The sequence below is a fragment of the Protopterus annectens genome, chromosome 1.part0 (genome assembly GCF_019279795.1).
Source record: "Protopterus annectens isolate FY-2018-M chromosome 1.part0, PAN1.0, whole genome shotgun sequence".
NCBI lineage: Eukaryota > Metazoa > Chordata > Ceratodontiformes > Protopteridae > Protopterus > Protopterus annectens.
The window spans coordinates 1,720,748,759-1,720,892,937 of record NC_056725.1 but is presented as its reverse complement, the minus strand read 5'-3'; positions in this window follow the sequence as shown (position 1 = coordinate 1,720,892,937).

The following is a 144,179-nucleotide window of genomic DNA, read 5'->3' as shown; positions in this document are numbered from 1 at the left end:
GCAGGGACCAGCAGACCAAAAACAACATGGCCACCGTGTAGTGGTTGCTAAGGGGGGAAGCTGAGTGTAAGAAATGTAACTAAGCATTAGTAGGCAATCTCATGTAAATGAGGGTTAGGATACTGAATCTCACAGTCACATAGCAAATGAGCACAGTCTGAGTAGTGTAAGAGATACATAAGGGGGACTAATAGAGTAGGAGATAGGTGACATCACGGGGAAATGGTAGAAAGAAATGCAGTTCATGGGAGGTCAGTGAACATGACAGATGACAGACACAGATCAGGGAAAGAGGAGTGCCACAAGATAAGTGTGGGAAAGTCAAGAAATGGAAGGTGTACACTGTTACTTACACTAAAGTTTCTTGCTGGGCATGCATGCGCATGTGTGTGTGCCATAAAGCGCGAGTAGGGCGGTGTGCGCGCGTGTAAGGCAGACTGAGCATGTGGGAGCATGTTGGCAGATGTTTAACACTGTTTGCGCTGGTGTGCACGCGTGTAGGGCAGGCTGAGCATGTAGGAGGCTGTTGACAGACTTGTAACACAGTTTGCATGGGTGTGCGCGCGTTTTAACCCGAATAAGTAGATTCTGAACCGTGTAAGCATGTGTGCGCACGTGTAAGCCACTGTGAGCGTGTTTCTGCTAGTATGCACGTTGCTCCCCCCTGAGGAAACAGGAAAAAGGAAGCAACAGAAGTAGTAGGAAGCTAGCAGGGAATACTGCTGAAGCTAGCAGATGAAAACAATTAGAAGCAGGCAATTACACAGGCAGAATAATAGCCCAGCCCAGCACTTAAAACTCTGCAAACAGTAGTGCAGGATGCTTCTCTTAAGAGACACTGCAAGACAGGAGTAAGCTAATAGAAGTGAAAACTGAAAAAGCTTCACTCAGAGCAGAAATGTTAGGTTCATAGGTTCATAGGTTTATAGGGCTGCCATAGCTGTCATAATAAGACATAGATGACTTGCTGAGGGTGGTGACAATGCAGATGGTGCCAGACAACCCACACTGAGGAGACGGAGAAGAGTGTACAGGCCCAGGGTCACCTACCACGGGTTACATGAGCTGGAGATAGTAGAGCGCTATAGAGTGGACAGAGAGCTCCTGCAGCAAATAGTTGAGCTGTGCAGGCCACGCCTCACACACAGAACCAACAGAGGGGAACCCATCCCAGTGGAAACCAAGGTATGTGTTGGCCTAAGAATACTAGCAACAGGTACCTTCCAGAGACCAACTGGCGATATGATGGGGATATCACAGGCATCAGCCTCCAGGGTACTGCACCAGTTCCTGGATGCCATGTCAGCACATGTCGGTGATCATGTATATTTCCCCAATGCCCATGAGGTATTGGCCAGCAATATGCGTTTCTTCCAGCAAATAGCGGAATACCCTGAGGTAGTAGGTGCAATAGACTGCACGCACATACACATCAAAGCACCAGCCGGTGAGCGGGGTAGGGCCTGCATTAACTGCAAGGGCTTCCCCTCCATCAACTGCCAGGTCATGTGTGATGCCCAGGGCATAATAATGAATGTGTGTGCTCGCTGCCCTGGGAGTTACCATGATTCCCACATCTGGCATTTGACGCAGCTGTACCAGACATTTGCCAATGGGGACATCTCACACGGACACCTAGTGGGGGATGCAGGTTATGCACTGGAGCCGTGGCTGATGACACCCATCAGAAACGTACACACACCTGAACAGGAAAGCCATAATGAGGCACATGCACAAACACATAATGTAATAGAGCGTGTGTTTGGGCTGTTCAAGTCACGGTTCCGGTGTCTGGACACATCTGGTGGAGCCTTGCAGTACACACCAACTACATGTACCCAAATTGTCATGGTATGTGCTATGCTACATAATATGATCTTGCGAAAACAGCTGCAGCAGGACCAGCATAGGGCTGGGCCAAACAGCCCCCCACCATTGCCAAGGCCATCACAGGCAGAGCATGACTCGGAGGAGGAACAACCTGAGCCTCCCCCAGTAGGCAGAAGGAGGCATGCCCAGTATGCCCTGGCCTTGGCAAAGAGGCAATGCATAGCACATACACTGACTCAGTAGGAACCCTGGGAATGATACCCCCTCTGACTCACTCAAATAATAACATGGATGCCTAAAATGACATGACCTGCTCACAAACATGTACAGGGAAGTGTAATATGCGCATCCGACAGAGGCAGCCCTGCAGCACCACCTGAGGCATGAATGCCATGTGTTAAGTAATGTAACACCATGTACTATATGCACACCTGAGCACCCTGACTAACATCCACCCTCACCAAGCATGAAGCCACAAAATGACGATGGGATGATCAAGTGCAATAACTGGCTGAAGTAATGCAGTTAGTCAAAGGGGAGCCAATGTGTTTCAGGCTGGGAAGACATGCGGAGCATGACATGATGCACCACCTGCTAGGGGTGGCGTGCACCTATCATTCCATGCCCCATGGATACTGGCAAAGGCTGTCAGTACCCACAGCATGCCCTGAATAGGTAAATCTCAAAACACAAACCCACCTTCATAGGTACCACAAGGGATAGGAACCTAGATGTAATGCTACCCAATGCCAGAAGTCTAAACAGCAAGATGTGTGCAGTGTAAACGCACACAGTATGGAGAATGTAGATATCAGTCCTGTAATAGAGAACTGAGTCAAGGCTCACATCAGCACTCTAACACTACCAGGTCACACCTCATACTGTGCTGTACAGCCGCAAAACATGGAACAAGCTACAAAAGGAGGGTGACTAGCAATAAATGTCAAGGATAACCATACCCCCATGTTGGTACCACAACAAGAAGCAGTATGGATTAGCCATGGTCAAATACCAATGGCTAAAACCGCCTCCCAGTATATAGCCTGCTGCAGACTACTGTCCTAATACCAGGAACTGCACCTGGCCTATGTTGGAATACATGAATATATCAAGCCCCCCAAACAACATTATATTGCTTGACTGAAAATACCCAGACATACACCTGGAGCATTATACTAGCACCAACACAGTTGGAGAAATGTTCCCAGAATCCATAAACCAAAATGCCCAGGAACAACGTACCACTCCCACAAGAGGGGTAAGCATACTGGATGTGATAATCAGCAACATGTGTACTGGATGGCAAGATGAGAAGTGTATCCTTCACTGGTAAGACCAGACCATAGAGTAATCACACTGGATATACACATCCCGACCCCAGTCCCTGGCCAGAATACCACAGTGAAAAACATGTGTAAAGCATAGGTTGCACCCCTCCAGACCGATGTGGAATCCACGAAAGGCCTGTGCAAGTGCAGAATATGGGACACACCGCAGAACATGTTATACAGGAATTCCATGAACACAGCCAGGAATGCTTGGAGTATGCAATCACAAATAACAACAAGACACAATGCCATACACGCAGGCATCTGGAATGCTGGACTCCAGCCATTACCAAACAATGCAAGAGAATGAGGAAGCTACCACATGATAGAGCAAACATAAAAAGGGAAGTAATCACTGATCAGTAGTATGGCAATAACATATGTCCACACATACAATCCACTAAGGCCAGCCTCAACAAGTAGAATCTGTGAATCCAGAGGCAATGTGACACCTGTCCCAAGTACACAGACAACCACAACTCCCCCCAATAAATACAAATATATATGATAGATGCAACCATGTATCCAAACCAGAGGCTGAGCTCCCCCAACTCAGTACTGTCAAAACTAGTCAGGAGGAGAAGGTAACCACATACACCACAAACCCAGTCTCACATAGACCTACCACAACTGTAAACCAAACACATAAACACACAAAAACATTCCCAGAGGCCCTAATTACAAACACACCACACCAACAGAAGCCTCCAAAGCAGATCACAAGCAACCACAACCTCCAAACATAGCACATGCAGCACATAGTACACAAAGCTGGTGTGCCAAACAGTCACAGGCCAGAAGGAGAAACAACATGCCTGATACAGTTGTAATAGGTGTCTGTATAGGCAGACACACTGCTGTCCCACTCACCATACTGAACAAGGGAAAGGGTACAGTAAGCTGCCTGTAGGCTGCCACAATATGCCACATAACACAAGTACGCAGGTCACCCCAAAGCAAGCAGAAATATGATGCACTCAATGTCCATGCTGGTGTGAATGACCTGAGATGTACCTCCCTGGGCTACATGAAAAGAGACATGGATGAGCTCTCTGAGTATGTACCCCAGGCCGGTATGACACTGGCTGTGTGCAGCATCCAACCCTCACCAAGAATGATGCCACAGTACAAACACAGAATGATCATGTTTTAACAGGTGGCACAGTTACAGCTGTCAGTCCAAGAGGGTCTAATGTCTGTCTGCTTGAGATGTCAAGCATGACAAGCCATGCTGCTGTTCCAGGGATGGCTTGCACCTGTTACCCCTGTGCATCTGGATACTAGATAAGGCCTTTGCCACCTCCATAGAGCCATATGTAGGCAAGGCCAAAAAGACTACCCACAACCCTAGAAAACATAAGTGGTAAGAAACATAAGGGTAATGCTGACCAATGCCAGATATGTAAACTGCAATATGCATGCCACTGAGGCACTTCCCAGTATGGAAAACATCGATGTCTGTGCAGTGACAGAAGCCTTCTGCAAGCCTAGTGATAGCACACCAGCACTACCAGGTTATACCACATATCATGCATTATGGCCCCAACACCTGGACCAAAACATCAAAGGAGGGGGAGTATCCATATGCAGCACAGACCCCCATACGGCCAGGTAACTGACAATGCACAAAGCAGCGGAGACCACCCATGTGCACCTAAGTGTAGTCAAAACTGCTGTACAGTCTGTAGCATGCGATTGACTACACTCTCACACCGAACTCCACCCAGACATCCTAAAGACACTGGACAGTATGAATGTCCCACCAAATACCAGACAAGGTACACACAAATTACCACATAGGTTGCAAACCATTATGTATGCAAGGAGTAATCAGGGACCTAGGGACACAAGTCGACAGTACTCTGTCATGTGACACTCACAATGCCAATGTGGCTAGGAAGATTGTCGATACTGGACACCGTATCATGAAAGGATTCACATCTACATCAACAGAGGTCACTGTGCTGCTGTACTGTTCCCTTATCAGACCCATAATCTAGTACAATGACTCATATGGGATGTACCGTACGTGACACCTGCAGCGGTTCAGAATACCTCATAGTTACCCCACCAAGAGGATAAAGGGTGTGAAATATATGTCATATGCTGCCTGGGTGTAGACACCCCAGCTGAATGCAGTCACAGACTGCCTACACAGAGGCATTCTATGTCTGTTGTACAAGGCCATGTCCAACACAGGATTAATGGACATGCTCCACCACAGGAAATCAAAGCCATTGGAGCTGTGAGAGTTACAGATGTCAGCCTCAACACATAATGAAATAGGATGTGCTGGAGGGACAGATACATAACCCAGAGGCTCCCCACACCCAGAAACAGGATCACAATCCATGTTAGGCAGAGCCCCTCACTGACACCCCTCAACAGGAATATTGCCAAGTGGATGGATGATCGTACATGTATACTGGGGGTCTTCACTGTGTCACGACCAGACAGAGGTACAGTAAAGAAATTCATAAATGGCCATAATAGTCACATAGCAAGGGGCGGCGAAAGACACACACACTCTGGCTAGGCTTACTAATGCCCTAGGGTGGATAGCCTAGTATGAACCCATGAACCTATGAAGATACAAATTGTACAGGACACTAAGGATAATCACAAGGCTTACTTAACTGATGGTAGGAACCATGTTGGGCATCCACAGATATGCTCCGAATCACACAGATATTACAAACAACATACCAAACACACACACATATTGCTAACATACAACCTGACAGGTGCAGTGCAAACCCCCCCCCCCCTAGAATGCAAAATATCTATCCCAGCAGGCTGCTGGTCCCCTGACATTGCAGATGCTGAGGTAACAGCCATCATCTGCAAAGCAAAACACACAGCAGCAAAGGTATATGATGGTGTCCTGGGCTGAGGCCAACATGGACTCCAAGAATAATGGAATGCCAAATCACACTACTGCCCAATGTCAGCCCTACCACAGGATATGTACCCAAAGAGCAGTGTACAACAACAGTGGTCCTTCACAACAAAGGTGTTGCCTGAATGGATACTGCAAACTGCCACCCCAGGATCCTGATAAGTTTGGTCTGCACAGCTATGGAAAGGATCAGTATGTACCGCAGACATAAAGCTATTGTGGACCTACTGATACTGGACCCTACACAGTGTGGCTGTCATAACTGCAGATCCTGCCCCCAAACATGTTTGACACATTTGAAGCAGTCATTAAGGTCATTGATGAGGGCAATGTGGTCCACACAGCGTAGCTGGACCGTGCATATGCTTCTAGACAATACCCTATGAGTTCAGTATGGATATGTTCACCAGCTTAAATATATACCCCTATGTCAGTAGAGGGGTTGCAAACCAGACCAAGGGCAGAACTGACATAGTCAGACATGCTGCATCCATGTCAGACTTCAAAGCAGATATGAGTGGCATCCCACAAGGCCTGGTCCTGGGACCCCCGTTCTGTATATATGTCCCATAGGTATAGGCCAACATGGAAGGACTGTGACTGAACATGTATGCAGAGGAGTACAAACAGCCCACCATATCCGACCCCCAGCTGACACAAGCAACCCATAAAAGGGCCACCTACAAACAGACAACTGGAGCCATAGCCATGTCAGCAAGCTAATTGCAGAACTGTGTATAGACAACCACCGTGGATATACAGTAAGTGCCCACAAATTACCACACAGGTGTTAACCCATTATGTACCTAACATGTAATGAGAGAACTGGGGACAAAAGGTGATAGATATCCTGCACTGGACAAACATGTGGCTGTAGTGTTCGCAGAAACATACTATATACCCACCCAGTCATGAAGGTTGTCAGATGTAGATAAGGGAAGGTCACTGTGGCTCTGCAGTCATCCTTCATCAGCGTCACAATTGACTACAATAGCCCCTGTGGGATATACCTCAGCAGACACCTCCATCAACTGTAAAGTCCACGACAGTACCCCACCAGGAGTAGCAAAGAGCATGAACAGATGCCATGTGTTGCCTGAGTAAACAAACTGCAGCCCAACACACTGCCATACTGACCAGCTAGAGGCAAGCTGTGCCTGATGTATGAAGCCATGTCCAACCTGGAATCAATGAACATGCTGCACCTTGTACAGTCTGAATGGCAGTGAGCTATGCACATGAGAGACCTGAACCCCAGCACTGACATACATAGGACAAGCTGTACAGAATGATCCATAACACAGAGGGCACCCCCACTCTTCAGTAAACTCCCGGTACAGGTCAGCCAGAGAGTCACCTATTGACACCCCTCAAGAGGAATCCTGATGAGTGGATGGGAGATGGTAGGCTAACCCTGGATATCACTGTTATGTCAGAGGTAGACGGAGGCACAGTATACTAACCATGACATATGTCATGGCAAACTCCAGTTACAATGTGTGTCGAAGGACAAACACACCCTGTGACTAGCATCAGAAATGGCCTAGGGAACATCGCTAGTGTTTGCCAATGTCCACCCATGTTGTGGAATACACTACCAATGTTGGACGAGCCTGGTGTAGTTAGTCCATATCTGAACATAATGCAACATGGTCATATGTGCACAACTGGCCCCTACACAGTCTGTTGTGCTCACTATGAAGATGACAAGCAGTGATAGGACTAAAGCCCAGGATACTGTCCACCACAGTGAAAGTACTGAACCAGTACACTATACGGTACTACAGGGTTAGGTCATTATGAAAGTATGTTGACAACTGTCTGCAAAGTATCCCATGCAATCCCTGCAGGCACAGTATAATCCCTGTTGTGGCAGACACGAAGCAGTTGGCCAGTTAGTACACAACATGACACCCAACACACAACTATAAATGTGAGATATTGTTGAAGTTCACACACACCCAAATATGTGGTGGACTTCAGAGTGCAACATATGGAAAGCTCACACTGGGCATGCTCGCACACTTTGATAAATGAGGCATATGTCAGACAACATGCCATGGAAAGGCTGAACTGGGCATGCTGACACACTTAGGCCATATCTCCGTTTAGCAGTTGGCCACACATATCTGGTATTTGTACATGTCATTCCAGGAACCAACCACAACACAGCAATCTGCCCAGTGCACACAGTAAATGACTACAGAGACATAAGTGATATAGTGGATCGCCATCATATGCAAACATCTTCCACAGATACACAAGTTGGTCATAGGAACAGGGAATGCTATGGCAATAAAGACCTGCAAACAGTAGAACAGCACAACAAATATTGTGCATCTGACAATTGAACATATGGGTGTAGAGGTCAATACTAGGCTTGTTGCCCTAGGGAATGACAGCTCAGCCAGAGTGTGCTTGGCATACCCCAGTACAGTAGGCTACTGTGCCACTGTAAAGTAGGTCACATAAGGCAACGTGTGGGGCTAGTGAGCTGTGCCTCTGTCAAGCAGGGGCACAGTGGAGATCCCAGGGTTTGAATGTGCTAAGCCACAGCCATGTTGTCGGTGTGTGCTGGAAGAGGGTTGCTGAGGATCTCTAACAGTAAGTGACCGTCAATAACAGACTGAGGGGAGCCCTATCTGCATTCTCTGGACAATTCCACTGTCAACACTGTGTTGTGTGATTATGTGTGAATGAAGTGCCGTGCCGGAACTGTTCACAGATGTCCTCCCTCTGTGGGCTACAGCTCTGCAATGTATTAGCTCACTCTGTCTGTTGTACGGCTCATATATGGCTGGTGTACACCTGACAGGTGTCTTGTTGCGGAACAGTCATGGGTATATGTGGGATAGCATGATCAATGCAAACCGTACACATGCTCATAGAATGCAACTGTCAAGGATTATGCTGAGTGGCCAGTATAGTCCCCCAGCATGGGTCCTCTGAAGTCGTCCACCCCAGTCTTCACAAGTGTAGAGTCTGCTTGTGCTAAATACAGTTTGTGTGCAGTGACAACCTTGCCTGGGGTGGAGATGGGATATGGATGTCCAGGAAAGGTGGGTATGGTCAGATATCAACAATGGTGGTCTACCTCTGGTGTGGAACAGTGAGTACCCATGTTGCAGATGGACAGGTGCAATATGTATTCTCCCATGTGGCTGTGGTGTGTGGTTCTGCCATAGCACATGGACCCACAAATTGTAGTGGCTGTAGGGTAAAGTGGTAGAGGCCTGAGTAGTTCTCACACACAATATGCCTGTACCTGATGTTAACAACTGGAATGGTGTATGTGAACACATGCATATCCCGGCACTGTTCCCAGGGAAGCTAAGTGTGTGTCCTGGATGTGGGTGTGGTGTTCTGGACTGGTTGTGTTGTGTGTTACAGGTCCTGTGGTCACAAAGCATGGTATAGAACATAACCTGCCAGTGCGATGTGCATATCTGACACTGACGTAGGTGGCTGCAAATGCATATATATGCTATCCCCCACCTGACGAGTAGTACTACATGTACATACCTCTGTAGAAATAAAGATGTCAGCACCCTATAAATACTGCAGGTACAGAACAGATGCCCAGTAATTCGGATAGTGCACTGTGCTAATGCGTTTCCCTCAAGTGTCATAATATAGTTAGGTAGGGGTTTGAATCCTGCAAATGCTCAGTGTGTGTGGAGGGGGTCAGTGTGTGTGCAAGTCTGTATGAAAGAAATATCCCTTTTGGCAACTAAGAGAACACGCTACAGGATGCACATTCCGCTTTCTAAACACTGATGATGTCAGCACCCTATAAGTACAGCAGGAGAAGGGAAACCTCCCAGTAATGCGAATAGCGCGCTCTGCTAATGCGTCCGTCTCGAGTGTGGAGGGGGGGTTAGTGTGTGTGTGTAAGTCTGTGTGAGGGAGATGTCCCTTTTGGCAACTGTGAAAGCACTCTACAGGATGCACATTCCCCTATCTCAGCACGGATGATGTCAGCACCCTATAAGTACAGCAGGAGAAGAGAAAACTCCCAGTAATTCGAATAGCGAGCTCTGCTAATGCATCTGTCACAAGTGTCACAACATATTTAGGTAGGGGTTTGAATCCTGCAACTGCCCAGTGTGTGTGGAGGGGGGTAGTGTGTGTGCAAGTCTGTGTGAGGGAGATGTCCCTTTTGGCAACTGTGAAAGCACTCTACAGGATGCACATTCCCCTATCTCAGCATGGATGATGTCAGCACCCTATAAGTACAGCAGGAGAAAAGAAACCTCCCAGTAATTCAAAGAGCGCGCTCTGCTAATGCGTCTGTCACGAGTGTCATAACATAGTTAGGTAGGGGTTTGAATCCTGCAAATGCTCCGTGTGTGTGGAGGGGGTTAGTGTGTATGCAAGTCTGTATGAAAGAAATATCCCTTTTGGCAACTAGGAGAACACACTACAGGATGCACATTCCCCTTTCTAAACACTGATGATGTCAGCACCCTATAAGTACAGCAGGAGAAGGGAAATCTCCCAGTAATGCGAATAGCGAGCTCTGCTAATGCGTCTGTCACAAGTGTCATAACATATTTAGGTAGGGGTTTGAATCCTGCAACTGCCCAGTGTGTGTAGAGGGGGGTAGTGTGTATGCAAATCTGTGTGAGGGAGATGTCCCTTTTGGCAACTGTGAAAGCACTCTACAGGATGCACATTCCCCTATCTCAGCATGGATGATGTCAGCACCCTATAAGTACAGCAGGAGAAAAGAAACCTCCCAGTAATTCAAATAGCACGCTCTGCTAATGCATCTCTCTCGAGTGTCATAATATAGTTAGGTAGGAGTTTGAAACCTGCAAATGGCATGTGTGTGTGTTTGGATGTGGGGAGTTTGTGTGTGTGCAATTCTGTATGACAAACATGTCAGTTTTGGCAATCAGAAGATCACACTACCTGATGCACATTACCCTTTCAAAACACTGATGATGTCAGCACCCTATGAGTACAGCCAGAGAAGAGGAACCATCTAGTAATCAGAATAGTACGTTTCGCTAATGCATCTCTCTCATGTGTCGTGACTTAGATAAGGGTATGAATCCTGCAAATGGCAGGTGTGCGTGCGTGCGTGTGTGTGTGTGTGGGGGGGTAGTAGGGTGTGTGTAAATGCAAGTGTGAGATAACAGATCCTTTTGGCAAATACTACAATACACCAGATGCTGCATATTCCCCCAGTAAACACAGGGGATGTCACCACACTATCAGCACAGCCAAACAGGGCTAGTTGGCCAGTAATGCCAATAGTGCGCTCTGCTACTGGGTCTATTACCATTGTCAGAGTACAGATAGGTATGTTTTGGTAACCCACAACTGCCACGTGTGGTTGTGTCACACATTATGACCCTGTGTGGGTCTTTGTGCATAACAATGCATGCCATTGCCTAAACCAGCAATGGCATTGCACACATGATGTATGTGTGTGACACATACACATAAATACCTGTGACCTGCAGTAGTTACCATGTCTGACACATGCCTCGAGTGGATAAATGGTATTTGCAATGCATAACAATATGTCTGTGTCTTACTGTGCAGGGGCACGCGGTATGTGTCTATACAGTGTGGGTGTATATGGTAAAATACCTACAGCAGGGGATACACATCTGGTCTGGGCCATATAGTCTACATGTAGTCGATGTACAGGTGCTGCATGTTCCCACCTGTTGTGGGAGTGGTAACATGTCATTCCACTGCAATTCAGTGACCACATGCTGGGAACCCTTCAACTAGTGTGTTGTAGCTACAGTAATGCTCACGCACAATGTTTGGCTGGATGCAGTCCAGCCATATGAAGACAGTTCTTGAGACTGTCATATTGCCAGTGCTGTTATGGAGGATAGGTGGTTTTCCTGTGTATGGGAGGGTTGTGTGTTCCAGGCTATGAACCAGACGGCAGTCCAACACACTGTTAGCTGCACATGAATAGGCCCTGATGCTTTGTGCTGTGCCAACAACCTGGAGGTGTGTGTATCTGTGGTGCCTTTGGATACCACCCCCCTGTCCATGTGTGTTACATGTGTAGGGGACGACAGGCATGGTATGAGACATAACCTGGCAATGATGGGTTGCACCTGTGAGCCATGAATCAGGACTGTGGTACTGCACAGACATTGCAGTTCACCATGCTGAGGACAGTGTCCAGTGCATGCATCTTGCGGTGTACACTGCTGGTGTTGTGTAGCAGCACTGTTATTGTCCTAACCTGTGTGATACCCACGGAGGTGGCTATGTAATTTGTGTCCTGCAGCATAAGGCAGTATGTGTGTATCAAGGAACTTCGCCAATATACATTGGTCCATGGGTGTCATGTGTAAGCTGCCCCTTGCACATCATTGTGGCTTCCCTAGCATGTAAGCACATGTTGACAGCCAGCAGATACCCTATGAATGACATTGGAGACTGAGCAGAATGTAGACATACAACACCCTTCCTACATATAGTGGTAGGATACCTGGTGAGGGTATGTTGGCAACCAAGATCAGGCTCATACTGGCCCGTGCCACATGCTGAGAGATCCCTTCTATGTTCCCTATCATGTAGTCCAGGGAGGTATGTCTCAGGTCATCCATAGTGGCATGGTCAATGACTGAGTCATATGTGTCCATGTCTCTGACTGACCTGTATGCATGTGTTTTGCGGTGGACCATAGTGCCCCTGAGGCATATCACTGTGATCTTCACCATATACAGCCTGTTGAGCGGGACCCCACTGCAGCGCCCAAGACAGGTACCTGACACATCTGTAGCAGGTGTGTTGTGTAGCCCTACAGGCTGTGAGTGTGTGGCACACGGGATGTGTGTGCCATGTGTGGCATGTGCTCTGTTCCGACGTAACATATGCCTGTGTGCCAGCTGCAGAGGTGTGTGATGCTCAGGCAGGATGCTATTCTGAGTCCCCACGTATGCCCCAGTGTGTTCAGCATGCTGTCAGTGCGTGTCTATGTCTGACATGTATTATAGTCACTGTAGTATGACATGCCACCTGACGGGGTATGGCATTACTGGGTTCAGAGAGCTCAGTCCCCAGATTGGCTATGTGGTGGCATCCCACACATGTGTTGTACGTTCCTGGCCAAGGGTGATGGTTGATTGCATACATGTGGCAGCTGTGACATTGCCACATGACTCACATAAACCAGAACTGGACCATAGAGGTGATTCACAGGTTACCTTTGCACATGCTACCCTAGTAGTGTTATTGCCATGGTGAGTACCAATAAATAGGGCCAATGGGGAACAACATACTGAAGGTGTGTATGTGTGGGTGTACTGCTACTGTTTCATAGCACTGGCATATATGACTGCACACATGGGTAAGTGCCAGGTAAGACATGTGCAATGTGTCACAGGCAACGTACATGCGAACAGGACGGACAGTGACGTTCTGTCATGTGTAAACTTGACATACGTATCGCACGCTATGCAGATGTCACTAGGAGTCCACAGAAGCACTGTAACTCTGCATTGCAGGTGGAAGCAGTGTTCCAGGGAACCCCAAGTGAACATGCATGCAAACAAAGCTACAGTAAGCAGGGCTGGAAGTAGTTCATTGTACAACAAAGAAGGGGTAACACTAACTGTAAGTAACAGTGCAGATATGTAGGCACTATCAACATGTACCCAGGAATGCAAAGCACAGATGCCCATGGTAGAACTGATATTATGTCATAGTTAATTGTGATTTGGATTACATTGGTACTGCACACATATCAACATGCGCAAACATCCACATTGCATAGTCGTTGTGGGCAACTTGACACCATTACTGTACATGTCCATCATTGCATATCACTACTTGCATTAGCTTCCCCCCTGTGCTACCCATTTATGTGGCTATCTGTTGACATCCTTACCACCGGCATGCAATAATGTGCAGCTGTTACACTTTGGTACGTACTATGGGTGCAGATAACAATTCAGGACAGTCATACGGTTACTGCATCAGGCATGCTGGGATATACACACAGTCATATCAGCACACTGTACTGTTACCAACATGATACTACTAATACACTTTTATGTAGTCACCCTGTGCATCAGCAACGTGTTTACCTGTTCCCGCAATGATGTTGGAGATTGCAGGAGGTGGCACAGTGTCATCATATGCACAGGGTGTGAATTAGGTATGCCTGAGTCTGCCACTGATACCACCAATTGACATGTGTGTGTATGTGTGTTGGTGAGGGACAGCAGTACAGGGTGGGGCACTGTTGGAGCAGTGTGTGCGTGTATGTGGTAGCCCTAGGTGTTAACATTTTGCATGTGTGTATGCACGCACACAGTTCCACCTCATGGCTGCCATATACAGGGGTTTGTGGACAGCCACAGACTGCATCTGGCAGGTCATACAGATCAGTGTCTGTGGGCACGGACACGGTATCTGTGCCTGGCAGGGGTGCTACGGACCGTATCCAGTACTAAGCCAGACTGGGTACTGTCATCAGAAGCGGGAGTGTGTTGACTGGACACAGGTCCCTGTTGGGACTGTCCAGAGCCACGTGCACGTGGTCTCCTGGGGCGTTCCGATGACAGCACAGACCCAGCATTGCTGGGGCTGCTGCTGGCACTATGGGGGCGTGCGCGGGCCTGTTGTCCGCCCCGACTGCCAGCTGCTGCTGTTGCTGGCATACAGCCACGTCGACGCCGCAACCACCCACCATTGCCCTGGCTCATGGACATTTGGTTGTGGAACTGCTGTAATATGTCCCCACAACGTCTTTCTATGACATCGGTGAAATTATGGATAGCATCCGCGATGTCACGCATACTGTCAGTCATGGCTGTGCGACATGCTCTCAGCTCCCTCAGACCCTGTCTTGTGTACCTTTCCATACACGACTGTGCCTGCATGACAGCCCGAAACATAGCTGAGGTTGACAGACCTCTTTGGGCACATCTGCCGGAGGCAGTACGCCCATGGATGCTCCCACGAGAACCCATGGGCAACTATCTGTGTGGTACCATCGCAGGACCCTGCCCATGGCTGCTGTGTGGGGAAGCATGTGCCACAGATACCACATTACCCTGGTCAATGCCCACTGTATCCTGTCCATCACCTAGGGACAATGGTGACAAAGGATGTACTGGCAGGATGACTGTGCGCAATGATGGGGTTGACAGCTGTGTACTGTCAATTGGCTGACCGATGGTGGACCCTGACACACCTTCCTGTACCATTACACAGATATCATCATTACCAGTACCTGTGGCACCAGATTCAGGTTCATTGCTGCAGGATACCAGAGCAGCACCAGAACCTGTGGGAGGAAGACAGGAAACACAGTTTACAGTGTCCACACAATGTTACCAGTGATGCACTTATGCACACATGCACACATGGACACATGGACACATGGACACATGGACACATGCACACATGGACACAGGCACACATGCACACATGCACACGTGGACACAGGCACACCTGCACACATGGACACAGGCACACCTGCACACAGGCACACCTGCACACATGCACACGTGGACACAGGCACACCTGCACACCTGCACACATGCACACGTGGACACAGGCACACCTGCACACATGCACACATGCACACGTGGACACAGGCACACCTGCACACATGCACACATGGACACATGGACACCTGCACACATGCACACCCCACAGTATACACACAGAGCACTACTGAGCTACACTAGTGTTACTAGCACTATCAGGACTATTATAGGTATTGTTAAACACACTCACCAGCATGGATGGCCTGCCTTGCTGTAACCCCAGAGGGACCTGCAGAAATGAGGAGATTAATGTCAGTGGGCACAACTGTGCCATTGATACTGCATATGATACAGTGCAGTAGTACACCAGTTGCCTTTCACACGTCAGCTGCTGATATTGCCAATATCACACATGCACAATTACATACTATGTTGACAGCTACATACCACGGACACACCTTACATATGCATAAACTAACAGTGTACAGAACAGTCAAGTGTATATATAGCATATTACCTGCACTCTCCATGTCGTGCTGCTGTGTGGATCCAGCCTCCGTCATGATGCAGATGTATTGCTGTTGCTGTTCTGGGGCTGGAGCCACAACACTAAGGAGTAGCCCCTGCAGTCTGGTGAGGGGGGGGGTGTGTGGCCACCCCACCTCCTGTGGCAACCTGTTGCCTGTGGATATCCGATGCACGCTGACGGACATTTCTGATTAAATCACTGCAGTGATGTCATACCTGCTCATATGTCCTATTATGCGTGCCAATGTCATTTACCCTACGGACAAGGTCTTGCCACAGTGCAGCCCTCTCCTGCTGATTCTGGCTGGTGCGGGAAAACAGTATGTCATGTTCCCGCACCAGGCTCTGGTGTATCTCCTCATCTTCCGCTGCAGAGTAGGTGGGATTACGCTGACGTGCCATCTCCCTGGAAGAGAACACAAACAGGATATCAGCAGACTATGTCAGCAATATATGGCACACATACTATACATGATACTCAAGTGTAGTGATATACTGCTACTCCCATATGTTGCATGTGTGTGTCTCGTGGTAGATACACAAGTACATGGCAAGATATCAGTGCTCAGCCAACACCTGTGCAAAAATACCTGCCACATTCCATACAACATAGTAGCATGCCCCATTGGTCAGCACACTGCAACAGGTCCAATGCACAGCCTCACTCTGGGGGTTCATACCAAGGTACTGTATGTGGAACGCCATCCACTAGTGTGATGTGGACACAAGTTACTCGGCCTGGATATACATATCCCACCACCACCACCAGCACAGTAGACTACTTTGATATGTATGTGATTAGACAGTTATTCACTTGTTAGGACTGAGATGGTATCCATGCAGCCCACTGGGCCAGTGGAAGCCACAACCCACACTGCTGACCCATTTGCGAATACTTACCACGGACATCCCACAGATTGCATGGAACTTGCACACACATTTCTAACCCAGACCCTATGCACAAAGGTTAGGCATCCTGTCCGGTGGACCCCAGCCAGAGGCAGATTGTATAACGATAGCAGGAGGCTACTGCAGGACAGAGCAGATTCACATTAAGGGAAGGCATCTGTGGTCAGCACTGGTAATAAGCTACGGTCTCTCATAACAATGGCCACGGCCTACTCTGGGAGGGAAATGGCCACAAACACTATAGATAACCACAAGGCCTTCTTCAGTTATGTTACACATATGGACCAAATGCCTCAGATATGCTCTGAGTTAATACACACCTACTTAACATTCACCGAACACACAGATATTGGCAACATTCTTGCAGACAGGTTCAGTGCACGTATTCCCCCTCCTTCTCCCCCACAAGTTGAAATACTTATCACAGCTGTATGTAACCTCCCTATCATCTCACATGTCCAGGTGAGGGCCGCCCTCAGCAAAGCAGAACACACAGCATCACTGTGACCTGATGGTATCCCTGGATGTGTGCTATGTGCACTCCAAGAGGACATACAACCGCATATAAGACTGATATTTAACCTTGGCCGTACTACAGGATATGTACCTGGACACTGGCTTACAGCAACAGTGGTCCCACACCACTAAAGAGGCACCTCTACTGACCCTGGGAACTACCACATCATAAGTATAACCGGCCTGGTCTGCTAAGCTATGGAATTATTCAGTATGGGACGCATATATAGCGATATTGGGTACCTGCAGACACTTGTTCCCGGCCAGTTTGCCTTTGTGATGGGCTGAACCTGCCTTTTGAACCTGGCTGACCTTTCAAAACAGTCACTACAGCCATTGCTGAGGGCAAAGCACAGACAACTGCTGCCAGGATCATGGCCTAACACTGACTGACATGTAATGTATAGTCATCCCCTTTTGGTGGAACTACGTACACACAACATATCACATGGACATACCTATAGATACAGACCTATGACACATTTGGAGGGTTCACAGTATGCAGACTATTAACCTGCTACTTTACATTACCTGTGCTTGTCGCAGCTGGTTATGTTACCACTACTTCTGCTTCCTGCTGCTGCTGGCACGGCTTGCTACTGTCACTGCTGACAGCTTAGACTCAGTGTGTAGCGTGTGTATTTTTTTTTCTCTCACTCTCTGTCTCTGTCTGTCTCTCTCCCTCTGTCTGCTTCCAGACAGTGCAATGAACGTATTGCATGTGTGGAGTGTTAGTACAGGATGCTTTTGTAGGTATCTGCATAGGTCCATGTGATGGCCTCTGCACCAATTGTAAGCCAGCATTTGCTAATTGCATGCAACCAGTTGTGTACTGATTGCAGTTCTCACTGTGATTTCAGGACAGTGCTATAAAAGGGTATGTGAGATAGGCATTGCCCTTTCAGATTGTAAGGGCAAGGACCATGCTGGTATGCTGTGGACACTGTTCTGTGAGTGTAAAGGTTAGTATCTCTCTCATTATTCAGGCTGTGTTGTAGATTCACATTTCTCCATTCCTCTCTCCTGTTCCCTGTAGTGAGTGTGTATGCACAATGACACCTACAACTATATATATATATATATATATATATATATATATATATATATATATATATATATATGTAAATATACATACATTTATATATGTACATTAACTGACATTATTACCTACTAGCTACCAACTAGCATGGCTGTTTCTGTTCACACACTACTATTATGGAAATCCACTAGTTTTGACAGTAATTCTAAATGACATGCTTTGTGTACTACACATCTTATATTCCCTTTACATTCATTCCTACTATTACATGATATATTTATTTTAGCACAATGTTCTTGTATAAGAGTCATGGCTTAGTGGTAGGTCATACAGACTACTGTTTCCAAGGTCCTGGGTTCGGGACTGACAGTGGGATTTTATTTTGCTTTTGAACTGACTACAGGACCTGTCAATCAGAGTGACTAAGGCACTTTTAAGCAGTTGTAACCGGGTTAGCGCTGGTTTGCACGGAGCTCATGCATGCGCACTGGCGTTTAGCTCCGCGCACACCCGCTTACAACCACTTAACAGTGCTTACTCTGGCGCACACCCGCGCTATTTTCTTTGAAAGAAATGAAAATGGGGAGACGGGAAAGTGGTGAAAAAGGGGTCACAAAGAGGGTAAGACAGTAGGGAAACAAGCTTGGGATTTACAGGAGGGATGTAGGTAAGGCCCATAGCTGCCCATTTCTTCATCAGCAACAACTGTGCATATGTATGTAATTTGGTGTGACATTTGAAACCTTCCACCCCTGAGAGAGGTGTCAGGACAACAATAATACTTGTTGTACAGCCAATTGTAATTGATAGTTTCCATGTCCAGCAGACATGTGTGCAGAATGGGCAGCTATGTATGAGGCATAATTTTTTTGTGTATACAGAGTGCCCTTTTTTTTTTTTCCAGGTGAGAGTGGTATGTCAGGTGAAGGAAGTCAGTATAGCTGGGGAGGTAGGTTGGGTAGGTCAACAGACAAGACAAACAAGCCGCATACAGGGGCGGTGTATGACACGTGTGGGGGGGTTACACAATTGACGGGGACGGAGGTTTGGATATCCAAAGCCCATGAGCCCACAGATGGCAACAGTGGAACTGATATCCCCACCCATGGGCAGTTGCCACTGTTCCTTCACTGCCCAGGATGGGGCTGTGCTGGGGGCTGTGTAGGCTGGGAAAAGGCATGCCCGTAAGTTGTGCCACCTGTGCCTCAAGCTGGCGTAGGGGCTCAAGAACAGAGTCCCGGATCTCCCTACGCACCACAGTCCGGATGCTACGGAGGGTGAGTGGTGGTTCTCCTCTGGCCACGCTTGCAGAGGGGGAACAGGCCCCATCCTCTGCAGTGCTTCCACCCACAGGTGGCACAGGGCCACCGGAGGAGGGTCCAGACTGGGCACTAGTGCCAGGTGCACTCGCCAGCTAAGGTGGGAGAGGTGGGTCCGCTGGAACCCGCCTTCCCTGTCGTTCTATGTTTTGCATTATGTCATGACAGTTTGGGTTAGTAACATACAATACCATTCGCAATTAGTTGTAACAGCATGCATTAGTATTCCCATTAACCAAACACCCAGATATTCACACCATTGAACAGCGAGCATAACACATGCATAATTTGAACAAGAATACACAGTCCAACAAAATGCAGGGTTGATTGATGGGAACAGGCCATCAGGTTTGGATGTATGAACAGGGCAGATGCATCAACAGACATGCAAATATTTATGACCCATCAGGACAAATGTCCAGGGGTGTTAATTGTGATTGCACATACCAATTTCGTGTGGAATGGATTATATGTGGTTATAGGGTGGGGTGAAGAAAATATTAACACCTTCGAATACCAATATATATGCTGTACATTTCTAATAGCTACAGATATATACACACTACTGTTCTAACTACAGTTTCCTATATGATAACTACTTCACTTTGGTGATAGGACTGTTACTGCTACATCAATATACATTTTATTGTTATTCATACACGTTCATATCTGGCTTTGTTCAGCTACATCATCCTGCTATATTTGCTTTATATAGCTATAGACAACTGTGGATGTTTGATATTTCAGACAATCATACTATCTGCATATTGCAGACTGAGAGCAACATATCCAGATTTTGGGATACACATTCCATCTGCAGCAACACTTTGGACACATTTCGCAGTCTGGTTCTACTTGTCACATTCATTTCATTCTGTACTGACTGCAGTGTACTTTATTCAGGGGTTATTACTACTTTATTGGTGGATTCATAACTCTTTCTCACACCCTTTCACTTGTTTTCATTTTACTATTCAGGATGGTATTTACTTCTAGGCTTTATTGACATGTTTTACCTGTAGTTATTACAATCCTTTCCAGCATTCTCACTTCTGTCATGTTTCAGTATTTCAACAGGGATATATGTCACACATGTGATTTGCTCATCTTCTGCAGCTGTACTTTTCAGCCTGCTGCAGGTTATGCACTATTATATTACAGGCGGGGCATCTTTATTTCAGACTTTGAGACATTTTCATTTTTCTGTTTGGATTACAGACTGCAACACACTTTTGTAATCAAGCAATACTTGCAAACACTTTTACACTGTTACTTGCACATTTTATTACTTAGTGACTACACTGCACTCTTTTGCTAACTGTCATACTTTGATATTTCTTTACAGTTACTGGGAGTGGATTACTGACCTGCCTGGTGGCGCAACCGCACCAGCCTATCGCCATAGGCTCTGCGGTTCGCAGAACAGACACCTGCAGCTGTAATATAAATGAAGTAATATTGGAATACACATCCATAATATCAGCAAATTTAATTTCTTACATACATAATTAAATGTAACTTACTCAGTAGTGGGGCGTTGGGCATTTGCCGGGCCTCCTGGATCCAAAGGTTCAATTGGTCCTGCTTGCATCTCTTCAGGTCCGCATGGTGGTGACGGACCTGCTCACCAGTCCTTGGAATCCCTGTGGCACTGGTGAGATCATGAGCCAACCGGTCCCATGCCTCAGCCCTATATGCTCCCCACAGGACCTGGCCCTGCATGAGTTGGGCCTCATGATTGTGGACTAGGAGCCAGACAATGTATCTGGACTCCTCAACACCCCACCTCTCTGCTCGAAAGCAACTACCCTCACCTACACCTGACATTCTGGCTGCAAGTCAGTTCTACAATCGTTTATGCTGTGTATTCCTGCCTATGGGGCTTATATATGCCGTTTTTCCCGCACTTATCTGTGATTGGCCATTTTGGAATTGTATCCACTTCACAAAACCTGCTTTGTCATGCTCCACTTTCTATTCATTCCTATATATTTGCTATTACTGCATTTCTGAGTACAGCTGTCATGGCTTAGTGGTTCAGTACCTTGACTATGGTGCATGGTATCCTGGGTTCGAACCTGGCCACTGCTTTTTATATTTTATGACTGTCTAGACAGGCTAGGGGGTGTGTCTGTGTAAAGGCAGTTTTGTTACAGCTTGCTCAACGTTGCCCGTCGGTTAGCTTGTTGGTGCGGTGCGCAGCTCCGCTGGTTTAAGCCTCATTTGGCTATCAGCACGCATATTACGCTCAGCTCAGCTAGAGGCACATAGTTTCAGCATGTTAAACCACTGCTCACCTACGGGCACTCATTTTGCACCTGTTAAACCACTGCTCACCTACGGGCACTCATTTTGCACCTGTTAAACCACTGCTCACCTACGGGCAGATGCACTCACCTTGTTAAACTGTAGCTCAGATATAGGCACATCTGGCATCTTTTATTATTTTATTATCTCACATTTCTTCAAAATAAATGGACTATTTCATTACATTTTACATAAACTATGATTTTATATGTGTACATGTTTGTCAGGGACTTGTTTCGTGCTTATTTTACTAGAAATAAAAATTGATGTTGTGGGGGCTCGAACCATGAATGCCTGCTCTTCAGCCGACGTCTCTACCGCTACGCTATTGCTTCTAGGCTTACTTTGCATATTTATTTCTTATATCCTTTTCCACTGACTGCTAACTGTGGCTAAGCTACGGGCACGCCCGCGCAAATGAGCGCACACACGGGCAAACATCTTTACGATTGAAAAAAATATATAACATGTTCATTTATATATTTTATGTTCATAGTCTGTGGGGGCATGTGTTGTGTTGTGTTTATTCACATTTCCATGGCCTCTGTCGTGGGTGTTTACTTTGGGCAATTTTACTCTTCTGGGGGCGTGTCCGCTTGCAGGGCTCGGCCTACGGACACGCACCCTACTGTCTTCCAAGGACCGTGTTAGCCTTAGGTGTGATTCAGCATGCTCTCATGAATATGCAGAGCATACTGACATCAGTCCGTTTAACTGCAGCCTCCGTGTAAGAGTTATAACTCTTACATGGAGGCTTCGTGAATCCTGCCCACTGTTTTAAAGTTTTGTTTCAAGACACGATGCCCGTAAGTCAGGCATTTATTGAGCTATGTCTGAACTGTATAGTTCTAGGTAGTTCACATACATATTATTACTGAAATTAACACATTCATTTTCAAAATGGTCTCACATCTCACTGTATTTTTGCCCTTCTCCTTTTAGTTAGTACTACAGAAATATTTTTAGATTCATTGAAAAGGTCAGAATCACTTGATCTATCACAGATGACCTTCAGTGAAATATGACTTCCCATTGTCCCTCTTACCATCTTACCTGCAGTTCATCACATGGCAGGTACATATGACACACATATGTAATGCAGATGCATACCACGCCTACTCTGTTCTTTCATCACCTTGAGGGAGTTATACGTCTGTAATGTACCTTCTCACTCACCGTTTTTTTCCTTATATTTTTCATCATTACAAGGGAGTTAAAAGTTTGTATCATACCTTCTTATTCATAGTTTTCTTCCATCATGTACTGAACAAAATATCCCAACAGTTTTTGGTGGAATTTAACTCCTGTATCCATTTACTTAGCACTGGCATACTTTGTGAACATTACACAAACAGGAACGTACAAACAAGGAAGCTATTAGTACAGGGGCATCTTTACCTTGTTCTCACCTCCTGCTGAGATAACTCTCCCTGTGTATGTAATAATGTAATTTCAGATGTTTGCTCACAGATGGTATGGTGCGTCACAATCACACAGAGATGAAATGGAGATCTATTCCATTTTAAATGCATAGCTGGTCATAGGACACTAGTTAGAAAAATATCAGTTTGCTTATGTGATGACTTCCATATAAATGTAATTTGTTCTGTTATGATTAATTCTCTGTCTTCAAGTGGTATTATATTACAGACACTTAAAATGCAAATCACAAAGTGCTCATTGCATGAATGCCATTAAAAGGCTATTTGCCTTTATGCAGAGTCTGAAATTAATGTTGATTAAATAAGGATGTATAGGAAATGCTTGCAAACACAGTAATGCTGTGTTCAGTGCACAGTTTGCATAATGGTTCCTGCGTAATAAGTAAAGGGGAACATTGCTTTACTTTGAGTGGAAAACTTGGTATGTATCTCGAGTCACAAACAGCAGCTTTAAATGAGGGGCCAGGGACAAACCATCGCCAAGCAAATGCTCTGGTTTATATTTAGTAATCAAACAATTAGGTCAGTATTATGACAATGTGCTTTTTGTGATAATGTTTAAATTACCTTATTTCTTGCAAAGCATTCTTTTTTTTTTGTCTCCAGAAACAAGTAGAAAGCAGCTATATTTAACAGCTCCCTGCGAGACTGCTCCACTTTTCAGTTTAATACTGGGAATTCCTCTAGAGGCCATGATAACTTTGACCCAACAGTTAAACATACAATTCAGCTAAAGCTGCACTCCAACAAGATGTGTATGAGCATTTGCACTTACACACACACACACACACACACACACACACACACACACACACACACACACTGACACTGTGAGATGCCTGCACTCATGTGCCTTCTCTTTTATACTCTTATCTGTCATATTTACAAAAAGAAAATATTGCTTTTCTCATTTTAGCAGATTTTTTCTCACTTTCCACTTAATGTTTCAGAATGTTATGACATTATAACTGAAATTCGTAAATATAGGGAACAATAAAAATGCAAAGTTCTGCAACAACGATTCTTAATTTAATAATGAAGTGAGATTGTTTGTATATTGGTTAAGACTGTGAAACAACTTACAAAAAGTCAATACTTTGTAAACAGTGTCTTGCTGTAGGCATCTGAAAGTGTGTCAACCCTACTTTCATACAAGCATGAATTTGTTTTTAGACTGCAATGCCAAGCTGAACTTAAGTTTGTCAGTTAAATTGTTCTCTCCTCTCAGAAACAATATGTTAAACTTAGTTTTGAAATAAAACCAGCTGAAGTTGTGACATTAGTGTTGCTGGTTATTGCATCATTTCCTTAATGACATGAGTATTAATGCTGTCTACTATGATGCTGTATCATGGCTCCACGCCAGTGTCATTTCATATTTATTTCTAACCTACTTTCTGTGCAGTCACTGCAGTCATACATGGTTTATTTCTCATTAAACAGCATAACCTACAGTTCCATGCACATCCATTCCCAATACTCAGAAGTACCCATTTAAACTGCTGCCTATAATGAGGGTCAGACTTCCTGCATTTTTTAATATCTGCATAACCATTTTAAGATATATATATATATATATATATATATATATATTCTGCACTGCTACATTGCTTAACACATTTTTGTACTTGTGCAGCTAGCAAACACCAGACAAACAGCATTTGGTTGGCTTTAGGACACTGCTGCTTCCATTCACAATCCCTACATGTATACTAAGGGCTTTTCATCCAGAAAAAAGGAGGTCATTGTCCCACTGTACTCATTCCCCGTTAGACCCATTATAGAATACAACACCCCATTTGGTATGTACCTCTCAAGACATCTGCAACAACTGGAAAGGCCGCAGAAATACCTCACTAAAAGAATCACAGGCTTAAAGCAGATGCCCTATGCTGACGGTCTAAAAAAAACTCCAGCTATACTCTTGTCGCATATCGTCTACTTAGAGATGATCTCTGCTTAACATACAAGGTCATGTCAAACCCAGAGCTGTTAGACATGCTATACTTAAAGAAATCCCAATCCCTCAGAGCCACACACTCCAGGGATCTAAACCTTGTTATCACAATGAACAAAATATGCTGGAGGGATAGGTTCCTTACCCAGAGACTACCCAGACTCTGGAATAGACTGCCCTTTCATGTCAAGCAGAGCGCCCCTTTGGCCCTGTTCAAAAGGAGCCTTGATGATTGGATGGGAGATAGGAAATTCACCCTGGGGATCACATCAATCACCCTGCTAGACAGGGGTCCAGGGAAGTAAATATTGTGGGAAGAAATAGCCAGGAAATTGTTATGGCTAGGCTTGTATAGGCCCTAGGGCCGATAGCCTAGTACCAACCTATGAACCTATATATGACAATATATGCTTCCATAAGCACAGCCATGCTCCAGACATCCTGCCACAATCAAGATAATTGTAAGGTAAACAATTTTTTTTACTTCCTTACTCCCAACTACAGGCAGTGAGGGCACATTGTACTTCATGCAGATAGGTAATACATGCACACACACAAACTGCATATCTTCCAACACCAGGAGGCGTACCACATATATATGACCCCACACAGACATCTATCTATATATTTATATGTCTGCATCTATTTACGCACACACACACAGACTACATGTGTTCCAACACAAGGATGTGTACTACATATACAGATATATGCATGAGACAGCTATCTCTATATTTGTCTGCATGTTTTTACACACACACACACACACACACACACACACACACACACAAACTGCATGTCATCCCACATGAGGATGTGTACCACATATACAGAGATGTGCACATATATGACTCCATACAGACACCTTTCCCTGTATTTATAAGTCTGCATTTTTTGACCGAAAAAACAAATGTGCAAAGGAAGCCAGCTTTATGGTGCTGAGTTGCCAGCCCGAAACCCAACCTTCAGCAAAGGCACGCCCATTCACACATGTCTTTCAGTGGTCACTCAACCACGGGGAGGACATGCAGACTCCACACAGAAGGCACTTCAGCTGAGAATCGAACAGGAAAACCTCTTGCTGTGAGGCAACAATGCTACCGCTGTACCACCGCGGCTTATACATTTATGGATTACGTAATTATTTATTTAACTTGACCAATAAAATAACCTAGTATGTTCCAGGGAATTGTATATATTGAGGTTAAAAGTGTTATTCAGTTCTGATGAAGTCCTTGTAGCAGAAGGGAGAGGGTCAAAAGCATGTAACTCAGATTTGTGCATCATGTAAATGTATATTAAAGCTGAACATTTCAATTAAATCCATTGTGACGTTTTCCTGGAAACAGTTGGATTCCTTTGCACATATTTTTGTTGTTTGTTTGTTTCTTGCTTGCTCGTTGATGTAGGGCTGCCTTACTCATAAAAAATCCTGCTAGACTTGTTATAAAGTGACAAGATCAGTTCAGAACGATTTTTATTAGCCTGAGCAAGAAGTGTTCAGAAAGAGAAACATCCACTGCAACTGGATACTCTTCCTTACTAATGTACACTACTTTCCCAGTTTCATTGTCAGACATTCTTGAAGATAGGCCTTTAATGAGTCTTGATCTAGAGAAGTATTTTACCATTCAAAAAATTACAAGACCCCACAGGTTCTCTGGACTGGCAGTCAATGGAAATCTCCCTAGAAAAACAAGACATTCCTAAGGCAGACACAAGAAATCTGCAAGATCTTCATTTCCAGTCTGCCAGTTCAAAAGATACGATCTGTTATCTAAAGATGAGAATGACCATCTGACCACTGATACAGCCTCCAGTAGCAATTTGACACTGCAACTGGACCCTTCTGTACCATCTCTGTTGTTCTCACCTTCAAAAAGACGGCAGAGAAGATGCATGGCCCATCTGGCAGACATACCTCAGTAGGAGACAGCCAGCAGAAAAGGCACATGGCCCGTCTAGCAGACAAACCTCAGTAGGAGACAGCCAGCAAAGAAGGCGCAATACCTCAGTAGGAGTATCCTGTACTACCAAATTCAAAGACTAGTAGTCAGTCGTTGATTCTTATAGTACTGTAACATTTTTCCATTCTTGTACACTGTGTTACCTGTTACTTTTGTCAGGTACTGGAAACTTGTTTATTGCTAAGTTACTAACTAATGCACTAACTTACACTAAATGCCAACTTCTCTGTCAAAAGACAATTACATCTATATTACTTCCTTCAAAATAATCTGGATATTTTTCTCCAGGAAGCTAAATTTGCAGCAATGCATAAGTGATTCTTTTTTTGTCTGGGTGGAAAGGTTCTGTTGTATACAGACATGCCCTCCCTTCTAAAAGAAGAGTAGTCATAATAGTTATAGAGCACATGGGGTGGTTACTAACCATGCAGGTTAAAGACAATTACTAGCCTTGCAGAACACAGGGCATGAAAGAGGTGCATTAGGAAATGTATATGACTCAAATAGAGATGATCCGAAGGTGTTCCTTTTCTTTTCAGCTTTAGCAACTTTGCATACGCACACCTATCATCTCTGAAGGGGGCTTTAATTTGGATTTAAAAATCAACATGTATTCCCTTGAGGTCAATCCTGTCTTAAAGCATGGGCCACAATGAAGGAATTTGGCAGAGGAATTGGGATTGTTTGGTATACGGAGAACCCTACAGCCACATGAACCAGGCTTCACCTTTTTTCAGTAAATACTAATAATGGGAGAAGGCTTAATTATTTTCATATCTCCAGGTCATTTATGAAGAGTGCCGAATGTGTAGAGTTGAGCACTTACGCCCATTCTGAATGTGACTCCATAACACTGCAGGTTGCCATGGTGAAAAGCACAAAGGCTGTGAAGAACTCGGGGACAGACCCTGTAACCATTGTAGAGCAATACAATCAGCATACCTCTCTCTCACTCTCTTTTTCTTCTCTTTCTCTCTCTTAATCCTACTGATTCCATGCCTGATTTTGTTTAATGGAAAAAAATGCAGCAAACGGAAAATTTGATACTGACATGAACAACTCATTATCTGTAGTAAAGGTACAGTGACTGAGTAGTGTCTGCTATGCAGATGCACATGCTTTGAAAATAAGTATCACTTGTATAGCTATAAGGAATCCAGTTCTTTCATTGCAGCTACCCTGAAGCAAAGATCTGAGTTATACCTTAAAAGAACATCACTACAATCATGGACATGTAAGAAAACACTGGCACATGTATTGAGATCTAGACAGGCACTTCACTCTATTTACTTTATTGAAATAACTAGCCGCACACACTTATGATCAGATTAAATTAATAATGCTTTACAAGCTTTCTTTTATTCTACAAAGATGAACTGTATAATTTATCAGGAATTATTTCCCACTCCCTCACAAACATATATTCCCTTCCACTAGCTTGACTTCCAAAGCTCAATGTTGACAAATTAAATGATCATCTGAAGAAGTTAAGGTCACAATTAAATCCATTCTTTCTGACAGACCCCTGGGCCAGATGGGCTGTTCACAGAACTGCACAAATTATTAAGTCCATGTTGGCTCTTGTCTTCTGCTTAAGCTGTTCAGTGGGTTTAGGGATAAGTAGAACATGCCTTTGTCTGCTATACAGTTGCTAATATTTGTATTGCCTAAGCCAGGGAAGAACACAGGAAGGTCTCGAACTACAGACCAATCTCACTAATGAACTCTGAAGCAAAATTATACGCAAGGATGTATGCCTTGAAAAATTCTCTCATTTTCCGCACCTGATATCTGAACATCAGTGAGGTTAATGGCAGGTCAAATGCTGACCATTGGCAGACCCTAGTCGTGCTTGTCTAATACTCCCAGAAGTTACCTAACTGGTTGACAATATGTTAATTGCTTTTGAAAGGCCTTTGCCTGCATTTCCTGGTATCCTTTGGCAAGTCTTAAAAGTGTCCTTGGATTTCCTCGCCCAGATTCTATCAGCAGTCAAAGCCTTTCATTTCAGTCTGATGGTTAGTATAATCACTCACCTGAATGTCCTTCTTTCCTTAGCTACAGAATTATGGTTGCCAAGATTATATACTTTACCCTTTGGATCCCATAACCAAGATTCCAGTCATAGATGATACCTTATCTGTTTTCTCCCTAACTTTAGAACTTAAAGTTAACATAGAAAAATCTGAGATTTTAGTGGTTAATACTTAGGCAAAACAACTGAGGCCTGATGGACCCATAATCAATTCTAATTAAAATGCATCTATCCTCAGATATGCCATCATCCACTTCTAGGTTTATAGGTTTGTACTAGGCTAATGATCACCAAGTTTTTTATAAGCTTAACCATGCAACCCAACCCAATTTTGTCCCTAAGAACATTGGATGCTTAAATGGTTGGGATATATTAGTAAGGAGGTAGCTAAGGGTTATGTGTGTGGGGGTATGTTAGTTGGGTATTAATTTACCTACTGTTGACCTCTGTCCATCAGAGAAGTGGAGGCCAGACCAGAGGTGAATTTGGATTTTCCTTCTAATGATCAAGGTTTTGTTTGAATAGGGTCAGTGATGAACTCTGTTACACATGGATGGAGAGCTTATTCCATAGTGCGGGGGATCCTTTGAGACACATATCGGTCTTGCCAATATGTTCTGTTTATGTAACAAAGTTCATGCCTTTGGATCTAGTGTTTCTGGTGAAGTTTGTTTTGCTGCTGTGCAAGAGATCCATCAGACATGGCTCTGAGGATGCCTTATATGCTAGACATAGATTGCCTCTCGGCAACCTGTAGGAGATTGAGTACAGAGATAGGAACTTAAGGCAATCTGTGTACAACAGGGTATTCATACCCTGGATTCTCCTGGTGAGGAACATTTACGGGAGTTCCAGCTGTTGGAAGCTTCTGGTAAGGTACATGCCAAATAGTGTGTTGTACTCAATGATGGGTTTGATAATGGTACCATAACTTCCTTGGACCTGGATGCCATGGTGCTCCTTAAGAGTTGGGAGACATGGAATGATTTTCTTACTCCCTTCCCTGTGTGTTGTTCGAAGGCCAGATTATTGTCAACATATGTTCCCAGATCACTAACTTCCAGGTCAGCTCTTAAGGGTGTTTTATAGATGAATTAATTAGTGTGGTGGATGATTTCCCAAAGGGAACTATAATGCATTTCTTCACATTGCGTTTTAATCTGTGGCTTTGGCAGCAATCATTTGTTTGTGTTAGGCCCTCTTGTAGCATGCTGCTGTCATGTGGGTAAGTTACAACAGCTCTCAATTTACAGTCATCTGTGAATATGATGAGCCAAAGACCTTGACATTAGCCTTAATTTCTGAGAAGTAGATGCCAAACAGGAGCAGGCCCAACACAGAACCCTGGGGCACTTCATTGGTTACTGGTCTGCTGGTGTCAATGAGCCTGATTTAGCCAGTGAGCAATCCAGCGAGTTTTGTAGTGATTTATGCCTAGTTCTGAGAGTTTGTCAATAATACCAGAGTGGGCTAATGTATCAAATGCCTTGGCCAGGTCAAGTTAGGCATTGTGCACCATATTCCTCTAATCCATAGCCTTGGTGACCCCCTCAAAGAAGTCTGCCAGGTTGAGTAGGCAAGACCTTCCCTTAACAAAGCCAAACTAAGATGGGTCCAGTGTCTGTAAGTTGTCAATATCCTTGATCATTTCCATGATAATGCATTCCATGGCTTTGTATATTAGGCTTGTCAAACTGATGAGTCTATTGTTTCTGTGGTCAGTTGATGGCCCACTGTTATGAAGTGGAATGACCATTACAGCCCTTCATTTACCTGGCACATAACCTGTTTTTAGGTGTAGATAAAGAGTTACTCAATGGGTTCTGCTAGGTCATGTTTTAGGATGTTTAAGAGGCAACCAGAGATATTGTTGGGGCCCATTTGAGCAGTGATTTTGGCCTTAATGGGCACCACCAGAACTTGCTCCCTGTTGATAGTTGGGAGATATGCTAGAAGGGATTTCACAGGGGGTAGTGGGTGTGGGTGAAGCTAGTGGTAAATTTAGATTTGCTATGTCACTCTGGTGAGTGAAGGTTGTGCCATTTATGGCCAGTTCTACACACTGCTGAGTGTTACCTTTAAGGTTCATGACATATCTGAAGAAGGCATTATGATTGTCCTTAGTGTGGGAGGCTATGCTGACCTCATAACTGGCCTTTTTGGACTTTAGCAGACCTCTCAGTTTCTTGTTTAGTTGAATCAGAGGGCTCGTCTCTATAGGCATTGCTGTTTCTGATTTTGGCCTTGACCTTTTTTTCCTTACTTATATATGGTTGACTATCATTTTGTCATTCTCACTGCAAGCGAATTATCATTTGCACGAACCATATAAATGAAAATCCATTGCAGCAAACAACAAAAAAGTTGAACACGGAAGTGGTGAATGTTCGAATTCAACAAAATTTGAACATTCACCATACTTCCGCAAATGGAATTACTGTGCAATGCACAGTGAAGAACATTGTTGCAGGGGGCAAGCCCCCCTGCACCCACCCCACACCCCCTGCTACTTGCATATAAAAGCTCCAAGATCGCACTATAGTGAGGGGAAAGGGCACATTTTCTGATTCCCCACTATAGTGCGAGCTGCATGGAAATGTAGAAAGTCACAACAGCAAATGCTGTATTACATTCGCTGTTGTACATTTCTGCATTTGTTCTTCCGTTTCTACTAAGTGGGTTGATTCAGACTACTGAGACTCCAACAGAGTTGATTGCCCATTTGACAGTAAACCCTTATATACCCTGTTCAGGTAAGGATTCCACTAGTGGGGTTTGTTTTGGTATTAAGATTTGGGTTTACTTCTGGAAGGTAGGGCAGCCTCAATGCAGCCATTTATATGTTTGTACAGGGTTTCTCTGGATAATTCTGCATACTTAGCTGTGTTTTCAGGGTTTGGGGGAGCCATGCATTTTGACAAACTACTACTTAATGGGATGTAGTTTGTGTTAGAATAGTTCCTGACTGTTGCAGGTTTAGTTGGGTTTTCAGGGTTGAGTTTTATTTCAAAGGATACAGCTTTGTGGTCTGACCTCACCAGTGAGGACATGACACAGGGGAAGGTGCAGTGTACTCCCATGTTGATGAGTACTAGGTGCCTGTAAGTTATAGGCAGTGTGCATTTCCCATTCTATAGAGGGGTAGTTAAAGTCTCTCATGAATAGGGTATTTGGTTGGATAGTGAGCATCTCTAGTAAGTCTAGGTTGGAATTTTGAGATTTGTGGGTCATAAAGGGAGACCTGTAGCTCTCCAGGACATGGTAAGGGACCTTGTCTATGGAAACTTGGATGTGGATGAACTCCAGGGCATCATCCTGTTTAACCAAGCTGGAGTTCTACTTGTTACTAATGTAGATTGAGACACCTCCAGCTTTAGCCCCTGTCTGTACTGCTGTTGGCCTAAATCTATGGAAAGCACTGTAGCCTTGCACTGCAAGAGTATGTTCTATGGCTTTAAACCAAGCCTTGACAACAGCACAGATGTCCACATTCTCTAAAGTGAGGAGAGCTTGTAGAGTGTGGCATTTCTTGTTTAGGGTCCTGGCATTGAGCAAAAATGCCTGAAGGTTGCTTTGAGTTTTTTTCTCTTGTTATGTTCATATTTTTTTTTTTTTTATTTTGACATTGCCTAAAAAGGCTCAAGATGCTGGATAAAGTCTAGGCCAATATCCAAAAGCCCAGGGGGGACAAATGCAGACCATCCTTAGCAAAGCAACGTGGTCTACTAACTATGTCTTCCTATGCTGATAGATACTGGACCCCCCCCCTGGAGTGAGACCAGAAACTAAGCCAATTATTAAAATCAGTCATTTTCTGTTCATACTGGGGTATCACCTTTGCTGAAGGTAGAATGCTGTTGAATGCAAGGCACATACCTGCCCTTGACACATATTCAGAGAGATCCATAATATCTCTTTTCATATAGTCCAGTGAGATACATCTCAGGTCATTTGCACCCATGTCGGCTATGCTAGAATCATATTGGTAACTGTTGTGGTGCAGTGACATGAGAGCGTGTGTGTGTGTGTGTGTGTGAAATTGTGGATCCTAGCTCAGATAGGCAACTAATTGTTATCTTCTCCTTGTCTAGCCTGATGAGAGGAACATATGTGTGTCATACAATAGAATCCGCTGTGTCAAGAGTACCAGGTAAAATGTTTGCTTGTGTTATGGGCTTTGTTCTTAGGGGATCTCTGGGTGTAAGCTTGAGTATGGTGTTAGGTTTTGCTTTTGATGTTTGAAGGATGTAGTTTGTGTGTTTTTGACAACCTTGTTTGTAAGTGAGATTTTTGCCTCCAAGAAAGTTATATATACACATCTCTCACATACTCTATTAGTTTCTTTAAGGATTAAAAGATTGACTGAGTACATGAGACAATTGATACATTGTCTCAGAATGTCCATATCTACAGGATGGCCAGAGAGACATTAGGAAATTGCATATCCATAGTGTCAGGACCTGTATTAGGGTCGGGCTAGTATGCTTAAGGGACTTTGTTTTACAGAGGTCAGCTGAGTGGTGACTAAGTTTAAGGCTAGATGTTAGATAATGCTATGATCTGGTACTAATGCTATTCAATGCACTAATTAGCTTCCCTGAGCTTAGCTTCATGCAAAACCCTTCTGTGTTACAGGTAAAGTCCTAAATACTAGCTTTATAGGTAAATTTTACAAACTAAGCATTTGCTAATATACAGAGTACTGCTAAGTGCTGCTGCAAACTTACCTAATGTAAAGCAGATATAAAAAGTTGAAAATTCTGCTGCTGCAAACTTACCTAATGTATAGCAGACGTAAAAAAAACTGAAAACTAACTCCTGTTCCCTCTGGCCAATAAATAACTACACATTGTGGTCCCTGGAGTGCTTTCCAACTCAGAGAGACCGGGTGAACATCTTTTGCCATGACATAGATGATCCTGGAATTTCTTGATGTAAAAGCCCAGCAAAAGTAGCTCTTAAGTACAGATTAACACCAAACAATTAAATCCCTAAAAAGCCCTCTGGCTGATGAAATAATCTCAGTTTATGCCTCCCTGTGTGTTTCCCAACCTGGACAGAACAGGCTACCTTTCTACTGCCATTAGAATTGCAATCCCAGCCATCTTAATGTAAAAACACATTTTGGTTAGCCAAAAGTAAAAAAGGTACCAACTGGTTGCAACAAGAAATTCTCATTTTAAGCCTCCCTATGCGTATTCCAACTCAGACAAACCAGGCTACCTTTCTGCTCCCACAAGGATTGCATTTCCAGTCGTCTTAATGTAAAACACACTTTAATTATCCAAAAGAGAATAAGTACCAGAAACAAATCTAGCAACTAGCTAAATGTAATTGCAAGGTGATTCAATGGCAGACGGGCCAGCAATGAAGAACACACCCTTACACTTTAAGGCATTTTCAAAATACACTAACAGTCTATGGGGAGGGCTTTCCTGGCTTCATCTGTCAGTACTTAGTCAAATGAGTACAGAAGATAAGACTGGAAGGACCTTCAAGGGCCAGGTATACAGAAGATGAGACTGGGAGAAGCTTCAAGGACCAGGTATACAGAAGATGAGACTGGGAGGAACTTCCAAGGCCAGATATATAGTAGGGGGTGGCAGCTCAAAAGCCTCCAAGTTTAAAAGCACAATAGGAAAAGGGTGGAGGTGGAAAAAAATCAGAAGAGAGAGAGAGAAAGTAAAAATGCAATAAAAATGAGAGCCCACTCAGAAATTATTTAAACACCTAGGCAGAACACAGAAATCACTTTAAAATATTAAAAAGTAAAGTGCTACAACTATAAAATGCCTTTAATTAATAGCTATAACTTGAGATACAGAACAAATGCAACAGGAATCACAATTATTTAAATGGTAAGATAAGTTCAGTATTTTAAATGTATTTAAATGTACTTCAATGGATGCAAATTGTAGTCCAAGTGCTTTGTTTTCAAGCTTCCAAACTTCCAGCAGTCCCATGACTAATACTGCATCACTCTGTGTCCAGAATTGTTAATATAAACCTATAGCCACTTTAGAAAACTTAGTACACATTTTTCAAAACTTCACTATCTCTGCTAGACCAGGTCACTGCTATCAGCATTATGACATCTCCTACAACCTCGTACCTCACCGCACACCTTCTTCTCCTCTGCAAATGCAAGTAGTTTTCGAAGATTTACAAATTGCTCTTTTGGATCATTTGAGGAAGGATCAGTTGCACATAGGTGCATGATATTATTTTGACTACCCATTCACAGATGAATACATTGGTAATACCCTGACTGGAAAGAGCACTGCCAGCTCCATAAAGTCCTTTCACTATGAGAAGATTCTTTCCTTCTCCGTGTAGTGTCAGAAAATTAGATATTGGGAGTTGGTTCTCATTAAGCCATTTTATGGCACTTAAAAAAACCTTCCCTCAGCTTCTGCAGGAAAAACTATACCCTAAGGCTGCCCAAAAAAAAAAATGTGTTGTAATGAAAACAGTGGCTTGCCTGATGTAGCTAGAGTGCATATCATAATGAAAATAAATAACAAATATACTAGAGGGATGGGTATCTACATGAATAAAGTGCATCACTGATTTATCCAAAGGGTTACATGGCTCAGGTTTAGTATTTCCATGCTCGGATCTGTTGAAACTGAAGTTCTGAGTTCCATCTAAATACAAACTCAGCATATAATTATGTTCCCCTCCCTCAAAGGCTATATCTACCATTTCAAAAACCTGCTGTTAGAAGCACTGCATAACTGAATGCGAATGCTGTCTTTTTCAGACATCAGAGCTAAGTACTGGTATTACTGTTTAGAACCACAAGATATAGCACAAACCCAGCATATTATTCTCTCCTATATGTCAACTTTGTGAAGAAGGTTCTAGTCCTTACACTTCACTTTTAAATGCTCTACACTTTAGTAGCATTAACATTTTCCCATGGGTCAAAGCGGTGTGGCTACTATGCATGTTAGATGTCTTTTGGTCAACTGCTGACTCTTCCTCATAGAATAAACTACCAAATGGTATATGAGTCTAACAAACTGTAAGAGGTTTCAGAACAAGAATAACACATCTCTAAGTACAAGAGAACAAATGTATCTGTTTTAAAGATGCTGATTAATTCCTATGGATGAGTTCAGTGCATTGTTGGTCATTATTCATTATTTCTAACATTACTGAAAAAAATATATGTACTTTGTTTTGGAATGTACTTTTTTTGAATCTGTAATGATCTTAAGTTCATAGTCGGTTTTACATATTCGAATAGTTTTTTTTTTTTTTTTTTTTTTGCTGTATAGTCTTGAAGCAAGGAGATGGGGACTTCTTGCAAAGGTTCATTATTTTACTTTATTGTTGTACGATTAATTAAGAAGGGAGTTCACTGGAAAGGCTGATGACTTTACCATTATATTTAGGGCACATGGGTACTGACTTTTCTGTGAAAATGTTCAGATGCTGGTAAAAGTCAGTGGTGAATGTGGCAGCCCTCTCATTTACATCCATTTGTAATGGATTGCTGGGAATTTTGCACAGGTTTTCTACAAGCTGAAGTAGGTTTGCCTTGGAGAAGACCCTAAAGTTGTTCTCATTTGGTGCTGTGGTGGTACCACTAGGCCTGATAGAGAAGATGACTAATTCATGGTCAGATTCAATCAGGGATGATGAGATGTGAGGTGGGGTGCAGACAGGGTCTGCATTGTTAAGGACTAGGTTAGGAATACTAGAGCTTCTAGTGAGTAGTTTTACAATTTGCTATAGCACATTGGTATGAATGTCGTCTAGGAAATGATGAACATAACTGTTTTAAGAGGCATAACTGTGCCAATCAATGCTTGGGTAATTGAAGCACCCTGTTAGGAGGTATTTGGTTTGATTTAATGCCTCAATGGTATTGAAGTAATTTCTGTGATCTTTGAGTGACAGTGATGGGAATCTGTAGCAAATAATAGTAGTACAATAGTTGGATTTGTTAAGCGTGATTTGAATCTCCAGGAGCTCCAAGTTGGGATCATGAGTAATTTGATGTGAAGTAATAGTATTTCTAAAAATATAGATACTCCTCCATAGTTTCCTTAAAGGTCTAAAGACATGATAGGCACTAATCCCTGGTATATTGTCATTTCAATGAAACTACGTCTCAGTAATTACACAAATATGAATGTGTTTAAGTTGCAGGAGTTCCTCAAGTTCTGGCATCTTTCTTTTTAGACTTGTAACATTGAGTAGTGCTACCTTGATGATGTCCAAAGTTTAATTTGAGTTTTCTATGTAGGAATGTCCAGTAGGGGAACTCTGCCTCAAGCAGGCACTATGTGGGCAGGAAAGGCATTAGATAGTATGCAGAAGCCCTAGTAAGACAGGTGTACACCATCTCTGTTTTCCCAGACTGGTACATACTGGATCACAATAGAATAAGACCAACTACTTAGCCAATTAGTAAAGCCAATTATCTTGTCTTTGTATCTAGGCATCGTTCTTGGTGATGACAAGATATTACTCAAGGCCAGAGTCCTTCCTGCCTCTAACGTATGAGTAGTACTTTCCATCATATTTCCTTGCATGTCCCTCTGGGTGTAGTACCTTAGATAGTTCACTCCTACATGAGCTACCACTAGGTTGTAGTCATATTTGCCTGGTTTAAGGGTCCTTAGGACCATTATACTATCACAGATCCTGGCACCAGGCAAGCAGCTTGCAATCACTGTGTCCTTGTTCGGTCTGGTGAGTGTGGAGTTTATCTGGATGCCTAACTACAGTCACCAATCACTAAAACATCAGCCTGTATGAAACCAGACTGCGTGGGCCTTATGGGCTTAGGTCTGCTTTCCTGATGACTCTTGGGTGAGATCAGTGTGGATTTGTAGTATGTGTGAGTGGAGGTGGTGCCTTGTGTTCTGGAGGCTGGAATATTTTGCAATAAGTTTTAGGAGGCTTTTATAAATGTTTCTGTACAGGCTCAGCATAGTTTTGTATCCAGTAGTGCGTTGTGACTGATGTGGTGTTCTGGGCGTATGATGTTTATCAATAATGGGCTTTCGCAAAAGTATTACTTCCGTGTTTCCTAAATAATTACATCTTTTACAGGTTGTATTATCAATTGGTAGAAGTTGTGAAGAGTTGATAAAGGTAAGAAGCCCCTCTGCTCCAACTTAGTAATATGTGCTAACCCTAACCCTGTCCCTAACATGCATCTTAACTTTAAAGAAGCCCTTCCTGTAACACTAACATTAAACAAGACAGTTCAAGCACTCACTATGCATGCTCACAAGCACACACACACACGCGTACACATAGACTAAATCTGCCCCCTAACATATCCCTGACTCTAATCCTAAACACGTGCAACCACACACACAGAAAAACTCACTTAATCTAACTCCTTATCTATCCCTTATTCAAACCCTAACCCACACACATTCACACAAACACACATACACCTAATATACATCCCACTTACCTTTTTCGTCAAAGCATGCATTCAACTTAATGTCCATTCGATAAACCAGACATTTGAATACACAACGCTGCACTTCCAGGTGTCGAGTAAAGCAACAATCAACCAAACAAATGCTGCTAGTGCCATATATTATCCCTGGAGATGGTCTGGAAATCCATGGGTGATGGACCAGGTTAGTTTTACCTTGCAGAGGTGTGCCTCTACTGTTCTTAAATATACTGAAGTTTAGGGTAATCCTTTTTCTAAGATACACATTTGTCTTTATAGGAACCTCAAACTTGAAAAAACATCCTGCCAACATTGACACCAAGGTTGGGCACTTTATTATTTGTCATATGAACATCTTTGCTCTGCATGCCGCAAGATCACCCATCATTGGGTTTGCCATGGAGTTTTCTATGTTCTGCATTAACAGGTACCACCAGCAGAGGGCATGATATAGAAATGCTAGAGGCTGGCAAAAGGCCAGTGTCTGCAACACATGTATGTCCAATGATTATGATTTTGAAAGACATGGTCTGAAGTCACAGTCTAAGGAAACAGTGCAATATATTTGGGACTCCTGGATGGTGAGGCATCTTAGATGTAGGGTAGAAATAAAAACAGAAATATACAGGATACTCATACTGCAGAGGATAAACACCTGGCTTCTCAGAGGGAGAGGAACATCCTGTGAATGGTTCCCTCATGCATGCTTCTCTTGTGTTAGAACAAATAGGTAGGTTCCCATGTGCACACTATTTCTGATGGCATGCATACTATAGGTCAATGACATAGGGAACACAGTAGCATCACAGCTTCCATTTCCTCTGTGAAATGCAGGCAGCACTGGCATACATTAAGAGATGTACAGGAGCATACCCTTAAATTTCCAGAATTTCACAGAATGTGCAGATTTTTGCCTCATATTTTTGGCCCATTTCTTACAAAACGTGTGATTTTCTGACATATCTTGAAGACCTGATATTTGAGTTTTAAACTTCACATTCTTCAGGAAAATGCATTTTAATACAAAACCTGTTATTCTAAGAACTTTCTAAGATTTTAAGAGCAATATTTAAAATCTGTTCCCAGTTTTGAGCCTTTGTCACCCTATTATTGTTGGCTTTGTTAAGAATTGTTAAAATAAGTGGTTGGGAGGTATGTACAAGAGTGTCTGCTGCCACACAATCTGCACTGGAGCCAGTCTGCATGTCATATGACATTTGTCAGAATGTAACATGCATCACTGTGACATGCAGTAGAGAGACACTGGAGAATCATGGATGCACTGGGGACTCTGGTGACACACATCACTTCAATTAGCACTTATCAGCATAGGATTGCCAGAACCATCATAAGTGACAATACGTCGAAGGCTGCCTGTGTCTGGAATAAGGTATTTACCAATGGTGAATGAGTGCAAGATTATTTGTAGATAACATGGATATCATAATCATCAACAGCAGCTGTCAGAAGCCATGGCATTCCTCTTCGTGGCACTGCATAAGGATCTGCATCCAGGCTCAGGTCATGCAGTTATGCCCTATCCTTATCACAGAAGTTCATAGGCCCTGGTACCCCTTGCCAGAAAACTGCATATAGATCCATGTCATGTAGTTGTACCCCATCTCTGTCACTGAAGGTAACAAGGTATGTCAACCCTGGTGGTCCTCACGTGTAGAGCTCCATGGCCACTGCCCTTTATCCTTGTGACATGTTTCCCCCACCACCTTGTGTCCTGTGCTCCATCCAGTTTGTCTGACAGTCTTGCATTAATGTGCCACTGTCACCTGTGCAAATGATGATGATGATGACTGTGATACACAGCACCCTCCCTTTTTTGTTGTTCTTAGATGACGTCTTATGCAGTGTGATCACACCATGCACTGACCAGAATAGCCTGATAGTAAAACTGCATGAAGTATGTTTAACCTGTGTGATACTGTCCATTTATGACTGTCATGGGTTACAATTGTTAAAAAGATGTCACTGTTTCACCAGCACCAGCATGTACTGTCCCCATTACTGCCTAAGAGCAGTCCTAATGGAGCCATGCCATAGGTCTGAATGGATTGTTTTTCCACAGCTGTGTTATGCAGTTTGGTAAAAACAACAACCAGCTTGCTCCCTATATCAGGAGAGCATTGAAGTGCCTTACCAGTTTTGTCAAGGTGGTGGAAGTGTGTTTTCAGCACACCCAAGACACATCCAATGACATTCCAAGTCTCAGCACTGCTGGTGTTGCAGTGCCCTTCAGCCACAGTTTTGGGACTGTAGCAAGGAGTCATGACTCAAAGTTTCACAGGGAATCCAGCATCACCTACGGCACACAAGACTACATGCACAGTTTTCTGTATCAATATACATTTATTTGGTGCAATACACCTGCACTTATCAACCAAATGACCTTGTGATAAGTCACCTTGCTGGAAGCAGTGATACAAATGAAATGTGCTATTTGTTTACCAGGAAAGTCCGGCTTGGAACGAAGCCAATTTTCAGCAGAGGCCTGGGGAGAAATGCTCCAGATGTATGTCTTTGTAATGTGGGAGGAAACCCACAGGAATGCAGGGAGGACATGCAGACTCCACATGGGAATCATGGTAACTGCCAGGCTGCTGCACATATACTGCAGACTGCTTAGCAGTTCAGGGAATGGTAGTCCTTCCTTTTGCATACATCTTTGCAAAACAGTCAGGTGGGGTTTTTATTGCTACATGTTAACAATCTATGGTACCCAGTGTGACAATTTACATGGATCTGCTGTTCAGTCTTGTTATGATATGTTATGTGCCATCCTTCATTATTGCTCTGATATGATATGATATGATATGATATGATATGCAGCCAGGCTTGGGCAGCATACATCAAGAAGAAGCAAGTACTTCCAAGCACAGACTGCTGCTGCTAGCTGCTAGCATTTTATTAATATGCAGCTCTGATGTTTCATGTATGCTTTACATTTTTGTAGAATCAAGCAGAAAGACACAAGCTGTTGTATATATCACAAATAATCGCAACACTGTTTTGCCCACGTGCATTTGCATGTCATTACTGCCTTACTGATAGCATAACTTCTTTTACATATTTTATGCAGTCATTTATATACACTGCATAATATGCAATGAAAACTGGGTTTTTGCACTACTTTTGCCTGTGAATCAGCCATATTCTGCACATTGCCACTAACCAAGCAACTTGCAGTTGTGTACTACACGATCCTCCAGATTCACGAATCCTCTGTGTAAGACTTAATAAGTCTTACTCGGAGGCTGCAGTTGAATGGTATAACATCAGTGTGTCATGAATATGCATGAGGGCACGCTGACTCAACCGTAAGTCTTACACAGACCATGTTAGAAAGCAGGGGGTGTGTCTGACTGCCGAGCAGTCTAAATGTCCACGCCCCTGCAAGTGTTTTAAAACTAAATAAAGCAAATACACAAGAGCGAGTCCGCTCAAATGTCCCTGCACCCAACACCACACTCCCTGATATTGTAAATCCCTATCACAGTTCTAAAATGCAAAACATTAAATTAATTTTTTTAAATCCCCAAAATAGCTGCCCGTATTTGCGCGTGTGTGCATGGGTGTGCCCATTGCTTAGCTAGAGTTAGCAATTCTGACATGGAAGAGCATAAGAAAGAATGTTAATGCAAATCACACCAAATAGCAATAGCATAATGGTAGAGCATTTGCACAAAGAAGAGGCATTCACAGTTTGAGTCCCACCACTCCCCTTCATATTTATTTTTTAAATCAGTATATGAAATAATACCTGACAAATATGTTTAAACATTACTAAAAAGCAGTGAAATGGCCAATGTATCAGTGAACAAAATAAATAATAAATATTTTAAAGGATCCTGATATAAAATTGCCTGCAGTTAAGTGGCGCTTTACCCAGCACAATAGAGTTGCCCGTAGTTTAATAGCACTTCACCCAGTGCAATAGAGTTGCCCATAGTTTAATAGCGCTTTACCTAGTGCAATAGAGTTGCCCATAGTTTAATAGTGCTTTACCTAGTGCAATAGAGTTGCCCATAGTTTAATAGTGCTTTACCCGGTGCAATAGAGTTGCCCATAGTTCAATGGCGCTTTACTCAGCGCAATGTGTTTGCGCGGATGTGCGCACTGCGCCAACCAGGGCACCGAGGAGCAATGTAGAGCAAAGTTGCTTAAATGCAGCCACACCCCCTAGCCTGTCTGGATAGTATGAAAATAAAATGAATGACAAGGTTCGAACCCAGGATTCTGTGCATCAGAAGCAAAGTACAGAACCACTAAGCCATGACAACATAGGGGAAACAGCCACTATTAACATTCATATACTTACGAATGGTAGTTTAACAAGCAGGTCTGCAGTCAGCCGAGAATTTTACAAAATGGCCAATCACAAAAAAGTGCAGGAAATGCGGCATATTGAAGCCCCACAGGCAGGAATACATGCCATAACTGATTGTAGCTCACATCTGCAGTTAGAATGTCTGGTGTCGTAGAGGGAACACGCTTCCGAGTGCAAGGTTGGGGCATTGGGGAGTCCAAATACATGGTTTGGCTCCTTGTCCACCATCACGAGTCAAGACTCCTGCAGGGCCAGTTCCAAGGGATGGAGTACAAGGCAGAGGCTTGGAACCGGTTAGCTCGTGACCTCACCAGTGCCACAGGCATTCCTTGGACTGGTGAGCAGGTCCGTCACCACCATGCAGACCTGAAGAGATGAAAGCAGAACCACTTGAACCAATGGATACAGGAGGCCTGTGGGATGCGGGATGCCCCACAACTGAGTATGTAGCCATGGAATGCAGTATGTAAGAATTGATAATGGAGTATGTATAACGGATAGGTATGTCTCAATATCCCTTCATTTACTTTACAGCTGCAGGTGACCGTGCTACGAATCAGCAAGCCTATGCTGATAGGCTGCTAAGGCTGCGCCACCAGGCAGGTTAGTGATTATTCTGCATGTATTGTTATATAAAATATGGGAGAGAGCATGAAAGAAAGTGTTGTAGTCCAATAATACAGCCATAAAATTGCCTGAATAAGTCCTCTGCATGTACTTTCAGATATAAATGTCAGAGAGGCAGAAAAAGAGTGTAGTAACCTATTAAGAAAGGTAACATATGTCTGGAATAATATCTTTGCCGGCACTGTCATATAAAATAAGTGAGTGAGCCTGAAAAAAGATTGTTCTAATCTATTAATAAAGGTATAATATGTCTCGAACATGTCTGCCATATACACCGTTAAAACAAATAAAGGAGTGAGCCTGTGGAAAAGTGTGTAATGTCATTAATAAAAGTCTAAAACCCAAAGTGTGTCTGTGTCACAGAGTCTGAAATGTTGTTGTACCCTTGCATTATACAAACAGTACTGTTTGAAAAGGTGCTGGCCACCCAGAGTTGTGCAGTCCCATATAAAGTGTGTGATGGAAGTACTAGTAGCTGTGAAACATATATACAGTCCACAACAGTTACTGGCTGGCATGAATAAGTAAACCTGGTACACATGTAGCATGTTATTTTTTACCCAGAAATGTGAATGTGTGTCAAGAAATGCAGGGTTCTGTACAAATCGAAGTGAAAATGTCATGTGAAAACATCCCAGATATGTAGATAAAGAAATATAAATGCAATCAAGAAAAATGTAGCAGTAACATCTGCATCCTGGAAAGTTAGTATGTCAGATATAGGTCAGGCATATATTGAACGAGCAAAACCCATTACACAACCTAATGTATGGTGGCAAGTGTAATAATACAGGTAGGGGATATACACTTACAGTCACTAGGAATGTAGTGTAGACTAAAAGGTCATTATAAGATGTTAACCAAGTTTTTTTATACACCCTACTGTATGTGCATAAACCATGCAATTCCACACCTCAATGGGTATGTGTAATCTTAAATATTTGTTGGGACATATGTCCTATTGTTCTATAAATATTTGCATTCACGTTGATGCATGTGCCCTGTTTAAACACCACAGTCATGGTGGCCTGTTGCTACCAAACATCCCTGCATGCTGTTGGAATAACCACTGTGGTTCATTATGTGCATGTGTTATGCTTGCTGTTCAACTGTTGTACCCTTGGTGTGTTGGGTTAATGGGAATATTATTGCATGCTGTTACAACTAATCTGGAATGCTGTTTTGCTTATGTTGTAATTAAACGCACCTAATTACAGAACGTATGGGAAGGCCGGTCCCAGCGGACCCACCTGTCCCTCCTCAGCCGGCGAGTGCACCTGGCACCAGCAGGTCCGGTGCCCAGCCTGGGCTCCCCTCCTCTGTTGGTCCTGTGCCACCTTCGGGTGGAAGAGCTGCAGGGGATGGGGCTCATCCCCCCCATGCAAGCGTGGGCGGAGAAGGGCCACCTCTCACCCTTCAAAGGGTCTGGGCTGTGGTGCATAGGGAGATCCAGTGTTCAGTCGCTGATCCCCTACACCAGCTTGAGGCGAGAGTGGTGCGTCTCACGGGTGAGCCTGCCCATCCTACGCAGCCCCCAGCACAGCCACCCTCGGGGCTGAGAAGGTTCAATGGTGACTGCCCATGGGTGAGGATCTCAGTTCCACTGTTACCATCTGTGGGCTCATGGACTTGCAATTTCCAAACATCCGATCCCGTCAATTGTGTTCACCCACCCTATGTGTCATACACCACCCCTGTATGCATCTTGTCTGTCTTGTCTGTTTACCTTCTCAACCTACCTCCCTGGACATACCTACTTCCTCTACCTCACTTCCCACTCTCACCTGAAAAAAAAAAAAAAGGGTAATCTGTGCCCACAAAAACATTGCGTCCCATACATAGCTGCTCATTTCGCACACATGTCCATCGGACAAACATGTAAGCTGATAATTAGAATTGGCAGTACAACATACTTTGTTGTCCTCACCCCTCTCCCAGGGAGTGGAAGGTTTCAAATTTCACTCCAAATTCATTGCATATGCACAACTGTTGCTGTTAAAGAAATGGGCAGCTATGGACCTTCCCTACACCCATCCTGCACATCCTGAGCTTGTTTACCTACTGTGTGTCCCTCTTTGTGCCCCCTTTTTCACCACTTTCCTATCTCCCCATTTTCTTTTCTTTAAAAGTAATTAGCGCGGGGTTAGCGGGAGTAAGCATTTTTAAGCAGTCGTAAGCGGGATTAAGCGAGTGTGCGCATGTGTACACTTAGCTAAGCGTTGCGCAAACCCACTCAAACCCACTTACAACTGCTTAAAAGTGCCTTAGTCACTCTATGACAGGGCCCTTGTTCTGCTGAGCAGCAAAAGAAAAAAACTCTGCCAGTCTTGAACCCCAGACCATTGACACAATAGACTGCATGAATTACCATTAAGCCACAGCAGATATACAAATAACTTGGTTCTGAAATAAGTATATCATGCATTACAATGAGGGAATGTAAATGGAAATTAGGAATGGTATAACACAAATCCTTTTGGGTCTTTACCAGCAGTGGTTGTGGAATTGCATGACATGACTGTGAAAGGAGAACCAGCCATCCTAGCAGGGAATAATGTTACAGTAGCACCTTGCAAACACCACACAGTATCAGACCAGGATTAATACTGGCCACAGGAATACAGTGCAATAACCACATTTGTATGGCAGTTAATTGTGTAAGTGAGAAAAAAGTACATACTCCCATGTATCCTGTGTTAGCATTTGGAGGGGTGCATACATGTCTACACTGAGATGTGTGTACTGGAAGCAGCAACATTCAGGTTTGAGTACAACATGCATATAACTGGCTACAACCCTAACATCAGATAAGAGATATATACCAACCTTCAGACTGACACAATGGTGTCCAGAGCAAACAAGCATGGGCCCCACCTTGGAAATCTGAAAGGGCTATGCCTACCTAACCTATCATTTTATAGCAGTGGGCTGCAATCAAAGTGAGTAATGCAATCACCAAACAGCAGGCTGCATGCAATTACGGAATGGTGTGCAGCAATTGGTGCAGAGGCTGTCACATGCACAAGTGCAGATACCTAGAAAAGCAGGCTGTATTTGCAGTCCACACATGCAATTATATCATTGCAGGTGCTGTGAGATAGAGAGTGAGAGAGAGAGAGAGAGCGAGAGAGACACAGACACAGACACAACTGAGACAGAGACAGAACAGAACAGAGTGAGAAGCAAAGACAGAATGTCAAATAGAGGGCGAAAACCAAAGAAAAACACAAATAAAAAAAAACTACAAAACCATAACACACAGAGCAGGGAAATACTAAGGTAAGGTATGTAACTCACATGTATGTGTTGGCATGTTGTAGATGTTCCCAAAAGAGTACTCTATGCACTGCAAATCATCCATGTGTGGCAGCAGTATGTATCTATCTGTATCTGCACATGTGCATAGGGCAAGGGACATACTGCAACTGTTAGTGAAGGGTGGACAGATATCTGTCAGTGAATGTTGATATGTGCATATATCCATGTAGGTCGTAGTGTGTGGCTTAGAAAACAGCATGCAGTGCGCAGGAGCAGCCGTAGGTCAACTGATGCCCTAGGCAAAAGGGCTCCACAGCGCCCCTACCACACTTCCTGGTGCTCCCATCCTTGTCTTACTACACCACATAAATAGTGGAAAAGCACCCCTGCTAGAGCAGCGCCCTAGGCGGTCGCCCAGTTGGCCTATGCCTAAGTCCAGCTATGGTAGTGTTGATATATGTCATGTGGTGGTTAAATGCTGTGGGACAGATTTGTCAGATCTGCTGTGTTACAGCCAGTGAGGCCTGCTAATGCTACAAGGGCTGAGGACACCGACATGCATTCTGCACAACACTGTGCAATTTAATCACACACCTGTACATCCCACAACTGTCGCATAAGTGATATCCCCACCATGAAAGGTGGACTGTACATGTGCCTATATGTACATCCATGTGCACAGCAATGGATGTGTACATGTATGTGTATAGATATGCATGTATATATATATATATATATATATATATATATATATATATATATATACACACATACATATACATATAGAGTGAGAGAGAGACAGAGAGACACAGGTTCATATGTACCACAACAGGTGTATGGTGACCAAGGCACGGACTGTAGATAAGTGTTGATACTGCAGTGCCATTCCACCTTCCCAAAACAGTGTACCCATTAACTACCACATAGATAGAGATGTACCTAACAGTGAAAGTGTGATAAAGGAACATGGGACACAGGTGGACAGTAGCCTCTGCTTTGATGAAGACAGTGCCACACTACACCTGTAATCTGTCTGTGTGGTATGTGTCATGACAACAGGTGTGTCAGCTATGGACGTATAGGGTAGAGTTCCCCTGTACTCATCACAATGCCCTGTGTGGTATGTACTTCACATGACAACTACACCAGGTGAACAGGCCACAGACAGACCCCCCAGAGGGTAATACTGGCTGCAAACAGATGCCCTATGCAGACTGACTCACAAAACCACAATTACACTGTACTGCATACTGGCCACACAGAGGTGACCTCTGCCGGACATACAGAGGTATGTCACACCCATAGCTGGGTGACAACCACCATGGCAACATATCACAATCCCTCTGGGATACACGCTCTAAGGCCCTAAACCTTGTCAGCTCACTAAACGGCACATGCTGGAGGGATAGGTTCCCATCTCAGGGATATGCCATACACCGGAATAGACCACATAGCAATAGCAAACAAGGCTCCTCCTTAACAGTTGTTATAAATACCCCCTGATGATTGTGTGGGAGATTGGTAATGAGCCCCAGGAAACACCTCTGTGGTTCAGGTTGGCAGGAGCAAGTGAAATCAAAGTACATGTGCGTCAAAGTCCAGGGTAGCATATGGCTAGGGCCAATAACATATTACCTACCTATGACACTATGCACTCACACATGTACTTAATGCAATAACTGCTATGTGAGGTTGCATAAGTGTAATGCTGAATGTGTGCAAGGTCTGTAAAGGTGTGATAGCTTAGTGTGATGTTGTATCTGACATGGTAGTACCTATCCTAGCTGTGAGGACAGCAACTGATGTGTAATGTACTGTTAGGCAGACATAGTAGTATGGCAGATGATGTGACGTAGTTCTCCGTTGACGAATGTGGTGTCTCATTGTAGGCTAAAGCAATACATGTATGCTTAGTGAGTCATACTGCTGGTGACTCCATCACCAATATGAACTATAGTACTACCTGAAGCTGTAGGCCTAAACAGCACAGTATGGTGTGTGTTCACATTGCTTGGAAACACTGTCATGTGTGTTTCCTGTAGTCTCCACAGAGGACAGAATGCAGACATAAGGGTGTGTAAGTAGTGACAAACAGTACCATATGGTACACAGGTAATGCTCATCTGTGTTGGCATACAGTGGTGCATTGTATGTTTGCCTGATGTGTGTGTGATTATGTCTGTACAATGGCTGCAATCATATGTGTGTTACAGGGTAAATGTGTGTATCCAGCAACATATATAGTCTGTTACAGCAGTATGCCACCTATAGTAACAACTGGACACATCTGTTAGGCAGGGCTATGACATCAATGACTAGGGTGGTTGATTGGTACTACTGTACCTGTACTATACATCCATTGCAATGGATGACATCTCTGTTCGTGCACTGGTGTGATATACACCCCTGTCTTGAGGTTGTGCAATGTGTCACAAATAGTGTGTTGGGTACTGTTGTATAGTGGTGTGATATATCGAGTGAGTCTGCTAGGCAGTGTTAGTTAGTTGTGGCCTGAGAACCAATAAGTGGTATTGAACATGTGCAACCTCTGACAGACAATAGGATGGTATATGGCAGTAAAGTGATATCTGTGGGTAAAGGTGTAAAGTGTGACACAGGACACTCTCACACATATTGCTCATATCTTTTTCATCCAGATGGCCCACCACCACAATCCAGCGTATACAGCGGATGAGGAAGAGGTGATACTCGACAGCCTATTGCAGTGCTACATAATGCTCTTCTTCAGAAGCAGCCAGCACCAGCAGGAGTGGACTGCACTGTGGCAGGAACTTTTTATTCAGGTAAATGACATAGGCATGCATAACCGGACATATGAGCAGGTACACCATCACTGTAGTGATTTAATTAGACAAGTCCGGCGGCATGCGTCTGATATCCAAAGACAGCAGCTTGCCACAGGTGGAGGGGTGGCCATTCATCCCCCCCTCACCAGAGTGGAGGAGCTGCTCCTAAGTGTGGTGGCTCCTGGACAACAGCTACAACAACCACTGACGTGTTGTAATGGAGGCCGGAGCCACGCAGCACATCCACCTGGCGCAAGCAGGTAACATGCCCTATCTGTAGACTACAGTTAACTGTATTGTTAGATTATGTGTATGTGAGATATGTACTGTGTGTTTAGCAGTTCAGCTGCCTAGTGTTGTGCAATATGAATAGTTTGAATAATATCCCTACACCTACACCTGTGACTGTTGTTGTACTGCAGTTTAGCATACCCACTGTAGCAATGCCACAGTTGTGGCCACTGATGAACCCTTTCATATTCTCGTAGGTCCCTCTGGTGTGACGGCAGGGCAGCCGATCCATGCTGGTGAGTGGGTTATACCTGCAATGTTGGTAATGAAATATGCATGTCATAGGTGAGGTGTAGGCCATGTACATGTAACACACCTACGCATAATGCATGCTGTGCATGTTTGCTGTGAGACGTTGCACAGCTCAGTAATGTCAGTAGCTGCCTCAATGACATGCAATACACAGAGCATGACACACAGTTGTGGCAACCCCGTACTGCACATTGGATAGGCATAGTTGCAACACCTGTACAAAACATAACACATTGATCACATGCAGTACACAAAGTCATGCTACATATGGTGTAACCACACACCCACTGTAAGGTCACACTTCAGTATCCCACATGTCATCCACACACACACATGACGTACCTCGGGGGTAGAGGCAAATCATGGGGCTGTGCAACACTCTTCAACACATAACACAGTCATGTGAGGCAATGCTCCCTACTGGGCACCTCATACACCAATGTACGAAGTGGCTGTGTAATAGTGAACGTATCCATGGCACTGCATTTTAGGTGTAGCATGCTAGGCGGAGGTCTGTCACACAGTAGTAGTCGTGAGTGACCACAGGATGCATGATGATGATGGCACATGGTACTACACCCCATCTGGTTACAGTGACCACAGTACTACACATAGCAGTCTTTGCTGTACACCTCATTGTTCTGTGTGTGCAAACATATGCACCTATACAAACCATGCATAGCATGTTGTGTGTGTGCTTACATATGCTAGTATACACATTCTGCACATCAGTCGCCATCTGTACAAAGAGTCACATATATGTCCTGGAATGCTATTGGGTGTATAGGTCACATGATACACATTGGGTATGTGTGGTGTTTAATGTTGCAGTCGTGTAGCATGCCATGTCATGGCTGGCACTGACATATCTGCAATATGTCCCACACTCACCATAACCACTGTACAATGTCCATGTCGAGCATTGGGATTCCTTCACATCTACATGCACCACTCATCCCATGTCTGTACATTGCATGCATTCACTAAACCTGTGCCCACTGTTATGTGCTATCGACACAGACAGTGTCATCAGACATGGCAGTCTATGTGTCACACAGATAACACATAAAGCCATGGTATGTATACCATTGAGTGATGGTGCACATGACATTGCAGAGCAGATAATACTTGCACAGCAATGTTGTGTCCATGTGCACACTCTGTTTCAGGGTGTACCCAATCACTGAACAACTACACACATGCATCAAAGCCATGTATAATGTCATTAGATAGGGCTGTCTACACTTGCACTGCATGGTTGAGCAACACATATTCTGCATGCTGACACGTGTGGTGACTGTTTGCCTTGTGATACTGTCACCCACCATCACCCACTATTGTGTATGTGTTGGATTGCTGGTGTGTGTGTGTGTGTGTGTGTGTGTGTGTGTGTGTGTGTGTGTGTGTGTGTGTGTGTGTGTGTGTGTGCTGTGGTGAGCAGTGTATTTATGTGCATGTGTGCATGTGTGCTAACATCACATACAGATTGTAAAGTGTGTTTCCTGTTTTCCTTCCACAGGTGCTGAGTTAGGGGTGGCTGAACGCAGCAGGTAACCTGATGTCACCGCCACTGATAGTGGAGATGATGAGACATGTATTGTGGCACAGGAAGGTCTGACAGGGTCTGTCATTGGTCCACCAATCGACACTACACAGCGGTCAACCCCATCTATGCGTGCACTCATACTGCCAATACATCCCTCGTCACCAATGGCCTTAGCTGAGGGACAGCATACAGTTGGCATTGACCAGGAGAGTGTGTTACCTATGGCACGTGCATCCCCTCACAGCAGCCATAGCCAGATTACTGGAAAGGTACCACATAGGCAGATGCCCAGTGGTTCTTGGGGAAGCACCACTGGTCGTATTGCCCCTGGCAGACGTGCCCCCAGAGGTATTACAACCTCCAGTATGTTCCAGGCTGTAATGCAGCCACAGGCATGTATGGAATGGTACACCCGACAGGGACTAAGGGCGCAGAGGGCCCATTACACTGCTATCAATGACAGCATCCATGACCTTGCCGGTGCCATCCGGAATTACATCGAGGTCATTGATATCCATTGGAGGGAGACATTAGATGTCCTCCACGATATGTTAGCCATGATCCAGGACTGTGCAGGATGGATGAGAAGCCGACGTGGATGCATGCCAGCAACAGCATCAGCTGGCAGTCGTCTCGGACGGACCATGGATCACAGCTGCTCCCGTAGTGGCAGTACCAGCCCTAGCAATGCTGGGGATAACCTGTCCATTGACTGTCCTACTAGACCACGTGCACATGGCACTGACCAGTCCCAGCAGGGACATGGGTCCAGTCATCATACCTCTGCCTCTGATGACAGCACCCAGTCAAGGTTGGTACCTGATACTGCCCGTAGCACCCCTGCTAGGCACAGGTACTGTGTCCAAGGCCGGAGACAGTGGTCTGTATGGCCTAGCATGTACAGTCTGTGGCTGTCCTACAACTACCCATATATGGCAGCCACATGGTGGAGTTGTGTGCATGCAGACACACACACATTTACCATATAACTAGGGCTCACACATATACACACACATTACATCAACATTGGCCCATGCAGTACTGTTGTCCCTCACACACACACACACACACAGACATGCTGATTGGATGGGTCAATGTCATGCTCTGGCAAACCTACAACACACCCTGTGCATATGATGACACCTGTGCCACCTCCTGTCATCTGTAACATTGATGCAGGAACTGGCTAACATGGTTCTGATGCACAGGGTAACATTATAGCAGTGTAGCAATAGTAGCAAGTTGACAACAGGAAAGTGTAATGATATCCTTGTAGATATACCTGAGCAGGCATTATGCATCACAGCTGTGATAGTAGCATTGTTTACACCAGTGTTAGTCCTGAGTATGTAATGTCCACCCGTGTGTCACTTGACTGAAGTGTACAGTGTTGCCACCATGTGTTAGTGAGTGGACAGTTCGTGTGTGATGTGTGCATTACAAATTAGCAGGTGTACATCTGTGAGCATGGTGGGGGCGCACTGTCTGCATGTACGTGCATAGTGGACACATGGGATGTGCGACTTACCCTGTTCTACACATTGTTAACATATCATGGTATCTTTTAATGGCCAGTATGCATTCTTCTACAGATATGTACTAACATGGGTACACATGTGTGTATGACATGGGTTGGCACTATGCTGTGGGTGATACTGTTGATATCTGTAAATGATCTGCAGTCTTGTAGTATACACCATCTCAACAGCATGACTATAACCAATCATTAGATGATGTCCTGACAAATTACTTACAGTTGTAGGGAACTCAGTAACAGTCGGATCCTCCCAGTACTATACAATAACAGTAACCAGTGGTATTGACCACCACACGTTCCTCGGACCACACCTGTGTGGCATATAGCCCTCTTAGGTACATGCAAATACACTAGGGATATGTCTATCAACATCTGGAAATGCATGCATTCCCTGGATGGGACGCATATCCTACACAAGGGTATCATACAGACAGATACCTGTTGTCCAATACATGCTGTATAGCAGTAAGCCATCTATGGCATATTCATCCACATTTACTATACATACTATCCCAACAGTACCACATAGGTGGTAGCCCTAAGCATGTATGTTGGATACCAATGTGTACAGACAGACACATGTTATGTCATCTGTCCCTTGGTATCCACATATCCATAGGTATTGTGGGGTCCCTCGGTGTTTCACATAACACATTAGCGGCCTGCATGCATATCCACAGGGCTGGTGTACACCTATAATGACTGTCCATTATTGCCTGTCGTTGTTGTGTATGAACATGTCTGACATATACCCCGGCAATTACCCTCACTCACAGTACTCTATAGTACCTGTCATGGGTGTGTGTGGCAGAGATGTCCTTGGCCACGGATCACTACATTGGCCGGGCTTGACACATACATATGTGACCTATGATTTGTGAAGCAGCGGCACAATCTGTCGAAGGTTACAAATGTATTCATGTCGTATGCAGGCTTCACACCTATGTACTGATTGAGGTCACATGTACAATATTTATTTGACACGCAGATACCCGATGTGTGCAATGCACATACTGTTTGAAACATATGTCATACTGTAGTAAAAGCAAAACCCACACTGCATTGACCACCTGTGGCACACATGCACTTGGCGTTTGCAGGACTCAAACCCCTACCTATCTATGTTATGATACAAGAGAGATACGCATTAACACGGCATGCAATATGCATTACTGGGTGGTTCATGTTCTCCTTGAATATTTGTAGGATGCTGACATCCTTCGACTTTCCAAAGAGGGATGTATCTCTTTTAATGTGTTTTCCCAGTCTCCAAAAAGGCTACTTCTCTCATAGGAAACCACACACACACACCCCCACACACACACACACTTGGCATTTGCAGGACTCAAACCCCAACCTAACTATGTTATGTTACTAGAGAGATATGCATTAACACGGTGCACTATATGCTTTACTGGGTGATTTCTGTTCTCCTGGTATATTTGTAGGATGATGACATCATCAGACTGGACATGGTAATGTGTGTACACATTGTTTTGCAATCCCATGAATGGTCCATGTAGGTTGGCAGGTATCAACAGCTTGTACAGGACCCCATGAGTCTCACCTTATGTGATCTATCTGTTGACACATTTACATCCCTCCATATGTCAACACATATCTATGCAGATTGTTGATTTTGTGGATACGATATGTGTCTGTGATGTTGATGAAGAGCTATTCAAAGTCTATGTGGGACATGTGTAACTCTGTTCCATGATGTATGTCCTGGGTGGCTGCCTTGCAGACGGTGTAGCATGCTTGGGAACCATGATCTGCACATGAACATACCACAGTTGGTAGGGTTGTGTGTGTCGGTTTCCAATAGCTCTGTTTTTCATGTCTGCCATGATGCACTCCATGGCCTTGCAGATCAGACTTTATAGGCTTACTGGACTATACTTCCCATGGTGTGTTGTGCACCCACACATGTGGGGAGTGCCTTATGTTGCTGTAACACATTCAACGGTTCCAGGTCCTGTGGAGTGGGTGAGACTCAACAGACTGTTCAGGTGCAGGGTCTGTTTGTTCTGTAGTGCATGCATGACACATATTGGGAAACAATGTAATCCAATTGCTGCCATGCTTTTGGCTTTGGGGGGAGCTGTTCAGCCATTCTACACATGATATCTCCTGGTATGATGTCAGGGACTATCGTCTGTGGGAGGTGGGTATGTATACATGGGCCTGTCCGATAGGATGTTGGCAATGTCAGTAAGGTACAGTTGTCCCTGACTCAGCACATATATGCATGTACATTACTATTTATTACATAGCTGAAGGACATGTCATGATTCTCAGTCTGGACTCCTTCTCAGCCATTCTTTACAAAACACCAACAAACCTGAGCACTAATCCCTGTTATACTCTTTTACACACTTAACACCCTACTGATCCTTTGTGCTCAGACTACAGAGTATGTCATCATAATACACTGGCATGTCCAGGGGTCGGTTTAATGTATACTCTCCAGTCCAGCTAGTGAATATTGTGGTTATGACACAATGCCACATCTGCCTCATGTACACAGACAACCCTCTCCTCCTCACATACTACTCACATATATGTGGGAGATGTAACAATATTGACATACAGGACGCTGAGCTCTCTCGACCCATGAGTAGCATAGTCTATCATGTAGTGAAGGTGACCACACACACCACATATCAGTCTAACATACACTGATAGTGACAGCACACAAACCACATTATCACACATACACATATTCGGAGGCTCTACATACACTCTGCCTAAGCAGCAGAGACCTCCACAGCAGACACACATACAATTGCTACCCCACTACAATGCCCACATGTCACACAGTTCACAATGTCACTGTGCCACACAGTCACTGCCCTTTGGGCTAAACAACACACCTGATACACTTGTTATAGGTGACACTTAATGTCAAACATACTGTCGTCCCACTCACCAGGCCAAACAAGGGAATAGTCACTTTGAGCTGTCTCTCAGGTGCCAGGATCCGCCATATTACATATGCACTCAGGTCACTCCAAAGCAAGTCCAGGACTGGCTCCATCATTGTCCAAGCTGGTGCGTACAACCTCAGACTTTCCTCCCTGGGCCATATGACATGAAACATAGAGGAACTCTGTGATCATGTAGCCCAGCCCAGTATTACCCTGACCTTGTCTAGCATCTTACACTCACCAAGTATGATGTCACAGTATACCAACACAATGATCATGTTTAACAGTTGGCTAACATATTGGTGTTATTCAAAGGGGATACAGTGTCTGTCACCCTGGGGTGACATGCTCGACATGCCATGTAGCTTCCCTATAGACAGCTTGCACCTGTCACCCTTGGACCTTTGAATACTGGTGGGGTAGGGTCTATTTCAACTGCAACGGCTTGCCCTAAATCAACTGCCAGGTCATGTGTAATAATACTGAATGTGTGTGCTGGCTGCCCTGGAAGCTACCATGATTCCCATATCTGGCATCTGATGCAGCTGTACCAGAGATTTGCCAATGGGGACATCCCTCATGGTCACCTAGTGGGGGATGCTGGCTATGCACTGGAGCTGTGGCTGATGACACCCATCAGAAACGCACATACACCTGAACAGGAACACCATAATGAGGCACACGCACAAACATGAAATGTAATCGAGCGTGTGTTTGGGCTGCTCAAGTCACGGTTCCGGTGCCTGGACACATCTGATGGAGCCTTGCAGTACTCACCAACTACATGTACCCAAACTGTCATGGTATGTGCTATGCTACATAATATGATCCTGTGAAAACAGCTGCAGCAGGAGCAGCATAGGCCTGGGCCAAACAGCCCCCCACCATTGCAAAGGCCAGCACAGGCAGAGCATGACTCAGAGAAGGAACAACTGAGCCTGCCCCAGTAGACAGAAGGAGGCATGCCCAGTATGCTTTGGCCTTGGCAAAGAGGCAACGCATAGCACGTACACTGGCTCAGTAGGAACCCTGGAAATTATACCTCTCTCTGACTCGCACATATAGTAAAACGGATGCCTAACATGACACTACCTGTTTCCAAACATGTATAGGGAGTGCAATATGTGCATCCGACATAGGCAGCCCTGCAGCACCACCTGAGGCATGATTGCCATGTGTTAAGCAATATAAAGCAGTGCTAAACAGCTTTCACCACCATTTAGTATATGTAAAGCAATTGCACACACTAACACTAGCACAATTGTGGTCAATGTTGAGCAATATTGGGCAACGTTCTGCAATGTTGGTTAATGTTGAGCAATGTTGGACAAGCCTGGTCTACGTTGGGCATAGCTGAACAAAAGCCAACTTGCTCATGTTTGCTCTACTGGCCCTTAAGCAGTCTGGTCTGCTCGGTATGAAAATATAAAGCAGTAACAGGCCTCGAACCCAGGATACTGTGCACTACAGTCATAGTACTGAACCACTAAACCAGGACAGTATTGCACTGGTCAGCCTGTATGAAGAAATGTTGATAAGTCTATGCAACGTATCTCATGGAAACCCTGCAGGCACAGCATAATCCCTGTCGAGTTATGACACAAAGGTGAGCCCTGCAGTAAGAATAGAACCTGATTTTCAACACACATATAGTATAATTGTTAACATTGGTCATGTTCACACACATCAACAAATGTAGTGGACTTCAGACAGCAACATACTGAAAGGTCACACTGGGCATGCTCACACACTTGAATAAATGAGACAAATGTCAGGCAACAAAACACTGAAAGGACAGACTGGGCATGCTCACACACTTAGGCCATGTCTGAGTATAGCAGTGGGCCACACATATCCGGAGGTTGCATGTGTTAACACAGGAACCTCTCAGTATTCACCAATCCGCCATGTGCACACAGTTATATGACAACAGACACATATATAATATATTGGAACACTGTCATAATACAATATGTTCTGCAGATACTTAGGTTGTTCGTAGAAAGTGTGAAAGCAAACAAGAGAAAAAACCTGCAATCAGTATCATCAATAAACAATATGCATCCTGAACATTACCATAGGTGCATAGGTTGATACTAGCCTATCTGCCCTAGGGCATGTATAAGCCTAGCCAGAGTGTGTTTGGCTTTTGCAGCCCTGTTAGATTAGTAGACTGTGCCTGTGAATAGTAGGTCACACAAGATAGGCCTTTTACATTTAGTTTATTGTGCCTCTGTCCAGCAGGGACCCAGAAGAGATTCCAGGGGTAAACATACGATCACCCATCCACTCGTCAATATGTCTCCTGTAGGGGGTCAGTGGGGGGCTCAGCCTATGCAGGACTGGGATACCATTCCAGAGTGAGGGGAGCGTCTGGGATAGAAATGTGTCCCTCCAGCATGTCCTATAAATATCTGTGCTGAGGTGTAAGTCCCTGGAGCATGTAGTTCTAAGGGATCCGGATATCCTGAGGTGGAGCATGTCCATTAATTCTGTGTTGGACATGGCTGTAAACAACAGGCACAGATCACATCCGAGTAGGTGGTAAGCGACTGAGTAGAGCTGGAGTTACTTTAGCCAAACTGCACAGGGCATCTGTGTGAGTCCCTAGATCCACTTGGTGAGGTACTTTTGTGGCCAATACAGTTGCTGCAGGTGTCTGGTAAGGTACATCCCAAATGGGGCATTGTATCCAATCATGGGCCTCATGAGTATAGGGGCACAATGACTTTACTTGATCTAGATGTGAAACCTGTTGGGATAGGGAGGGCTATATAGAATGTCTTTCTAACCACTATGGCAATGTAATTGTCAAAGGCAAGATTACAAACTACTTGTGTCCCCATATCCCTAACAACGTCTACTGTACTTAATGTATTAACACCTATGTGGTAACGTGTGGGCACTATGTTATTCCCAAAGGGAATGACTATGCATTTAATGGCATTCAGTTGTAGGCCATGGCTCAGGTACCAGTTATCCATCTCTGTGAGACCCTTTTGGAGGATGCTTGTGCTAGCTGGAGAGTCAAATATGGCACCCAGTTTGCAGTCATCTGCGAACATGGTCAGCCATATTCCTCCTGTGTTAGCCTGTATGTCAGAGGAATATATACTGAACAAGAGAGGTCCCAGGACTGAGCCTTGTGGGATGCCACGTGTAACTGGTGTAGAGTCACACATGCCACCTGCAATACATACCATGTGGGTGCTATCCCTGATCCACGTAGCAATCCATCTTGTGACATATGTGTCGATATCTAAGCTGGTGAGCTTATGTATGATGCCCGAGTGGGATATTGTTATGAAGGTTTTAGCAAGGTCCAGATAGGCTGTGTGGACTGCCTTCCCTACATCTATGGATCTGGTAACTGTTTAAAGAAGTCGACCTTGTGCAAGAGGTAAGATCTGCCCACAACAAAGCCGAATTGTGTAGGATCCAGTGTCTGTAGGTTCCCGATGTCTGTGTGTATGAGTTCCATGATGATACGCTCCATAGCTTTGGAGACCAGACTAGATAGGCTTACAGGGCGATAGTGTCCGGGGTCTGTTGTGGCACCACCTTTGTGGAGCAGGACCACTGTTGCTGTACGCCATTCCTTGGGTACATATCCTGTAGTAAGTCTGATATTGAACAGCGTCTTCATGTGAGGGTTACGTTCATCATGAAGCTTGTGTAAGATGTAGGCTGGGACACCGTCCATGTCCCATTGATGCTGTGTTGTCTGCTTTGGAGAGGGCAGCACTCACCTGATGATCTGTGATGTCAGGGAGGCTACACTCTGTTGGGATGGACATTTGCTCATTAGGGGGGATGGGGGGTGACATTTGCACTGAACCTGTTTGCCAGGATGATGGCAATGTCTGTGGGTTCAGTGTATGTATTGTCATTTTGCAGTAACAGACAGCATATCTGGGAGGTGGCACCCAGGTTCATGACATAACTAAAGAAGGCCTTGTGATTGTCCTTAGTGTGTGGTGCAATTTACCTTTCGAAGCGGGTCTTAGATTAATTCATTAGTGAACGTAGCTTCTTGCTAGTACTCATCAGAGATGCCTTCCCTTATTGGGATTGTGCTCTATCATGTAGTAGCCCCCTCCTTTTGTTGTATAGCTTATGTATGGCCGGGGTCCACCAGACAGGTCCCCTGCCTTTGGAGGAGTGAGTCTTGTTCTTATTTGGGATAGCACAATCCATGCATTCCAGTAGGTGTCAATAGAATGTGTTTGTAAAGGATTCAGCGGTCTGAGCCGTATTTACCTCTGTCCCAGGGTCTTTGAAGGATACCACTTTGGTTTAGAGAAGTGTGACGTTTGCTGTTGGTAAGTACTTCACCGAGAGAACCTAGGATGGGGATGGGGACGGGATATGAATGTCCAGTGAGATAAATGTATGGTCCGACCTTACCAATGAGGGGCATACCTCTGGTGTGGAACATGGAGTCCCCATGTTGGTGATGGTCAGGTCCAATATGTTTTCCCCTGTTGTGGGTGTGGTGACCAGTTGTGACATAGCATTTGGGTTTAGAAATTCTAGCAACTGTTGGGCGAGGGTGTTGTGGCTTGAGTAGTATTCCCAGTCAATGTTTCTGTAGTTGAAGTCACCCCAGATAATGGTGTTTGTAGAGACTGTCATATCCTCCAGTGTTCCCAGGAAAGCTGAGTGGGGTTCATGAGTTTGGGAGGGTGATCTGTAGCAGGCTACAAACTGAAAGGCAGTGTTGCCCACTGTTAGTTCCATATGTATGGTCTCTGATGCTTCCTGCAGTGTTACTAACCTGGAGTGTGTGTATCTGTGATGTATACGGATACTCCCCCTAAATTTGTTGGTCGGTCCGAGTCTTGTGGTCGAAAAGCATGGTATGAAGTATAACCTAGTAGTGCTGGTGTGCATTTGGGAGCCTGAACCAGATCTCTGTGACTGCACAGATATCGACATTCTCCATACTGAGGAGAGTCTTGAGTGCATGCATTCTGGGGTCTAGACATCTGGTGTTGTGCAGCATTACCCGTACTTTCTTTTTCCTTGTATTGTCCATGGAGGTGGGTTTGTTATTTGAGCCTTGCCCAAAAAAAGCACTGTGGGGGTGGCAACAGCCTAAGCCAGTATTCAAAAGTCCAGGTGTGACAGGTGCAAGCTGTCCATAGCGAAGCTACATGGCATGTCGTGCATGTCATCCCAGGCTGACAGACACTGGATCCCCTTTGAATGACACCAATATGTTAGCCAACTGTTACAATTGATCAGCTTGTCTGTATACTGTGCCATCATTCTTGGTGAGGATAAGATGCTACACAAGGTCAGGGTCATACTGGCCTTGGTTCCATGAATCTGCCACCCGACAGACAGCTCAATGTGTCCCTCTCCTTGTTCAGCCTGGTGAGTGTGACGTCAGTGTGTCTGACAATAGAGTCATCTATTACAAGTGTATTAGGTGTGTTTTTAGTCCTAAGGGCAGTGACTGTGTGGCACACTGACTTTGTGAATCATGTGATATGTGGGTAATGTTGTGGGGTAGCAGTTGTCTGGATGTCTGCTTAGGAGGTCTCTGCTGCTTAGGCAGATATTATTTAGAGCCTCCAAGTATATATTTGTGTGGTAATGTATTTTGTTTGCTGTCACTATGGGTCTATGTGAGACTGGAGTTGTGGTGTGTGTGGTTACCTTCACCACCTGATAGACTGTGCCAGTCATGGGTCGAGAGAGCTCAGCCTCCCATTTACTATATAGTTGCATCTCCCACATATATCTGAGTTTGTTGGGAGGAGGTGAGGGTTGTCTGTGTACATAAGGCAGTTGTAACATTGCCTCAAAAGTCCCATATTCATCAGCTGGACTGGAGAGTACACACAAAACCAACCGCTGGACATGCCAGGATATTATGATGACATACACTCTGTTGACTGATCAAAAGGGATCAGTAGGGTGTTAAGTGTGTAAAAGAGTATAACAGGGGTTTAGTGCTCAGGTTTGTTGGTGTTTTGGAAAGATTATCTGTGAAGGAGTCCAGACAGAACCATGACACTTCCTTCAGCTATGTCATACACAGCAATGTACACTCATATATGTCCTGAGTCAGGGCCAACTGTACCTGACTGACAATGCCGACATCCTGTCAGAAAGGCCCATACATACATACCCACCTCCCACTGACAAATGTCCCTATCATCATACCAGGAGATATCACATGTAGAATGGGTACACAGCTCCTTCCAAAGCTGAAAACATGGCATCAATTGGATGAAATTGTTTCCCTATATGTGTCATAAGTGAACTACAGAACAAACAGACCCTGCACCTGAACAGTCTGTTGAGCCACACCCTCTCTACAGGATCTGAAACTGTTGAATGTGTTACAGCAACATATGGCACACCCCACAAGTGTTGGTGCACAACAGACCATGGGAACTATAGTCCTATAAGCCTATGACGTCTGATCTGCAAGGCCATTGAGTCCATCATGATTGAAGTCATAAACAGAGCTATTGGAAGCTGACAAACACACTGCCCTACCAACTGTGGTATGATCATGGGCAGATCATGATTCCCAAACCTGCTAGACTGTTTGCAAGGCAGCCACCCAGGACACACATCACTGAAGGGAGCTACACACGTCCCACATAGACTCTGAATAGCCCTTTATCAATATCACAGACACATGTTGTATCCACAAAATCAACAACCTGTGCATACATATGTATTATCATATGAAGGAATGGCAATTTGTCCACAGAGAGATCACACAAGTTAAGAAATGTGGAGTCCTGTTCAAGCTGTTAACACCTGCTGACCCACATGGTTCATTCCAGGGAGTGCATAAAACAAAGTGCACACACATTACCATGTCCAGTCTGATGATTGTCAGCATCCTACAAATATAGCAGGAGAAAATGAAACACCCAGTAAAGCATATAGCGTGTTGTGTTAATGCGTACCACTGTAGTATCATAACTTAGTCAGGTAGGGGTTTGAATCCTTGTTTGTGTGTGTGTGTGTGTGTGTGTGTGTGTATAGCAGGAGAAATGAAAACACCCAGTATTGCTCTGTGTGTGTGTGATTTCCTGTGAGAGGAGTGGCCTTTTTGGAGACTAGGAAAACACATTACAAGAGGTAGATTCTTCTTTGGCAAGTCTGATGATGTCAGCATCCTACAAATATAGCAGGAGAAATGAAAACACCCAGTAAAGCATATAGCGCGTCGTGTTAATGCATATCTCTGTAGTATCATAACATAGGTAGGGGTTTGAATCCTGCAATTGCTGAGTATGTGTGTGTGATTTCCTTTGAGAGGAGTTCCCATTTTGGAGCCTGGGAAAACACATTCAAAGAGGTAATCTCCTCTTTGGCAAGTCTGATGATGTCAGTATCCCAGAAATACAGCAGTGGAAATGAACACTTCCAGTAAAGCATATAGCATGTCGTGTTAATGTGGATCTCTCTAGTATCATAACATAGTTAGGTAGGGGTTTGACTCCTGCAATTGCTGAGTGTGTGTGTGTGACACTGTTGGTCAATGTGTTGTGGGTTTTGCTTTTACAACTGTATGAAATTTCAGTGAAACAACAGTATGTGCATTGCACACTTCAGGTATTTGTGTGGCACATACATATATGTACACATGACCTCAATTGTTATCTGTGTGGCAAATACATATATGTACATGTGACCTCAATTAGTTCATAGGTGTGAAGCCTGCTTTCTACACGAATACATCTGTTACCATTGACAGTCTGTGCTGCCACTTCTCAGACCATAGGTCACATATGTATGTATGTGGCAAGGCCAGCCACTGTAGTGATCTGTGGCCTAGGTCATCTGTGTCACACACACCCATGACAGTTTCTATAGAATAGTGTGAGTGAGGGTTCATGCCTGGGGAATATGTCAGACATGTTCAAACACAACACAGTCTGTCAATAATGGCCATTCATTACTGGTGTGCAAAACCTCCGTGGATATGCATACAGACCCCTTCATGCTTATGTGATGCACTGAGGGACATCAGCATACCTTTGGAAATGTGAATACCAACGGACAGATGACATAACATGTGGCTGTATGTACACATCGGTACCCCTGCTACATGTTGTGGGCTACTAACAATGTGGTACTGTCAGGATAATATGTATTGTAAATGTGGATGACTATGCTATAGTTGGCTTATAGCTTTACAGCATGGGTTGGTCAGCAGGTATCTGTCTGTATGATACCCTTGTGGAGGATAAGTGCCTCATCCGGAGAATGCATTTTTTTAGGCCACTGTATGCATTACCAGATCTGGACAGAGATTCCCTAGTGTGTTTGCTTGTATCTGGGATGGCTACATGCCAAACAGGAGTGGTCCCAGGAATGGGTGGCGGGCAATACCACTGGTTACTGGTATAGTGTAGTACCGGAAGGACTCAAATGCTACTGTATATCCTACATCTGTGAGTCAGTTGTCAAGACATCATCTAACGATTGGGTAAAATCAGGCTGTTGAGGTCATGTATACTACCAGAATGCAAACAATGACCGATATAAACAGTATCACCCACAGCATAGTGTCAAACCATGTCATACACACATGTGTACCCAAGTCGGAACATTTGTGTTGTAAAATGCATACTGGCCACCAATAGGAAATATGAAGTGTTAACACTATGTAATACAGGGCATGTCACCCTTCCCATGTGTCCACTATGCACATACATGCAGATGGTGCACCTCCACGATGTTCACAAATGTACACCTGCAAATCTGTACTGCACACATCACACACGTACCATCCACTTACCAACACATGCTGCCAGTACCACACACATCAGCCAAGTGGCACATGGGTGGACAATACAGTATTGGAATTAACACTGGTGTAAACAATACTACATTGATAATCATAGCTTTAATGCATCATGCCTGCTCAGATATACCTACAAGGATATCAGTGCACCTTGTTGTTGACAACATGCTAACATTGCTACACTGCTATTAGATCATCCTGTGCATCAGCACCTTGTAAGCCTGTTCCTGCATCATTGTCACAGATGACAGGAGGTGGCACAGCTTCATCATATGCACAGGGTGTGTTATTGGTTTGCCAGAGCCCGACAATGACCCATCCAATCCACATGTATGTGTGTGTGTGTGTGTGTGTGTGTGTGTGTGTGTGTGTGTGTGTGAGGGACAACAGTACAGTATGGGTCAATGTTGGTGTAATGTGTGTGTGTATGTGTTAGCCTTAGGTGTTTGGTTTATGTGTGTGTCTGCATGCACACAGTTCCACCTTGTGGCTGCCACATACAGGAGATTGTGGGACAGCCACAGACTGTACCTGCCAGGCTGTACAGATCACTGTCTCCGGCCATGGACACAGTACCTGTGCCTGCCAGGGGTGCCACGGACAGTATTGGATACCAAACCAGACTGGGTACTATCATCAGAGGCAGAGGGATGTCGACTGGATGCATGTCCCTGCTGGGACTGGCCATAGCCAAGTGCACGTGGTCGTCCAGGACGGTTTATTGACAGCCCAGCCCCAACATTGCTGGGGCTGATACTGCCACTACGGGAGCGGCTGGGACTTGTGTGTCGTCTGCGATGAGTGCCAGCTGATGATGTTGCTGGCATACATCCACGTCGACGTCTCAGCCATCCTGCACTGTCCTGGCACATGGACATTACATTGCGGAGGACATCTAGCGTCTCCCCCCAACGTCTGTCAATGACCTCGGTGTAATTACAGATGGCACCGGCAAGGTCACGGATACTGTCATTGATAGCAGTGTTGTGAGCCCTCTGCACCCTTAGTCCCTGCCTGGTGTACCGTTCCATACGTACCTGTGCCTGCATTACAGACCGGAACATAGCTGAGGTTGTGAGACCTGTGGGGGCATGTCTGCCAGGGGCATTATGACCAGCAGTGCTCCCACGAGTACCCCTGGACATATGCTTATGTGATACCATTCCAGGTGTCTGGGTATGGCTGCTGTGTGGGGTTGCATGTGCCATAGATACCACACTATCCTGGTCGATGCCTACTGTATGCTGTTCCTCCGTTGAGGGATGTATCAGCAGTATGAATGTGCGCATAGATGGGGTGGACAGCTGTGTACTGTCAATTGGCGGACCAATGACAAACCTGCCTGTGCCACTACACATGTGTCATCATGCCCACTATTTGTGGCAGTGACCTCAGGTTCCCTGCTGCACTCATCCAATACCTCAGCACCTGTGAGAGGAAGACAGGAAACACACTTCACAATCTGTACAGGATGTTAGCACACATGCACACATGTACACATGCACACATGCCCACATGCCCACATGAACACATGCACACATGCACACATGAACATGTGCACATGAACACATGCACACATACACTACTCAGTCAAGTTGACACACACACACACACACCAACAGCAATACAGAACATATCCATTAGTGGTTGATGGTGCAGTACAGTATCACAAGCTTAAGAGTCCTATCACATGTGTCAGCATGCAGGATGTGTGTTGCTCAACAGCATGCAGTGTGAGTGTGGAGAGTCCTTGTTGATAACAGTATACATGTCTTTGATGCATGTGTGTTGTTCAATTATTGGCCTCACCTTGGAACACAACGTGTACATGGACACAACATTGCTGTGCAAGTCTGAAATGCTTTCCAATGTCCTGTGCACCATCACTCATAGGTATACATACCATGGCCGGATGCTACAACTGTCAGGTGTATAGCAATGAATGCTATGTGTAGTACTGTAGTTACTGTAACTGGATGTAGTGTAGTACCATAAGCCATCATCAGGCAGCATCATGTGGTCACTCAAGGCCACTAATGTATGTCACACTGGCAATTATCTTGCTGTACCTGACCTGCACCACTTTGGCTACATTAATCATTTCACAGCCAGTTGTTACATGGGTGTGTAATGTGTTCAATAGGGAGCATTGCATCACATGAATGTGTTGTGTGTTGAAGCATGTCACACCGCCCCATGATAGTCCTCTACCCCCAGGAATAGTACGTGTGCTGTGTTGTTGACATTTTGGATACTGGAGTATGACTTTACAGCAGGTGTCTACATATGCCATGTGTATCAAATTAACACTAACTGCATATGACAAAGTGGTGTATGTTGTGTGCATGTGTATTGACTCTGCCTATACAATGTCCACTACATTGTACCACAATTGGTTGGGATGGTCTGTGTATTGCATGTGTTTGAGGTGGATACTCATGTTACTGGGATGTGCATAGTCCCACAGAGAACATGCAGAGCATGCATTATGTGTAGGTGTTTTACATGTGTATATGGCCTACAGGTCTCCTATGACATGCACATGTTATATGCTATATTAAATGTAGAACACACACCAGCATTGGTGTGCTGTCTTGCTATCACACCAGAGGGACCTACAAGGATATGCGACAGTTTGTCAGTGTCAACAACTATGGCATTGCTGTTGTGTGTTTGCAGTTCCACAGTAGTACAAGAGGCGACAATCACAGGCATACAAATTATGTTCCAAATTATCAGTATTGCATGACACCAGGCTCCACATCTTCTGAATACACAGTACACATCTGGTAAATGCATGTTTTAACAATTGATCTAACAGTAGTCTACAGATATGCCATGTTACCTGCACGCGCTGTATCTATGTGCTGGGTGACTCCGGCCTCCATGATGACGCATGTCTGTTGTACTGGTTGACCAGGAGCCACCACGCTGAGGAGCAGCTCTTCCACTCTGGTGAGGGGGGGATATGTTGATGCACCACCACCTGTGGCAAGCTGTTGTCTGTGGACATTGGAGGCATGCTGCCGGACATGTCTGATTAAATCACTGCAGTGATGACGTACCTGCTCATAAGTCCAGTTATGCATGCCTACATCATTCACCCGACGGACAACATCCTGCCACAGTGCAGTGCGCCCATGCTGGTCCTGGCTAGATCTGGAGAACAGCAGGTTGTAATGCTGTACCAGGGCATCAAAGATTACCTCCTCCTCAGGGGAATAGGCAGGCTTCCTGTTGTGAGACATATTCCTGAAAGACAATAAAACAGTAATTGTGAGCAAGTCATGTGGCACACTTAACCTGCTAAAGTACAGACATCAATGAAATGCCATATATAGCAACCTATTGGCTGTCAGTAGATACACACCTTTAATACCCCATAGGACTGCTCAGCCCACAACTGCCTGACAATGCCTGGCACATACTATATTCCAAAACATGTTCTGCACGGCAGCAAAAAGAACCAGTATGTAAGACTATACAATAGTACATGGCACACTCTATGTGACACAATGCACCATCTAGCCACAGGGGGTGTGTATGAAGCTAATGCATGCAGACATTTGTCATCCATTGAAATTAATGTAAAGTACAGTTTAAGTACTATCAGTACACCACGCTACTTGTTGATAGCAAATGCCTCAGTAACAAATGTGCACATTTATCACTATAGGTGGCATACTGCTGTAATACACTACACATGTTGCTAGATATGCACATATATCCTGTGACACACATACCACCAAGGCCATGTTACAGGCATACCCACACCCACATCAGACATACCTACAGGACACAAAGGTATGGCAACCCAGATTAGTTTTACCTGTGTAACATACAGTACTGTGTGTCAGCACCTACAAAACCACATGCCTGAGGTTTGTAATATGTGAGGACTACAGGTAACAAACAAAACAGTGTGTCCAAGCAATATGGATATAAACCATACTGTGCTGTTTAGGCCTACAGCTTCAGGTAGTATTGCTGTTCATATGGGATTTGTATTCACTAGTGTTAACAATCAATACGCATACATGTACTGCTTAAGCCTACAATGGCACACTCCGGTCAACACCATGGGACTACGTCACACATTATGCCTTACTGCTTTTCCTGCCTAGCAATAGCATATGTATCTTTTGCTGGGATTTGAGCTACAACACTACATACCATGATATTCACAGTTTCCCACTAGGCTATCACACATATACACAACTTTGACACATTTGCCTACACATTCACCATCACACCCAGTCAACCTCACATAGCAAGTAATGCAACAAGTACATGCATGCATGTATCAGGTCATAGGTAGCTAATAGGCTATTATCCGTAGGGCCTATGTAAGCCTAGCCATATGGTACCCTGCCCTTCAACACCCATGTAATGTAGGTTCATGTGCCCCTGTCATGCAGAGCCACAGTGGTGACTCCCGGGTTGTGTTTCCTATCTCACTCCCACTCATCATGATTATTCATGACAGCTGCTAATGAGGACCTTTATTTGCTATTGATACGTGATTAGTTCCAGAGTATGGTATATGTCTGAGATGATATTGTACCACTCCAGCATGTTCTGCTTTTTCACGTTACATGGTTTAGATCAGTACATTGTGTAGCTTGTATGGAGTTTAATCTGTATATATGGAGCATGTCCAACACCTGTGGGTTTGGCATAGCTTTGTATGTTAGGCAGAGGTTGCCTCTGGGTAGGCGGTATGTGACACAGTGTAGCTGTGGTTTTGTAAGACAGTCTGCATAGGGCATCTGTTTGAGTCTGATAATACTCTTTGTGAGGTATGTGTCTGGCGTCTACAGTCACTGTGGATGTCTTCTGAGGTACATACCGACAGGGCCAATGTACTCTATGATGGGTGTTATGACTGATGAGTACACTGGAACACTGACCTCTTTTTCCATGGATGACACACCTTTTTTGATGACATGTGGACCATACTCAGTTTACATGACTAGTGTGGCACTGTGATTATCAATAGGGACACTACTGTCCACCTTTGTCCTGTAGTCTCTCATCACACTTTCGGCATTGAGTAGACTACAACCTATGTGGTAGTTCATGGGTACAGGGTTTTTAACAAGAGGGATGGCAATATGTTTACAACATTGAGCTTGGGCGTACATATGAACATCCATTGGTGTACATATAGATATACATATAGGCACATATACAGTCCACCATTCATGGTGGGAATATCAATTATGCAAAGGTTGAGAGGGATGCAGTTATGTAATGATATTGCACAGTCTTGTGCAGAATGCATGGAAGGTAGTCTCAGCCCATGTACCTTTAGCACGACCCCCTATCTGGAAGACTAAAACCTGAGGAATCATACCCATGGTGTTTAAATGCCACATGTCATATGCCATCACTGTATGCTGTCTTGTTTGCCACACACTACCACCTACATATAAAAATACACATAACAGCCTGCAACAACATATAATTGTCCACCCTTCACAAACAGTTGCAGTATGTCCCTTGCTCTATGCACATGTTCAGATGCTAGTTTATCAGACACATACATATCTCTCCATATGTGTGTGCCATACACACACAGGGTCCACACTGTTGTAAGTCCATACACCTCACGGATGACCTGTTGGGCCTTGCTACAACATGGACAGTTGTCACATGTGTGCATACAGTAATAGTACAGGGAGTATATATAGCTGCAAATGCTAACAATGCTATACTAGCCTGGTGCAGTAGTTGCCAATGCTAAGCTACAAATTATGTTACTATCATGCATGTCTTACTCTGTCACATCCAAGTTTATATAGGTGTCTGCACTACTCCCCCAAACTGCCATTATACGCAGTACTGTACAGACCATAGATAACATGTTCAGATGTTCGACATATAATGCTGAGATACATATGTCACAGTTATGTCCCACTGCACACAGCTACACACTAATTTGTCCATGTCAGTAGTTACGCATGGCATTACTGCATACATACCTACTGCTGCCACTTATGCATGTTTCTGAGTATGTACAGTACTATTCATAAACATCTACTACTTGCTGGTAACTACAAATCTGTTACATACCTGTTACTCTCTGTCAGGTCCATCTGTGTTTTCTTTTCAATGTTTTTTTTTATTTATTAAGTAACATTTTGTACTTATTTGTTATTATTGGTTATTAATTAAGTTTTTTTCTTAATTTATTTAGGTTTTAAAGAAGTAAACATAATATTTACTTAAGTAAGGTTTCTTTATTAAGTAATAAAGTTTGTCAGTAGTTGCTGACACGTGCAATGTAATGATTGCATGTGGGGATAGCAAGTACAATCTGCTTTTATAGGTATCTGCACATGTGCATGTGATGCCCTCTGCACCAATAGGTGCCCAGCATTTGGTAAATGCATACAGCCTGCTGTGTGGTAATTGCAGTACTCACTGTCATAGCAACCCAATGCTATAAATTGCTAAGGTATGTAGGCATAGCCCTTTCAGATTTCCAGAGTGGGGCCCATGCTTGTTTGCTGTGGACACTTGTGTAAGTCAGAAGGTTGGTATACTTCTTATATCTGAAGCTAGAGGTGTAGATAGTGATGTACATGTTGTACTCAGGCCTGACTGTTGCCACTTGCAGTACAGAGCTATCAGTGTAGAGTTTAACTCACCCCTACAAATGCTTACACAACATTTATGTGACTATGTAGTTTCTTTTCTACTCATATAATTAACTGCCATACAAACATAGTTATTGAGAAGTATTCTTTTGGCACATGAACTGTTTGTGAACTGTTATACTGTGAATATTAATGTACTCACTTCTGCAGGGTTTGTGGTTTTATTGTTGACATTAGCACAGGGTTCGCAGGACAACTGGACAATTCCAGTACTGTGTATGCCTACCTAAATCCTTGGTAAACCCTAAACACACAAGTGTATTTAAAGTGTGGGGGGTTGCTGACATACAGAGAGCATTATGTATTATTGTGTGAATGTTATCTTACTGGACTTAAAGGATTGGTGTGTACCTGTTGGTTTATCAAGGCAGGTGGTCTGTCTGCATAGTTCCCAACTGTGAACCTGTCCAGATGGTAGTCAAATGTTACACTGTTATTCTTTGTCTGTGCAACCCACAGGTGTTTTCATCACTAGTACAATGGCATTGTTACAAGTCAGTTGCTACCAGTACATGGCTACATCCTGTGGTATTTCTGTGTTGTACTCCTACATAAGGGTATGCTTGTGGAAGTCCTACCATAGCTATTTGCAGAGTGTGTAACAGCAGGATAGCTGCTATGCCTGTGTGTTTGTGCCTCTGCCAGGCCTATGAAACACTCAGATACATCTCTGCATGGAGTCAGGGATAGGTAGTTAAATGTGAAGTACACCTTACACATAATAGAGACAGTAAGTCTAGACTTGTGTGAAGCAGTGCATATGGATTTGTACTCCTTTTATGAAGTACAAGTGGTGTCTACTGTTATTATTGTCAGTATTCATTGTGTAATACCCCACCTTTCTGACTGATATCAGTACTTTTCAGAGGGATTCAGAGGGACACAGCTTAAATATGTTTCACAATCAGGGACATCCCTGTAAAGTAGTCACAGTTAGGTAGTATGGTCTGCCCTAATCAGATTTGCCACTGTTTGTCCTGCTATGATACTGTGTGGGGGTTTTAAAGTGCCTCTGTAACTTTATTTGCTGCTAGAATGGCTGCTTCTCATATCACACTCATGTAATACATTTCACAACAATTGCTGGTAAAGATCCACAAAACAAGCTTTGTGTTATGGCCTTCCTATTTTTCCTTTACATTCAGTCATTGAAATGCATGATATATTTATTTGAGCAGCAGGTTATTGTATGTCTGCTGTGGCTTAGTGGTAATTCATGCAGTCTATTGTGTCAATGGTCTGGGGTTCGAGACTGGCAGAGGTATTTTCTTTTGCTGCTGAGCAGAACAAGGGCCCTGACATAGAGTGACTAAGGTACTTTTAAGCAGTTGTAAGTGGGTTTGCGCGATGCTTAGCGATGCTTAGCTAAGTGCACACATGCGCACACTCGCTTAAACCCGCTTACTACTGCTTAAAAGTGCTTACTCCCGCTAACCCCTGCGCTAATTTCTTTGAAAGAAAAGAAAATGGGGAGATAGGAAAGTGGTGAAAAAGGGGGCACAAAGAGGGAAAGACAGTAGGACAACAAGCTCAGGATGTGCAGGACGGGTGTAGGGAAGGTCCATAGCTGCCCATTTCTTTACTAGCAACGGCTGTGCATATGCAATAAATTTGAAGTGAAATTTGAAACCTTCCACCCCTGGGAGAGGGGTGAGGACAACAAAGTATGTTGTACTGCCAATTGTAATTATCAGTTTACATGTCCAGCTGACGTGTGCGAAATGGGCAGCTATGTATGGGGCGTAATTTTTTTGTGGGTACAGATTGCCCTTTTTTTTTTATTTTTCAGGTGAGAGTGGAAAGTGAGGTTGAGGAAGTAGGTATATTTGGGGAGGTAGGTTGGGGAGGTAAACAGACAAGACAAACAAGACGCATACAGAGGCGGTGTATGACACATGGGGTGGGTGAACACAATTGATGGAGACGGATGTTTGGAAATCGCAAGCCCATGAGCCCACAGTTGGTCACAGTGGAACTGAGATCCCCACCCATGGGCAGTCACCACTGCACCTTCACAGCAGGCTCACCCATGAGACGTGCCACTCTCTCCTCAAGCTGGCGTAGGGGATCAGCGACTGAACACTGGATCTCCCTACGCACCACAACCCAGACCCTTAGAATGGTGACAGGTGGCCCTTCTCCACCCACGATTGCACAGGGGGTTGAGCCCCATCTCCTGCAATGCTTCCACCCGAAGGTGGCACAGGACCAATGAAGGAGGGGAGCCCGGGCTGGGCACCGGACCTGCTGGTGCCAGGTTCACTCGCCAGCTTAAGAGGGACAGGTGGATCCGCTGGGACCGGCTTTCCCATACGTTCTGTGATTAGGTGTGTTTAATTACAACATAAACAACAGCATTCCAAATTAGTTGTAACAGCATGCAGTAATATTCCCATTAACGCAACACACCAAGGTTCCACCAGTTGAACAGCAAGCATAACACTTGCATAAATTGAACGACAGTGGACATTCCAACAGCATGCAGGGATGATTGGTGGCAACCATGATTGTGGTGTTTGAACAGAGCACATGCATCAAAATAAATGCAGATATTTATAGAACAATAGGACATATGTCCCAACAAATATTTTGAGATTACACATACCCATTGAGTTGTGGAATTGCATTGTTTATGCACATGCAGTAAGATGTAGAAAGAAACCTCAATTAACATCTTATAAGTACTTTTAGTCTACACTAGATTCATATTGACTGCAGGTGTATATCCCCTACATGTATTATTACACTTGGCAACATGCATTAGGTTGTGTAATGGGTTTGGCTAGTTCATTATATACCTGACCTATATCTGACATGCTAACTGTCCAGGATGCAGATGTTACTGCTACATATTTATTGATTGTATTTATATTTCTTTATCTACATATCTGGATGTGTTCACATGACATTTTCAGTTCAATTTGTACAGAACCCTGCATTTCTTGTAGCACACTCACATTTCTGGGGAACAAATTAACAAGCTACTTGTGTGCCTGATTTACTTATGCATACCAGCCAGTAACTGACTGTTGAGGACTGTATATATGCTTCACAGCTACTAGCACTTCCATCACCCACTTTAGATGGGACTGCCCAACTGTGGGTTGCCAGCACTTATTAAAACAGTACTATTTGTATAATGCAAGGGTACAACAACATTTCAAAGTAAGTGACACAGACACACTCCAGGTTTTATACCTTTATTAATTACATTACACACTTTTCCACAGGCTCTCTCCTTTATTTGATATTACAGTGCATATGGAAGACATATTCAAGACATATTATACCTTTATTAATAGGTTAGAACACTCTTTTTCAGGCTCACTCACTTATTTTATCTGACAGTACCTGCAGAGATATTATTCCGGACATATTTTACCTTTCTTAATGGGTTACTACACTCTTTTTCTGGCTCTTTGACTTATTTTATATAACAGTACGTGCAGAGGACTTATTCAGGGCATTTTATGGCTGTATTATTGGACTACAATACTTTTTTTCAGGCTCTCTCCCCTATTTTATATAACAATACATGCAGAATAATCACTAACCTGTCTGGTGGCGCAGCCTTAGCAGCCTATCTGTATAGGCTTGCTGATTTGCAGCACGGTCACCTGCAGCTTTGAAGTAAATGAAGGGATATTGAGACATACCTATCCATTATACAGAATCAATTATCATTTCTTACATACTGCATTCCATGGCTACCTACTCAGTTGTGGGGCATCTTGCATCCCACAGGCCTCCTGTATCCATTGGTTCAGTAGGTCCTGCTTCCATCTCTTCAGGTCTGCATGGTGGTGATGGACCTGCTCACCAGTCCAAGGAACGCCTGTGACACTGGTGAGGTCATGAGCTAACCAGTTCCAAGCCTCTGCCTTGTACTCCGTCCATTGGAACTGGCCCTGCAGGAGTCTTGACTCATGATGGTGGACAAGGAGCCAAACCATGTATTTCGACTCCTCAATGCCCCAGTGTTGCGCTCAGAAGCATGTACCCTCTCCAGCACCAGCCATTCCAACTGCAGATGGGAGCTACAATCAGTTATGGTGAGTATTCCCACCTATGAGGCTTAAATATGCTGCATTTTCCGCACTTTTTTTGTGATTGGCCGTTTTTGAAAATTCTCGGCTGACTGCAGGCCTGCTTAGTAATGGTTATTCTCCCATTTATAAGTATATGTATGTTGACAGTGGCTGTTTATCCTAAGCTGTCATAGCTTAGTGGTTCATTACTTTGATTATGGTGCACAGAGTCCTGGGTTTGAACCTTGTCATTCATTTTATTTTACTACTGTCCAGACAGGCTAGGGGGTGTGGCTGTGTTTAAGCAACTTTGCTTAACGCTGCTCCACGTTGCCCTATGGTGCGCTGGTTGGTGTGGCGCGCACCTCCACGCAAACTGATTGCACTGGGTAAAGAGCTATTTAGCTATGGGCAACTCTATTGTGCTGGGTATAGCACTATTTAGCTATGGGCAACTACATTGCACTGGGTATAGCGCTATATAGCTATGGGCAACTATATTGCGCTGGGTAAAGTGCTGCTTAACTGTGGGCAACTATATTGCGCTGGGTAAAGCGCTGCTTAACTGCGGGCAATTATATGTCAGGATCCTTTATAAATATATATTTTGTTCACTGCTACATAGGCCATTTCAATGGTTTTTAGTAAAAGTTTAATCATATATGTCAGGAATTATTTCATATACTACTTTAGAACATAAATAGGAAGGGGAGTGGTGGGAATCGAACCGTGAATGCCTCCTCTTTGTGCAAACGCTCTACCATTACGCTATTGCTATTTGGAGTAATTTGCATAAACATTCCTTCTTATGCTCTTCCATGTCGGGATTGCTAACTGCAGCTAAGCAATGGGCACACCAGTGCACACACGCACAAATATGGGCAACTATATCGGGAATTAGAAAAAAAAAATTTAAATGTTTTACTTTTTATAACTGTGCTGGGGGTTTACAGTGTCAGGGAGTGTGGTGTTGTGCACATGGACATTTGAGCAGACTCGCTCTTGTGTGTTGACATTTGGCATTTCGGACACTTGTAGGGGCATGGACCTTTAGACTGCTCGGCAGTCAGACACACCCCCTGCTTTCCTGCACGGTCTGTGTTAGACTTGCTGTTGAGTCAGCGTGCCCTCATGAATATTCATGGCACACTGACGTCATACCGTTCAACTGCAGCCTCCGAGTAAGACTTATTTAGTCTTACACGGAGGATTTGTGAATCCGGGGGATAATGTTTTATCATTACATTCTTATACCATACTTTCCTTTTTGTATATCATCAATTTTTATTTTCCGCAAAAAAATATGTTTTCTTGGTAATATTTTATTTCTTTATTTATACATTCTTTTTCTCTTTTACTCTTTTTTACCATACCCCCAAATTTATCATTCTTATACTTATACAATTTTATTATTAATCTCTCATCTTTTTCATTTATCCACTTTAACACTTTGTACAAATTTAATAAGGCAGCATATACCACTGGGTTAATTAACCCTAAACCTCCTTCCTCTTTATTTACATGCAAAACTCCTCTTTTTACTGGGTTTAATCTAGAACCCCATATAAAGAAAAAAATATCTGCAATAATTCCTTTTCAAATACTGTTGGCGACATAAATACACTTCCTAAGCATACTATTTTCCCCATCACCATTGAATTTATCAAATAAGCCTTTTTCTGAATGATACTTTATATGTTCTCCAGAAAACACAAGTTGTATTTCTCTATTGTTTTTCCCAATCAAATTCTACTTGCGTCTTTAATCCCAAATTTTATACCTAACACAGAAATTTTGTGCACTGTAAAATATACACTCCCAGTCTTTACTACATTACCTAAACCTTTACTTTTTTCTTTATTTAAAGCCATCCCTATCACCTTGAGATACTCATTTGTGCAGATTATTACTTTTTTGTCCAAATTTTGTTTTTGCAATTATTATAATGCCATCTGTATTTGTTAACAGAACTAGAATTCTTAACCCTTCTGGTGTTATATACCTCACCTCCTTTATTTTGTAAATTGTTTCACATACTATCACACTCATGCAAAGAGTATACCGCTTATTGGACATCCTTGTCTTATACCACTCTTCATATGTACCTCTTGGCATAACCAGCTATTTGCAAGTATTTGTACTTTATTATTACTATTAGTATACACTTACGCATGTAATTTCTTAACTTTCTCACTTACATTGTTATTTCATCATTACTCATAAGATTTCATGTCCATTTGTTTCAAATGCCTTGTTGAGGTCTCATGTCATGATTTTTACTTCTTTTCTATTCATAATATCATCCATAATTTCTCTGTCGTTAATAATTCTGACAACCCTTCCCCTTTATGATATATAATGTATATATATATATATATATATGGGTCTACTTCATAAAATCGACAGACCATTTTATCCACATTCATTTGGTTGACAGCTCATTTGGTCAACAACCAGTATTCAAGGCACTTAACAGGGATTTTCCCCCCTTCCTAGTGTTGTGTGAGCCTGGAGTTGATATATATAGTTAGGAGGGATGTGGGGGCAAAGCCCTCCACCTATTTTCTGTTTAAAACATGAAAATACAACAAAAACTACACATTTTAAAAGAAAACAGGTGGGGGGCTTAGCCCCCCACACCTACCCAATGTGGGGGATTTCTACAGAAACATGTGACAACAAAGACTTATGGAACTTATATGCATCCATTATCAAGTAGTAGGCCTGCCTCAGACATCAAATATTCACAGAGTCATACCTCTCAAAAGTACTGACGGTCACCAAATGTCCTCAGTTTAGCACCATATGTTTGTACTGGAAAATCATTAAAGAAAGAAGTTAGAAAGTAATGAGACACATTTCTGTTTCAGACTTCATAACCCTCATAACATCCTTAACAATACTGATGCAAAAAAGTTTGATGCTATCAACTGTCTAACTTTCTAAGACCAATATAAGTCAAAGGTACAATTATCAGTTCAACATCATAACTGCAGATATACTAAGCACTAAGTCAGCTATGCACTCTGAGCATCAGACTCAAGGGTTATGTATCCCTGAATCCAAAAGATAGAAAAAAGGGATATTGCAGAGTTATCATTACTTGCACAAAGTGTTGTGTGTGTGTGGGGGGGGGGGGCAGGAAACCTAGGCTGACACAAAAGGTTGGTGAGTGTGTGTGAGTAAGAAAGAGAAGTGGGCAGACATTTGGATAAAGTAAAACATGGCCAGTGGATAAAATTAGTTTTTAGCTTCATGGCTGAACCATGTAACTGTTGTGTGTGTGTCTTTATGGGTCCTCCAGGTGAAATTGGTGTGTGAGTATCTGCATGAACACAGCCAAGCTGTGTGCTAGCTCTATGTCTTGGTATGTTGGACAGGTGTGAGCAGTACACGGTAAAGGTGGCAGTTCATCATTGCCATACCCCACCAATTGCATTGGCACGTTCACACCCACAGCCAGATGCACTGCTGCTACCTGACCATGACTAATGTCTGCTGGATGAAGTCCCCTCATGAGAACCACAGCACCATGACCCCATGGCCTGCCATGTCTAGATGTGGACAGCTCAACCACTGACAGAACAGTGGATGTACTGCCACTATGGGAGCATTATTGGGCATGCCCACATTGGTTAACAGCAAATTATGTGACTGACTACACCCACGAGGATGCCGTTCCTCTCCCAGCAGATCCCTATTGAATCAGCAACAGGGTGAAGGCAATCATGCATGTCAGCCTGTGTCACATCTACAACCCTAAGCATTTCTCTGGAGGATCTATGGGAACATGTCTGTACCTGCATGACAGCCCTAAACATATGTTGAATGGCACATGAAGAGATGCCTGTATCAGGTAGAAGATGGACAGCAGGTCTCCTCTGAACACCCTTAACAACCCTCCCACACTTTGTCTATGGCCAGAGTCAACAGGCAGTAAAGCCACAGTAACCACACTTCCCTGATCAAGTATTTAACTCTCCACCTGTCCAATGTCTGTGGGCTCACTGGAATGGGTAGGCATAGGCCTACTGGCTGTGTCTGATGGAATTAAAGGGGATGGTTGAACATCAACCTGAGTGTCAGATTCAACATCTGCACCCCTTGACTGTGCCTCTGTTTTGCCACCAGCATCATCAGAGTCTGCTGATACTCTGACATCAGGTGGTAGAAGTTCCACACTTCCACTGTCAAGATCACCTGTGATAATAAGCAACAAACACAGGAAAAAATGAATACCTACACTACTACAGTCCAATATATGATAACAAACTAATAGTGGTGCCACTATTACAGACAGCACAGCAATACACATGACAGTCCTGACACCAGCATCACAAACTAAATATTTCTTTCAACTGCTCATCAGTACTGACATAAAAATGTTAGGTTTACCATTTGCAGATGATCGTAAGCTTTCTGTGCTGGATGGTACTGGAAGAAGTTAAGCAAAAGGTAAGTACAACATCATCACAATTTCTAGTAAGACAGAGGGTAAAACATTTTTCCTTTTATATGTCCATTAAGTATACTTTCAACAAGAACTTGAATGACAAGTCCAACCTAAGCCCATGTATAATCAATCAGAATGTGTTAACTGTAGCAATTTACAATCCCCTCAACAAATTTCTTGTTAAACAGAGCTAATGTATTGATGTAAATATTTTACTATATAAGGGTATTTAACAATTGAGATACATAAGACTACCAGTAAGATCCTAATGGGACATACTTGCTGTCCCTGAAACAGTAGCACCAATGTCAGTGACATGCAGTTCTGCACTTTCCTGGGAGCTGTCTGACTCCTGATAGTGGACAGGAACTCTTCATTTGCAGTTAGTGTTGGCTGGCTGTGTAACATGCCTCTGGTACCCATCCAATCACACACCACTGCAGATGAGCTCATGTCCATGGCCCTATGGTGCACCTGATCATATGTCCTGCTGTGACTACCTGCATTCTCATCTGCAACTGTCTGCTGCCAAATTTGCATTCTGCCTGACATATCTCCACTTCTCCTCTCAAGCAGAAAGGTACCATGTCACCTAAAAGTTTCCACAATTACCTGATTTTCAGAGTAACTGAACGGTGGCTTTTTGGGATTGAGATGCCTGGGGGCCATAGTTCTAGGTGTCCTAAAACACAACAGAAGACTAATACAAGAAAATATGACATAACTAAAAAATTCCTGTTCCCAGATAAAACAGAAAAGGTAGAATTTCTGTATTACCCATTACAAAAACATCAAACAGTCTTGGTATTTGAAATATGAACAACAGAAAGTGTGTGGTTGCAACATATTACATTCATACACAAAGCAAGGCTGGATGGAAAACAATGGAGAGCAATAATAGCAACATATCCTTGTTTATGCCAAAACAGGAATGCAGCTTTGCTCTCCCACCCCAAAAAGAACAGGCAAATGACACATTTTTCTAACAAACCATCAGTGAAATGCTAAAAGTGCTATCAAATGAACTGTCCCTGAAACATGTACAGATTTAACACAGAACAATCCATTTTAAGCTATTGCCCATCATGTATACCTGTGAAATGCCCTGACAAACATGCTCATGCCATCAGTACACTTCTAAGTAATGTATACAGATAACAGTAATATATATATATATATATATATATATATATATATATATATATGAAACAGATTTTTCTTAATGACATTTCAGCATCTGCAGTATATAGCTGAAAAATGCAAACATAACTTCTCAAGTTTAGTAGCCTTCTGTGCAGATATATTCCAAAGTAATAGCCTCTTCTGTGGTCTCCACATAAACAAGTCTCCTCATCTTCTGGTTCCCTAGCTACATGGTCACCTTATTATGATGTAAATTCAGGGCTGTGAGCATAGTGAGGGTGCAAATGAGGTGTGAACTCATTAGAATTGCTGAATACCAAATACTTGGCTCTGTGTTGCAGATGTGAACATAGTGCAGACACTCCCTCGTGTTTGTTGCTAATGGATTGCAACTGTGAATGATTACTGTTAGGGAGAAGGAAAACACAGCAGCAATAAAGACTGCCCTACCTCCAGTAGGTGTGTCAGGTTAGACTTACAAAGTATATAGAAGCAATTTTATCAAGGTTGGAAATGTAAGTTTGCAGCACACAATTCACAGGTTCTGTTCATTAACATCTAATCCCCCCTTCATTTTTTGACATCTGTATATTATAGCCATTTAATACCCTCATACAATGGACAATGATATAGAATGACTTACAGGCCCCATGTCCCAGATTACTGGTCAGATAAGACAAGAATGAGCAACAATCACAGAGATCAACAAACAAAAAGATGCCCAATGCTGAGAGTAAAAACACTTTAATTCCAAAAACAGATAAAAACAAATAAAAAAAGGTAATCGCTTTCATGATTGCTCACTTCTTCAGACCTTAACAAACAGTATGAGAAAACAGGCCTTTAAATATAAAAAGCTTCCAGTTAATTAAAAACAATTAAAATTGTTGGGAGCTAACACTTATCAGTGAACTAAGCCTCTATTATTTAGGAAAGGCTTTAAAGCAACAGCACTATTCAAACCAGGTGGCATATATGCTTTAAAAGTTGACAATCCATTTTAACTCAGCAAGTTCAGTCTCATTACTCAAATCCCCTTCCCTTAAACTTTCATTTAATTTCTGTAGTACCAAGAACTTAAAGCTGTGGTTCATACCAGCATCAGATACAAGTTTCACTAATGCATTTGTTAGTTTATTATTTCGTATATCAGTCTGATGCTGCAGAATCATGTCCTTAAACATATGATTTGTCTTCCCTATATAATATGAATCACATACATTACACTTAGCCATAGAACAAATTTTTCATACAACAGTCTGCATAAAACAACAGATGCGCAGGTTCCATACTTAATGGATGCATAATCAAGTGTGTAGACCATATATAACTGCATGCCTTGCAAGACCGGCATACATGAGTGCCCTTACACTGGGAAGTGAGGTGCCCATATGATTCAGTGTGTTTATAACAAAGTCACTGTTTTAAGTTCTTGGTATTTTTAAAACAAAACTTAAGAACTGGTTCAGTTATATATTTTATATATATATATTTTTTATATTTTATATTTTTTATGTACCTCTGTGCTTTGGAGCTTTTCTCCCCGGGTCTCCACTGAAAATGGATATGTATCCAGTTGGACTAACCCGGTCAACAAATGTAAAATAAAATAAAATAAATAAATAATAAAATAAAATATGTTCACTGATAGAGGGATCAGTCAGGATGGACCAGTTTTTCTTTATGATTTCACAGACTTTATTAACCCCTGCTGAATAGGTCGAACAGACCCTATTTACACCCTTGGTGCTGTTAGCCTCTGTGTCCCTCACTATACTTGAGGAACTGTCAGAGAAGTAGGGTTTTACTTTAGCACCAGCCAATGTATTCAGTTAGTACCAGCAATCCATCTGCGTACTGCGGGAGTAGAACCCACAGCTTTCTGAATCAAAAGTTAGGCTACTACCTATTGTGCTACTAACAATGCAATGCAAGCAGACTTGAAATAAGCAGCACTAAACTTCTCTTCCCCTGAAGCTCTCAGCTCCTTGTAATTTTGTTTTATGTATTTAACATTTGTTTACCAGGAAAGTCCAACTTGGAACAAAGCCAATTTTTAGCAGGGGGTCCAGGGAGAAAAGTTCCAGACACATAGGTTCATAGGTTCATAGGTAGGTACTAGGCTATCGGCCCTGGGGCCTATACAAGCCCAGCCAAAAAGGTACCCTGGCTTTTGCTACCCAAGAAAATTATTTTCCTGTGCCACTGTCGAGCAGAGCCACAGAGGTGATCCGCGAGGTGAATTTCCTATTTCCCATCCAATCATCAAGAATTTTCTTGAAGAGTGCTAATGAGGAGCTTTGTTTGATATAGTTAGGTAGTTTATTGCAGAGTATGGGAAGTCTCTGGGACAGGAATATATCCCTCTGGCATGTTCTGTTTAATGTGGTGACAAGGTTTAGGTCCCTAGAGCATGTAGCTCAGAAGGATTGGGATTTCTTTAAGTGGAGCATGTCCAACAGCTCTGCATTTGACATAGCTTTGTATGTTAGGCAGAGATCACCTCTGAGTAGGCGATATGTGACAGAGTAAAGCTGGAGTTTTTTTAGATGGTCTGCGTAGGGCATCTGTTTGAGGCCAGTAATCTTCTTTGTGAGGTATTTCTGTGGCCTTTCCAGTTGTTGTAGATGTCTTGTGAGGTACATACCAAAAGGGGCATTGTACTCTATAATGGGTCTAATGAGTGATGAGTAGAAGGGAACAATGACCTCTTTTTTTCTGGATGAGAAACCTTTTGTGATGAGGTGTGCTACGTAGAAGGATTTCCTGACAACTGTGGCGATGTGATTATCAAAAGAGAGACTACTGTCCACCTGTGTCCTAAGGTCTCTTATCACACTTTCAGTGTTAAGTATACTACCGCCTATGTTGTAGCTCATGGGTACAGAGTTTTTACCAAAGGGGATGACAATGCACTTTTTGGCATTGAGCTTGAGGCCATGGCTTTGACTCCAGGCATCTGTCTCAGTGAGGACTTTTTGTAGGATGTCCACATCGTTAGGAGTTTCAATTATGGCTCCTAGTTTGCAGTCATCTGCAAACTTCATTAGCCAAAGACCTTCTGTGTTAGCCTGTACTTCAGAGAAGTAGATATCAAACAGGAGAGGACCCAGGACTGGACCCTGTGGTACTCCACTTGTCACTGGTCTGAAGTCGGATTTGGAGTCTGCTACTTTCACAGTGTGGGTTCTGTCAGTGAGCCAGTTGGCAACCCATCTTGTGACATAGGGATTTATACCTAGTTTAGTGAGTTTATCTATAATTCCAGAGTGGGTGATGGTGTCAAAAGCCTTGGCAAGATCTAGATAGGCTGTGTGAACCACCTTACCCTTGTCTACGGCTTTGGTGACTGCTTCAAAGAAGTCTATCAGGTTTAGGAGACATGATCTGCCTTTTACAAACCTGAACTGGGTGGGATCCAGAGTTTGGAGATTAGCAATATCTTTGTTTATAAGTTCCATGGTTATACATTCCATGGCCTTGCAGACCAGGCTCGTCAGGCTAATGGGGCGGTAGTTCCCGGGGTCCGTGGTGGCTCCCCTCTTGTGGAGTGGGATAACCATTGCTGTGTGCCATTCAGCAGGCACAAAGCCTGAGGTGAGGCTATGATTGAACATGGTACTTAGGTGGGGTGCCAGTTCGTTCTGTAGTTCATGTAGAACGCAGCCTGGGATGTTGTCTGGTCCCATGGATGCTGTGTTCTTGGCTTTGGAGAGTGTGGTTTTTACCTGTGCAGCCGTGATTACAGGAACTTTGCATTTTTCTGGTATAGAGATGGGCTCTTTAGGGGTGAGAGGGGGGTAAAGTTAGCACTGAACCTATCTGCCAGGATGTTGGCAATATCAGTTGGGTCTGTATATTTAGTGCCATTGTGCTGTAACTCAAAGCAGATGTGAGTGTTGCCATTGAGATTCTTGACATAGCTATAGAATGCTTTGTGGATGTCTTTAGAATCAGTGGCGATTTTGTTTTCGTAACTAGCTTTGGAGGATTTTATCAGGGATCGCAGCTTCTTACTGAGGCTGACCAGGGAGCTCCTCCACTCATGGGATTTTACTCTCTTTTGCAAGAGTTTATTCCTTCTGTTGTACAGTTTGTTTATGGCAGGGGACCACCAGATTGGCTTCCTCTTTTTGGAGGATAGCGTCTTGGTTCTGTTTGGGATAGCACGATCCATGCACTCATGTAAGTGCTTATAAAGTGCAATTGTGTAGGATTCAGCAGTCGTAACTATATTGTCCATTTGCATGGGTGCCATGAAGTTCACCACTTCTGTCTTAAGAAGCATGAAGTTGGCTTTGGAGAAATTTTTTACCATGGTTTCCTTAATGAGGGGTGGAGGCAGGATGTGGATATCTACGGTAATTAGCTTATGGTCGGAGCGGACCAATGAGGCGTTGACTTCAGGTATGGAACAGAAAGCGTTGAGCGAAGGAGTTGCTACATGAGTAGTTTTCCCAGTTAATGGTGGGGTAGTTGAAATCACCCATTATTAGGGTGTTTGGTTTAACCCTAATATTTTCCAGTACATCAAAAAAAGAGGAGTGGGAATCCTGTGGCATGGTGGGGGATCTGCAGCAAGCTACAATTTGGATTGCAGTTTTGCCCAGAGTTAGTTGCACTTGGATAACCTCGGCTGCATTATGCTGAGCAAGTAGTCTGGAGGTGTGGATATCCTTAATGAATATGGACACACCTCTGCCTTTGGTGTTCTGGTCCAGGTTACATGGCCGAAAAGTGTGGTATGAGTTATAGCCTGGTAGTGCAGGGGTGCTCTCTGGAGCTTTGAACCAGGTCTCAGTCACTGCACAGATATCGATGTTCTCCATTTTAAGGAGTGCCTCGAGTGAGTGCATTTTGAGATTTAGACTTCTAGCATTGAGTAGCATCACCCTCAGTTTTTGCTTGCCTGTTCCTGTTACGGTGGTGAATTTGTCATTTGAACCTTGCCTAAAAAAAGCAGTATAGGGGTGGCAAGAATCTTAGCCAGCATCCAGAATCCCAGGTGTGACAGGTGCAGGCCATCTCTGGCAAAGCATCGTGGTCTGTTGACCATGTCATCCCAGGCAGACAGATACTGGATCCCTTTAGAATGGTACCAGAAGCTTAACCAATTGTTGAAGTCAATCATTTTGTCCTTGTACTGCAGCATCATTCTGGGTGATGGCAGAATGCTACTCAGGGCTAGGGTCATACCTGCCTGGGCTACAAGAGTGGAGATGTCTTTGTAATGTGGGAGGAAACCCATACAAACACAGGGAGGACATACAGACTTCACACAGAAGGCACCCCAGCCAAGAAATCAAACCAGCAAACCTCTTGATGTGAGGTGACAACACTACCACTGCACCATCCACTTAACACAACTAAATCTCTCAATTTCACAGCAGAAGAAATGTGGAAAAAGCCAGAATTTATTTGGGGAGGGCAAAGGTCCAAACCCAGGGACACATTTTAAATATTGCTTGTATAAACTTGGAAAGTTGCTAAAATAGTGTTTTGTGTTATCATGTGTTTCCAAAAAAGACAGGCAGTCTGAAACTTAAAGGGCTATCATTATTTAATGAATTCTGTTCTCACTGACTTGCCAGAAAACAACAAATTTTAAGAGGAACAGACCAAAAGTGAGCCAAATGTTCTGTGAAAATCTAGGCATTTGAGAGCTATGGACTCAACTCCCTGAATCACAAGTGGTGGTGTGGGTAGAGAATGCAAGCTGTTGTACCTAAGGTACAGGGTTTGAGCCTGGCTAATAATAACCGCCAGGTATAAGTAACTGGGGCATTTTACACACACCCACTTCTAACTCAGTCAAACAGAGCACAGCCTTGTAACTCAGTAAAATGGAGCACTGTCTGTGAGAAGCATACATACTCTCACTGTGTCTGTATGGATATACCCCATTTTTCTCCCACCTTCCAAAAAATATACTGATTGATTGACTACTCTAAAATGACAATGTATTATATCTACTCTTGCCATAGTAGGCATGGTTGCAACTGAATAGGGTCAGAGACAGACAAGTTCATTTACTTGATTAACAAATAAATAAAAAAGTAACAAATGCAACATGCAACCTGTTTTATACATACCATTGATTAAAACACATCTGTATATATCGGATGATTTATGATGGCGTATTTCATTTGTAGTATATGTGCATATATGCATACATATATGCACTTATTTGTCCTTTTAAAATACTTCAGTGCTGAAAAGGGAGTAAGACATTTAAAAATCAGAAATCTGGTAAAAGGCATGGTTACCACAATAAGAAAATAAAAAGTATTAGTGCTCATTTTGGATACATCATTCTAACATTTAAAACAGTATCACACAAGTCAGTATGTTTCTTCACCCTAGTAAGAAGTTGAGGCATATACCAGACATTAAAATTTCAGAGTTATTTAATGTTTAATCCTAAAAGCCTAAAATTATATGGTCTGAATAATTAAATATTTGAATGGTCACCTACTAAAACAACAATAAAACATAGAGAAGATGTGATGCCTTTCAGTGTACCAGTGCAGATTTACAACACAGCCAGCTCAACCTTTCAGAGAAATTGATTCTAAATCCACTGATCTTTTGTATTAAGTGAGAGGAAGAAGTACATTGTGACATGTTGTAACCCCTCCCCGCCACACACACCACCACCACATACTACCCAGTCCATAAATATCTCTCTTGAAACCATGGAGTTGTGGTTGGTATTGCACTGTCACTGTCCCACTATACATGAACCTACAACAGAGTAGATACTTACTTTGTACATATCTGGAACCTAGGACAAGAAAGTGTCCAGCAGAAAAACAACAGAAGGAATAATAACAAAAAAAAAACCTTTGAAGCAGTCCAGTAGAATTATAGCATTTATTCAAACGGTCACATTAGTAAAAAGTAAAAAAAATATGAATCAGCACTGCCTCAGACCTGAACTGCTTTTTTAAAAGAATTTTACAATGATTAATGACAACGGTGTGCTTAGATTGCATGCATCATTCCAATATCCTGATCTAGAGCTTATAACATTCTGCTGTGTAATAAATAGAATGAAAGGATACCAGCAGCTGCCTGTCACTATGCTCTGAAGAACAGCCAGGTTCAGGGGCAAAACATGGAGGACATGATGCAGATAATGTCGCAGCATGCCTCAGCTGAGAAAAACTAGCATTAAGCTCTAATGTCACAGACATCACTGAATATGGGGAGGGACATGTTTTTGCCAAAATGTACTACTATTATATTTTCATAAAACAATCTCAGTCACAACTTCTACTTTCCCAAGCTTTTCCACTAAGTCTACATCTACTCAAGTATGCTGGCATAAGCTGGCATTTCTTTGCAATTCAGTTTCTCACTTTTTTCTACAGTTACATACTCACTTATTAGCAAGCTCTGGTTATTCCAAGGCTGGTGCAACTTGGAGAAAGAATGAGATAGGCATTACATTTCCTGTCAGTGATCACTTCTAACTCAGTAAAATGGAGCATAGCCTTCTAACTCAGTAAAACAGAGTACAGCCTTAACTCAGTAAAATGGAGCACAGCCTTCTAACTCAGTAAAACGGTGCACAGCCATCTAACTCAGTGAGCACAGCCTTAACTCAGTAAAACAGAGCACGGCCTTCTAACTCAGTAAAACTGAACACTTCTTACCATGAGTGAGGGTGACTGGCAGCAATGATGTGATCAGGAACATTTTCGGTGCACTTTTTGTTTAAATTCATGTTAGCTTGTGGCGGGGTCCTCCTTAAGAAAACTCCATGGTCTTGCAGCTGTAAAAGTGGGTGGGGGGGGACTCCCCCCCCTCCCCCTCACTCTGTTGTTCTGGTGCCTATGTGTAAGTGTAGGGTGTCATACACAGGGTCCTGGGTTCTAATACAGGATATTCCACATATTTTCAGTGTTGTTCCATTTCCCATTAGATTGACTCCCACTTATAACACTTTAGATAGTGGCGCTGATATGAATTATATATATGAGGGATAAGACACCCTTATTGTGTTTTCAGATGTATGAGTGAGGGTACACTGTCTACTGTATTTCTGTAAGTATGATTCTGCTATCAGGACTTGGATGGCCTTCACAATTAAATAAGACACATGCTGGATCTATATACAAGAACTTAATCAGGTTACCCACATACATGTGTAAGACCTCAAACTGTCAACTGTATTTATGAATGATTCTTTACTATGTGTAAGCAACACTTTTTCTGTGGCAAAAATGAAAAATCACCACTGTGGAAGAAATTGTTTTGTCCCTTATGACTAGGTTTGAATCCCACACTTAAAATCAATTTTACCAGTGAATAAAGCCAAAAACTAATGTGTCAGGTCATGACATTTATGCCCCCAGTGCATATCTGCAAACTTAACTCAGCTAAGTGGTACCTTCAAATTTGCAATATATATTTCCAAGCTACAACAGCACACACCCCTCAAACTAAGGTCAAGTGTCAGAATAACTTTTCAATTTAATTTTTTTTCCTCCCTGCTTGGCACTGCTGCTCTCCTCTTAACATTGTGCAAATGTGGTTGGCATCATTGCTCGTGTTTACTCACTACCAGTAAACACGATAACAGGAAACTGGCAGGAAAGCATTATTTGCCATTGCTCTACTTTGGTTGTTAGACATGTTTGGAGTTAGAGGGGAATCTGCCTAGTTTAGAGTACAGAGGTGGGGTGTCCAGGATATTTATTGGACTCCTGATAAAGTGCCACAGCCATAGGTTTCTGCAGGGGGACAGTTGTGTCTTCTAGTACAAGTCTAAGGCTTGGAGTAATTTTGCTCAGGCTGTATCCAGTGCTACTGGCATCCCATGCACTACAGAACAGTGTAGGCATTATTTTAATGATCTACAGAGGCACAAAAGGGATACTTCAACCAGTGATTGAGTGAATTTCAAACTGCTGACATTGCACAACTGTGTAAGTATGATAATAGAGGGTATTTGTAATACATAGAAAGCTAAATATAGACAAGAGTGGTATGTACAATGCTCTTCTGTTCTTTTCTGTTCTTTCCACAGCTGATACCGAAAGAGAGTACTATAGACAGGTTCATGTTAATTGCATGGAAAGACTGAGGAAGCAAGTGGTATGTAAGCAGCACAGGGGAAGTATTATTGTATCTTTAAAAGTTAAAGATTGATTTTTTTGTACAGTTGTAACAAATTGAACATGCATATCCTAACTGTAAAAGCAAGTATGCATGCATTAGTCTGTAGGACAAACCAACTCTACTAGGAGTCAGGTATAAGACTGTAGTCAGAGATTGTGGGTTCAAATACCACAAGTAAAACTATACAATACTCCATTTCTTTAATAATATTACATTAACTTAAACTCTATACAGGTTGCATAAATGCCTTGCTGTTAACTGAAACATGTGCAATTAGACTAAGCATATGTGCAATATATGCACATTTCAAGGATTACTTTCAGTAACTTGTAGTTATAGTGAGTAGTTGTTAGGACGTATACTTAAATGTAGTACTTTAGATAAAACAGTTGCATAATTGTGTTAATGCATTGTATGTCATATATAATGGTACTAATTTTATCTTTTCTCTCTCACCCCAACCCTTATCTCTTTTTTTTATTTTCTATTTATGTGTTGTCAAAATGTCTGTGTGTCATCCATCTGTACCAGATCAGTAAATGCTTTACAGCACAGTGAGGTAGGCCAGCCCCAGTGGATCTGCCTGCCCTCATTCCACCGGCTCCAGCACTGATGCCAATCACAGCTGGGACCTAACCTGGCAGCACTGCCTCTGCTGCCCCTGCACTACCCGTGCCCTCGGGTAGTTCTGCCCTGGCAGCTGATGCTGTGGTACCCTCTGGGAGCAGTGGCAGAGGTGGGGATTTCAACACCCACCAAGAGATGTGAGGGTTGGTGTATAGAGTTGTGCACTCCACCATTTGTGTACTCCTACACTGGATGGAGAGGCTACTTGGTATGTAGCAGGAGGAGACATCAAGCACTCCAGCCACCAGCAGAGTAGGGAAGAGTGATGACAGTCCGGTGAGTGAAGAGTAGATTCTCACTGTCTCCATGTTTGATGGGCATGAGCCTGTGTTGTCCCCTCTCTCATCCCAATCATGATGTCCACCAAACTTTTGTGTCCGTCACCATCCCTGTTTTTTGTCTTGTTTGTCTGCATTTGCTTCCTTACCTGCCCAACTTACCTGACACAGACATGCCTACATCCCTTACCTGGCATTCCTCTCTTCCTGATAACAATAAAATGGGCATCTATACCACAAAACAAAAAAATATTGTCCTATACATAGCTCTCCATTTTGCATGCTTGTCTTCTTGACATACTTGATTCAGTCCAATTGGCTATACAACATGATTATGTTATTGTCACCTCTCTTTCTGGAGGTGACAGTCCAAATTCAGCTAATATTATGCACATAATTTCAGTTTTCACTGTTGAAGACATGGATAGCTGTGTTTCTTTCCTACCTCCATCCTGCACATTCCTGTATTGCTTTCCCTTTGCTCTTCCCCCTGCTTTCTCCCCATTTCACCACTTTCCTGTCTACCCCATTTTAATACCTATAATCTGGTCAAACATAGAATCACACACAACACACATAAGTACCAGAAAAAGCAATGGATCCCTTCATTTTTTGGTCTCTATATTTGGCATCACGGGCCAATGCCAAGTAATAGTGAGTGATGCTACAATGTTGTGGTTACCTCTGCTCAATGCCGCTTAAACCCACTGTATTATGCCAATACATAGCAACATTTGTACAATAAAGAACTGACTGATGTCATTCCATTATCACTGTTTATTTAATAGTATTAGATACACATGGATTCGAACCCAGTATCTTCTGGGCTCAAAAAGAAATGTATCAGTGCATTTATACCTGCTGCCACAAAGTCATCTAAGCAACAGGTGTGTTTCATAGACTCAATACTATTCTCAGAATTTTAGCAATACGGCTTGCATTTGTGCACCGCTTAACTATGTGCAAACAAGGAAAGTAATGGAAATGTCTATCTCACATGCACACTTTGCCAACCATCATGCAAACCAGCTGCGCTATGCAAAGTCACTATTAGCATGTATTAGTGCTGTTGTTTCTGTTAAGTTTCAGTTCATGAGTTTGGCGCCAATCATTTGTCTGTATCAGTCCTTTCTGTAATATGTTAACATTATTAGGGAACTCTATATGATTGTGCCCAGACTCTGTATGCCATGAAACTACATGTGGAAACATAACAAACTCAAAGCTCTAACAAGATGTCACATATTTACAATGCAGCCTCGGGTTGCCTCCCCCCATGCACTGCAGCCCTGGTACTTGTTCACAAATATATCAACTACAACACATAAATTAATAACAAATATGTGATATGCAATGGACATCAGCCTGGTAACATGCAGAACTAAAACTATCTTCACGGTTAAGCATGCCTACACATCCATCAACTGAACCTAGGAACTATCAACCCATAAGCCTAACCAGCCTTATCTGAAAGGATATGAAAAGAATCATTATGGACCTTATCAACAAGAACATAGGCAAACTTCAAAATTTTTGACCCGACCCAGTTTGGTTTTGTCAAGGGTAGATCTTGCTTATTAATCCTAGTATACCTCTTTGAGAATGTCACTAAAGCTCTGGATGAGGAACAACAGCACATACCACATATCTTGATTTAGCCAAGGCCTTTGACACAATCCCCCACTCAGGAATCATAGAGAAATTCTCCCATTTGGGATAAACCCATACATTACTAGATGGATAGCCACCTGGCTCACTGACAGGACACACACTGTCAAAGTTGGGGAATCCCCCTCCACCAGTAGACCAGTAACCAATGGAGTACCACAAGGATATCTGCTAGGCCTTCTACTGTTTGGAAACTATTTCTCTGAAGTCCAGGCAAAGGTAGATGGCCTGTGGCTTACCAAGTTTGAAGATGACTGTAAAGTGGGCATAATCATATAGAGTTCCCCAATGATGTTAACATATTACAGAAATGGCGGACACAGACAAATGATTGGTGCCAAACTCACCAACTGAAACTTAACAGAAAAAAACTGCCTCATTGTCCACTTTGGCAAAGAAGTAGCCCCTACTAATTATGATATACATAGCACCCCTCTAAGCTCAAATGTAGTGATGCAAGACTTGGAAACACAGGTTGATAGCATTCTAAACTTTAATCATCATGTGTCCATAGTGGTAAGAAAAATATTCTTCAATACCACAGGGTTCAGTCCTGGGTCCTCTCCTGTTTTGTATCTACTTCTCTGAAGTGCAGGTCAACACAGAAGGTCTTTGGCTAACAAAGTTTACAGATGACTGCAAACTAAGAGCCATAATCGAAACTCCTAACGATGTGGACAAACTACAAAAGGGCCTCACTGAGACAGATACCTGGTGTCAAAGCCATGGCCTGAAGCTCAATGCCAAAAAGTGTATTGTCATCCCCTTTGGTAAAAACTCTGTACCCATGAACTACCACATAGCTGGTAGTCTACTTAATGCCAAAAATGTAATAAGAGAACTTGGGACACAGGTGGACAGTAGTCTCTCCTTTGATAATCGCCTCGCCACAGTGGTCAGGAAATCGTTCTACATGGCTCATCTTATCACAAAGGGATTCTCATCCAGAAAAAAAGAGGTCATTGTTCCCCTCTACTCATCACTCATTACACCCATTATAGAGTGCAACGCCCCTTTTGGTATGTACCTCACAAGACATCTACAACTGGAAAGACCACAGAAATACCTCAGAAAGAGGACTACTGGCCTCAAACAGATGCCCTATGCAGACCATCTCAAAAAACTACAGCTTTATTCCATCGCATATCACCTACTCAGGGGCGATCTCTGCCTAACATACAAAGCTATGTCAAACCCAGAGCTGTTGGACATGCTCCACTTAAAGAAATCCCAATCCCTCCAAGCTACACGCTCTAGGGACCTAAACCTTGTCACCACAATAAACAGAATATGCTGGAGGGATAGATTCCTGTCCCAGAGACTTCCCATACTCTGGACAGACTACCAATCTATGTCAAACAGAGCTCCTCATTAGCACTCTTCAAGAAAAATCTTGATGATTGGATGGGAAATGGGAAATTCACCCCGGGGATCACTTCTGTGGCTCTGCTCTACAGGGGCACAGGAAAATAAATTTCTTGGGTGGCGAAAGCCAGGGTACATTTTTTGGCAAGGCTTGTATGGGCCCTAGGGCCGATAGCCTAGTACCTACCTATGAACCTATGAACCTATGTGCACCTCATAAATAAAGCCATTGCATACAAGACCAGGGAGGTCATAGCTCCTCTGCTCTCTCCCCTTATCAGACCACTAATTGAATACAATGCTCCTTTCTGTATGTACCTCACCAGACACTTGCAGCAACTGGACACAGCACAGAGGTTTCTGACCAAGATAATCCAGGGCCTCCAAAACATGACATACATGGAAAGACTGAAGGCCCTGTCACTGTACTCCATATTATACAGGCTGATGAGAGATCACCTGTACCTGGCCTATAGAGTAGTCTTGGACCCTACCCTAATGGAAATGCTGGACATGTGCATATCAAATGGGATAAGAATAACCTGCTCCAGGGATCTCAACCTAGCCTGTGACATATACTGAACATACTGAAGAGACAGATATATCTCCCAGTCATTGATGCTCCTCTGGAATAGGCTTCCACTGCATGTGAAGCAGAGGTTCTCAATGGTGTTATTCAAGCACAGCCTTGACAACTGGATGGGTGACCATAAATTCACCCCAGGAATGGCACCTATGTCCCTCATGGACAGGGGCAATCTGTGTTCATCACAAAATCACTCTGCTAAGGACCATCTAACTATGGTTAATCAGGTTTTTATGTGGCTAGGTTTGTAAAGACCCTATGGTCATTAGCCTAGTAACCTCCTATGAACCTATGAACATGTGCAGGCCTCCCAGCATCTTTTCTCTTAAATACACTGCTGATGTCATCCACTATAAATTGCCCTGCAGCCTTGTAAATGTCAGACCTGTGCTGTGGCACTTGCATAAAGTACTGAGCTTAGTTTGTATACTTACATAGGTAGGGGGTTCTGTTCTCACTGCAGTTAACTGGTGTGTGTGTATTTGCATGTGTATGTGTGCAGTGATGGGAGTAATATATTACTGTAATGTATTACAGTTTCTAGTAACTAATAATATAACTAGTTACTTTTTCAAAATAGTAACTAGTAATAGTAATATATTACCTTTTTGGTAACTAGTAACTTAAATGTGAGTTACTTTTGCTTAAATCAGTGGTTCTCAATATGGGCGATATAGCTTCCTAAAGAGTAATGTAAAACTTCCTGGGTTCCTATATAGTATGGATAGTAATCAGATGTTAGGAAGTAATAGGCACTTTAAAGTGGCATTTTGCTAAAAAATTACAACATAATGTTGGCACAACTCATAGCATGCATCAATCATAATAGATCATTAGAATTAGTCTGGAGCAAAATTTACTTAATTTTTTTAGGACTGCAAGGAGGTGAAAGCTAATGATGACCAAAATCAAGCCCTGCCCTGGTACTGTGGGACTCGCACCCACTAAAACATCCCCTAACACTGAGACAATTCTAGCCTGCTATAGATCATATCCTTACCTATAATTATAATAAATGGCATTGGTTCTTCATACCACCATCACTTAGAATCAAACTCATCACTCATAAGTTGAGCACCCGATGCTCCAACCCACTGCACCAAGCAGGACGTTTCAAGTGGATCTATGATCAACCAACTTTTGTCTTGACAATTTTTTTTTATGTTGTACTTAAAATTCTTTTCGGGTTTCAATTTTTAGTTGCTGAAAATAGACAAAATGTGATAGGTTTTATAGGTCTTGTGCTGCTAGCTGGTATGGTTTAATTATTATCTGTGACTCTCTAGCTATAAAGTCTAGTCGTCTTCTTCCTCTCTTTTTGGCTGTGCCGTTAGGGATCACCACAGTGGATCATCAGTCTGTGGAACAAGTGGCAGTGGAGTTTTACATTGTTGAGTTGCCAGCCCAGCACCCAACTTTCTTCAGAAGGCACACGCATACACACATTCACACCTAAGGCCAATTTAGAATGTCTAGTCCACCTGCAGCACGTCTTGGGAACGTGGGTGGAAACTGGAACACCCTGAGGAAACCCACTCGAACTCAGGGAGTGTAGATCATAGTGTGTGTCTTGTACTTTTAAAGCCACTGTAGTTCATAGACACATGCAAAAAAAGTACTGAGCATGTGCAAGCAGAGTGCCATTTTGTGTAAGCAGCTGGACTGAAATTGTAGCAGTCAGTCAGTTAGCTAGTTCGTTTAGGTTTTATGTTTCAGTCAACCATCCGGATGTATTTGTGTGTTATAAATATCTTAAATGAACACCCAGGCCCATACCTCTCAGCTGTACAGATTTTTGTAGAATGTCCAGATTTGTGACTGATATTTTTGTCCATTTTTCATAAAATTGTGTTTTTGTCTGGCAAATTAGTGCAAATCATTAAAGACTGAAGTTAAAAAATAATGTCAGGCATTTGAGTTTCAGACTGCATACCCTTCAGAAAATTCATGCTAATGAAAAACCTGTTATTCTAGCAACTTAAGTTTGTAAGAGCAATATGTAAAAAATGTCCCTATTTTTGGACCTTTGTCTCACTTTTATGTATGGGTTTGTCCAGATTCATAGTTGGTTCATAGGTTGGTACTAGGCTATCAGCCCTAGGGCCTATACAAGCCTAGCCATAACAATTTCCTGGCTATTTCCTCCCACACTATTTACTTTCCTGGACCCCTGTCTAGCAGGACAACTGACATGATCCCCAGGGTGAATTTCCTTTCTCCCATCCAATTGTCAAGGTTCCTTTTGAAGAGGGCCAAAGAGGTACTCTGCTTGACATGTATGGGCAATCTATTCCAGAGTCTGGGGAGTCTCTGGGTCAGGAACCTATCCCTCCAGCATGTTTTGTTTATTGTGATGACAAGGTTTAGATCCCTGGAGCATGTGGCTGTTAGGGATTGGGATTTCTTTAAGTGTAGCATGTCCAACAGCTCTGGGTTTGACATGGTCTTGTATGTTAAGCAGAGATTGCCTCTGAGTAGACGATATGCGACAGATTATAGCTGGAGTTTTTAAGGCGGTCAGCATAGGGCATCTGCTTTAGGCCTGTGATTCTTTTAGCAAGGTATTTCTGCGGCCTTTCTTGTTCTAGGAGGTTGAGAGATATGCCCTGGGCTCATCATCTTATTTGAAAACACAAGATAAGTGACATGTTATCAGAATGGGATCCTAAGTCAAAACTTCTTAAAACCATGAAGTGCACACTCAGAAATGAAGAAATATACAAGAGTGGCCCAAATGACTCGCAAACAAGTTTTCAGGTTCTTAAACTCATTTAAATGATTTCCCCCCAATGAATATAAAGCAAAGCATTCCAAACCAACTACTGAATAAACAAAATGCTCAAAAATGAGACATTGAAAAAAGTACTTGAAATAATTACAAAAACATTTGAAACAATATCTGAATCGTATAAAATGTTCAAAAAAGAGAAAACAACTGTATTTTTTTGCAATGTACTACTTTTCACATTAACTAAAGGTATTCAAAGTATCTAAAGTGTGCAAATTGTTGGCAGTGTGTGCAGTATCACAGTACAGTCTTTTCAAAGAGTACAGTTATCTCAGAGAGTCTCTTGTGCAGCTGAATATAATTACAAGTACCTGGTGTGTGTTTGACACTTATTTGTCATGGCAGAGGGATTTCACAGACCTGATCTGCTTGTGTTTAATAATCATATTGCTGAAAATTGAAGAGTGTTTGAGCAAGAATATGATATTTTCATAAAGGCTGCTTTTTCTGATAAAGATGCACATACAAAGGCATTTATTCTGCTCAGTTTAGTTGGGTCATAAGCCATTGAGAGAGACCATTCATTTGTGAATGCACCTGCTGTTTATACAGAGAAGGGGGAAGACTGCCATATTATTTGACAGGCTGAAACACGGGAAGACTCTTGAGTGCTTAAAATGTAAATTTAGAGAAATGTGTAACCCTCAAACAAATATTACAGTGGAAAGGCACTATTTTACACAAGAGATCAAAAACCTGGTGAAACTTTTTGCAGCATATCTGGGCATACTGGGGCAATGCGGCAACTGCCTCATGTACACAGACAATCCTCTCCTCCTACCACCCAACACTACAACCTGCGGGAGATGTACTTACATAGCCAAACTGGAAGCAAAGCTCTCTCTGGCCAAGATTGTGCTAGACAGCCAAGAGGAGAAGGTTAACACTTGCACTACACCTCTAGCAACTCATAGCCCTTCAAAACCCACACCATCAACACCCACACATTGCAACACTAAGCAAACATATGCAGAGGCCCTTAACATTAACCTGCCCAAGCAAGTAGGACCTCTGAAGCTGAAACGCAAACAAACACCAGTCACAACCAAAGTGACACATAGTCTCACAACACCAGTGTGCCAACCAACAACAGCCCCAAAGGCAAGACAATGTACCCAACACTTTAGTCATATGTGACTCTATAGTCAGGCACACTGATGTCCCACTCACCAGGCTGAACAAGGAGAAAATTACAGTCAGCTGCCTGTTGGGTGCCAGGATCCACCACGTAAGCATGCACTCAAGTCACTCCACAACAAGTACAAATGTGACTCTGTCATTGTCCATGCTGGACTGAATGACTTGAGATGTACCTCCCTGGACTACATGAAAAGAGACATGGAAGAGCTTTTGGATCATGTGGCCCAGACAGGTATGACCCTAGCCCTGAGTAGCATCCTGCCTTTGCCCAGAATTATACCACAGTACAAGGACAAAATTATTGACATCAACAATTGGCTAAGCTTCGGGTGTCATTCAAAGGGGATCCAGTATTTGTCTGCCTGGGAAGACATGATCGACAAACCACGAAGCTTTGCCAGAGATGGTCTGCACCTGTCACCCCTGGGATTCAGGTTACTGGCTAAAGTTCTTGCCACCCCATAGTGCCTTTTTTAGGCAAGGTTCAAAAGATAAAACCACCACCGTAACAGATACATGCATGCAAAATCTGAAAGTAATGCTACTCAATGCCAGAAGTCTAAACCTCAAAATGCACTCTCTCGAGGCACTCCTAAAAATGGAGAACATCGATATCTTTGCAGTAACTGAGACCTGGTTTAAGGCTCCAGAGAGCACCCCTGCAATACCAGGCTACAACTCTTACCACACTTTTCGGCCACAAAACCAAGACTGAAACACTAAAGGTGGAGGAGTGTCCATATTCACCAAGGATATTCACACCTCCAGGCTAGTTGCCCAACACAATGCATCTGAAATTCTCCAGGTGCAACTAACACTAGGTAAGACTGCAATCCAAATTGTAGCTTGCTACAGATCCCCCACCATGCCCCAAGATTCTCACTACACCTTTCTAAACATACTGGAAAATATTAAGATACAACCAACCACCCTAATACTGGGTGATTTCAACTACCCTGCCATTAACTGGGAAAACTACTCGGGTACCAACTCCTTTTCCCAAAGGTTCTTGGAATTCATAAATTCCAATGCCCTGGATCAACTAATCCATTGTCCCACCAGGGGCTACAATATCCTAGACCTGGTCGTTACCAACATGGGTGATAGATCCTCCACACCAGTGGTCACCCCCCCCATTGGTCAGGTCTGACCATAAGCAAATCACCCTTGACATCCACATCCCACCCCCACCCCCCAGTAAGGAAACATCCCTAAAAACTTCTCCAAAGCCAACTTCATGCTACTGAAGTCAGAAGTGACAAACTTCACGACACCCATGTAGACGTGATCTGAAATTTCGACTGCAGAATCCTACACTAAGGCACTGTATGAGCACATCCACTCATGCATGAATCGTGCCATCCCAAATAGAACCCAGATGCTCTTTTCCAAAAAAAGGAAGCCAATCTGGTGGTCCCCTGCTATAAACAAACTATACAACAGAAGGACAAAACTGTTGCAGAAAAGAGGAAAATCCCAGGATGCAAAAAACTCCCTCACCAGCCTCAGTCAGAAGCTGAGATCCCTCATAAAATCCTTAAAAGCCAGTTACGAAAATAAAATTGCCAAAGATTCCAAAGACAACCACAAGGCATTTTATAGTTATGTCAAGAATCTAAATGGCAATGCTCAGATCTGCTCTGAGCTACAACAGAATGGCATTGAATATACTGATCCCAAGGATATTGCCAATATCCTGGCAGATCGATTTAGTGCCAACTTCACCCCCCTCTCACCCCCTAAAGGGCCCATCTCAATACCAAAAGATTGCCAAATTCTGGTAATCACAGCCACACAGGTGGAAACCGCACTCTCCAAAGCTAAGAATACAGCATCCATGGGACCAGATGACATTCCAGGCTGTGTACTACATGAACTACAAAATGAACTGGCACCCCACCTAAGTGTCATGTTTAATCATAGCCTCACCTCAGACTTCATGCCCACTGAGTGGTGCACAGCTACAGTTATCCCACTCCACAAGGAGGGATCCACCTTGGATCCCAGGAACTACCGTCCCATCAGTCTGACAAGCCTGATCTGCAAGGGCATGGAAAGCATTATCATGGAACTTATAAACAAAGACATTGGCAACCTTCAAACACTGGACCCCACCTAGTTTGGATTTGTAAAGGGCCGATCTTGTCTCCTGAATCTGAATGACGTCTTCGAATCAGTCTCCAGAGCTGTGGACAAGGATAAGGCAGTCCACACAGCCTATCTGGACCTCGCCAAGACCTTCGACACCATCCCCCACTCTGGAATCATAGATAAACTTGCTAAGCTGGGCATAAATCCCTGCATCACTCGATGGGTTTCCAACCGGCTTACTGACAGAACCCAGACTGTAAAAGTAGCCGACTCCAAATCCAGCTCCAGACAAGTGACAAGTGAAATACCTCAGGGTTCAATCCTGGGACCACTCTTGTTTTGCATCTACTTCTCGGACGTACAGGCCAACACTGGCTAACAAAGTTCACAGATGACTGCAAACTGGGAGCCATTATTGAATCCCCAAATGATATGGATATTCTACAAAAGGGCCTTACATAAACAGATGCCTGGTGCCAGAGCCATGGGCTCAAGCTTAATGCCAAGAAATGTATAGTTATCCCCTTTGGAAAAAAACATGTACCCATGAATTACCACATAAGTGGCAGGACACTAAACATCAAAAGTGTGATGAGAGACTTAGGGACACAGGTGGACAGTGGTCTCACTTTCGATAACCACATCACCACAACAGTCAGGAAATCCTTCTATGTTGCACACCTCATCACTAAGGGCTTTGCATCCAGAAAAGAGGAGGTCATTGTCCCACTGTACTCATCCCTCATTAGACCCATTATAGAGTATAATGCCCTGTTTGGTATGTATCTCACAAGACATCTGCAACAGCTGGAAAGGCCACAGAATTACCTCACTAAAAGAATCACAGGCCTAAAGCAAATGCCATATGCTGACCATCTAAAAAAACTCCAGCTATACTCTGTGGCATATTGTCTACTCGGAGGCGATCTCTGCTTAACATACAAGGCCATGTCAAACCCTGAGCTGTTGGACATGCTCCACTTAAAGAAATCCCAATCTCTCAGAGCCACACACTCCAGGGATCTAAACCTTGTCATCACAATGAACAAAACATGCTGGAGGGATAGGTTCCTGACCCAGAGACTCCCCATACTCTGGAATAGACTGCCCATACATGTCAAGCAGAGCACCTCTTTGGCCCTCTTCAAAAGAAACTTTGATGATTGGATGGGAGATAGGAAATTCACCCTGGGGATCATGTCAGTCGCCCTGCTAGACAGGGGTCCAGAGAAGTAAATACTGTGGGAAGAAATATCCAGGGAATTGATATGGCTAGGCTTGCTTAGGCCCTAGGGCCGATAGCCTAGTACCAACCTATGAACCTATATATAACTGACTTGAGAAAGAAGGCAAAAACGTGCAGATATGGTGATCTGAGAGATACGTTGATAAAAGGCAAGCTTGTGTGTGGTGTTGATGCAGTGAGAAAGATTTTGCTTTGAGATAGTGATTTAACTTTAAGCAAAACCACAGATATTTGTCAGATATATGATCTTATAGAAAAGGATATGAATAGGCTTACGAATGAGAAGAACATGCTTGCAGCTTCTTCGAGTACGGATGTTGATAGTATGCAGCACACTACAGCTGACATTTGGACCCATCAGAATCATAGTTTCTTTGGTGTCCCCACCCAAGGGATTGACTGTGACACACTTCAAAGAAAATCAGCTTCTTTGTCATGCTGCAGATTATAGGGGAGGCATACATGTGACCTCATAGCATCAACTCTTGACAGCATTTCCATCAAGTAGAAGATAGATCAACAATTACTGACAATGACAGCAATTTTGTAAAGGCTTTCACTGTCTTCTCAGAATGTGAGAGATCTGAGACTACAAGTATTCTGTCCCAAGATGAGGATGATGATGATGAAGTGATTTACAACAGTGTGACAGCCATGCTGAGTCAGGGCAAAGTGAGAACACCTATTCACTGCCTCCTCCATCTGAGATGTGGAGCACACAGATTGAATCTAGTTGCCATGCAAGATGCTGAATCTGCTTGTAATGATGCACAGTATAAAAAGATCATGCAAAGCACCCTAGCCAAATGCTATGCTGCTTGGAACAAGGCTATTCACAGCACCCAAGCTGCTGAGATGGTTCAAAATAAGTGTAATCTGGCATTGATTATTCCCAATATGACATGATGGAATTCCACTTTCTACAAGATGGAGATAATTCACCTCATTGCAACTCTGAGTGAAGGCTTGCTGAATGAGCTATGTGAACAGATTGGAATTGCCATCTTCAGGCCTGCAGAAGTTACCATTGTTGCTGAGTTTGTGCAAGCAATGCAGCCCCTGGCAATGGCTCTGGACATCCTACAGTCAGAGCTGAAAAGCTTCATGGGAATCTTGATCCCCATCATTATGCGCCTGAAAAACAAGATGTCCAAAGTCAGGCAGTCTGTGAAGCTTGTTGTGCCGCTAGTTGATGCTCTTCTTAAAGACACAGATGCTTGGTTCAATCACCTTCTGGAGTGTGAAGAGCTCATTCTGGCTAGCATAGTGCATCCACAGTTCTGTTTGCGATAGATGGACAGTGAAGAGCAGAAATTCAGAGGCAAGGCTCTGCTCATTGATGCCATGCAGAAACTGGATGAACCTGCTCATGGGTCATCTGAAGCTTCTATGTTAACTGCTGAAGACAGCTTTTTTAGTTTCAAAGAACCAGCCAATGTTGGCATATCTTCTCAGATGGACATGTATTTGGCTGACCATTCCAGAGAAATGTCTTTTCTCAACAGTTACACTATAGTCAAGAAAATATTTTTGAATACTAGTACAGGTCTGCCAACTAGTGCACCCATTGAATGTATATTCAGTCTTGGCGGACAAGTGCTGACTGCAAGAAGAAATAGACTCAATGACGAACACTTTGAAAAGTTGCTCCTTCTTCAAGCCAACAGAAATGTGTAGTCATTGTGAATAGTTATATAAAGTGATATTCTGGTTGACTTTGTTGTGTTAACAGTCTTTTTAGACTTATATGACATTTTCTGTAAGCATTTTTGTGTCCTCTGTATTAGTTTTAGCAGATTAGCCTAATGTACGTTGTTGAAAATTTGATGGTTGTAACTTGTTATGGGTCTTGTGTTGCTGGTTGTGCGTACTTTGGTTTAAGTATTAAATTGTAACTCTCTGACTATAAAGACTAGACCGTGAGACTTTGTAAACTGTAAAATGCTATTCATCATTATTGTTACACTGTGTATACAACTTCAATACACTCGTATTTATGTGCAGTAAGCATATATTTCTCACACACAAGTACTGTGTGAGCAAATCTGAATATGAGAATTGATAAACTATACTTGCATAAAAGTAACTGAACAGTAACTAGTTACATTAGTTAGTAACTAGTAATATATTACTTTTTTAGAAAAGTAATAAGTAATAGTAGTATATTACTTTCAATTAAAAGTAACTAGTAATAGTAATTTATTACTTTTATAAGTAACTAGCACAACACTGTGTGTGTGTGTGTGTGTGTGTGTGTGTGTGTGTGTGTGTGTTTGTGTCAATCTAGCCAGAAGAGCATAAGTGTGTATCCTACAGTTACCAGTCCAATCCCATGGATTGACAGTATTTTGACATGTGTACATGCCTACACACCCATTTCATGCAGGCCTTCAACATCTTCTCTCCAACATCCACTGCTGATGTCATCCACTTTAAGTTGTCCTGCAGTCTTATGCTGTGGCATTTGCATAAAGTACTGAATTCTGTAGTCTGTATACTTAGGTAGGGGCCCTGTTCTCAGTGCAGTCAACTGGGGGGGGGGGGGTTGACATTACAGCAAGCCTTTTATGCCAGCATTTGAGACATTGTTATTACCATATTCTCCTCACCAGACACTGCTGATGTCATCAGCTATAAAGTGTTGTATAAGACACTCCAAGTCAGACTTGAGCTGTGGCGCTTGCCTTAAATACAGAGTTCTTTAGTCTGTTTACTTAAATAGGCAGGGGTTCTGCTCTCACTGCAGTTAACTGGAGAGTGTGTGTGTTTGTGCACTTGCTTGACATTACAAAGAGCCTTTTACATCAGCATTTGGGACACTATTATTACCATATTTTCCTTATGAGAGACCGCTGATGTCATCATCTATATCTGATTTGTGGATGTGCACTATTCTCACTAGGGCAGTGTCAGAGACTGGCCTGAAGGCCAAGCAGACGTCACCTCACCCTATATGATACAGATTACAGTGACATGGCTTTTTGTCTATCTGCATACATTATGCCATGGTTTGTAGGCCCTGTGTTTTCTTGGTGAGAAACCCCTGTGGTCTGGTGAAGTACAGTGGATATAAAATGTTTACACACCCCTGTAGAAATGCCATGATTTTCTGATATAAAAAATGAGACCACAATAAACCATTTAAAAACTTTTCCCACCTTTAATGTGACCTGTAGCCTGTACAATTCAATTGAAAAACAAACAAATCTGTTAGGGGAAAAAATATAAAAAAAAATGTACAATATGCCGGTTGCATAAGTGTGCACACCCTTAAACTAATACTTTGTTGAAACACCTTTTGATTTAATTACAGCATTCAGTCTTCTTGGTAAGGAGTCAATCAGCATGGCACATTTTGACTTGGCAACATTGGCTCACTCTTCCTTAAAAAAGTGCTCCAAATCTGTCAGATTATGAGGGCATCTCTTGTACAAATCTCTTCAGGTCACCCCACAGATTTTCTATTGGATTTTGGTCTGGGCTCTGGCTGGGCCATTCCAAAACTTTAATTTTCTTCTGGTGAAGCCATTCTTTTTTTGATTTGGATGTATACTTGGGGTCATTTTGATGTTGAAAGGTGAAATTCCTCTTCAGCTTTCTAGCAGACACCTGAAGGTCTGGGGCCAAAAGTGACTGGTATTTGGAACTGTTCATAATTCCCTCCACCTTGACTAAAGCCCCAGAAAAGCAACCCCAAAGCATGATACTGCTACCACCATACTTCACTATGGGGATGGTATTCTTTTGGTTATGCAAAGTGTTCTTTTTGCACCAAACATACCTTTTGCAATTGTGGCCAAAACGTTCAACCTTGGTCTCATCAGACCATAGCACATTTTCCCACATGCTTTTGGGAGACTTGATGTATTGCTATGCAAATTTTAGCTGTACCTGGATGTTTTACTGTGCAAGAAAATGCTACAGTCTTGCAACTCTACCCCATAGTCCAGACATATGGAGAATACGGGAGATTGTTGTCACATGTAGTACACAACTAGTACTTACCAGAAATTCCTGCAACTCCTTCAGTGTTGCTGTATGTCTATTGGCAGCCTCCCTGACCAGTTTTTGTCTTGTCTTTTCATCAATTTTGGAGGGATGTCCAGTTCTTTACAATGTCACTGTTGTCCCATATTTCTCCACTTTTTGATGACTGCCTTCATTGTGTTCCATGATATATCCAATGCTGTGGACATTTTTTGTACCCTTCTCCTGACTGAGACCTTTCAACAATGAGATCCCTTTGATGCTTTGTAAGATCTGTGCGAACCATGGCTTTTGCTGTAGCAGACAACTGAGTAAATGTCAGGAAAATCTTACTAGGACAGCTGAACTTTATTTGGGGTTAATCAGAGTCTCAATTGATGGCAGGTGTGTACCTAAGAAGACTGAATGCTGTAATTAAATTAAAAGGTGCTTCAGCAAAGTATTAGTTTAAGGGTATGAACACTTATGCAACCAGCATATTGTATGTTTTTTATTTTTTATATTTTTTCCCCTAACAAATTTGTTTGTTTTTTAATTGAATTGTACAATTTATAGGTCACATTAAAGGTGGGGAAAGTTTTCAAATGCTTTATTGTGGTCTCACTTTTTTTATATCACAAAAACCTGGCATTTTAATAGGGGTGTGTAAACTTTTTAATATCCACTGTACATGCAAAATAGATCATTACACTCTATTAGTGTTCTGATGAGGTTCAAGTACAGTGCTGTAGTATAATGCTCAGATCTGAATACGATGGCATGACTTATGATGTGCACAACATAGGCTTTCAATACCAGTGTGGACAATTGGTGGTCAAAGCTCAGATTGCTTTCTACATGTGGTACCAGGTCTTTCCTCATTGGGTTTCAGCATAGTGGGACTGTTGTCAATGCAGTATTAGCAGGAAATTCCACTTTGCAGAAGGACAAAATAAAGACAAATTTTTGCATTTATTTGTAGACTGTGTGGCTTTGTCACCAATCATTTGTCTGTTTTAGTCACACCTGTAGTATGTTATTATCATTGGTGGACTCAATGATTGCACGCAGTATGCAAGAATAAGGAAATGTGGTAAGCCAAAGACCATATACGTTAGCCTGAACTGTCAGGAAATAGACTCCAACAGTTAATGGCCAAACACAGATCACTGGAGTATGTCAATGGTGACAGCTCTACTGGTACAGGTTGATTCCCCAACTTTCACAGCATGCGTTCTGTTGGTGACCCATTTGGTTACCCATCTAGTGAAGTAAGGGTTTATCCCCAGCTGGGAGTGTTTCTCGATGATACCTGCATGGGAGATTGTGTCCAAACCCTAAGGCAGATCAGGATAGGCAGTATGCACTGTCTTACCTTCATCTATGCTTATCACACAGAATCAATGGGCTGTGACAACATCACAGATCACCTATAGCATGGCTCAGCACATACACCTTCCTGACATGATTGAATACAGACTTCAACACAACATCCACTCACTGTGTTCCTGTAGAAGGGTATACATCAACATGCAGCCATTTGAGTTGTGGGGTGCATGCATAGACATATCCTGACTCTCCTCATCTGTGAGGTAGACCAACATGTCATCATGGAACTTTACTAAATGGACACTAGTAATACCCTGGCTGTGTGCAATAGACCTGCATGAGTTGTTAATGCTACATCATGTCTGTTACATCTGTTAAATATCTTCAAAGAGGTTATCGAGGGCCTGCATGATGACAACACTATCATCCTTTTGAACTTGACAAGACCAAGGTGTTTGACACAAATCCGCAGTGAGGTATTAACTGAACACTGTCAGATGTGACCATAAACACCTATATCACCAAATGGGGAGACCACTGTATCACATATATGTCATCTAATTATGTTGAAATGTGTGAAGTGACCTATATCTCAGGTCCAGTGATCAGGTTCATACATCAGGGCTGTCTGCTAGTTCCTTTCCTGTCCATTATTTAAGTCACAGATGTCATGAATTACATACACATCCTGTGTCCACACAGATGTCAGAAGGACTACAGATTGTGGGCAATCATTGACTACAACTGTGATATTAGTATAACACAGGCAGTATCAACACACAACGAAGATTGCTGCGATAGCCATGACAACACCTGCAATGAAACAAAAACATGGAAGAATGTGGTATATCAGGAAAACAACAACCCACGGATAATGTAGACATCACACCTTATAATCAGAACACTAGGTATGTGACGTGTTTCCTGAGGAAGATGGTATGTGAAACATCCACCAGCATGTGGCAACAGTGCTGACTACTCCCTTGTATGTAACACAACTACTGAGTATGTGAAGGACATCCACATCACAGACCATAATACCTCTATAGTCCACAGTCTTCACCACACCAATAACTGAGTACAGTGCACCTTTCTTCATGTAGCTCCCTACACATCTTCCAGTGATACATAACTGAAGTGTACCACTTTTGACACAATGACCAGTCACACATCTTATTGGGCATACCTAGGAATTATTTTTGTGGCATAAACATTACTGTCTGATGGTACGGAACTTCCATCAAGTTGTTATACCAGATGTGTTCTGGTGATGCACACATTACATACCTAGCTGTTTGACAACACCGATGGCATGGGTAACATTCGTGACACGGATGTGTCATAATATTTGTACATGTGTGCTTGTGCAGAACCATCTCTGATTACTCTAAATCACATATGCTATATCAGAGGCATGGGCTTACTGGTGGTATTATTCTGATATAGTCCATGATTTTGTGTGTTTTTTTTTATTATTGTTGTCCATGAGCCTTTATCTGTGTCCACCTGCTGGAGACCTCTGTTGAGATTACATTCATATTCAGACAAATTAATTTGCACAGTTTCACAATATGTACCCTACCCCAGTTGTATATAGCATCCCTGTTAGATGTCCTCTGTATTGCTCATGTAAGGATGCTTATCTGATACAGACATCCTCCCTATTGTATGTCACCTTGTGTGACAGTCACATGCTATACATTTTCACTGTGCAGTCCATACTGTACCATACGGATATGTGATTGGTGTTTCTGCTACAATTGTCCTTCCATTGACAAGCCCTCATCTGATGTACATTAAGTTGTTTCACCTGTCTCCTTTCCCTGTGTTCATTCCAACAATTCATCTCTGTGTCCCTATTCAATATGCACACTTCCCCTGAGTGTTTATTTTACATGGCAGTCCATGTACCCTTACAGATCATTTACACAACTTCAGTACAGAATGTCAGGAATGGAATTTCACAATACTCTTCATTGTGTTCACTGTCCTGTACTATGTTTGGACCATATACATAATCATACCTCTCCACTGTCTAGATTTTTGCAGAATGTCCAGATTTTTGCCTTATATCTTTGGCTCTGTTCCTTATAAAATTTGTGATTTTCTGCCATATCACTGAGATGATCTCAGGACTGAAGTCCCTAAATAATCACATACATTTGAGCTTCAGACTTCAAATCCTTCAGAAAACGTATCTTAACACAAACCTTGTTATTCTAGCACATTTCTAAGTTTAAAAGAGCAAATATGTAAAGTCTGTCCCTATTTCTGGGTCATTGCCCCCCTGTTATGTTGGGCTTTGTCCAGATTTCTTGCACTAAGAGGTTGAGAGCTATGATAACTATATGGGAAACCCTGATTATTGTGGCATTTCATGCAAACCCGCTAATATACTGTACTCTGATGTAAACAGGTTTACTATCCATGTTGCTTTACATGGTTTCCTGGCCAGCAACACTGTTCCCAGCCGTGAAACTATGCTTCTTTATATTTAATCTGCTCACCATGCATCACTGCATGCGCACACATGTAAACTTCATGTAGGCTTCACGCAAAGCCTACACAGAGTTTACTGAATCCCAGGGAGGGTCTAAAAATCTGTTGAAATAAAAGTTTCCCTGTCTTTACAATTAGTATAAGCATGCAGTGTTATAATTCTACATACTTGTTCTTTCCATTTTAAATATATAATGGTTAATCTTCCCATTTTTGCTAAAGTTACATTTAATATCTTTACTGCATTTCTACAGAATACAGTGATCCCAGAACATTTCTCATTTCCCTGATTCCAGATTATCTTTCCTCCCCATAGTTTCTCTGTTTCTAATCTTTCTTTTTAATTGTTAAAAATATTGTGTCTTCTAATATAATTACATCTACATCACATGTATTGCACCACTCCAAGATTCCTCTTACTATATTCTTAGCACTATTCACATTTACAGAAAGCATTCTAAAATGTTCATTCCCTCTTTTCATTAGATTCATGGTTTCCTACGTCCTGAGCTAATTACTAAGCTAGCTTTTTTAATAGGCCATTTTAAATCTAGCCAATTTCCCTCTTGAAGGTGGGAATCAAACACTGCACCTTGTGCTCTGAGTCAAACACCATAACCATTATACCAACCCATAATCATTAGCTGTATATATTATATATATATATTTTTTTCATCTCTTTTCTATTTTAATTTTTCACTTATCCCTTTAAATTCTTTTTTTCTGTCTTTATCCTTGTTACCAATATAATTAGTTTTTTCTTATACTACCTCTCAATGTATGTCTTCATCATTTATTTCAAAACCATTTTCTATGTTGTCTTTATTATTATTTCTTCTCATCTAATTTTTCTGCTATATCTACTACTTCTAAAAGTTCTTCTCTTGTTCATTTTCTTCTTTCTTTTTCTTTTTTCTTAGTCTTATTTCATTTCTGCAATCTAGTCACAAATGTCCATGTTTGTTGCATGTATAACACTTCAATTCATATTTTTTGCATCATGTCCCATTTCCCCATAAATGTAACATTTTCTTTTGTCACAGTTACTTATCAGTTGACCTTCTTTTCCACAAAAAAGCATGTTTTTCTTGTCCCCTGTATTTTATGACAACCATATTCCCCTCCACATTTATCATGCTTGGTATATATATATATATATATATATATATATATATATATATATATATATATATTTTTTTTATTTCTATTTTTACAATCCCAGCCACCAGTCCATAAACCCCTTTTGTCATAAACTTTTTTAATGTCCAGTATTTCTTTACATAAAGTTTTCAAATGCTTTTTCAAAGTCTCTGTTTTAACTGTTTCTTTTTTGTTTCCCTTTTTACCACATAAAAATTCCATGGGTTACAGTCTGTCTTTTTTCATATTCTCCAAGGAAAATTTTCTATTGAAAAAAAAATGTTAAATATGATGTCAGAAAATGTCTCTTTGTTAATAAGAATAAGTGTTCTTCCCTCATGTGCATTCATACCCAAAGCAGCTATTAAAATTGTCCTACACTTTATATCTGTCCATTTCTTTGTCTTCTTTATATTGAACCCTTACATGTTCATTTTCTTCTGCTTTCTTTTCTGCTGCTCCCCTTCTGCTTTATTTTACTTTATGTATGTTTTCTTTTTCATCTCAACTCTATTCTTCAGAATTGTCTCTGCTTCATCCTTTTATATTTTCTCAATAATGTCCCCTTAGGAAACATCTCCTTCATTTTCTTCTGTATCACCATTTCTTTAAGTAAATCATCCTGCACCCCTTCTGACCGAAGGGTTGTAATTTTACTTCCATCATTTTGCTGACCTACCTCCATCACATAGATTTCCTTAGCACATCTCCTCAGAATCCTGCAGACATTCTCTAGTCTCAATATTTGTTTTCTCCTCCATTACTCTTACCTCTCCATCATCTCCTTCTTTCTCCATCTCCCTCTGTGTTTCTCCAGGCTGCCTCTGCACCTGGAATAGGGACAGTACTCCTGCAAAATGGGTCCCACTTACAACAATGATGAGTAGGGGAAGTTCCTCCATGCCTTGGCCAAATCTTCCCTAGAAGTATAAATGCCCCCTTGGGTCTCCCCTGAAAAGAGGCTACTAGCCTCATAAGACTAACATGCTCAACAAAAGGATAAATAAAAAAAAAATGTCAGTTACCAGTTGTTTAGTTGTGCAACTTAAGTAACAATGCATACATACTATCTCAGGAAGAATACTAAAACCAAGCCTAATCAGAGTAACATAACTGCATTCAGTTTTCTAGTGGTGGTTACCTGATATAAATTGTTGGTGTTTGTCAAGGTGGCAAACACCATGTTGTCAGTTTTGCACTATTATAGTAGCAATAGTCTAAAACCATCTTTTGAGCTTACTGGTGCAGTGAGTAGAAGCTGAGTCTGTTAGTGCATTAACCACAGAAGATTAATAAGCGGTTAACATTAAGTCATTTAGGTCAATAAATGTAAGGTTCTAAGAAATAGGGTTCCATCTCTTAATAATGTTGCATGAATTGTTTTGTTGTTTTTTTTTCCCTCTGATTTGCAGAAATATAAGTCATCACCGTTTGGATTTTACTTATTTGCCAGAAATGGTTTGTACACTATGTACAATTCACAAGGTAATAGTTTATTCCACTTGTAGCATGAGAGATGATAACTAAGCACTGAAGTATAGATCATATAGTGGTAGGTCTTATTAAAGTATCTGTTCAATAAACTTCACTCTTAAGCCAGTATTGTATCATTAGCTTTACTATACATTTCTGAATGAGCTCTCCAGTGTTTGCATTTTCATGCATAATTCTATACAGAGGGTAAAGCATTGTACATTGTTACCCAGTATGTGTCTCTTTTTTGTTAACTTAGTAAATCCATTAGGCTTATTATTTTTTTTTTTTTTACTTCATGCCTTAATGTGGCAAACTTACTAGGTACAAGTCCTTCTCTTCGTGGCCTATCCAGGAGCATTGTCTGGTTAAGTGGCTTGCTGTCACACAGTAGGCAAATGAAAACTCTGGGAATAAAACCCAAAGCTATAACATAAAGCTTACAATAACTTATAGCCTTAATCATCTGTGGCTAACAGTATTCCTCTATGAATAGACTTCCTCTTGTTTTTTTTTATATAACTATTTTATGATTTGCATTACTTGTCATATAGTCAGGTTAGAGGGGTTGTAGCCATTGCTTCCACATGGCATTTTTTTCATTTTGTGGAGCTTTGGTTCTACCTTCTTTGTAAAGTAATGATTTTGCTTTTTTTTTTAATTTTTATAATGGTCATTCTGTGACATTTGCTTTACTCCACTTAAATGTTCATTAGGCACTATGATTTGTTATTGTTTTCTTTCCCTTACAATTTTGTTTCTAAAACATTTCTAACTTTTAATATAACCAAGAGCCGTGACTGTTTCAGAAGTTATCAGTTAATTGATGTAGCATAAATAAAGCATCTTCCTTATTGCTCTAAATCCTATAATCCCTTCTTGATCATAACCTTTAGAACTTATAACTGAGAGGATTGAGTGATAAAATATGCAGTTAAAAACATTTTCAGTATAATAACACCAAAAAAACACATCATAAACGTTCTAAAGATTGAACTATTAATTAAACCAGAACCCAAACCATTCCTGAATACTTAATAGAAATCTTTGAATATCTATATTTTGCTAAGTGCATGTCACATCCTATGCTGTTTATTTAATTTTAACCTTTGGCATTTAGTCAATACTACTGTTTCAGTTCAAATAAAAACAGGAATAAATCATATTTTAGACTTCTGCTTTATAAATATGCTATCAGAGGAAGTACAATCGCTAGCTTCACTTTACATAATGAAGTAATCATGGGGGGTACTACTGTTTATCATTTGTTCTTTTGTTATATCTTACTATACCACTTTTGTAGTGTCAAGTTCATATGTTGTCAACATCTCAGTACATCAGATCCTGCTTTGTCTCAAGTGCTGCAGTTTAGTGTGACATTGCATAAGTTGGAGAGGATGATTTGCTTTTCTTTTTTTTTTATGTTTCCCTTTCTCTGGGTTTATATGACCTGAGTATTATATATAGGGGAAAGACTAGGGACTAGGGTAAGAGAACAGTCCCCACACTGGGGGTGTACAATTGTATTGTGGTGTTTTGCATGGTTTGCATTATTAATAACTGAGTATCTACAGCAAGTTATAAAATGGCAAAAATACTCACTGAAGAAAACAAATAAAATAAATCCATTATAAATATCCCTAATTGTTGAGTAACTAAGTAAACTAGAGCATTTCCTGAATTTATAATGAAGACATTTTTATTCTTTTCTAATTATTTATCCTATTAAATACTTCTCATTTGTTTAATCCTTTCTATAACATTTTATTAACCATATTGTTTAAAAATAAATTGGATTAGATTTTGCCTTATCTGTACGATAACAGACAAAAAATGTTAGCTTCACTTTCTATGACGTTATTGTCAATCCTCACAAGCAGGCTCAGAATGTTGATTGTAAGCATGCTACTTAAAAGATAGCCAACTCTCAGAAAATGATGTATTAGATAACTTGAAATTTTAACATTTGGTTTATGTAATATAGAAGCAGTTCTCAATTGTCTTCTAAAGTAAGTAGTTTGTGTATAGACTAAGAAAGTTCTAACTATTTTGCCTTCTAACATTTAGTTTATGTAATTTAGAAGCACTTCTCAATTATCTTCTAAAGTAAGTGGTTTATGTATAGACTAAAAAAATTCTATTTTGCCATAACCAATAATGTCTTGATTTTCTGTTATTACAAGAAACAAGACCAAAAGTCAAATGTACCTATTTTGTAAATGTTATATGCTGAGATGTATTTGATACAGAAGTTAATGGATGCCCATTCTTATAAGGCACTTTCCCATGAAGTCTGTGATCAACAGCATCCAGGGTATGTGAGAATATCCATACCATAGTATCACAAGCATCTCTTCTTTCTTACATATATGTGTTTAAGAGGCTGGGGATACATTCTCAGAGACAAGGCTTAAAATGGTGTAGGATTTCTATCTATCTATCTATCTATCTATCTATCTATCTATCTATCTATCTATCTACCTATGCTTTCAGTGGAGGCCCGGAAAGAAAAAACTCCACATATAGCTACATGTATAAAAGGTACAAAAAGCAGATAAAATTTACAAGTTGAAAAAAAATATCAGAATAAATGCAAATGAAAGATACAGCAAACCATAAATAGTTTAAAAAAGACAACAGTACATTTTAATAGATAAATTGTTTTGTAAGTCAAGAATAAAATATTTTATGTGAGTACAGCAATGGTTTAAAAAGAGAACTTGATAGGAAAGAGAAGCAAAAGTCATTTGTAAGAGTATGCTTTTAAAAAGAGAGGTTTGAGGAAAAACTACTTAAGTTGCGTGTCGGTGGATGTGATAGTGGCACGGCAATGTGCAGGAAAAACAAGGTAAAGGGACAAGTTTGAGAGGTAACACCAATGAAATAAGCAAAGGCGTTAGTACATAAAGTAGCTAGATAAGGCACTGGATGTGGTGAAGGCTGAAATGAATGATAACAAGATAAGCTGTGTGAGGGGAAGGTTGGGGATGACTGAGCAAGAAGATGTAATATTGTTGACATGAAGAGAAGCTGTAAGGTGTCATAGTATGGTTTGTAGTTGGGTAGGGGGAGAATACAGGAAGGGATGTCATGTGAAAAGGGGGATGAAAGAGGAGGAGAGGGAAAAACAAGGTAGTGAGCAAGGAGATGTTGAAGGGGAACAGTAGCATGTAACAAAAATAAGGGGGGTGTGAGGAGAAGAGTAGGAAGTGATAAGGAAAGAGAATAGGAAAGTGAGTGGTTTAGGGAGAAAGGATGACAGAGGCACAGTTTGTATATATACCAGTATAGTGTCCTTAGATAAGGTGTGCTTTAGTATAGCTTAGAATACACTGTGTGGGTGGATAAGAATGTTTGGCTAGCCTGGACTGTGTAAAATCAATGCAGCTGGCCTGTCTATGAATCAGAAAGGGTTATCATCAGTGGTTAGCTGCTCATGCTAGGACTTACCATTTCTGAATCCCAGTGGTAACCCTTTCTGAATCCCAGAGCTTGTTCTATTGAAAACCAGAAAGAAACAATGTAAAGCATTAGTCCTGGACATGCTACTTATTACCAAAATGTAGGGAGATTCACTCCATGCAACCCCCCTTAACTTAATGTAATAACGTCTGAAGTTGCACAACTCAGGACATTTTTTGCATTTTCAATGCACTACCAAAAGACCTGCTTAATTATATAGATTTCATTCTGACATTCTAGCTATACAAATAATGAAACCTAATTTACCAGACTGTTTTTTCCAGGTGCAACATCTGCAGGTAGATGTTTTTGTACTCTTTGTCTTACAGTTGGTGAACATTCTTACAATGCTTTCTGTTGTCCAACACATTTCCATGCATTGATATGCCCGACTACCAGCTAATTTGTAGCTTTGGATTGCAGTTATTGTAAATATTTTATCTGTTGAAAGCATAACTGCCTAGAGTGTGTTAATGTAATGTTGTACTAGACAGTTAAAGAGCTTATTATATAGAAACAATTCAGATTCCAGCTGTGCTAAACAAAATCCCCTTCATCTGATTTGGAAGCTCAAAGAGCACAGTATGAAAAGGAAACCTGATGCTAATACAGCCTGGTTCTATCCCCTAGACGGAGGGAAATGGGATGAAAACAAACCTTCTAAAGGGAGTAGATGGAGATTCCTACAATTAACTTGTTCTTGATTATCTGTGGATATGGATATTTGCCACTAGAAAAAATTCTGTAAAAAACAGTTTTCTGTTCCTATAATGCTGAATTTCCAAAGTAATCCTGAGTAGAAGCTGGTGTCATTCAAGTTTTTATTCAGCCGCAATAAGAGCTTTCTTCTTCTTCTTCCAGTACTTTTCTTCAGATGCGTGATTTAGCATGTGCTGAGGTTATTGCCCAGTGTAAGGACAATTGCGTTGTTGATGTTTTGTACAGTAACATTCATATACTTTAGTTGAATATTCAGAATATCACATGTCTGTATTGCCAGCAGATGTGCTCAAATAGTCATGTGATTGTAGAATGCCAGCATTACTTTATGGGAGGTCTTCATACAGAAAGGAAAATTTGCCTCTTCCTAGCTGTTGAACAATCTCAGAGTTGGTATATATAAGTAGCAGGCAGTGTAAGAATTTTCTTTTTTCTTATTTCTTTTTTGATATTTTGATTTCCTCAGATCACTCAAAAAAGTCCACAAGTAGGAGAAGAATGAAGAAGACAACTCTTAATTAATAAAGCACTTTTGGCATGCAATATTTATCAGACTTCATTCATTCTGCTGAAGTCTGACAAATATTGTATGACGAAAGCACTTAATTTATCAAAAGCTGTTTTTTTTTCATTCTTCACCAACTTGGAGACTTTTTTTCCAAGTGATTTTGCACATAGTCTTTGTTACATTTTTATTTATTTATTCATTTAACATTTGTTTACTGGGAAAGTTTGACTTAGAATGAAGCCAATTTTCAGTGGAGGCCCAGGGAGAAACACTCCAGATGCATGTCTTTTTACTTTGTTGTTGATTTCCAGGGAGAACAATAACACTATAGAATATTGTATTTATAAAGTAGCAGAAAGTATTCTAAGATCAACATCAGTGCACAAACTGAGAAAGAGGATGTGATTCGATGTCTACAAGTAGGGGTGTAGAAAATATGAGGTGTCTGGAATTTACTGCAGGAAATTAGCAAAGAACCATTTTACTAGGAGCAAATAATTCAGTAGGGAAAGGTAATTCAGTGGAATGAGACTAAGGAGTTTGGACTGCAGGTTAGCAAGTGCAATCTCTGTCAGATTGATAACATAATATAGGCAAAGTGAAAGAGAGAGGGGAGTGTTACATGAAAGACCAGCTCTGCTAGAGTTTTCAGACGAAGCTATTTAAAAAAGGTAATTAGTATGGTGCACAAAACATTGCATGGTAACCACAGGAATCACTCAGGGGAGATTAAAATGTTTTGGAAAAGAGAGCATTACGACAACTTACAGAGGAAAGATAGCCATAGGGCTTTTAGGTCCAGAATATACAGACTTTTTGCAGAGGAGTGTTCGTACAGGTATTTTATACCCTAAGGCTTTTCTTCAGGTGGATAGTAAATGTAGGAGATGTGATGGGAAAGATAGGGGGAAAATGAAACCATGTTTCTTGAGAATGTAACATACTGGCTAGATTTTAAAAATTCCATACAGACTACTTTGACAGAAATGTTGGGGGAACAAATGTTAATAGCTAAGGAAATTGTTCTTTTGAGCTAGGCTATAAGATCTGAATTGCCAAAAAGGTAATTACTAGAAAATGGAAATCAAGATTTAAACCAATTGTAATGGAAGTACTGAATATTGTAAAACAGTTAAAAGAATCCTTAGATACGTGAGAGAGAGAGAGAGAGAGAGAGAGAGAGATGGAGCAAAGTTCACAGAAATACATGGAATTTGTAAGAACAATACATGCAGAACAATGTTCAGAAGGAGAAGTAAGGTTTAATGAAAGGCAGGAATTGAGCAATTTATGTAATGTTGAAGTGAATGAAATTTCTTTAAAAAACAAATGTATACTGCACAATGATAATAAAGGAAACTGCTATTCAGGCTTATTTGAACTCATGTTGGAACTTAAAATGTAAGATCTCTGCTTAACATACAAAGCTATATCAAACCCAGAGCTGTTGGACATGCTCCAATTAAAAGAAATCCCAATCCCTCTGAGCTACATGCTCTAGGGACCTAAACCTTGTCACTACAATAAACAGAACATGCTGGGGGGATAGATTCCTGTCCCAGAGACTTCCCATACTCTGGAACAAACTACCTATTTATATCAAACAAAGCTCCTCATTAGCACTCTTCAAGAAAAATCTTGATGATTGGATGGGAAATAGGAAATTCACCTCTGTGGCTCTGCTCGACAAGAGCACAGGAAAATATTTTATTTATTTTATTTTATTTTACATTTGTTGACCGGGCTAGTCTAGCTGGATACATGTCCATTTTCAGTAGAGGCCCGGGGAGAAAATCTCCATGTGCAATACAACAAGCAATATACAATAAAACAATATACAATAAGAACCAAAATTAAGTACAGACTTGAAAAAATATACAGAAGAACATTTGCAAAATACAGTCAAGAAAGAAATACCAATAAGTTGTATACTAAAGACAGTATAGATTAGAGCAGATTTGAATAGAATAGGGGAAAAACAGTTTATGTTTTTTCTTATTATTTTTTTATTTTATTTTTTTTTTGAAATGTTAACTGCTATACTACCAATAATCATGGCCAGAGCAGTAATCAATGATGAGATATAGGTGTATATAAGAAGAATTCAGACAAAGATACATAATAATTTTCTTGGGTGGCGAAAGCCAGGGTACCTTTTGGCTAGGCTTATACCTACCTATGAACCTATGAATGCTTCAATAAACAAATATTTAATAAAAGAACAAGGAACTGAAAAACAGATGCACCACTGCAACTGTTGGACCATCATTAGTCAAATCTAACCACAAATCAGTCATCTTCAAACTGGCACTAACACCAGAACTCACAAAGAGCGAAGTCAGACTAAAAAACCACCAAAGCAAACTATATCTTCCTAGGGAAGGTAGAAATACCTTCCAAGCTCCACCACCAGCTGGAAGAGGTAACTGCACCAAAGCTTACACTAAATCCCTGTAAAATCACATGTATAAGTATATAGACTCAGCCGTTCCAGACAGAATCAAAGGCAGAGCCCCAAGTAAAAACAGGCTGTCCTGGTAACCATCCAGCATCAACAATCTTTACAACAAACACAAAAAGTTGCTGTCTAAACAAAATTAAGCCAAGGCCCCAACAATGGAAAAGCACCCTTCTCAGCCTCAACAGGCAAATAAGACAACATCTCAAATCCTCTAAGGGTAACTTTGAAAACAATTTAGCAATCACAGCCAAGGATAACCATAAGGCCTTTTACAGGTGTGTACATAACCTAAAAGGTGGGACCCAAGCATATGCTGAACTAGTTACTAACGGTATCACAGGCACTGGTCCCACAGTGATAGCAAACCTGTTAGTGGACAGATTTAGCAAAACTTTCACTCCCTTATCACCTCCAAACTTATAACAGACCTTCCCCCAAACATACCCCCACCCTACATATCCAAAGAGCAGGTCATTAAAGGAAAAAAAGCACAGCCTCTATGGGACCAGATGGCATCCCAGGCTGTCTTCTAAACAAAATAAAACATGAACTAGCATCACCATTAAGTATTCTATTCAATCACAGTCTAACCACAAGCTTTGTTCTTGCGGAATGGAGAACAGCAACAGTAACTTCCCTCCACAAAGGTAGCTTATCAACAGACCCAGGGAATTATAGACCCATAAGTCAGACCAGCCTCATTTGTAACTCCATGGAACATATCATCATGGACCTCATAAATAAAGACATAGTTGACCTCCAAATCATGGATCTGACCCAATTTGGCTTTGTCAAGGGCAGATCCTGCCTGTTAAACCTGGTGGATTTCTTCAAAAATGTGATCAAGGCCATTAATGAGGGCAAATCTGTGCACACAGCAAACCTTGATTTGGTAAAGGCATTTGACACAATCCCACACTCAGGCATTACTGATAAACTTAGCAAACTGAATGTTAACCCCTTTGTTGGAAGATGGGTTGCCAACTTGCTCACAAAACAGTCACACACTATCAAAGTGAGTGACTCCACATCAACCTGCAAGACGTGTCACCAGTGTGGTGCCACAAGAGTCAGTGCTGAGCCCCTTACTGTTTGTTATATACTTCTCAGAAGTTCAGACCAAAACTAAGGGGCTGTGGCTGACCACGTTTGCGGACAACTGCAAATTGGGTGCAATTATTGAATCCCCAAATGATATCATTATACTTCAGAAGGGTCTTATGCAGACCATCGAATGGTGTCTTAGTCATGATCTCAAACTGAATGGAAATAAATGCATCATCATTCCCTTCAGTAAAAACAATATCCCTTCACACTATCAAATTAACAACAGTACCCTATGTACCCTACGAAGTGGTAAGAGATCTGGGATTACAAGTAGACTGTGACCTTAACTTTGACCACCATGTGTCTCCTGTAGTAAGGAAAGCTTTCTATGTAGCACACTTAATTACCAAAGGCATCGCCTCTAGAGAAAAGGAGGTTATAACCCCTCTATACTAATCACTAATCAGGCCCATAATTGACTATAATGCCCCTTTTGGCATATACTGTACAAAGCACCTGCAGCAATTGGAGAGACCTCAGAGATTTCTAACTAAGAAGATCAATGAACTCCAGCATGTGCCTTATACAGACCGACTAAAGTCCCTGTCACTATACTCAGTATCTTATAGACTTCCAAGGGGAGACTTCTGCCTGTCTTACAGAGTAATCTCAGACCCAAGCCTAATGAATTACTTGTCAAAACTATGAATGCACAAACTGTTATCACTGTAAAGATTGCTCCTTACTGGTAATATTTCCACCCATTCCAGGGACATAAATATGGCCTGTGACTTGAACAGGACATGCTGGAGGGACAGATTTTTCTCCCAGTGACTGCTACATCTTTGGAATAGGCTGCCAGTTCATGTGAAGCAGAGCACCTCTAGGACACTGTTCAAAAGGAACCTGGACAAGAGGATCAGGCACTGTAAATTCTTACTGGGGATAGCACCCACAACCCTCCTATACATGGGCAGTTATTACTAAATGCAGCCCTGGGTATTGGCTAGAGTATATATGGTATTACATTGGGATGAAATGACTAGGCTTGAAATGACTTCCAGGTCGATAGCCTGGTAACCTCCTATGATCCCATGAATAGTTGCATGATAGGGCACAAAAGGATCCTAGACGAACAAAGTTCAAAATATGACTAGTGTAGTGCAATAGGAATGAGATCTGGGCATGGAACTTTTAAATATATTCATTTTGGACACATCTGAGGGAACAATGTACAGGATCAATCTCTTTGCTGCTTGAAGTATGCATATCAGCCTTAATTGTATATCTTTACAGTACCCCATTCAGGTCAAATAACTCAACCAGTTTCTGTGGAAAGAATCAACTTAACACACTTAATTAACTCTTGCCCTGCCAATTAAATGTGGAAAGTATCAACTTGACACACTTAATTAACTCTTGCCCTCCCAGTTAAATTCCTTTAGCGTGATTTTAATTGTCAGCCAGACTTCTCTGGAAAATAAAACTAATCCTAACTAGTATATAAAACTAAAGGGGCTAAAACATTTTCACCGCTTGCATCTATACTGTCCGTATCAGTAATCAATAGATTTTAGTCTCTTGTAATTCTTGTATTACCTTCTGTTTACTCTCATCTCACATATCCTTAGCTGCCCGAACAAAATTCTTTTTAAACAATTTAACCTAATAACTTCATTTTATCATGTCCTTATAATTATGGGTATTGCTGAAACAGTTCAAGAGTGGATGCATAGTTGTTTGCTTGCTTGTTTGACTGTCTGTCTATTTATTTATGCATGCGTGCAAGCCCTGTTGCTATGTACTCTTTTGTTTTATCTTCATTTATTTTACTTCCTGTAAATTCCTGAAACTGTATCAAACTGACTCATAACATTTCTGTCCTTTTATAGATTTATCAAGTACTAATATAATCATGTGTAAGTAAAGATAACTTTTCCTGAGTACCTGATTAATGCACCAGGTATATCCTTGCATTTGTGAATCCCTTATTTTCTAATGGCTTAAAATGTAAAACAAATAATAGAGAAGGAAGAGAACATCCCTAACCGGTTCCTCTGTTCAAACACAATATGCCAGAGGTTCTTCCCACATTAATTCTTGCCTCTGATCCTTCATATATTTTCCTTATTATCCTTTTTATTCTATCAGGGAATGCAAATGTACTCACAAAATCCCAACTGACTAATTGCATGCTTTCTCTACATCCAGACTTACCAACAATAACAGTATTTTCTGATACTCTGCCCCCCCCCCGATCATTATTGTTCTGCTAATAATATCAGATTTTTGTCTGTCCTCCACAAAAAATGCACTGATCCATATTTTCTTAGCTAATGTAGACATAACACTTTATAAGTGGGTTTAAAATCAAAATAGGTCTTTGCAAAGGCAAACGTGAATGTTTTTTTAACATTTTTTTAATGAAAACATCTCTTTATTTAAGAACCAACTCAGAATGACTGTACAGCAATTGTGCAAACCTCATGAATGGCGCACTTTACTTTCTGCTTTGTTTTCTGCCTGTTTGTTTGGCTAATAAATACCCTCCCCTTAATATAGATGATTCAGCCCAGAACTAAGGCTCACACTCTTTATGTCTCCTTTCTTTTAACTTTGAGAATTCATTCTAGATTATTGCTTTTTTCTTTGTAACATACAACAAACTTAAATACTACACAAAAGCACTATATACATACACCCCTTAACCACTTAATCTTTGCTTTCTATATGTCCCATATTTTCTATTCCTTTTTCCCTTAATCTTCCATTATATTCTGCCTTTTACTTCATTTCTTGTCATATTTTTATTTACTTTTTCCTTGATGTTCATCGTGTTACACTGCTGCAGTCATTACACTTGGGTTATCCTGCCGTCAGGCGGTCCCTCAGTCGGCCTGAGTTCCAAAGTCTTGGTCCGGTGTTGGTTGCTGTCGCTTCTTCCCTGACGTCAGTGCGACAGGGGTATATAAGATGCAGCCAATGCCATTTTCTTCAGTCTTTCTTGCCGCGCAGTGCCCGAAGCAACAGCAGTTCGCAAGTGCTGGTCAGCTGACTCCTGAGATTTTCATTCCGAATCCAGAACTGAAGTCTTCTACAAAGCTAAGTACCCTGTTGGGGAAACTTTTTCTTGCCTCAGACCGATGTCAGTAAAAGTTAATAACTGTATTTCTTGTGGGAAGCAAATACCTCATAAGGATTTCCATTCTTATTTTATCCCATGCCTAAGCCCAGACCACGACGTCACAGGTTGTCGGTTTTGTGCTAGGTTTAACAAGTGCACTATTAAACGTCGGTTTGATTTTGCCTATTATTTTGGCAGAAAATTCAATTATACCATGCCGTCGGAACTACCGATGACCGGAATACACAAAAAGCGCAAAGACAAGGACAGGCATCCGAGGCCCAAAACTGACGATGAAGCCTCTTCTAGGCCAGTCGCCGGTTCTCTGGTTTTCAGTGAGGCGCCTTCGCAGCCCCTGACGACCGCTTTTTTAGAACCTCAAGCTGCCTCTGACTCCCACGTGGACATGGCTGGGCCTTCGGATGCACCAGATTTACAGCCTACCGAGACTAACCCTTCAGAGGAATCCGGAGTAGCTGAACAACCCGTAGCTTCAGAGGGTGTTTTCAAACCTACTCAGTTAACCATTAAATCTACTGCTAAGTCTAAAACTCCTTTAAAAAAAGAAACAAATTCAACATTCACCAGGGCAGGCCTCCATGCCTAAGAAAGAAATGCTCAAAATGGCCAAAGACTTAATCACTCTGATTAGGGGGTCCCATCCCCCTCCTGATAAAAGGCCTAGACAGGATGCAGACTATGACTCATCCGACCAGGTATCCATCTCTTCAGGTTCTTCCTCAGACCTAGAATACTCTTTACCCCCTTATGAGGATTCTGATGCTGAGGAATCAATTCCTTCAGCCTCTCCGCCAGAGGACTACTCCTTTGGGGAAACCTTGCATACCATGAGGGAGCATTTCCATTGGGAGGGCCAGGATTTCTCAGAATCCAAGAAAAGGCTCAGAAATTTCCTTTTATTACCTCAACACAGACCCCTTGCTATTCCGCCAGTGTTAGATATTGTGGATGATGTGTATACTGAATCCAGTTTAAATCCTGATTCTTTACCTCCTGCTCCAGTTAAGCCTGACAGATACTACAGAGTCCCTGACTCTCACAAATTTCTTTATAAAAGCCCTGCTGCTGATCTTGAAACTATTTCTCAGGGCCCCAAAGGAGTAAAGGCATCCTCAGCAAAGAATCCAGTGCTCTCTGACAGAGATTTCAGAGCATTAGACAGATGGGGGAAGAAAGTATATACATCTGCAACTTTAGCAATGAGGGCCTTAAATTGCCAGTTTCACATGCTAAAATATCAGCAATATTTGATGTCTCAGTTGAAACAAAAAATGCTTCCAAACTCAGATCCTCCTAATTATAAAGAAATGCAGGATATATTGCATGCAGCTGAACAAGTGGGAAAACATACTTTGTAATGTGGTTTTGATTCATTAGAAGCCTCCTGTAGAGCAGCAGTTACAGGATCTGTCATTAGAAGACATGCTTGGTTAAAAGAACAGACGTTACCAGATCATGTTAAAGCAAAATTATTGGATGCACCTTTGCAACAGGATGTTTTATTTGGAGTTAAGGCAGAAGAGGTATTAAAGAAAATGGAGGATAAGGCAAAATCTATTCAAACGGTGAAGGATTTCTTACAGGTTCAGCCTCCTTGATTTAGCAGAAATTGGCCAACAAAGAATTGGTCCTTTCCAGTTACAGACAGACCTCAAAGGGGCAGATACGGACGTCCAAGAGGTAGAGGTCAACCACAAGATCCTTACAGGCCTCGACAATGGGGTGCATCAACCCAGAAAGAAGGGGAAGACAGGCCCCAACCTTACAAAAAGCAGCCCCAATGACTTCTCACTACAGCTGTCAAACAGTTCTCTCTTGGCAGTCCCCTTGGGAGGAAAACTGGCACTTTTCTGTCACAATTGGCATTTGATCACCAAAGACAAATGGGTTCTCGACATTGTATCTCAAGGTTACAGGTTCCACTTTCACACTCCGCCAAGGCTAAAAGGAATGCCAAATCTGCCACCAAATTAATGGGCAGAGGCTCAAAGACAAATTACAGCACTCATGAACATGAGAGTTATTCAAAAGGTACCAACACAAGAGCAAGGACAAAGATTTTACTCAAGACAATTTCTGGTTCCCAGAAAGGACAAAGCCTGGAGGCCCATTCTGGATCTTTCTTCTCTAAACACTCACCTGGATGTTCCAAAATTCAAAATGTTGACACTACAGCAGCTTCTTCCCATGCTGGGCAAGAAAGCTTGGCTTGTAACTTTGGACCTCAAGGAGGCATACCTGCATGTCCCTATCAGACAAAACTGCAGAAGGTACCTCAGATTCATAGCTGGTTCAATGCAGTACCAATTCTCTGCACTGCCCTTTGGCTTATCTACTGCGCCCAGGGTCTTCACAAAGTGCCTGGCACCAGTAATTGCATTTTGCAGACAGAAAGGAATTCAAATTTATCCGTACCTGGACGACTGCCTGATTCAAGCAGAGAGCAAGGACATTCTTCTAAAACATCTGGCATTTGTAAAAAAGTTATTAAGTTGCCTAGGGTACACAGTAAAGGAAAAGAAGTCAAAACTAGTGCCCTCACAAGAGATAATATTCCTGGGTGCCAGCTTGAATACAATGGCCCAGATGGCTTATCTCACGCCAGACAGGCAAGGACAACTGACTCGATATTTTCAATTGATGGCAACAAAGATGCAACTCCCTTCCATAAAAATTCTGCAGGCCTTGGGTTACATGGCATCTTGCATACTACTAATTCCATATGCCAGACTGCATATGAGGAAACTACAATGGTACCTAAAGAGTGTCTGGTCTCAACACTGTCAAAGTTTGGAAACAGTAATACCACTAATTCCTTGCCTTCAACAGGAGTTTCGATGGTGGACTCAAGCATGTCACCTCAACAAGGGACAGCCTTTCACTCAACCCACAGCCAGGCAAACACTGACAACAGATGCATCAGATTACACCTGGGGAGCATACATGGCAGGAAAATGTATTCAGGGCAAGTGGCCCGCAGAGCAAAGGTATCTTCACATCAATCAAAAAGAAATGCTAGCTGTACAAAATGCCCTTATAGCTTTCAAGGACCTTCTGCATCCAGGACAATTACTACTAAAGACAGACAACACCACAATTATGGGGTAAATAAACAAGCAAGGGGGCACTCATTCTTATCCCTTCTGCAGACAAGCCATGACCTTGTGGAACACAACTCTAACCTATCAAGTTCATCTGCAAGTGCAATTCCTGCCAGGAGAGAAAAACACACTGGCAGACGACTTAAGCAGAAACATCATGGATCCGCACGAGTGGAAAATACATCCACAAATATTCAGAATGATAACACAAAAATGGTGGAGCCCGGACATAGATCTGTTTGCATCCCCAATGAACTGCCAGCTACAGAAATTCTGCACAAGGACTTACCACCCACAAGCATGGAAAGTGGATGCCTTCTCATTCAGCTGGAAAAACCTACAAGTATATGCTTTCCCACCACTACCTCTCCTTCCAAAGGTACTCATAAAAGCCAGGCAAGAATAAGGCATAAAAGCCAAAGATGATCCTGATTGCCCCAGACTGGCCACGCCAGCACTGGTACCCGATCTTAAAGAACTTAGCACAAGGTCCACCCTGGATTTTGCCTCAAATCCCACATCTTCTGACTCAGCACTACAATAAGATACTACACAGCCAGCTAAAGACTTTAAACCTGGCTGCATGGCAGATTTGTTAGTCAAGCCAGCAATGCCTCTCTCCAAAGCTATTATGGATGTCATTCTGGAGGCCAGAAGGCCTAGCACCAGGAAAGCCTACTCGGATAAATGGAAGAGATTCTGTGCCTGGAACCAAGCTCACAACCTTGACCCTCTTGTCCCAAATATTCCTCAGATACTACAATATTTAACTGAGATGCTGGACAAAGGCCTCTCCTTTTCATCCATCAAGATCCACACCTCTACAATATCTGCTCATTACAACACGGACCCACCTATTTTTTCTAATACTTTGCTAAAACAGTACTTCAGAGGGGCTAAAAACATAAGACTGCCCCGTAGAGCACCAACTCCAACTTGGGACCTCAACTTCGTGTTGGAAAAATTAACTTTACCTCCTTTTGAGCCAGCTAACTCAGCAGATTTAAAATATGTCTCTTGGAAAACTGCCCTGCTCCTGGCAATAACCTCAGCATGAAGAATTTCAGAATTACAGGCACTAATGGCAGTGGAACCTTTCATCAATTTCCACCAAGACAGGGTGTCTTTAAGAACAAACCCTACTTTTATGCGAAAGGTGGTATCAAGTGTGGCTCTAAATCAAACTATTCACTTGCCAACTTTTTATCCAAACCCACAGAATAAAGGGGAGAGACTTCTGTATTCTTTGGGCATACACAGGCAGTTACGCTTCTACTTGGACAAAACCAAAGCTTTCAGGAAAACTGAGCAATTGTTTGTAGCAGATGCTGCAGGATCACAGAGAAAAGCCATTTCAAAACAAACCATTTCAAAATGGATAGGACACTGTATACGTTTCTGCTATACACACCATGGGAAAACTGTACCAAACAGCATTAGGTCTCATTCCACCAGGGCAACAGCCACTTCAACTGCCTACCTCAGGGAGTATCTACCAAGGTAATTTTGGAAGCAGCAACTTGGAGTTCTGTACATACCTTTACCAAGCATTACCATCTGCCTCTTTACTCTAAATCCAGAGCTGGCTTTGCCACTGCATTGCTGCAGGGCCTTATAGCCACCCCTAATGCCTTATAGAACCAGCCACCCTTCCTCAGCTTTGGGATTCTACCCAAGTGTAATGACTGCAGCAGTGTAACACGATGAACATAGTACAGTTTTGTACCTACCATAAATGTAGATGTTCGAGTGTATACACTGCTGCAGTCCAGGTTACCCTCCCTCCTTCCCCTCTCACTTGCTGGTACATACCTAAGTCTTCTACCCTTTACTACCTATGGGGAGTATTTGCTGGTAACTGAAAGTTTGTTGATTGCTTTTCATATGTGTGTGTTTATTAGCAATTTGCATTGCCTACCTTTTTGGGGGCACATGACATCTGGGGCAAGAAAAATTGAAAAAAATGGCGTTGGTTGCATCTTACATACCCCTGTCGCACTGACGTCAGGGAAGAAGAGACAGCAACCGATGCCGGACCAAGAGTTTGGAACTCAGGCCGACTGAGGGACCGCCTGACGGCAGGATAACCCAAGTGTAATGACTGCAGCAGTGTATACACTCAGACATCTACATTTATGGTAGATACAAAACTGTACTATTCTGTTCATTATTTCTTTGACCTAACTAATTGTCGGAGGTTCTCTTCTCTTCCATTTCCTAATCATCACCTTCTTTCCCACTATCATTAATAGCCCTATTAGTTCTTTTTGATTCTCTGTTATGCCTTCCTCATAACCTAACAAAAATAATTTTGAAGTCAGTTCCCTATTTACCATTACTATATTGTCCAATTCTTTTTTATACTCCACTGTTTCCTTAAACTCCCCAAAAATATGTCTCCATCTCTCTCTCTTCTCTTCTCATCTCCAGCAGGTCCCTTCCACTCCCAGAAGCATTCTGAATAACTGGTTTAATTTGCAAAAGTATTTATGGAGACACTTTTATGCAGATATTCTTAATTTTCTTTACTGACATATCTTGGTATGCCAACAAATTTCTTCCACTCCTTCTCCTTATCTCATGGCCCAACTCTTTCTCCCACTTTTGTTTTTCTTCTCTTTTTGCATTTTCATCCTTAGCAGTTCCCTCCCTTTTTTATTAGACTTTTTGTCCCATTCCCCTCACTTCTTCCTGTCTCTATTTCTGTTACTATTGCTGGCATGCCTGAACCCTCCCCTATTTATTTGCTCAGTCTACCCCATCTATTATTGGGTGCTTGATATTCACATTCTAATGATTAATTTAGGTAAACTTCCACCTGTATCTCTTCCCATGATTAAAGTCTTCAACTTGCCAACATCTGTATCCAATACCTTATTATATTTTGTTTTACTTTCCATCTCCAAGCTCTACTTTTATTCTGTTCATCATGTCTTAAGCCACCAGTTTCTACTACTCTTTCTCTCCATGGTTCCATGTATTTCATATTCCACCTTTCTCCAAATACTTTCTGTGCTTCTTTCATACATTCTAATTCCCAGCTCCCTCTTATTTATTTATTTGTTGGTTTGTTTGTTTGTTTGTTTGTTTGTTTGTTTATATCTGTTTACCAGGGTAGTGTACTGATCAATATTGGCCAACTTCAGCATCAGCCCTGGTGAAATACAAACATTTCACAAACAAGAAAGACAGAAATCTGACTGTTCTATTAACAGCCCTCCAGCAGTCCTGTCTCTCTTTTTCATTCTTTTCAATCTGCACTATATTTTAAGTCAATCAGCATTAATATATTTGCTATGACACACACTTGCTGATTGTTTTTTTTTTCAGATCCCCTAGGCCTCCCTTTTCTTTTCTTTTCTTTTTTTTCTTTTGTTCTATCCCACTTCGCTCTTCAGTGTTCCCTATCCCAGATAAAATTACTAGACATTTGCTTCACCATTTTCAGCATCATTGCATCTGGGAGTGTCCAAAAAGCTTGCCCTGCATATGTATATTAAGGTGCCTGTACTCTCTGATTTATGTCCATATTAATTGGTTTCCACCTTTGTATTTGCTGTTTAGTTTTTTAAATACATGTTTTCATTAGTATTTTTTACTATCTTCTCTGTGAGCTTATTTATCCATATACCTAAGCATTGTATGTGCTCAACCCATATTCCCTCACCCATTCCTACCTGATTTCTCCCTTCAGTAGTCATCGCCAAAATCTTTATTTCCTTTTTATCTTACAATCTGACACTTCCCAAACTCTCACAAAATTGCTCATAGCTTCTCCTGGTCTTCCTCAGGTTTTATCATTGTAACTAATATAGCATCTGCATAAAGTGCTGTTTTCTTCTTTTCCTTGCCACACCTGCATCCGCTTATTTCCCACCTCCTTATACTTTCTGTCAGTGGTTCTAAATGGATTGCGAATAAGAGAGTGGGCACCCCTGTTGTGTGCTTCTCTCAATCTTCAACTTTTCCAATAGCCTAGTTCTAATTTAACTCTTACTGATGTCCCCTTATACAAGTATTACCATATTTATTCATTCTTCTTCCACTGTATGTATAAACTCCCATCTCACTCTTTCAAAGACTTTTTTAGCACCTAACGAGGCTAAAGCTATTTCTTCCCCTTCTTTGCACTTCTTGCGTAATCATTAGCATCTTTATCAGATTTGTCCATGGTTCTACACCCTCCCACAAATCCTGCCTGATCACTTTTCATTATCCTCTTAATTGTCCAACCTGTCGGCCTGTCTTTAAAATCAGTATGGGACTGTGTGAAGATGGATACATCGGGTCTTTCCTGTCTTGGTGTATGACCATTTTTGTTACTTCTTTCCATGACTGTAGAACTTCCCCCTCTCTCCAATATTTCATTACATTTTTTTTCACCTCTGCACCACTACTTCTTTCTTTAATTCTCACACTACTTTTGCTATACCATCTCTTTCTTGAGACGTACCTTCACCATCCTTTCCCATGCTTTCTCTTCCCTTTCTATTGCTTTTCTTAATTCATCTTTCTCAGCTGTTTCTTTTTCTCTTAATTTTGTTAACGTCCATAGCTCCCTTTCCTACCAGCGACCCCTCATTCCTCTTTCTCTTTACAATTCTTGATAAAACTCCCCAAATCATTCCAGTATTCCATTCAGTTTCTCCTTTACTTTCTCCCCCTTTCTTCTCTTATCTTGCATATTCCTCTTTTAACCTCCTGTTACCTCAATCTTAAAGGTTGCCCTAGTTGTTTTGGGGTTCAAACTAAAATATAGCTTCTTCACTGCTATTTTTTTCTCCCTAATTATCTTATCATATTTCTGCATGTTTTGCTTGCTGTCTCTCTCTCTTTCTTTCCATGTTTTATTTCCTTTCCTTTTTTTCTAGTTGTGTATTAACCAGTTCTCTTATCAGCACTTTTTTATTTCTCCCCCTTCTACTTCTCTCTTTTTTATTTTTATTTTGTCCCTACTGCTTGTATTCCGAGTTCCTTCTCCTCCGATTTACTTTCTATTATTTCCACAATCCACTCTCTATCGCTCTCTCCTTCCAGTAGGGAGGTCAGAAATCTCCACTTTCTCCCCATGTTTTTAGCTTCTCTACCGTCTCCAGTTTAAGGATAACTACTGAGTGATCTGAGTGCACAAGGCGTTAGATATTTGCTTCTTTTACCATAGAGGCATGGCCAATTGCAATATAACTTGTCTAATCTGTCCCAGCTATCATGTCTTTGAGAGTAAAAAGTATATCCCTGTTACCTCCTTCTTTATGACAACTCTTTCCTTTTCATTATCTCTCTGTCCTTTTTGTAATCCTTCATGTATTTTCTGTTCTTTTGGAATGAAAATTAACTTCTTAGTGACACCCTTACTATTTCCTAATTTAGCCATTTAAATGTGGACCCGGTTTGTACTCAGAACACAGTTCTTCCAGTGTCATTATCCCAGCTTTCCATCTACACCATTAATTTCTTACAAATCCTATTCATATTTCACCTCTCTGTCTGCATCCTTCTCCTCTTGAATTAAAAAATACATCCCCTTCTTTCTATTTTTAGTTAGGATACTACTAATTACCTCCCTGTACCACCACATTTCTCAACTTCTTTAATGTCTGTCTTTGTGTCTCTTGCTTCCTGAACCCCCGCTCCCCACACACACACTATAATTTAATATTCCCGTCCCTTCTCTTACATTCTGTGATCCTGCATTTAACTCCTGATGGCGGCTGTATTCTAAGTCCCTTCTCCTTGCAAGCTTTAATAACTGGGAGCATGGCATTTCTCTTAGCCATTGTTTCATATGAAAAATAACGTTCCATAATCACAGTTGTTTCCCCTACTTTTAATATGTTCCCTGCTTGCCACAGTTCTTTTAACAGTTTCTCTTTGAGCCTGTAGATATATAGTCTGATGATTACAAGTCTCAGCCATTTGTTTAACTCCTGTGCTGGGCACCACATGGTGTGATGTTCTCTCTCAATTTTAATTTCCTTCTATGGGATTCTTGTCCATTTTTTGAATAGAGCTGCTACACACACAGTCAGCTCCCACAAAGTTCAGTGGAAATCCTGTTAACTTAATATGTTCCCTTCTTGGTAGTCCTCCATATCTGCTGCTTTTGCTTCCAAGCAGTCCAGCCTGGCCTCTTAGGATTCCATTTGAGATTTAAGCTCTTCATTGTCAGCTAATAATTCCTGGATGATTACCACATATATATATATATATATATATATATATATATATATATATATATATATATATATATATATATATATCAGCGAATGCTTAAAAAAGCGAATGCTGATTGACCTCGAACTGTCGGAACAGTAATTTTTTTCCTAGAGAAAAAAATCACTGATCCAAAACACATACACACAACACAAGCACACCAAACAAACAGCAATCCACACACATACACCTAAACTCTGACACCTAACCCTACACTAAACTATACACACACCACTAACTACCAACTAACCTTAACCCAAACCCTAACCCTAAGGTCCATCACTATCGCACACTCACCTCACCCGCTCACTAACCCTAACTCACCTAACCTGCCCTAACCCTCACGTCCACACAATCACACACATACCTAACCCGCACCCTAACCCTAACTCACCTAACCCGCCCTAACACTCACATCCACACAATCGCGCACTTACCTGAACCTAACCCGTAACTTTCCACCACAGCACTGAAAATACCGAAGCAACAGAAAAGGACAACCAAATTCTTTCCCTAGGAAAAAATTCGGGTTTCTGTTGCTTCAGTATTGGAAGCTTTCGCTTACATAAGTTCGATCAATCAGCGTTCACTTTTTTTAAGTGTTTGCTGATCTAATATAGACCCTATATATATTAAGTCCTTCCACCACTTCTCCCAGTTGTTTTTTCCTGTGCAGTAATATTATCCAGTAATTCCCTTTTTACATCTCATAACTCATTCCATATTGTCTCTAATGTGATTCACTCTCCACCTGTTTCTCTCAATTCTACCATCAGATTATTTCTTACTGAGTTCCCCCTTCTGTTGCCGTCTTTTTATTGTTTCATTGTCAATGATCATCTGACCCTTATCTTTCTTCTGCTTACTTACATAACTTGCAAAAAATTTCTTTTTTAACTTTTTTTTTTTTTTACGTCTTGCCAGTGGAGCTCTGCAGTGATACTACAATGAAATGTAGAGCCATACAGGATATCTGGTCTTTACAAACTTTTGATAATACTTCCACCAGTGTTTTTTTCCAGGGTGCTGGTCTCCTCCCTTTCAAAATATTGTTGAACAAAGATTTCCAGATCTTTGCCAATTCTTCTTCTCTCCTAGCTTCTAAATTTCCAGAGGAATACAGTCTGCTTCTGGATACTTGCCTGTTTATTGATTTTACATCACAGTTTTTATTTCTCCTCTTCTTAACTATTAATTGTTCAGACTCATCTTCCACCTTCCGTGGCATACTTAAGTTTTCATGAGATATTTCCATTTATGACTTTTCTTGTTTTTCCATTCCTGTGATTTTTACACATTGTTTTACAATTTCCAAAATCTAACCTTGGCATAGCTAAGTTTTCATTATATATTTCCTGTGATTTATACAGCTTGTCATACGATTTCCAAAATATTACTAATATCTGTGTAAGATCTCTGGTTATTTTCCTAAACTTGGTTGCAACTCTTTCTATTTTGTTGCCTGAGTCACGGTACTAAAAGATTTTGTGCTCTAAAGTTGTTAAAAAATCTTTTCTTGTTTTTCCATTCCTGTGATTTTTACACATTGTTTTACAATTTCCAAAATCTAACCTTGGCATAGCTAAGTTTTCATTATATATTTCCTGTGATTTATACAGCTTGTCATACGATTTCCAAAATATTACTAATATCTGTGTAAGATCTCTGGTTATTTTCCTAAATTTGGTTACAACTCTTTCTATTTTGTTGCCTGAGTCATGGTACTAAAAGATTTTGTGCTCTAAAGTTGTTAAAAAATCATTTAACAATAATCTTTCTATACTCATGCCTATTATTGAAATTATCCATTTGGCAGTTTGCAGTTGTTTCCCCTCTTGTTCAGTCAGACTTCCCTTTGCCTGCAGTATTTAAACCTTTTTCATCCCATCTAAATAATTCCTATTATTTATTTTCCATGTCTCTAGCTCTCTTATTTCTGCCCTTCTTTTAAAGTCCATTTTCCTATTACCTCTCTCACTAGGTAGCCCTTTTTAAAGTAATTTCTATTTTTAATTAATAGCTCTCATATCATACCCACTATCAATTCCTCCCATGTATTTTAACAAATACATGGGAACCACCAATATCTCATCTTTGCATCACTTCCCTGACTCTTTATCTTGGGTTTTATTGGTGCAATGTTTGATAATTATTCAGTGGGTCTCAAAGCATTCAGTTAAATGCTATACTTATAGGAAATATAGTTTCTATCCAATGTAGCCCATTTATTTAGCCCATTTACTGTATCTTGGAGTATAACATGTAAATTCTTAGTTCCTGCTAAATTCGTATCTTCTGTAACAAATATGTTTCTTCTGAACTCTAACCTATCTTGTAATATTTTCCATTCAAGGTCCCCTGATACACCTCTACTATTGCAAATCAATACTGTGGTATTGTCTGTAATCACTTGTAGAGGTCCTAGTGACCACAGTTGATGAAGAGATTTCAAGGTGTTGATCATAGCCAACATCTCTTTTATACTAATGTCTCTGGTCTGTCCGAATGATTTCACAGGCCTTGCACATTTACACCTATGGAAACTTCTCCCCAAACAAAATCTGAAGTGACTGTAGTGAGAGTCTGGTTTGGAGTCTGAAGAGAGAAAGGAAGACCTGGGTTTAGCTGAATTTGCTGTCTCCCCCAATTCAGTTCCATTTTTAGAAAGCATGTAACTGGAATGTACCAGAGGATGTAAATGCTGGGTCCATGTGTTTTATTAGAAACCACTGCATCTTTCTCATGTGTAACCTGGCTAAAGGAATTCTACAAATCACAGAAGCCATGACTCCTAGATCCTGAGAAATTCTCTTGCAGAAGTCTGAGACTGATTGGAGAAGCTCAGGAAAATTTCCAGATAAAATCTGTCATCTCATGTGGCAGAAAGGCCTGCTGAAGAGAAGTATCTAGAAGGCAGTAGAGAAGCACTGTCCTGTGAGACAGAGTCAATGAGGATTTTGTATCATTTATATGGAAGCTCAGATTGATCAGGAGAGATATAACACTGGGTCATGACTCAACATCTGGATAAAGACTTCACAAAGATAAGTAAGTCAGTCATTTTAAATAAGGACATTTGTAAATGCCATTCAGCCTGCAATGAGCTGTGACTAGTCCAGACATTTTGTAAACACCATTGGAGCTGTAGGTAATCTAAATAGTAATTCAGAGAACTGATAATGATACAAAGAACCTCAGAAATTCTCCAAAGCCTGTGGCTATGGGAATGTGATAATAAGCATATTTTTTAAGTCTAGCATTTCCATGAAACTCATGGGAGGAATGAGGGGTGACTAATTCTGCAGAGTCACCATTTTGAATGTTGATACTTTCACATGTAATTTTGCAAATGAAGGATCTAGTACTGGTCTCCAAGAGGTCTCTTTCTATGGTACCAGAAATATTCAGGAAAATAAACTTTTGTCCCTTTGACTTACAAGCACTGGCTCTATGACTTGTTATGTGTGTATAAAATAAAAACCCTAAGGAAAATAATCTGTTTGTTTCAACGCATGAGGAGGAAGTCCCCTGAAAGGAATTTTTGTGTATCCAGTGCCATCTTTAACCCTCCTATCCACCATTACCACTCTCTTGACAAAGGGGGATGTTAAGAACTATCTCCTGGGTCATGTTTGTGGATATGTTGTCTTTTTAATGAAAGATGGAGGCCTAAAAGGTTTGTATTGGTGGACAAGAAAAATCAAAGATACTACTGGAATCAATTTTTCTCTTTCATCAAATAATTTGAGAACCTGGGTAGCAGAAGAGACAAACAAGAAGAAGGCCAGACACCAGTTAAGTACCCCAGGGTTCTGTACTTGAGTCTCTCCTGTTTGGGATCTACTTTTCTGAAGAAAGAGCCAATACCAAAGAGCTCTGGCTGACTAAGTTTGCAGATGACTGCAACTTTGGAGAAGTCAATGAATCCTCAAATGGCTTTATCATCGTACAGGAAGGTCTGTCCCAAATAAAGAACTGGTGCCAGAATCATGAACTGAAATTAAATGCCAAAAAATGCAGTATTGTATCCTTGGGGAAATCACCCTAAGGAGCTATCACATTGAGAATACACCATAAGAGTTGACCCAGTTGTTCAGGATTTGGGATGTTGTGTGGAAAGTGACCTAACTTTCGACCAACACGTGTCCGTTGTCATAAGTACTACATTAGCCTAGAATCCCCTTGAGTACCCATTTCCCTATAGGTCCCTTCTGACTCAGTTACACAGCAAACTTTTTCACTTTTTCTAGCATGTCGAAGGGTCAGTTGCTAGCGTCCTCTCCTGTTCAGCTGGTGAATCTGGGCATCTTGAGGCAATGTTACAATTGCCTCATGTACACAGACAACCCACTCCTTCTCCCACAAAACACAAATACATGTGAGAGATGCAACTATATAGCCAAACTGGAGGCTGAGCTCTCTCAACTCAGGACTGGCAAGACCAGACAGGAGGAGAAGGAAACCACGCACACCACAAACCCAGTTTCACATAGAACTATCACAACTGCAAAACAAACACATAAACACACAAAAACATACACGGAGGCACTGATCAAAAATCTACCAAAACTACAGAGGCCTCCAAAGTAGACACCCAAGCAACTGCCACCTCAAGACATAAGACATGCAACACATAGTTCTCAAAGTCAGTGTGCTAAACAGTCACAGCCCTTAAGGCCAAACACAATGCCAGACACACTTGTTATAGGTGACTCCATAGTCAGACACACTGACGTCCCACTCACCAGACTGAACAAGGAAAAGATCACAGTAAGCTGCCTGTCAGGCGCTAGAATCCGCCACATAACACAAGCACTCAGGTCACTCCACAGTAAGTACAAGTATGACTCAGTCATTGTCCATGCCGGTGTGAACGACCTGAGATGTACCTCCCTGGACTACATGAAAAGAGACATAGAGGAGCTCTCAGATTATGTAGTCCAGGCCGGTATGACCCTGACCCTGAGCAGTATCCTACCCTCACCAAGAATGATGCCACAATACAGAGACAAAATGATCAGCTTTAATAATTGGCTTAATTACTGGTGTCATTCTAAGGGGATCCAATGTCTGTCTGCCTGGGATGACATGCTTGACAAGCCACGCTGCTCGCAAGGGCGGCTTGCACCTGTCACCCTGGGCTTCGGATATTGGCAAAGGCTCTTGCCACCCCCATAGTGCCTTTTTTAGGCAAGGCTCAAATGATAAACCTACCGCCCTAGAAAACAAAAATGGAGAAAAACTAAGGGTAATACTGCTCAATGCCAGAAGTCTAAACCTCAAGATGCACCCCCTCGAAGCCCTCCTCAGTATGGAGAACATCGATGTCTGTGCTGTGACTGAAACCTGGTTCAAGGCTCCTGAGAGCACCCCAGCACTATCAGGTTATACCTCATATCATGTGTTCCGGCCCCAAAATCCGGACCGAACCACAAAAGGAGGGGGAGTATTCATATTCATAAAGGATACCCACACCTCCAGGTTAGTGGCAATGTACGAAGCATCGGAGACCATCCAGGTGCAATTAACCATAGGTAAAACTGCCCTACAGTTTGTAACATGCTACAGACCACCTTCTCAAACTCAGGAAACCCACACAGCCTTCCTGAAGACACTGGAGAGTATGAATGTCTCTCCAAACACCATCATATTGGGTGACTTCAACTACCCAAACATAGACTGGGAACATTACTCAAGCCCCAACACCCTAGCCCAAAGGTTCGTTGAGTTCATAAACTCAAATGCTATGGAACAACTAGTCACCATTCCCACAAGAGGAGAAAATATACTAGACCTGATCATCACAAACATGGGGACAAAATGCTCCACACGGAAGTATATCCCTCATTGGTTAGACCATACCATAAATTAATCTCACTGGAGATCCACATCCCGCCCCCACCCCCACCAAAAAAGACCACAGTGAAGAACTTCTCAAAAGCAAACTTCACACTTCTTAAGACTGGAGTGGTATCCTTCAAGGCCCCTGAGCCAGTGGAAACCACAACCCACGCTGCTGAAACCCTTACAAATGCCTTCTACGAGCACCTCCAGGAATGTATGGATCAAGCAATCCCTAACAAAATCAAGACCCTTTCCACCAAAGGCAGGCGCCCGGTCTGGTGGACCCCAGCCATAAACAAACTCTACAATAAGAGGAGAAAGCTACTACATGACAGAGCAAAATCCCTAAAAGGGAAGGCATCTCTGATCAATACTAGCAAAAAACTATGATCACTCATAAAATCATCCAAGGCCATTGAGATGAAAATCGCTAATGACACAAAAGACAATCATAAAGCCTTCTTTAGCTATGTTAGAAACCTGGGTGGAAACTCCCAGATATGCTCAGAATTAGTCCAAAATGATAAAAAAATCACTGAACCCACAGACATTGCCAACATACTGCAGACAGGTTCAGTGCAAATTTCTCCCAAAAGGAGAAATATCTATCCCACCAGAGTCTAGCCTCCCAAATATCTCAGATGCCCAGGTGAGAGCTGCTCTCTCTAAAGCAAAAAACACAGCATCAATGGGACCGGACGGTGTCCCCGGCTGTGTGCTACACGAACTCAATGAGGAACTAAACCCACACATAAGGCTGCTGTTTAATCTTAGCCTTACTACAGGATACGTGCAAAGAATGGTGTCGGCAACTGTGGTCCCACTCCACAAAGGCGGTGCTTCTACAGACCCTGGAAATTACCGCCCATAAGCTTGACGAGCCTTGTCTGCAAAGCTATGGAGAGGATCATAATGGAACTCATAAATAAAGACATTGGGGACCTACAGACACTGGATCCTACCCAATTTGGCTTTGTCAAGGGCAGATCCTGCCTCTTGAACTTGGTCGACTTTTTCGAAACAGTCACTAAGGCCATTGATGAGGGTAAGGCAGTTCACACAGCCTACCTTGACCTAGCAAAAGCGTTCGACACAATACCCCACTCGGGCATCATAGAAAAGCTCACCAGCTTAGATGTAAACCCATATGTCACAAGATGGATTGCAAACTGGCTCAAGGACAGAACACACAGGGTTAGAGTTGCTGGTGCCATGTCAGACTCTAAGCCGGTCACGAGAGGTGTCCCACAGGGCTCAGTCCTGGGCCCCCTCTTGTTCAGCATTTATTTTTCTGAAGTGCAGGCAAACATAGGGGGACTGTGGCTGACAAAATTTGCAGATGACTGCAAACTGGGCACCATAATTGACACTCCATCAGACACAGAGGTCTCATAGAAATGGATAACTGGTGCCAGAGCCATGGCCTTAAGCTAAATGCCAAAAAATGTATAGTCATACCCTTTGGGAAAAACAAGGTAACCCCTAATTACCACATAGGTGGTAATCCATTAAACACGGAAGAAGTTATCAGGGACCTGGGGACCCAAGTTGACAGTAACCTCTCTTTTGACACTCACATTGCCAAAGTGGTTAGGAAGACCTTCTACATTGCCCACCTGATCATGAAGGGATTCACATCCAGATCAGGAGAGGTCATTGTACCCCTGTACTCTTCACTTATCAGACCAATGATTGAGTACAACGCCCCATTCGGAATGTACCTTACCTGACACCTGCAGCAGTTGGAAAGACCCCAAAAGTTCCTCACCAAAAGGATAAAGGGGCTCAAACATATGTCATACGATGCCCGACTGAAGAAACTCCAGCTCTATTCAGTCACATACCGTCTGCTCAGAGGTGATCTGTGCCTGACATACAAGGCCATGTCCAACCCGGAATTAATGGACATGCTCCACCTCAAAAAATCCAAATCCACCAGAGCCACGAGAGCAAGAGACTTAAACCTCAGCACAGATATAAATAGGACGTGCTGGAGGGACAGATTCATCACCCAGAGACTCCCTACACTATGGAGCAGAATCCCAGTCCATGTGAGGCAGAGCCCCTCACTGACTCTGTTCAAGAGAAATCTTGACGAGTGGATTGGAGATCGTAGGTTTACCCCGGGAATCATCTCTGTATCACTGCTGGACAGAGGCACAGCAAACTAATGGGTATAGTATTCTCATCCTAAGGGGTGGTGAAAGCCACACACACTCTGGCTAGGCTTATAAATGCCCTAGGGCAGATAGCCTAGTATGAACCTATGAACCTATAAGAAAGTCCCTGTATTTTGCACGAGTTATAAACAAAGAGATTGTGTTCAGATCTAGGGATGTCATTGTCTCAGCCCTCATTAGACCAGTCAGTTATTGAGCATAATGACCCCTTTGGCATGTATCTGTCCAGACACATGCTGCCACTGGATAACCAACTGAAATACCTTACAAAAGAATAGAATAACTAAACAATATGTCCTACACTGACTGACCCAAAGCCATGTCACTATACTCAATATCTTAAGTCTATTAAGAGGTGACCTGTGTCTGGCATACAGGGCATGGTCTGACCCAATACTGATGGATTTACTGCACAAGCAAGTCAAATGGCATCAGAAATACTCAGTCTAGGGATCTAAATCAGTTCTGCAACATCAACAGAATGGTTTGGAGGCACAGGTGCATCTCACAGACGATACCTCTGCTCTGGAACAGACTCCCCATCCACATAAAACAAAGCTCATCCCTGTCCATATTCAGTCATAACTTGGATCTATGGATGGGAAACAGAAAATGTACCCCAGGAATGTCCCCTGTACTACTAATGAACAGAGGCAACTTCTAAATGTTTTATCCATACATGGGTCCCCTCAGATTATCTATGGTGTGATTCCAGTTATTCTAATTAGGGGTACTATATAATTATTCACCATGGGCATGGGTCAGCCCAGTCTCTAAACTCTAACCACATGAGATAAATTAATTTTAATTTGAGCACCAAAAGATAAATTCGGAAGCATAAAATTACCTGCAAGGACAGTTAGCCCAGTACTTACCCACGAACCTATGAATAAATACTTCCTTGTCTAAAGCACAATCTAAGATTTCAGATTTTATCTCATCAGCAAACATTTAGTGAAGTACCAAGGTATATCTTTCACCACTGTAACAGTAGCAATGACCCTAGACACAATATTTGCACAGTCATATGCACATTTCAAAGCATGTTTGGATATCTGGGCCAAAGTAGAAACATTTGGATTCAGAAAAGTGATATCTAAAGTTGAAGTGTTGTAGGAAGTTCCCTCAGACTGTCCATACTACAAAGAATGCACTTCCACATGTATACCTGATAGTTCAAAATGCTGTGGAAGAAGACTCAAAGAAGTGGTGCCTGACCAGTCTATTAGTTTCTTGTCTTGGTTACCCCACAAATAATCTCCCAGAATGTCTCTTAGCCCTAGAGAAGATGGTTCATTCAAGCCTAGATTGGACACCAGATCAGCCAAAGTGGACATGGATGACCCTTCTATCATGGAGGCCTAAAAAACTACACCAGAGGAAGCCAGAGAGGTAGGTAAGTAAGTAATCTGAAGAACAACTGCTAGCCATTACAGGTTCACTCATATTAGCTGAAGCATAGACTGAGCTCATGGCACCAAGGGCTCCTTGCTAAGTACTGTTTTCTTTCTAGGTAAAAGTAGGTAGGTGAGTGGAACTAGCAAGACCTGAGTAAGTATCCATGCTGTAGCCAAGGAGAAGCCAAAAGCCGTAAGCAATGCTAGAGTGAGTCAGTTGGAATGTAAGTTATTACAGAGTGCCCTCAAACAGCACACGTACACTTACATTTCTTATTCCAGCCCCTTCACAATATAAAAGCACAAGCTGGACACAAATTTCCTGTCAGCACTCCTTATAAAGGATTAAACAGCCTGACAGGAAAAAAAATGGCAGGCATACCTCTCAGCCTCTTTGTACAAAAAAATCTGTTTAAAGTCAAAACTAATGAGGAGACAAAGGTCCAAAACCAGGGACATATTTTAATTATTGGTCTTATAAACTTAGAAAATTGCTAATAAAACAGGTTTTGCTTTAGATTAATTTTCTGAAGGATATGCAATTTGAAAGACAAATGTTAGCCATTACTTAGTGCCTTCAATCCTCAATGATTTGTCAGTACCACACATTTTATGAGGAATAAGCCAAAATATGAAGCAAAAATTTGGACATTCTGTGAAAAACTGGATAATTGAGAAGTATGATGGCAGGTAGGTTGTCACAAAGGGAACAGAAGCACTGCACTAATAAAACACATTCCTGCCTATCCAAAATAAAACTTTCAGTCACAAAAAAGTTTACAAAGTAGTACATATTGTTTTCACCAAAAACAGCCCTCAAATAGTTAATTGACACTGACAGCTAAAAATAACAGTCCCTAACAGGAAATGTCCAGTGCTGATAAAAATATACTGGGTTCTGCTTTTAGACAGAAAATAACATTAAATAGTATTTTCTTAATAGGGCAACATATTCTTGTAGAGAGGTTCCCCCAAAATGAATTAACTGTTGAAAACAAAGCTCTTACTGACTTTGTTTCCTGTAAAGCCCAAGTCAGCCTAGTATTCACCTATGAACCTATGAGATGCTGTTGTTTCAGATGGCAAGAAAGTGTTGGATAAATATTCTTTCTGACTGTTGATTCCCTTCCTTGGAGCTA